The sequence below is a fragment of the Pan troglodytes genome, chromosome 7 (genome assembly GCF_028858775.2).
Source record: "Pan troglodytes isolate AG18354 chromosome 7, NHGRI_mPanTro3-v2.0_pri, whole genome shotgun sequence".
NCBI lineage: Eukaryota > Metazoa > Chordata > Mammalia > Primates > Hominidae > Pan > Pan troglodytes.
In genome coordinates, this window is record NC_072405.2 from 110,806,143 (window position 1) to 110,943,804 (window position 137,662).

General features: G+C 42.7%; 1 protein-coding gene, 1 long non-coding RNA gene and 1 other non-coding gene across 5 annotated transcripts; 2 read left to right on the forward strand and 1 right to left on the reverse strand.

Annotated features, from left to right (window-relative positions):
• Nucleotides 1-4,002: 4,002 nt before the first annotated feature.
• Nucleotides 4,003-87,207, reverse strand: SNX31 (sorting nexin 31). Of its 3 annotated transcripts, XM_016959732.4 has the most exons (14): nucleotides 87,068-87,207; nucleotides 86,893-86,967; nucleotides 73,519-73,633; nucleotides 67,944-68,008; nucleotides 55,312-55,422; nucleotides 50,683-50,773; nucleotides 49,682-49,769; nucleotides 46,164-46,233; nucleotides 37,988-38,080; nucleotides 34,286-34,489; nucleotides 26,586-26,699; nucleotides 21,835-21,912; nucleotides 15,480-15,536; nucleotides 11,347-12,417 (listed from the first exon to the last, which is right to left on the reverse strand). In XM_016959732.4, the coding sequence occupies exons 1-14, from the start codon at nucleotides 87,131-87,133 to the stop codon at nucleotides 12,322-12,324; spliced, it is 1,323 nt and encodes a 440-aa protein (XP_016815221.1). In that variant the 5' UTR covers nucleotides 87,134-87,207; the 3' UTR covers nucleotides 11,347-12,321. The 3 variants fall into 3 exon arrangements, 2 of the variants coding, with proteins under 2 accessions (XP_054513401.1, XP_016815221.1); XR_008536932.2 differs by lacking the exons at nucleotides 67,944-68,008; nucleotides 73,519-73,633; nucleotides 86,893-86,967; nucleotides 87,068-87,207 and adding exons at nucleotides 4,003-4,147; nucleotides 4,881-5,094; nucleotides 55,992-56,080 and having other exon boundaries at nucleotides 12,253-12,417; XM_054657426.2 differs by lacking the exons at nucleotides 67,944-68,008; nucleotides 73,519-73,633; nucleotides 86,893-86,967; nucleotides 87,068-87,207 and adding an exon at nucleotides 55,992-56,080 and having other exon boundaries at nucleotides 11,332-12,417.
• LOC134810687 (uncharacterized) lies at nucleotides 56,172-57,584 on the forward strand. The gene is made up of 3 exons (XR_010159298.1): nucleotides 56,172-56,425; nucleotides 56,682-56,765; nucleotides 57,420-57,584. It is a non-coding gene; the product is annotated as an uncharacterized LOC134810687 (long non-coding RNA).
• A 33,913-nt stretch (nucleotides 87,208-121,120) lies between the features above and the next one.
• On the forward strand, nucleotides 121,121-121,224 carry LOC112204256 (U6 spliceosomal RNA). The gene has a single exon (XR_002937831.1). It is a non-coding gene; the product is annotated as a U6 spliceosomal RNA (small nuclear RNA).
• The last annotated feature ends 16,438 nt before the right edge of the window (nucleotides 121,225-137,662 follow it).

The following is a 137,662-nucleotide window of genomic DNA, read 5'->3' on the forward strand; positions in this document are numbered from 1 at the left end:
TTCATGAATTACTGCTTTTGATTGATATGAAAAAATGTAGGGATGGTGAAGACAGCTTTTTTCTCTGACGGGATTAAAGTGAACTGCATGCTGCACATATTCTATGACTCCTTCATGTTACCACACCTGGGCACTTTGACACAGTGGCTGTTAGGAGCTGATATGGTTTGGCTGTGTCCCTGCCCAAAATCTCATCTTGAATTATAATAATACCCATATGTCAAGGGCAGGACCAGGTGAAGATAATTGAATCATGGGGGCAGTTTCCCCTATGCTGTTCTCATGAGAGCACATGAGTTCTCATGAGATCTGATGGTTTTATAAGGGGCTTCTCCTTTTGCTCAGCACTCATTCTGTCTCCTACCACCCTGTCAAGAAGTGCCTTCTGCCATGATTGTAAGTTTCCTAAGGCTGCCCCAGCCATGCAGAATTGTGATTCAACTGAGTCAATCACACCTCTTTTCTTATAAATTACTCAGTCTTAGGTATTTCTTCATAGCAGTGTGAGAACGGACTAATACAGGAGCATTCGCAGAAGCCATTCCTACTCTCCAGCAATAACTTAATGGTGCATGGAAGTGACCACGAACCACATGAACGTCTCCCATTAAATGCAAACCAAAGTACCCCCAGCTGCATTTCTGCTTAGCTGGATCCCAAAAATGCCTGTAGTCACTCCAATGTTAGCCAGTAGAAGAATACTCCGGAAGTCTGAGTGGAAAGAGAGAAATCTTAATCAATTGTAGGTAAAGTATTTTAATTTTGCAAGCTTTACAAAAACATATAACCATATCAGCACTGCTTCCCAGGGCCTTGGAAGGGGCCTGAACAAGGGAGGGCTATATATTGGTTTCCTATTGTCATTGTAACAAATTACCCTAAATTTAATACTTTAAAACAAGGATTATTTTACATTTCAAGAGGTGAGAAGTCCAAAATCAGTTTCACTGAGCTAAAATCAAAGTGCGGGAAGTGCTTTCCTTCTGGAGATTCTCAGGAGAGTTGGTTGCCATGCCTTCTCCAGCTCCTAGAGGCCACCTACGTCCCTGGCTCATGGCTCCTTTTTCCATCCTCAAAGCTAGCAGTGTAGCATTTTTACTCCCCTCTGACTTCTGCTTCTGTCCTTGCATTTCCTCTGTGACTCTCCTGTCTCCTTATAAGGACCCTTGTGATTATATTGGGCACACTTGGATAATCCAGAATAATCTCCCTATCTCAAGATCTTTCACTTAATCACATTTGCAAAGTTCTTTTTACCATGCAAAGCAACATATTCATAGATTCTGGGGATTAGGATTAGCATGTGGACATCTTTGAGGAACTGTTATCCAGCCTACCACAAGAGCCCTGAAGCTTAAACTTTACACTCTTCAGGTAAGTCTGCCGCTTCTTCCTCATTACTAAAATCTATTTGGTCCTGAGTTTTGATCGTGAGAGTTCCAATGGCGGAGGAATACCTGTAATTACAACCGAGATAAGTGTCATGAAGCGAAAGAGAAAGGATTCCTTGAGGGCAAACAATATGGGAGCTAATTTAGATAGAAGGGCAACAATGTCTTTGAATAAGTGAAATTTAATCTAAGATGCAAAGCATGAGGAATTAATTATGTAATGAACAAGGGAAGTATTCTAGACAGAGGAGACGGTATGTTTGGCCTGTGAATGCTGATGGCAGAAAGCTGTCACCTTCTGTGGCAGTATCTCTACCACTGAATCCTTAGCACCACCACGGTGACTGGCACATCAGACATGTTTGGGAATATTAGCTTAGTAGTTTTCAACCTGGCAGCATGTTACAATCATGCAGCAGCTTAAAAAATAACAGTGCCAGCCGGGCGCGGCATCTCACGCCTGTAATCCCAGCACTTTGTGAGGCCGAGGCGGGTGGATCATGAGATCAGGAGTTCAAGACCAGCCTGGCCAAGATGGTGAAACCCCATCTGTACTAAAGATACGAACATTAGCCGGGCGTGGTGGTGGGTGCCTGTAATCCCAGCTACTTGGGAGGCTGAGGCATAGACTTGCTTGAACTTGGGAGCCAGAGGTTGCCATGAGCCAAGATCGTGCCACTGCCCTCCAGCCTGGGCCACAGAGCAAGACTCTGTCTAAAAAAAAAAAAAGAACACGGCCTGGGCCCTAGCCAAGATCAAGTTAGAATCATCTGGAAGCACGGCCCAGGCATCTGCATTTTTAAAAGCTGCTCAGGGAACTCTAATGTGCAGCCAGGATTGAGTTGAGAATCGCTGTATTAGATACAATTGAGTGAATGAATGAATAAGTGAAAGGAAATATTTGCTTTGGGTAGGCTTTTCATTTAGAAAGTTTTCTTATTAGGGATAAGAAGGGTTTTGGCTATATTCGTTATATAAATTCCTATCCAGTCTTAAAAAATGCAGACAGACTTTCAAAAATATTATACTTGAATGCTCATCAGAAGAGACTGAAAGTGATCTAGCAACTATCCCAATGTAACTAGTTGTCTCTGTAGAAAGGCGATATGGTCAGAATGGGGAGGTGTTTGAAAAAAATACACCGCACCTACGAAGTAAGTGTTTTGAGCTCTGCTTTCCTGTTCCAGGGTGCATTTGGTTTCTGTAGTACTGACGAATGACCATGAGAGGGAGACATGCTCCTGACAGGTGTTGCTTCCGTGGGTCTCCCATCTCTCAAGCCCGGCTAGCACGAATCAGGTGTTTTCCACAACACTGTGGGTTCTCAGGCATAACAATGGAATGAGTAAGTACAGGAGATGAGACAAGTAGCACATATTTATCTACACCAAAGTTAGGGTCATTTCCGTTCCCCAACAATTTTAAACATTTAAACAACCAGAAAAAAAAAAATGAAGTGTTTTGTGTGCCGGACGTATTTGCGAAACTGTTAGAGAAAAAATTTGAAGCCCAGGAGAATAATATTTTCCTAGAGCAACTGGCACAACTAAAAAATATTCAAGAAAAACTTTCAGAAACGGATCTCTTTTCTTAATTGCAAAGTAAAATCTTAGATGTCCTTGGGTTTCTGAAGTTACTAAGATAACAGTTGGACTCTTGGAAAGAAAAAAAATGATCTCAGCTCCTTGCCATAACATCCATTTGTCATTTCTCTTTCCACTTACCTACACATGCCAGAACCACACAGATTGTCACACACACACACAAGGCAAAATATGATGGAATGTACATTTAGGCAAGTTACCTAACATATGTCCTATACAACTTCTAGCCCTGCTGCCTTGGGAATTAAGTTTCCAACACATGCTTTTTGAGGAACATATTCAAATCATAGCAACTGGTTTGATAAATTTGCTTAGAAGCAGGCAAGGAAAAGTAACAGAAGATAACACCAGAAAAGCTCATGGTCCAGGCTCATCTTACCTTTCCTCCAGTTCCTTTCTGGCCCTGGTTTCCTTTCTAATTTTGTAATATTTCAACTCCTTTGAGACCAGGATAGTTCATGGCTTGTTAAGTCTGGGCAAAGGTAAAGTTAAGGGTTCTTGCAGGTCCCAAAAGTCTTTGGGATATCCATTCAGTTCAGATAATGAGGAGAGTTGAGGATTCCAGCAATCTGTGTTGTCAAAAGGTTCACTTCAACCCTAGAATGGAACTTAGCTTACCCCAGGGAGTTAAACTGAACTGAAATCTTAGGCTTAGAGGGATCTTAACTTTTACATTAGCCCAAAACAAACTCCTGGCAATCATTCAAACAGAAGCAAAGCACATCTCCTTCTCAGTCTTGAAACATATGCCAGGAACTATATTACACTTTGCCTCAATTCTGCTCTCCTCCTCTCAAAACACTGATCCTGCGGTTTCATTTCCACCTTTACAAAATTGTGATGCCAATGTCAGGGTAAAGCCTGAGGCTATCCTTTTCTGACTTTTGAGGATATAGTCATACTCTGACAACTATTTTCTGCAAATACAACTGAATGAACATATCTTTGGACACACACTCCTGCCTTATTCCATTCAGGCTGCTATAATAAAATACCACAGACTGGATAACTTAAAAAGAATAGAAATCTATTTCTCACAGCTCTGGAGGCTGAGAAGTCCAAGATCAAGGCATCAGCAGATTCTGTGTCTGGTGAAGTCTTCTCTCTGCTTCCAAGGTAGCGCCTTCTTCCTGTGTCCTCATGTGGCAGAAGCTGAAAGGGCAAAATGCACTAGGGTGTTCCCATTGACCTCCTTTATAAGAGCACTAATCCATTCATGAGGGAGGGCCCTCTTAACTTAGTCATTTTCCCAAAGGCCCTACCTTTTAGTACCATCACTTTGGGGTTTAAGCTCTAACATATGAATTTTGGAGGGACACATACATTAAAACTATAGCAACTCGTGACCAGCAAGAAAGGAAACTTTTGACATTTTTATAAGAAAAACAAATAGGTGGATAAGTAATACAAATTGCTTTTAGCCTATGATTTATTTTAAGGCAAACAGAATGAGAAAAGACTCTTAACAATGACTTCAAAGTATTTTATTTTATTTTATTTTTATTTTTATTTTTTGAGGTGGAGTCTTGCTCTGTCACCCAGGCTGGAGTGCAGTGGCACAATCTTGGCTCACTGCAAGCTCCACCTCCTGGGTTCACACCATTCTCCTGCCTCAGCCTCCCAAGTAGCTGGGACTACAGGTGCCCGCCACCACTCCTGGCTAACTTTTTGTAGTTTTAGTAGAGACGGGTTTCACTGTGTTAGCCAGGATGATCTCGATCTCCTGACCTCGTAATCTACCTGCCTCGGCCTCCCAAAGTGCTAAGATTACAGGCGTGAGCCACCGCGCCCAGCCAAATAATTTTATTTTTTTATTTATTTTGAGACAAGGTGCAACCATGACTTACTGCAGTCTGGACTTCACAGGCCCAAGCTGACTTCTTACCTCAGCCTCCCAAATAGCTGGGACTACAGGTGAGTTCCATCATGCCTGGCTAATTTAAAAAAAGAAAAAAATTTATAGAGACAGAGTCTCCTTGTGTTGCCCAGGCTGGTCTTGAACTCCTGGTCTCAAGTAGTCCTCCTGCCTTGGTCTCCCAAAGTGCTGGAATTACAGGCATGAGCCACCATGTCTGGCCTGATTTTTATTTTTCAAAGACCTGAAAAATGAATTTTATTTGTTTATCTGGCAGGTCACAAGAGACATTAACAAAATAAATGGAGTTAGTTGCTTTTTGTGTTTTTGTTTTGTTAGTCACCCAACAGGATTTTTTAAGTCGCAGGTAACAGTTTGCAATAGGGTAGTAAGGTTTTAGGATTTTTCTACAGTGAATTCACTGCCTAAGATTTCCTCATCCTATCTTCATTGTGAACCCCCACACTGCATGTCTGTCACCTGTTTTAATTTTGACAAAGAAAAAGGAAAAACAGAGGAAGTTAAAAAAAGGAGGAGGATTAAAAAAAATCTATGAATCTATGACACAAACAACCCATAGTTAATTGCAAAAGTAACTAATACTTATATTACGTGATTAATAAAAATCCAGTTACCTGTAAAAATGTTAGGTTTAACCACTATGATTTGTATCCAGTCAATAATTAAAAATAAACCCTAATTTATAATCTTACTATGTTCTTCCTTAATGTGGTGCTATGCAAGTCATGGTAGTGGAATCGCTTTCTCTTTATGCATAAGTGGGGTACTTGTTGGCAATGTGCCTCTGGAGAGCATGATGCTCCACCAGCTATTGTGAGGCAACACCCAGGTATCAATTCAATAGCTGATTTTGGAATGGAATTTGCCTTCAGGTAGTTGACTTTTACAAATACTTAAGAAGTTTAATAACTGCCATTTCACTTGTTTTACTCAGCATTTTTGTGTTGTAGAAAATCAAATTCTGAACTTCCCCTGATCAGGACCCAGATACAGTAGTAGATTTCTATCTTCTCTTCCTCTGCACACTAGACACCATGACAAAGGGAACCTCCCCAGAAATTCTGCCAGGACCAGTTTCCAGTGAGGATAAGAGCATGCATGCGCACAGCAAAGCCAACTCAGAGGACGAGTTTCAGCCTGCTGCTCTGAGTGCCTCCGCCCAGACAACTGCTGCAACTCAGAACCCATCAAATACATATGAGCTCATGTGGACAGATGGAAAACCCATTAGGAAGTACAGCCAACTGTGTGTTACCACATTTCTGGGAAAGAAACCACATTTGGTGCAGGAGCAGTGCAAAATCACTAAGGTCAGCACCTTTAAATCAACAGAATGTCTAACCTCTCTCAAGCTATCACACAAGTAAAGCTATCCGGTTAGCTAAAGACTTTGCCCTACAGAAAAATACATGGACTAGGGCTAGACCAAAGACCCAAGCCCACCAATGACATCATGTACTTTTCTGTAGCTGTCTAATTTTTCTTAAAATTGTGATACAAACAACTTACTTCGTAAGAATACAACTGTTAGCTATTATAAAGTAACTTATGAGCAAAATGTAATTATACCTCAATAAAGTGGGGAGAAAGTACAATTACAAAGCTTAAAAGCCATCTTTTAAGAAATCGTTGGTTAGCCATACTTTTTTTAAGTTAACTCAGCATGTCTTTTTTTGTGTGACAGAAAAGCATACCTACTTTTTTGACATTTTTCTTGGACTATGGGTGACAGGAAGGAGAGAACTCTCCCCTGTCTTCCGCAGTCCTGCGTCCACGCAAGCCACTCCCCTCATGGGCCACTGAATACACGCTGCAGGACAAGGGACAGCTAAAACAGCAGCTGAGAAAGTAGACTTGCCTCTATTGCTGAGTTTTCTTTTGTAGTTTTCCCTTGTTTGGTATTTTAGAATCATTTTGCCACTGTTTTACCACCAAAGGTTGGCACCTACTTGTTTTTTCCACAAATTAGGATCACCAAGCTCTTCTCAATTTTACTTTGAGGGTAATCTTAAGGTAATTTCTAACTGAAATGTTTAATGTAAAATTTGCTTAAATGTCCATGTGGGGATGTGTGCAAGCTGTATGCTGACCACACGCTGATGTAAACTGAGACCTAGTTCTGGGGAGGATGTTAGCTCATATATATATATGGGATTTTAGAGTTATGAGCCAGGAACCATGGATGAAAACCAATATATATGTATCATAACACCACCAGCCACTGATGGGGACAGTCCTTTAGTCCCTTCATGTTGAGTGTTAACACATACTTGTGAAGGCATGTAAACCAGCCCTTCATTTTATCTCCCCATTCTAGACAACCAATGTTCTAATTAGTTGTTCTACTTCTCTATTACTAAACGTTTACTCTAAACTATCAGGCCACCCCCTGGTTTTCAAACACAGATCCCTTACATCAAAAGAATATACAGGCCAGGCATGGTGGCTTACACCTGTAATTCCAGCACTTTGGGAGGCAGAGGTAGTAGGATCACTTGAGACCAGGAGTTTGAGACCAGCCTAGGCAACATAGCAAGACCTTGTCTCTACAGAAAAATAATTTTTACAAAAGGATATACAATTCAAAAGATACTGCCTTATTACTAGAATCCCACACAGTCATTAATAATTAGTCCAGTCCATCATTGTGTATGAATGTCTCCCAGAGTAAAGTCACTCAGGTTTGCAGGTTTCCTCTCAATCTTATCAGGTGCCAAAAACAGGAGTGGTCTTGGCAACTAGCCTCACCCTTTGAGGCATCTGGAATAACTGAGCCGAGACATCATGTCATCTTTTGCTCTGAGACTCTTTTGAGGTATTAATGTAATATTGAATTTCCTTCCATTAATAACATTTTTTTTCTTTACTCTCAGCTACTTTTTCTCCTTCTCTCCATTAATACTCAAACTTTTTCACCTTTGGAAGGGACATTAGAATTGCCACTGTGCTGGTCTAGATTGTGGGCAGCAATACTAGTCTAGCAAGTAGCTCCTCCTCAATCCACTGCCATTCAGATAGGGTAAGGTTACACAGGTGCAGAACTAGTGAGCTAGTTTTGCCACCAGAGAACATAGCTGCATTCACTCTTGATCCCAATTTCTTAGATGGGGTGAAGGCACAACCCACCCGCATTATCCCCTTAGGAATTCAGATACAAAGTTTAAAAATGTAGTTACAGCTTCTTGCTTAGAAATCATCCTTGCTTCCAGCACTTGTAGTTGTAGCCCTGGTCCTAGGATCATTGCATCAGGTAGAGGAGAGAAAAAAAAATTGAGGTTGTTTGGGGAAGAAAGAGAAAATTATAGTCATTATACTAGTGTACTCCTCCCTTGGCAAGAATTGCATAGTCATATCAGCATCCTCCCCAGTCCCTCTTCCCAAATCAACCAAAAAACAAAAAAAAAACAGAAAAATCTAGTGGGGACACTCCTTTAGTCCCATTCATGTTGAGTGTTAGCACCTACCTGTGAAGGTGTGTAAGCCAGCCCTTCATAATTTATCTCCCTGTTCTAGACAACCAATGTTTTATACTCCTTCTACTTCTCTATTACTAAACTATTACTCTAAGGAGGTATCTCTCTGCCCATTGTTGGATATTATGACTTATACATTGTTCCTTGGTCTGAAGAAATGACAGTTGTCTGTACAAATCCATGCAAGTCTTCAGCTCTTGTTTTTTTATGGTGCTCTGAGCATTTTCATCTTCCACTAAGGAAGCAAAGCCCAGTCCACAGTCAGTGTCTAATTCCTGTCAAGACCAATGTGTAGCCCCCCAGGGCTACCAGCATCAGTTTCACTTGCCAGCTCTGGTCAGGGCCTTCCCACCAGGCAATCTGCCCCATAGCCACTGGAAGTTTCTGTCTCTCTTGCTGACAAACAGGACAGTTCTTATTGGCATTCTGTGCCTGCAAAGATGCAAAAGGAACATGTTTAGATTCATCCCATCTCTGCACTACTGCAGTATTCCTATATCCACTCACTTCATGGACCAGGTGGTGACCACAAGGGAGACACTGAGATAACTGCTTGTCTATTCCAGTCACCTTCTCAGCCTGGGGAGGAAGTTCTTCTGATGGGCATTGACTTATTCTCCTTTAATGCACCCCTCAAATTTCTATAGGGCTATGCACCATATGGACATTCCTTTAATAGATCAGATTTCCATCGTCCTCTTGCCTGAGTGTATGGCCAGGCCATTGGTCACTGCCCATGAATCAGTAAAAACCCAAACATGGAGGCTTCTACTACTGTTCAGTTCTTCCATTACTGTAAGAAAGACAGCATGCAGTTCAGCCCCCTCAGCTAATCTGTTTTTACCTTCTTTGATCAAAGCAGCAGCCTTCCAAACAGGAGGATGTTGTCCATTCACTTTGGAAATGCTTTCTGTAAACAGAGCAGCTCCTTATTGGTCAGTCAAAAGCTGTTCACAGTGCACTGTCCAAGTGTCTGTAGAAACCAGCAGCACCTCACAGTCTGCATCAGTCCTGGGGGTAAAGAGGCTCCCTGCTCATGAGTATCTCCTTCTTGCATTCCCCAGGTGGCATGATCCCCTAGAAACAATTTCCATTTTATTGGGGAACTCTTCCGGGCACTGCCACTCCCTGTAGCATGTTTCTCTGCTGTCAGCTCTTCAATCAAAGCCTGCACATGCTTCCCTCCATAGGGCCCAAAGGGGCTCGGTGGGGCCTGACCACAATTTAATCACCTCTGTCCAATAGTTATTCTCATTATGATTTGTGTGAAATTTTCAAACTCAGTTGTGTTTGCCTGTGGGCACATTGCTTATGCCAGTTATTTTAGGAGTATAAACAGCAGTAAAATCTCATATGAATATCTAGAAGTGGAAAGAAGTGATGGTAGATATAGACATGGCAGGAGAAAATGTGGTTGCCTGGGGACCATTTTTGCAGGGATATGAGGAGTGGACAAAGGCATAGGCTGGTAATTGGCAAAGCCATGTCACACCCCTTAGGATTAGCAGTTACTGAAGGATATCAACAGTCACCTACCTGATAAAGCCACGCACCAGCTGACGGCTTCTCCAGTGCTGGGGCGGCTGTGCCGGTGGCAGGGACTACCGCAGAGTGAGGTCCTCACCTCCTGGAGTGATGAGGGGGTCTCACTTGCCATCTTCTCCCAGCACCTGCAGCTGGGGAGCTCACTCTGGCAGCTGAAGTTCTGACTTTTTACACAATGATCAAGTGTTTTGATCCAGAAGTGATTTAAACTCCTAAATTCCTAGATAAAACTAGGCCCAGTAATCCCCCAAAAAGGCTAATAGCTCCTTCTTCTCTCACATAACTACTAAGAAATGTATCATTTTACAAAATAAGTTTTGAATTTTGTTTCAATTTTTGTTTTATCAGGTGCTACCCTAGTTCCTTTATTCTTCATGTTATATTTATATACTGTGGAATGCATGTCATCAATTGTATTTTTCTTCTCATATTCTGACACTGATGATAATCTCAATGTTTGGAAAAAAAACTATTAAATAAAATGCTTCTGTTTTTGTGCATCCTCAAAGGATAAACTGCTCTACATATACTGTAGAGATGCTGCATTAGGATATGCATATATTTCTGATCCATCCCACTTCTTAGCTTTATTTCCTAACTACTCCCTTAACCTAAAACTTCGCTAGCACAAAGCAAGTTTACTCATTTTTCTACAATGCCACATTTATTCTCCCATCTGTAACTATCCTTCCCTTTCTCTAGGGTGCCCTACCTTTGCTCACATGGCTCTACTCTTTCTTCAAAGTCCCTCTTCCCCTTGGGGCTTTCCTGATGGCCCCGATGTCCTTTGACATGCAGGTCCACACTACGCTGTTGTTGTTGTTGTTGTTGTTGTTTAATAGATATTGGGTCTCACTATGTTACCCAGGCTGGTCTTGAACTACTGGGCTCAAGTGATCATCCCGCCTTGGCCTCCCAAAGTGCTGGGGTTACAGGAGTAAGCCACCATGCCCAGCCCACATAGCACACTTTTGACACCAACCACATGTTGTCTGGGATTACTCACTCTCTTACATATCAAGTTGAAACATGAAATTGTCAACATAAAACTATTTTTGGCCTACAAAGACAGCAGTTATATATGGTTCAATTTATGTGTCTTCTTACTCCAAATACAATTTGTTGCATTCTTGTTTTCTCTGATAGCCTCTTCCATTGTGTAGGTGTTTGCTATTAAAAAGAGATAGAGCTTGACTACTCTTAAATTGGCAAAATAGTAGATAAACTTCCAATTTAATCTGAAGAGGATCCTAGTCCATTAACACATTCACTTAGGAAGATTTGAGATGTTTGTGAGTCTCTGCAAAAATATCCTACTACAGCCTAAAATTTAAATATAAAAACTTCCAGTACTAGGAGTTACAGCTATAGGCATATGTTTATAAATATTATAGAATTTTAATAGATTCTATATTTCAAAAAGATTATTCACAGAATTTTAATCAACAAATTTTATATTCACTGGAATTATTTTGTATTTATTATATAATTAGGTATACAACCCAGTTAGAACATTAGAATATTGTACTTTTTCTAATTACACTATACAGATTCCTCTGATCATCTCCCTTATTGTGGTCTTAATTCTATACATAATTACATTAATTACCATGAGAGAGATGAAGCTAGATAAGGAAAAACCTTGTGAGAAAGTATACATATTTTTAAAGCTAAGAGAATTATAAGGTATCTGATATCAGGTGCAGAGCCTTATTGCTTTCCAAATTAAAACATTCCAAATAGCATGTTGATTATTGAACTGCCTTCAGTACTCTAAGGACAGAATAAAATTATAACAATGGTCAAGCAGAGAACAGGGCAGCATTTCACTTTGAGTACATCCATATTGGTAGGCTCAGACTTATGTGAGGAAACAGATAAGTATTTCATCACCTCCTTGCTTTAGTTCTGTGTGGATAGATCAGAGAACCCAGGTTTCTTTTTCAGTGATTCCATTTCTTAGAGCCCTATTTTCCTCCGTTGAAGAGTCACATCTTTAGAAATTGATCCAAAATACCTTTATGATATTTTATGAGACTTTCATTTATGTAAATTCAAAACACATAAAAGACTTCATGAAGCCATATAAAGATCTATTTTAGAGAAAAAATAGAATGAGTTTTATATGAGTTGATTTGAATTTGCCACTTGTCATTTATGAGACATTAAAAACAAACTCTATACTGTCATGATGAAGTGCAAAAATAAAATAAAAACTAACTCTATAACTTGGTTCTTTTTTTTTTCTAATCTTGAGATTTCCATAGAGTGCTGTGGTATAATACCTTGATGAATACAGTCTATCTTAATGCCAAAAAAACGGGAAGAGGTCAAATTTCCCCCACTGATGGTAGGTAGCCCACCTGAATCCCCAAGTTCTTTCACTGTCTTGAGATAGCCTCCAACGATATTTTAAAATATGAGAGCTTTCTTCAGAGATCTTCTTCCTTTATGTTCCCAAAAACGCAGTCATCTTTAGCTATCTTAATCTTGCTTTTTCTGGATAGAAAACTAGAATAGTCTTTCTGCTGTGAAGTAAACAGAGAGGTCAGAAATGTAAATGAAAAGAAATCATTTCCATAACAATAACAAAGTCACAGAGGTTAAAACAGTATTGAAAGGGCAACAGAAAGCTTACATTTGTATAAGCAATGGTTATTTTAAACAGTTTTATTCTGTAGAAGCTTTATTTTGGGGTGAGTGTAAATACACTCGTTAGGACTGAGAAGAGCACCGCCTACTGGTTTTATGTGTCCTCTGCATCTTTCAGGGCCCTGGGATGTCACCCAGGTTAACATTTAACTCTACCTGTCTTGCCTCTTTCCCCTCTTAAAGCCATGCGACTTTCAATTTTTAACTTTGCCCAAAATCTTTAGGGCACATTCCACACAAATACAAACTTTAAAAAAGAGGCTGGGCGGCCAGGCGCAGTGGCTCACGCCTGTAATCCCAACACTTTGGGAGGCCAAGGCGGGCAGATCACGAGTTCAGGAGATGAAGACCATCCTGGCCAACATGGTGAAACCACATCTCTAATAAAATACAAAAAAATTAGCTGGGCACGGTGGCTGGCGCCTGTGGTCCGAGCTATTCGGGAGGCTGAGGCAGGGGAATCACTTGAACCCTGGAGGCAGAGGTTTCAGTGAGCCGAGATTGTGCCACTGCACCTCAGCCTGGCAACAGAGTGAGACTCTGTCTAAAAAAAAAAAAAAAAAAAAGAAGAGGCCGTGTACAGTGGCTCACGCCTGTAATCCCAGCACGTTGGGAGGCTGAGGTGGTGGATCACTTGAGGCCAGGAGTACGAGACCAGACTGGCCAGCATGGTGAAACCCCATCTCTACCAAAACTACAAAAACTAGCCGGATGTGGTGGTGCACACCTGTAATCCCAGCTACTCAGGAGGCTGAGGCAGGAGGATCGCTTGAACCTGGGAGGTGGAGGTTGCAGTGAGCCGAGATGGCACCACCGCACTCCAGCCTGGGCAAGGGAGCGAGACTCTGTCTCATTAAAAAAAAAAAAGTGTTACGCTTATTTTAAAACATTTTAGAGGTTAGGGTTACCGCAAATCTTTAAAGAGTAATTTGCCTTCAGTACTTATGAAATCTCAAAGACAGGGTTATGGAAAGTGGAAAGTGAAAAAAAAAATGTGGAGCCCCTCAATGGGCAGATGGGCTACAACTTTTTTCTACGAGGGATTTGTTTTGATAGAGGGGCCTCACTGCCAAGTGGTTAAAGCAACAAACTAATTTTATTTGTTAAACAACAAATAAAGACTGCTTGGGTTCAAATACTGGCTCTGATATTAACTGACTGTGTGACCTTAAGCAAGTGACTTAACCTTTCTGTGTTTCAGTTCTCTGTGCAGTAAGCCAAGGATAATAACAGTGCTTTGGTTGTTTATTAGGATTAAATGAGTTATACATAAAAAGTAATTATAGCAGTTCATGGCTCAGGATAAGGTCTATACAACAGTTTGCAAAATAAATTAAAACTCAATATAGTTGGACACTAGGTCTCTTTCCGACCTGCTGGTCCTACTCACAGCATGAGATAGGTTGGCCTGTATTAGAGTTACCACTCATCTGAGAGGACAACTGAACTGATCACAGCTGTGCTGAGTGTTATCTGTTGTCCTAGGACAGTGGCTCTCAAACTTGAACATGCATCAGATTTGTCTGGTGGGCGTGTTAAAGAGATTGCTGCGGCCTTCCCCCAGAGCTGCTCATCCAGTAGGTTTGGGGCCTGAGAATTTGAATTTCTAATAAGATCCACGTGATACAGATGTTGTTGGTCCAGGGACCACACACTGAGAACTGGTGTTCTAGGATGATGGTTCCAATTCTGGTTGTATAATAGGACCACTTGGGGAGCTTTTAAAAATTCCATTGCCCAGGCCCCTCAGACCAATTAAATCCAAATTTCTGAGGGTGGGGCTCAAGCATTAGTTTTTAGAGCTCCCCAGGTGATTCCAATGTGCAGCCAAAGTTGAGAACCACAGCTCCATGCTGTCGGCATGCTGCTAAAATGGGTGCATTAAAATGATGAAGTGATTACCATCTACATTTTACAGACAAAGATATGGAAGTGCAGTATCAGAGTCCCTAATGAAGTTAGGTTTTGGATCTGCCTAATGACACATAGCCAGTAAGCAGTGGAGTTCCTATCTCGTCTCTCTGTCCAACCAGCCAGAAATGCTGTGATTATGAAGGAGAATGCTTTTATGCATTTCTGCTAGTTTATTTTCCCTGACTGTATTCATTCAAGAAAGGACTTTATATACTTACATATTTATAAATACTGTACATATATACTAAGGATGTTTACATACACACCAGTCTCTGTGACAGGTGCTGGATCAAGAAGAAATCCCATTCAAATGCTACTTAGAAGTCACTTTTCTTTCATTCACCTACACTAGGATTTGGACTTAGAAAGGAAGAGTTAGCAAGGGCACAGTTAGTTAAGGCATAGTTCCAGGGTCGGACTGCCTGCTTCTTTCCATCATTGACTGCTGTGCAACCTTGGGCAGGTCACAAAACCTCTCTGTGCACTAATTTCCTCAACTTATTTATAGGGCTGTGAAGGAATGTGTTAATTCACATAAAAGTGCTTAGAATACTGCCTGGCAATAATGAGTGCTCAAAAATGTCATTGATTGTGATTTTTTTCTATTATTATCTGCACAGCAGATCTAAATGCTCAAAAAGTATTTTGTAAACTTAAAAGTTGCTTTATACAGAGTATACTGCAGAAAACTATGAGACCAAAATATACTAGATATGTAACATATACAAACTAGAAAGAGAGTTGCCTCCAAAAAGTGCATGGGGTGTACAAAAAAATCACCAAATAATTTTGTGTTTCTCTTGGAAATTTTCTATGTAAAAATTCTTGGTAGTGCTATGGGGTGCTACAATAAAAATACTATACTTCTGTGATGGCCTTCCAATTGGCCCAATCTACAAAGAGGAGCTTCTGAGAAACATAATTCTGACTTATTATTGAAAGTGGGATGACTTTGGTTAAAGAGGAAAAAAGATCAGATTTATCAAAATTATAATGTACCAATTACATAATTTTGCTCACAGACCTGGCTTTGTTGAATGTGGTATTTTTTACTTTTGCTTTGTTCCGGAACTTCAATCTGCTAAATAGATTAGTGAAATGTCAGTCAGCTCAGCCCAGAGAAGCAAGCACACAAACAATCTATTTAACTAGCACACTTTCCCTTCCACGATAATCCTCTTAATGGTCCCAAAGGCTGCCGGTCAGCAGGTACACCTGCTTGTCATCTGTGCATTCCTCTTTCACTTGTCAGGGTCTAAATGTTACAGAAATAGAGTCCCCAAAAGTTAAGTAAAACTTAATGTTTCACATTAGTGGTTGCCTATGGATTTTGTGATTGAAGAAAGCTTTTAAAAGAACATCACACAAAATGAAATGTCCTTCCAAATCCTGAAATAATTCTTGGGGTTGCAATCCATATGCTGACTCAAAGCCCAGCGGGGCTTTGGTTAATCAAAAGCCACCATTAATCAAGCGAAGAATCAAAGCGAAGTTCAAGAGACTTGAATATACCTCATGTACATAAGGTAAACCCAATATACCAGCAGGAAACGGATGGTGCAATCTTGGGGTAATTGAGGAGAATTTTAGGAAGGAACCGTTTAACTATTTAATGGAGGTGTGGGCAGGATTACATTGAATGCATGAAGGGATGTTGGGGCCCCCAGGGGCTAGCAATGAGGGGGATTTCCAGAGGATTCTTACCACCTCTAGGCCTGAAGGGGCGAGGGAGCAGCTGGGGCTGGAACCAGAGAGTAGCTGTAGCTATAAGGAGGAGAGATTGCCTGACGGGAGCTGTATCCCTCAGTAGAGAGACATTCCAGCCACAGAGACCCAGCAGGTTCCAACATGGAGAAATAAACACCCTACTCTCACTTTTCTCCCACCCTCCAATCTCCTGCTGGTTTCCCAATGAGTTATCCAGGGATGTCCAATCTTTTGGCTTTCCTGGACCACACTGGAAGAAGAGAATTGTCTTGGTCCCCACGTAATATAGCTAATGAGCTTTTTAAAAATCACAAAAAAAACCTCAGTGTTTTAAGAAAGTTTATGAATTTGCATTAGGCCACATTCAGACATGTCCTGGGCTGCATGCAGCCCGCAGGCTGTGGGTTGGACAAGCTTGAGTTATCCCATTGAGGGTAAGGTTGTAGTACACAGTCTCCCAGGGCACAGAGCAGAGTGGGAGTGAATCTGGAAAGGCAGAGGGCCTGGCACACCTAGGAAACACCACCTAGCCAGGCTTTTGGGGGAAAGAGTTCTTAGACTCTTCTTAATGGGAAAGAAAAGAACTGCTATTAAACAACTGTGCGTTAGGTACATAACTCAAACAAGTTGCAGTATTTATTTACCCTACAATTGTCAACATCTCTGTATTAATCGCCTTTCTCCTCCAACATATTAGCTCTTTGACTCTGGATCCTCAGGTTTAGCCATCACATGGTACACACAAGCATTCATAAATGACAGAATAAAAAAGTGACTTAATTGTTTATTATTGCTTACTTCTCATGAGACTATAGACTGAGACATTTCAAAATAAGTGGGCTAAATAACATGACACTGCACAAAAGCATTACCTTTTAACTATGGTTAACTTTGTTGTAAAATCAATTGCTTTAAGGAGGTACGCATAAGACTTCCTTTAGGTTAGTATTCTTAATGGAAATGTTCACATATTTAAGTCTATTTCAATAATTTTTTATTTTATTTTATTTTATTTTATTTTATTTTATTTTGAGACAGAGTCTCTCTGTGTTGCCCAGGCTAGAGTGCAGTGGCACAATCTTGGCTCACTGCAACCTCCACCTCCTGGATTCAAGCGATTCTCCTGCCTCGGTCTCCCAAGTAGCTAGGAATACAGGTACGCGCCACCATGCCCATCTAATTTTTGTATTTTTGGTAGAGACAGGGTTTCACCATGTTGGCCAGGCTGGTCTCAAACTCCTGACCTCAAGTGATCCACCTGCCTCGGCCTCCCAAAGTGCTGGGATTACAGGCACGAGACACTGTGCCCGGCCTCAATATTTTTTAAAAAACCAGTTATTAAGTCTTGGTAAATGAGAAATTAACACTCTGATGCCTTATGTGTTTTGCTACTATTATTATTATTTTACAGTGTTACATTAGGGTCCGTAAATAGTCTTGCAGCCATGAAATACAGAGCTTGGAGGAAAATTCTCAGAATTTTTCTCTCTCCTAGTCTCCTTCCCCTCCTGCTCCCTATGTCAAAGTAAATAAAATCGAACCACTACAAATGTTAAGCAATTTCTGACATAATCAGTTTCCTTGACTTCTTGCAATAAGGCCTTCAATACTTTATGTACTAGGAGGAATAAAGCTGGGGAAACAAGCAAATCTTTTTTCATAATGCAGTATTCCTATACTTTCTTTTTAATCAATAGAGTGGTTTCTGTTAATAACATAATCACTTATTCCTGCACAGTAATTTCCCCCTGGCTGTCTAAAACTGTGTCCTCCTGCTATGCTCATACCATTCTCCTGACTGCCATACACAGTTTTTCCATTTTCTATATTGGACCAGGTCTTCAAAAGGCTAACATTCCTCAGATATCAGAGGCCACTGTCCTTGGTGTTTCCCCTCCTCACTATATAATAGAAACATGTTTAAAATTGCCAGTTGCCTTTTAAATAGTTTCACTTTGCCTAAAAGGAAAGAAGAATGGAGGGAAAAATACATCTGGTGATGGCAGTTGAGGATGGAGTAAGAGGTGTAAGGTAATCAGGAATCAGAAAGCCATCTTGTTCTTTGCCATTTTTGAGGGAAACTAATTTTGAGATCAGATCTACTTTTAAGAAAAACAAAGGGAAAAATATACAAACTAGGTATAGATTATTAGAAATATAAATTGTTTCTTGCCAGGCACAGTGGCTCACACCTGTAATCTCAGCACTTCGGGAGGCCAAGACAGGCTGATTGCTTAAGCTCAGGAGTTTGAGACCAGCCTGGGCAACATAGTGAGACCCCTGTCTCTACAAAAAATACAAAAATTAGCCAGGCATGGTGGTGTGTGCCTATAGTACCAGGTACTTAGGAGACTGCAGTGGGGAGGATGGCTTTAACTTGGGAGGTGGAGGTTGCAGTGAGCTGAGATTGCACCACTGCACTCCAGCCTGGGAGACAGAGCCTGTCTTAAAAAAAAAAAAAAAAGTCTTTTTAAGTCAGAAAATTATTCACCAGCATACTCCTGATGTACATCTCATGTATCCAGATTACAGTTCAATATGTAAAATAATAATAATGCACTTTCAGAAATTCCTTAGGAACACATCTATTGCATAAAATACATCTACTCTCTTTTCTTGGTGTCTTTTGGAACTCTCTAAATGGCAGAGATTGTTGGTAGTTTACTCCATTATCCATTCCACCCTTCTTCCTTAGTAATTACACCCAGTTTTATTTGAATAGACAACACGCCCTGCTAAAAGACCACATTTACCAGACTCCCTTGCAGCTAGGTGTGGGCCTGTGATGTGACTATCTCTTGGCCAATTGTCGTAGGGGAAATTCTGAGTGAGACTTCTGAAATTTCTCCTTAAAGAAAAGAAGTGAGCCCTGCTTCATATTTTCCTCATACTTGCTGCCTAGAATGTGGATGTAATGATGGGTGTTCTGGCAGCCATTTTGGGGATGAAGTGAAAGCCACATACAGAAGATCCACAACAGAAAGGTCTGTGTTGATATTATGGAGCCACCCCATCCAGCCCTAGACTGCCTACCTCTGGACTTCTTTTAGATGAGAGAGAAACAAACTTCATTGTGTCTAAGACACTTGTTTTGTCTTTTGTTTTCTATTATATGCAGCAAAACCTAACTCTAACTAATATACTTTATTTTTAAATAAAGCAATCCTTTATAATTCTGCTCTAATTAAGAGCAGCAAATATTAAGGAAATTGATTCAGGACTCAGAACCTGCCCTGCAAAATAGAGACCTCTGTGTCCTAGTCCATACAAGCCTTCTATAAGTGCTATGTGTCAGTTTTGACTTCGTGTGTTTCCCTGGAAAACAAGGGAATGTCGCCATGGTACATTTATATGGTTTCCTTGAGCCACAAAATGACTTTAATCGACTGTACTTGTGAGGGGGCCCAGCACTCAGGATGAGTTCAAACACTGAACTGTCTGCTCTCTCTACCTCCCAGGTTCCCCTCTACCGAGAGCTTTGTAGATAAAATTCGAGATTAAAATGCAGACTATCCTTACAAAATCCTCTTGGAAACCCAATTTTCAAAATGAAAGGTCTGAACTTTTCATTCCAAGAGCCAAAATAAGTAAAAAAAATAAAGAGTTTCTGGAACTAAAACGTGTTAAATATTTGGATAAAGCAATACAAGGGTACTGACTAATGTGCTGATTTTGCTAACCTCAGAGATTAATTATGGATTTCGGTTCATGTGCAAACTTAAGATACATAGTGTGGTTGTTTTTCTTGAAAACTTTAAATAGATTACTACTTTCTCCATTTTACTGAGTTAACTCTTTAGCTACTCATTGTACAAGTATTTCCTGAATCAAGTAGCTTACATTTTTTTCATCCACATTTGAGAGCACTTCTCCCTTTTAATGAGGCTACTTCAGTTAATTACTTTTCTCTTTCTTCTTTTTAATACATACAATAATCTCAGCCTAAGAGGGTCCATCCTGCCTGAGACGTTGGATTTTATTATACTACTCTTTTAAAAAGAGTTTCCTTGATCCTTTTATTGCTTTGATTTACTACTCTCTAGCACATTTTGAATTGTTCAATCACCAAGAGGCAGTGAATTTATTTTCCCTGGAAAAGGTACGTTCAGTTCTAGAAGAAAGAGAAATAATTACAAAACACAGCTATTTTCTTAGAAAAAAGCTGGAAAGTCAAGTAAAGATCAATGTTAACTAAAGATGTCATCCATCCTCTTAGTCTAAATTTAAATGAAAACATTAGAAAAGTTTCCTGGCTGGGTGCGGTGGCTCATGCCTGTAATCCCAGAACTTTAGGAGGCCGAGGCGGGTGGATCATGAGGTCAGGAGATCGAGACCATCCTGGCTAACATGGTGCAACCCCGTTTCTACTAAAAAAAAAAAAAATACAAAAAATCAGCTGGGCGTGGTGGCAGGGACCTGTAGCCCCAGCTACTCGGGAGGCTGAGGCAAGAGAATGGTGTGAACCCGGGAGGCGGAGCTTGCAGTGAGCCGAGATGCACCACTGCACTCCAGCCTGGGCGACAGAGTGAGACTCCATCTAAAAAAAAAAAAAAAGAAAAGAAAAGAAAAGAAAAGTTTCCCAATATTTTCTATTATATTTTAAAATATCAATATAATATTCTACAAAAGAATTAAGTTTATGAATGTCAACCAGGTACTGGTATTTCTTTCTTTCTTTTTTTTTTTTAAGATGGAGTCTCACTCTGTCACCCAGGCTGGAATGTAATGGTGTCATCTTGGCTCACTGCAACCTCTGTCTTCTGGGATCAAGCAATTCTCCTGCCTCAGCCTCCCCAGTAGCTAGGACTACAGGTGCCCACCACCACACCCAGTTAATTTTGTGTATTTAGTGGAGATGGGGGTTCACCATGTTGGCCAGGCTGGTCTCAAACTCCTGACCTCAAGTGATCCCCCGACTTGGCCTCCTGAAGTGCTGGGATTACAGGCATGAGCCACCATGCCTGGCCCCAGGCATTGGTATTTCTAATCATTTTAAAAAAAATTGTACTGTCTTGTTTGGGACGTACTTGTATCATGATAATGACTAGGCAATTAAAACAGTTTAAAATATATTTTTTTCACAGCCTTCTCACCAACCTTTTTGATGAGTTACTAGGCCTTTAATAAATATAATAATAAATAAACACTGGAACAATAAAGTTTAATTTTATATTGAGGAAAAAAAATAGCCTTGAGAGTTTATTTTACTACTTCCCCCAACTGTTAAAGGCATTTTCATTTGGCACAATGGAAGTATCAAGAAGCTATGGATTCTTTCTAGAGATAAACTTATAATAAGATCATCCCCACTGTGTTAAAGACCCCCTCAAGACCCTGACTTGAAGATGTAGCTTCTATAATAAATCTGAAAGCCTCCATGTCAGAGAAGGCTGAAATAAAACGATACAAAGTCGAGAGTTAGAATTCTCAGTAACCCAAAGATGACTTCTCATTGGAAAAATGACTTCAATTCTAAAGACAGGCTTCCTTCTGCCCTGCCATCCTGACCACTGAGCTACCAGAGGGAAGAGGAGCTCACTTCTGTGGTTTGGAGTCCTCCCTTTAGGACTAGACCTGCTGGCTCAGGGAGCTCATGAGTGTAGTTTGGTCTCCAACTGTTGGCTGATGGTGGGAACATAAAGTGAAAAATAGACACAGATAAGAGCACTCACCATTTCTGTATTCTCAGCAGCTAGCTTTACCATCTTTTCTGAGATCATCTTTTTCAAGCAGCTACTCAGCAAAAAAGCCTAAGAAATGCAGGAATAAAGAACTCTTGTAACCGAAGAAATCTTCACTCTCTTTCTTCCCTCCTCACACCACAAAGCGGATTTTGACTCTGCCCTCCAATAACACACATTCAAGAATTTAGATTTCTTCGTTAACCTCTAGAAGTTTTCATAAGATCCAATTAGCAAGTAACTATAAATTTTCTCAATTATGTGGATATATTTACAGCAAATTTTTTAAAGAAATGAAAAATGTCCAGGATCTCACTATTAACATTTTTCCTCTTAAAACTCACCCCCTTGCATCCCATGTTTTCTATTATTTTGTAAGCAGATCATGTTTTATGAGCAATAAACAATAAAAACTAATTATTATTATTATTATAATGAGATGAACTGATGATGGTCAATCCTATATTTAATTCTAGACATTGTATACATAATTATTGAGAGATCTCTACTGGGCATAAAAGTAACTGGTTTGTTTGAAGGAATATATTAGCACCTTATTGCTTTTACTAAACTGAAAAAAAAGATCAGCTGTTTTTCTTCACTTCACTTTCTTATTTTTCTTTTTCTTTTTCTTTTTTTTTCTCTGAGACATAGTCTCACTCTGTCACCCAGGCTGGAGTGCTGTGGCTGTGATCTTGGCTCACTGCAACCCCCGCCTCCTTGGTTCAAGCGATTCTCCCGCTTCAGCACGCCACCACGCCCAGCTAATTTTTTTGTATTTTTAGTAGAGACGGGGTTTCACCATGTTGGCCAGGCTGGTCTCAAATTCCTGACCTCAAGTGATCCACCCGCCTCGCCTCCCAAAGTACTGGGATTACAGGTGTGGGCCACCGTCGCTGGCCCACTTTCTTATTTTTCTAGTATCTTTAATCACTCATGTTCTAGACTCATAGTCACCTCCACTATCCTTCGTGGCTTAATCATCATTAGTGCCAAGACACTCACAGTTGTACAACTTGCTACACAAAAGCTGGGCTTCCTTATTCCAGGCTCTTCAATACTATGAGCAAAATTGAAGGTTCCCTGTGATTTTCCCATTTGCTCCTTTCCCACTTATCCTTTTTCTCTCTTGTCCTGCTCTTAATTCTTGGCTTGCTGTTTTCTCCTTTGGCCCTACTAAGGTTTGGGACAACTGCCAATCAAAGTTGAGGCTAGAAGAACTTAGCGCAGGCCTGTGTTCAGGGGTGGTCACTGTGTTGGAGGGGAGGATGGAGAGGAGAAGGGAGGAGAGAGTGAGAGAAAGCACAGGCTGGGGTGGTAGCCAAGTAGGAAGTTCTTGGAGGGGAGAACACAGAAAGCAGAATTAGAGGGAAAATGGGCTACATACAGCTCTCAATGTCTTGCAGGGGTGTAGAGCATTACAGGAATTAATTTTATTTAAAAGGGGAAAAGGGGGAAGAGAGAAAAAAGGGCTGACATCAATTTTTAAAAGAATTAACAGATGGGGCATTTGTGCAAACATTTTGACTTCCTAGCTTTGCTAAGAACTAGCCCTGTTTATATGTGCATATATGTAACCTATGCAAAACCAGATAATAAAATAAACAATAAAACCCTGAGCAAATGCAGCTAGGAAGGATGTTTAATAGTGTCCAATAAGATGCAGACCAATTCCATATTCTTATACAATGTAGACAAGTACATAGGCCAGGACTCTGCTATAAACTGTCAGGTTTATTAAATATGAAAAGATTGAAAATGAATAAAAAAATTTAAAAAGACAAAACAAAAGGATCGAGTTGTTGTTTTTTTTTTTTTGAGATGGAGTCTTGCTCTGTCGCCCAGGCTGGAGCACAGTGGTGTAATCTTGGCTCACTACAACCTTCGCCTCCCAGATTCATGGGATTCTCCTGCCTTAGCCTCCCGAGTAGCTGGGATTACAGGTGCCTGCCACCATGCCCAGATGATTTTTGTTCTTTTGGTAGAGATGGTGTTTCACCATGTTGACCAGGCTGGTCTTAAGCTCCTGACCTCAAGTGATCTGCCGGCTTTGGCCTCCCAAAGTGCTGGGATTACAGGCATGAGCCACTGCGCCTGGCCAACGATTCAGATTTCATTTAAAAGGTCTCAAAAAGATTTGGGCCCAAGCCCTCATTTGTATTTGCAAAGCACACAAGTCACATTTCCACCTTTTACAAATTAGCCCTTGAGTGTGCACAACTATTATATATCCATAAAAATTATAATGTTTTTAAAAAGTAGCCTTTGGGTGTACATCAATAAAACTCACACTCCAGGGGAAATAAGACCTTACTAGGAATCCTTTGAAAGAATGTTTATTGCACCTCTTTATGGTGGTTTAAACTCATTTGCTACTGACTAGATTGAAAAATCATAGTAAAATTTAACCGCACTTAGCATTCTGAGGTTGGGAGGTAGTTTTACTACCCAAATCTCTCTATGTCTCTCCAAGTGACTGATAATCTTGCCTTAGCAAACCAGTCTACCATTTCCCTAAAGATGTTTCATATTTAAGGTGGACCTAAGGACTCACTCCTTTAACCTAGAATTTTGGTTTAGTACTTCATGTTTTCAGAGGACTTTGATATAATGACTCAACTATACTAGAAGTAAAGAGTCAAAAGGGGCCTTGGTTTCTGAACCAGAGTGTTCCATGGAACTTAGCCTGATCACCAGAGACTCAAGTTGAATATGACATCAATGCAAAGAGTACTTTACTATTTTGATTCCATTTCAGAACACCTACAATTACGGTTTCAATTTGAAATGGCTTAATTTAGTAAAAAGGACTTTTCAATTGGATTTGGTGTTTAGATTTTCTCTTTTTTAGCATTTCCACTCCAATTTTAGTTAAAAGCCTATGGTAGACATGGATAGTTGGCTATGCAACAGCCATTGCCCCTTCTTCTTTCCTAAGAGACCCTGATTTTGTTTGGGACGATAACATGCTCAGTCCCAGGCAATGGTTCATGCTTACTCTAAGCCAATCATAAATCCTGCTTCTCTTTGCTAGATGCTTGGTTCCCAGACTCCCTTACAGCTAGGAGTGGTCATATGATCCAGTTCTGGCCATTGAAACATAATAGGAAGTCTACTGGGGGGTTTCTGGGGTAAAACTTTTGCTTTCCAGATAAGAGAGATATGGATTGAGCATCCCTAATTCAAAAGTCCAAAATGTGAAACTTTTTGAGCCACTTAAATGATGCCACAAGTGGGAAATTCCACACCTGATCTCCTGTGACTAGTAACAGTCAAAAGCCAGATATACAGCACAGATTCTATTGCTATTGTTTCACAGGTTTCACAGCTGATACAGGTATTCCAGTGATGCTATTGTGCTGATTAGCTACCCTGAACACATAATTTTTCACTGCATTAATGGTATGTCATGTTTTCTACTGTTGATTATGTATATGTGAATAAGTATAAGAAATGGATTGCTTATCAGTAGCATATAAATTCAGAGTCAGGAATGATGGTGATGCCCAACAACCACAGATGGTCTACATGGGTGGCTGAGGTAGTGACATCTTTGCTTTCTGATGGCTCAATGTCCACAAACTTTGTTCCATGCACAAATTTATTTAAAATATCATATAAAATTACCTTCAGGCTATGTGTTTAAGGTGTATATGAAACATAATTGAATTTCATGTTTAGACTTGGGTCCCATCCTCAAGATATCGCATTATATACAATTATACATCACTTAATGATGATGGGGTATGTTCTGAGAAATGCATCGTTAGGCAAGTTTGTCATTGTGCAAACAACATAGAGTGTAGTTACACAAACCTAGATGGTATAGCTTGCTATATACCTAAGCTAGATGATAGAGCCTCCCACTCTTAGGCTATAAACCTGTACAGTATGCTACTATACTGAATAAATTCTGAGGCAATTGTAACACAATGATAAGTATGTGTATCACCTAAACATAGAAAAGGTACTACAGGAAAAAGGTGAAACATTAAAAAAAAAACATAAAAAGGTACAGTAAAAATACTGTATTATAAACTTATGGGACCACTGCCATATATACAGACTGTCATTGACCAAAATGTTATGTGCCACATGAATGTATATGCAAATATTTCAAGATTTAAAAAATCTGCAATTGGAAACAATTCTGGTGCTAAGCATTTGGGATAAGGGATTCTCAACCAGTGGCTTTTTATCTGCTTGGAAAAGGTCAAGAGAATAATAGGGATGCCAATCATCTACCTTCAGTATTTTTATTAACTAAGATCATAAAAATCTGTATTGCCTAAGTCAGGGGTTGGCAAACAAGGCCAGACCACCATCTGTTTCTATAAATAAAGTTTTATTGGAACATAGCCAGACTCACTTGTTTATATACTGCCTGTGGCTGCTTTTAACAGAGTTGAGCAGTTGCAACAGAGACTGTATGGATCTCAAATCCTAAAATATTTACTATCCTTTAAGAAAAAGTCTATGAACTCCTGGTCTAAGCCACTGTTGGTTGAATCTTCCATTACTTGGTAACTAAATTCATTTCTAACTGATACAAAGGCCACGGTGACTAGTAAAATATAACAAAACATAAAACAAAATAAAAGGTATTACGGTCCCAAACGAGAGTGCATAGAACACTTTAGGGTCCTGCTCTAGTTGGGTTAGGGTCATGTGCTTCATCCACCCCAGCAAGCAAGACAGTATTTCAGCACAGAGGGTGTTCAAGGTCTGCCCTGAGAACTCACCTGTTTGGTGTAAATAACAAACCACTGCCAGCAACTATCCTCACTGTATTGAAATCTGAGCTCTAAGTTCTGGTTGAGAGTTCTCTGGGGCCCATCCGTATCCAGCAGAGTTCCCTACAAAGGAAAATATTTTATATTCAATGTAAATTTAAATGCCTATTAATTTGCCGGGCACGGTGGCTCACACCTGAAATCCCAGCTGAGGCGGGCAGATCGCCTGAGGTCAGGAGTTCGAGACCATCCTGGCCAACATGGTGAAACCCATCTCTACTAAAAATACAAAAATTAACCAGGTGTGGTGGCAGGGGCCTGTAATCCCAGCTACTTGGGAGGCTGAGGCAGGAGAACCACTTGCACTAGGGAGACAGAGGTTGCAGTGAGCCGAGATCATGCCATTGCACTCCAGCCTGGGTGACAAGAGTGAGACTTCGTCTCAAAAAAAAAAAAAGCCCATTAATGTGTTGGGCAAAATATCAAAATGAGGGAGACTGTCCCTATTTCCAAGTAGGTATCAGTCTATGGAGGAGCCATGAAAGTAAATCACCACAGTTTGATATATTAATAATTAAGTGTTAGGAAGGAAACACAGGTCTATGGAAGTAAATAGGAGGGGCACCTAACCCAGGCTAGGAGGGCAAAGGAAGACTTCCTGGAAGGGCCATCTGAGCAGAGGTAGAAACTACCCAAGTTTGTTGTGGTGGTTTTATTTTGTAGTGTGTAGGGGAGGTGAGAGGTGATTTTTGAAAAAGGAAATATTCTAGCAAGTGCAAATGTCCTGAGGCATGTTGGAGACACTACAAGGGACTGTGCATGTGGCTGCAGTACAGGCTCCAAGGCATGGAGGGTGATATGAGAAGAGGCTTAGGACCAGATCCTGAAAGCCTGGTAGGCAACATCTGTGATTTTTGCTTTGCAGCATCCATCATTCTTTTTCCTAGTAATGGAGTCTCAAATACCCTTGGAAAAACCATCCCTCTTCCACTGTTGGCTATTTATGTAGGACTATCAGGGAATGAAAAGTCAGAGGATGGCATATGACCAAATTTCAGGCCAAGTGGACAAGTAATTCTCTATGCTTCTCATGTTATTCCAGTCAGAGAGACCCAAATGGTAGGTCCTGATAGAGTTCCTATTTCTTAGAAAGCTTGAGCTCCTTTGGTTCTTAACTTTCTAAAGCCTCTGCATCCGTTTTTCCTTTGAATCTGTAGGTTACTCCATATCCTTCCAATAAATCCCATTTTCCACTAGAGTCCAATGTGTTGGTTTCTATTGCTTGCCAACAAAGAGCCCTAACTCTTACAGGTTTTATAAGCTAAGGATCCCTTCCTGCAGATTATATGCAGTACACAAAAAAGAAATAGGGAAAGAAAAAAGATATTTTTCCCCCTAGGGGGCAACAGACATTATCCTAAGGGCAACAGATTTTCTTTAAGAGGTTTCAGCTAGGTGTGGTAACTCATGCCTGTAATCCCAGCACTTTGGGAGGCTGAGGCAAGAGAATCTCTTGAGCTCAGGAGTTCAAAACCAGCCTGGTCACCATAGCAAGTCCTTGTCTCCAAAAAACAGGAATTAGATTTATATTTTAGAAATATTGGTCTGGCAGCATCAGTTAAAACATGAATTGGAGGCTGGGTGCAGTGGTTCATGCCTGTAATCCCAACAGTTTGGGAGGCTGAGGCAGGCAGATCACTTGAGGTCAGGAGTTTGAGACCAGCCTGGCCAACATGGTGAAACCCCATCTCTACTAAAAACACACAAAAAATTAGCTGGGTGTGGTGGCTGGTGCCTGTAATCCCAGCTACTCGGGAGGCTGAGGCAGGATAATCACTTGATCCTGGGAGGTGAAGGTTGCAGTGAGCTGAGATTGCGCCACTGCACTCCAGCCTGGACAACAGAGTAAGACTCCATCTCGAAAACAACAACAACAACAACAACAAAATACGAATTGGAAAACAGCTGGTTTCAGACACTGAACAACAGATAACGCAGTACTGTTAACCCAGAGAGAAGGAAAACCGAATGAAGTGAGCCCCATAATTATCCCAGCTTACCACCTGAAGAGGTTTCCAGGATATAACACGAAGACAGGGAACCCAAACAGAGCCCAGGGGTCTTAATGAGTAGAGGAGAAAGGGTAAAAGTTTCAAGAAGTTGAGATTGGAATTTGTGGTGCAGAATACCAAAGACTAGGGCTTTAAACACAGCGAGAGCTCTAGGGAGTTTTTGACAAATCTTTGGCTGAATAATGATCTACGCGTGTATAGAGTAAACCTACATGAGGCTGGGGAAAGAACATCTGGAAAGCAGTAGGTTGGAAATTGCAGGAGCTCACAAACAAGGATGGAAAGAGTTCATGTTCCCATTGGCCAGAGCAGAGAGACAATAGACAAGATGTCAGGTAGAGCTCTAAGAATGGTAGCTAAGGCATAAAGGGCTAAATTAGCCCTAGACTAAAGATTACTCTGCAACTTCATTAAGGCGGGCAGGCGCCTGTAGTCGTAGCTACTCGGGAGGCTGAGGCAGGAGAACGGCTTGAACCTGGGAGGCAGAGCTTGCAGTAAGCCAAGATCGCGCCACTGCACTCCAGCCTGGGCAACAGAGCGAGACTCCGTCTCAAAAAAAAAAAAAAAAAAAAAAAAAAAAGGAAATAAAGCTTAAAAGCAAGCATCAAAAAAGTAAAACTGGCCAGGCATGGGGGCTCATGCCTGTAATCCCAGCACTTTGGGAAGGTGAGGCAGATGATTGCTTGAGGCCAGGAGTTCAGGACCAGCCTGGGAAACATAGCAAGACCCTGTTTCTACAAAAAATGAAAATTAGCTGGGCATAGGCACATGCTTGTAATCCCAGCTACTTGGGAGGCTGAGGAAGGAGGATCTCTTGAGCCCATAGGGTTGAGGCTGCAGTGAGCCATAATTGTGCCACTGCACTCCAGCCTGGGTAACAGAGTGAGACCCTGCCTCTTAAAAATAAAAATAAAAATAAAACCAATCCTAAGTAATTTAACTGCATGCCAGAATAAAATCTAATGCTCTTTAAAGGAATTCAATAAAATGCGACATTCAACAATGTAAAATTTGCAACGTTTAGCATGCCACAAAAAATTACATGGCATGAATAGGAGGAGGAAAATATGATCTGCAAACAGTAGAAAAATCAATCAATAGTACATACTCAACGTCAGGTGATAAAAACAAACAAACAAAAAGCAAAAAGAAAAAAGTATCAATCAGTAGAATTAGATCCAGAAATGACAGAGATGATGGAATTAGTAGGAAAAATATTGAAACTGCTATTTAAAGTATGTTCCATACACTCAGGAATTTGGAGAAAAATAGTAGCATGATAAGGAGAGAAATGGAAAATATAAAAAAGATCTAAACAGAACTTCTAGAGATGAAAAATACAACACTAGAAGTAAAAAATGCACTGGATGGGATAAATAGCAATGTTAGACATTACAGAAGAAAATATCAATAATCTTAAAGCTATAGCAATAGAAACAACCACAAATAAAGCAGAGAGAGAAAAAATACTGAGATAAATGAAATCACAATGGGATACTGTGTCACATCTATCTACTAGGTTGGCTATAATAAAAAATTAATAACAAGTACTGGCAAGGATGAGGAGAAATCAAAACCCTCCACTGCTGCTGGGGATATAAAATGGTGCAGCCACTTTGGAAACTAGGCTGGCAGTTCCTCAAAAAGTTAAACACAGAATTATCATTTGATCCAATGATAATTCTACTCCTAGGTATATACTCAAGAGACATAAAAACATGTCTACACAAAAGCTTGTGCACAAATGTTCATAGCAGCATAATTCATAACAGCCAAAATATAGAAGCAACCCAAATGTCTATCAATGGATGAATGGGTAGAATGTGCTATAACCATAAAGTGGAATATTATTTGTCCATAAAAAATAATAAAGTACTGATGATACATGCTACAAGAACGAACCTGGGAAACATACTAAGTAAAAAGCTAGTCACAAGGATCACATATTATATGATTCCATTAATATAAAATATCCAGAATAGGCAAATCTATTCTATAGAGACAGAAAGTAGATTAGTGGTTTTTTAGGGCTGGGGGGATAGGAAAGTGACAACTAAAGGATATGGGGCTTCTTTTTCAGGTGATAAAGTGTTCTAAAATTGATTGTGGTGATGGCTGCACAACTCTGTGAATATACTAAATACCGTACCATTGAATCGTATACTTTATATGGGTGAATTGTATGGTATGTGAATTATATCTCAATAAAGCTGTTACAAAGAAAGACACGTGTGATATTGGTGGGGGAATATACACATAGATCAGCCAAACAGAACAGAGAACCTAGAAACAGACCCATACAAACATGCCCAACTGATTTTTGACAAAGGTATATAAATAGCTTACTTGAGGACAGACAGTCATTTCAACAAATGGGTACTGGAGCAACTGGACCTCCAGAGGCAAACAAACAAACAAAAGGTTGGGGATGGGGGGATAACCACCTTATTTTTATTTTATTTTATTTTATTTTATTGAGACAGGGTCTTGCTCTGTCTCCCAGGCTAGAGTGCAGTGGCGTGATCTTGGCTCACTGCAACCTCCCCCTCCCAGACTCAAGGGATTCTCCTGCCTCAGCCTCCCAAGTAGCTGGGATTACAGATGCGCCCCACCACGCCCAGCTAATTTTTGTAGTTTTAGTAGAGACAGAGTTTCTCCATGTTGGCCAGGCTGGTCTCAGACTCCTGACTTCAACCAATCTGCCCACCTCGGCCTCCCAAAGTGCTGGGATTATAGGCATGAGCCACTGTGCCTGGCCTGATAACCTTATCCTAAGTCTCATGCTCCATACAAAAATTAACTGAAAATGGATCATGAACTTACATGTAAAACTCCTAACTGTAAAACTTTTAGGAAAAAAATAGAAAAACTTCAGCATCTATAACAGGATTTATCAAAGAGTTCTTGGACTTGATGGCAAAAGCACAATCCAAAAAAGGAAAACTGATTAATTAGATTTAATCAAAATGAAACATTTTTGATCTGCAAAAGACCTTGTTTAAGAGGATGAAAAACTATAGAGTGGGCCAGGTGTGGTGGCTCACACCTGTAATCCCAGCACTTTGGGAGGCCGAGGCAGGCAGATTGTTTGAGGTCAGGAGTTTGAGACCAGCCAGGACAACGTGGTGAAACCTCATCTCTACTAAAAATACAAAAAATTAGCCCTGCCTGGTGGTGCATGCCTGTAATCCCAGCTACTTGGGAGGTTGAGGCAGGAGAATCCCTTGAACCTGGGAGGTGGAGGCTGCAGTGAGCTGAAATTGCACCACTGCACTCCAGCCTGGGCGACAGAGCAAGACTCTCTCTCAAAACAAAACCAAAACAAGGAAACAAACAAACAACAACAACAACAACAACAAAACCGAAACTATAGAGTAAGAGAAAGTATTTGGAAACCAGATGGCCAACAAAGAACAAGTATCTAGAATACATAAAGAACTCTCAACACTCAACAGTAAAAAGCCAAATGATCCAATTCAAAAATGGGTAAAAGATATGAGAAGACATTTTACCAAAGAAGATATACAGATGGCAAATAAACACATGAAGATATTCGGCATCATAAGCCATAGTGAAATGCAAACTTAAGTCACAGTGAAATATCTTTACACATATATTAGAATGACTACAATAAAAAAAATAGTGACAACACCAAATGCTGGTGAGAATGCAGAAAACTGGTTCACTCATACGTTGCTGGTGGGAATGTAAAATGATATAGCCATTCTTAAAAACAATTCGGCAGTTTCTTTAAAAAGTAAACATGCAATTACCGTACGACCCAGCAATTGCACTTGTGGGCATTTATTCCAGAAAAATGAAGATTCATGGTCAGGCAAACACCTGTATGTGAAGATTTATAGCAGCTCTATTCATAATAGCTAAAAACTAGAAACAACCAGAGGTTCTTCAATGAGTAAATGGTTAAGCAAACTTTGGCACATCCAGACCATGGACTGCTGCTCAACAATAAAAAGAGACAAACTACTGATATAGTCAGCAACCTGGATGAACTTCCAACAAATTATGCAGAGCAAAAATGAGCCAATCCCTAAGGCAATTGATATTTATAGAATGTTCTACCCAAAATGGAAGGTACATTCTTTTAAGATACATGTGAAACATTTACCAAGATAGATCAAATTTGGGGCCACAAAACACGTTTCCATACATTTCAAAGGGCTAAGATCATACAATATATTTTTTTCTGACCTCCAGGAGGAAAGAGTCGTGTAGGGAGGATTAGGAAACTGTTCAATCCATCCACACAGGGCATGTTGAGACCAAGCTGTGAGTGCAGAGATAGAGGGAATTTTTTTTTTTTTGTTTCAGACGGGTCTCACTGTTGCCTAGGTTGGAGTGCAGTAATGTAATCTCACCTCACTGCAGGCTCTGCCTCCCAGGCTCAAGGGATCCTCCCACCTCAGCCTCCCCACTAGCTGGGACCACAGGTGCACACCACCATGCCTGGCTTATTTTTGTATTAGTTTGTAGAGATGGGATTTTGCCATGTTGCCTGGGCTGGTAAGGGAGACTTTTGAGGGACAGCAAAGTATAGAATGGATAGGCCTCCATTAGCACTTAAATGTGTAGGGTCAGAGAAAGAGAAAAGTCAGAGATAACTTCAAGATTTCTGGTTTGGCAATTAGGGTGTGGTAGTGGAAGTTCCCTTGACCAAGTAGGGAACACAGGCAGAAGAACCCCATGAAAGGCATAAGGTGGAAAGGACACGTCTGCTTCAGGGAAAGGTTGCGTTTGAGATGTCTCTGAGACACCTGGTTGAAGGCATCCAGAAGTAGAAAAAACTGGGCCTTTGAGCAGGGTCTGGGCATTGATCTCAGAGAATATGTAGAGGAATGATGCTAGAATGCAATGCCAGAAACACCAGAATTTCAGGAATGCTCAGAGGGAGAAGTGGCCTACAAAAGTAGGGGAGAAAGGAGAGCGATCTTTGAGAAGTAAGAAATGGTTGACAGTATCGAATGCCACAGAGAGGTCAAGTATGAGCCCAGCTAAAAAATCCCCAGGGATTCCATGGATTTAACACGTGGGTGTCATGCTCTGATAGCTTTTGTCCTCTATTAGTTAACCTCAGTTTCCTGTGTAAAGAGGATAACACCACTTAGCTCACTGGGGTCTTATAGGCTGAATTAAATAATAGATGAGACAGTGCAGCGCAGCCCCTGGTACAAAGTGGGCACTCAATAAATCTAATAAGGGTTTCTCTTGGGAGAAGCTGGCAATGCAAGCATGATGCCAAGGTGTTGTAAGAAGAGCTCTGCCAGTCAGTGCCAGTCTTGAAGGGTAGAGACCTTGTCAACACTGAGCACGTAGTAAGTGCTCAATAAATGGCAGCTGTTATTGCCATCTGCTGTTATTACTACAGCCACCCTTCGAGCAGTAGGGAGGCCTGTTGTTAGGAAGGTGGAAAGATCAATGTCTCTGCTTCTCTGGGTGGGGAACATGCATCAGACTACAGATAGGTTTTACCACTAGGTGATATTTAATGTGGCTTAGATGTCACTCCACTCAAGGTACAGATTCAAATGGCAAACCTGTCTCCCTAGTGTCAACTTTGTCATCCAAGGGTACTAGGATTTTTAAGTCATGGGCAAAGCAAGGTGCCAAGATACTCACAAGGAAAGTGACCTGCCAGCACTTCACCCTGCTCATCTGGAAAACGATGTCCTGGGTCTGGCTGTCAGGCAGGGTGATGCAGCAGCTGATCTCATTATTGCCAACAGAAAGAACAGCTCCAGAGCCCGATTCTGGGTAGTCACAGGTACAAGGATCCAGCTGCAGGTATCCATAGTGCCGTACCTCCCGGGCCAGTTCCAAAAACTGCTCCAAAGAGGGTGATGTGGGGGGAGGGGAGGCAAGAGGAAGCAAAAGACCACTTGAAACAGATGAAAACCTCATGTCAGAAGCTACTGCCATTCTAGGATAATACATGGAACTGAGTCACAGTGAAAGCTCCTTTTCTTGATCCTACACATAGAGATAATGCCCCTGGTGCTCACCAGAAGCCCGGGGGAAATTCATGGAGTGTCCTTCCAGGGAAGGGACCATTCCTGCCTCTTTCACCACTGTGTCCCTGCCCCTGTTATGGTGCTTGGTACACAGTGGAAATGAAAATATTCCATGAGTAAATGAAGAATGAAGAAAAGAGTCCATGAAATGGATGAACAGATATGATTCTGTCTCAGCAGATTATAATAGCAAGTAAACAAAAAAGTGTACATTGGCTTTTTTTTTTTTAGACGGAGTCTCGTTCTATCACCCAGGCTGGCGTGCTGCGGCACGATCTCGGCTCACTGCAACCTCCGACTCCCTGGTTCAAGTGATTATCCTGCCTCAGCCTCCCAAGTAGCTGGGATTACAGGCACGTGCCACCACACCCAACTAATTTTTGTATTTTTAGTGGAGACAGGGTTTCACCATGTTGGCCAGGATGGTCTTGATCTCCCGACCTTGTCGTGATCCACCTGCCTGAGCCTCCCAAAGTGCTGGGATTACAGACGTGAGCCACTGTGCCAGGGCTAAAATGTTGGCTTTTAAAAAACTAAGCTGAGATCTATGTAGGAAGAAAAGTGGTTCATTTCTACAGGCTGCTTTATATGATGGTGGTAGTAATTGCCAGAGAAAGAGATTTTAGAAATGGCAATGAGGACACGAGCTGGTCTGCTTTCTAAATAGAATTCCAGAGATCCCCCAGTTGCCCAGGGAAGACTTAAAATTTAGCTTTTCCCTCTGCTTCTGAAGGGACCTAAGAACTGAGGACAGTTGCATTCACACCACTGATCAAGGCATCCTGTCACATTAACGTCTGTCCAGGGCTTTCCATTTTGTTAATGATTGCATTTAAATAAGCTGGTATAGGTTTGGTGAACTCCACTCTGTTCTTCCAGCTTTCGCCATGGGCCTGGCCTAATGGTATGTGAGATGTGCATGCGGAGAACAGAGTTCCCACTTTAGCACATGGTTAAATCAGAAAGAAGACTACCTAGTGACAACTTGTGATCCTTTCCTGAAGCAAGGTAACTCACACCTCCTTTACAAGGACTCCGGAGGCGTTCTCTGATACAGTGAAACAGGCCGAGTCAGAAGCAGTAAGGGACAGCTGACTCCTGATCTCATGCTGGCAGGCGTATTCAAAGCCACTGTCCCATCCAGCCACATGTGCCAGCTCATTGTGCTATGGTCCAGGCTTCAGCTTGGGAGATGCATTAAGGTGCTGGCCTTCAGTTGGGTCAGTGAGAAACATCAGAAAGGACAGGTTGTAAGTACATGGTACTTGCGCAGTGATTGGGGGCAGGAGCTGAGTCATCTTGTCACAGAGCAGACAGAGAGTAGTGTCATGCTTTTGCTACAACACTTTTAAGTGATATGGTATAAATTTATAATTGTTTATCTTATTGTTTGATAACACTTCTTTAAAATTGTAATAATCTCTTGGCTGCAATGAGCTAAAAGAAAGGAAAGTGTTTGTTTAATTAAAAGTGAAGCTCTATTTTGCAAGAAAGTTGGTGATGAGTAAGTAACTTATGTAAAATGCCTGTTGGCATTTGACATTCGATAAAAGGGTGTTGTGATATTACTAACTATATGAACACCAGAAGACAGAATTCTACAAGGATTCTCTACTTGAAAATTAGTTAAGATTGTACCTAAAAAAGATAATTTAACATACACAGCTGCAGAAAGTATGTTTATATTAATATATTTTCATTTTGATCAGGGATTGGCAAACTTTTATGTAAAGAACCATCTAGTAAATATTTTCAGCTATACAGACATATGGTCCCTGTTGCAACTACTTACCTCTGCCACTGCAACACAAAAGCAGCCTTAGACAATACATGAATGAGTGATTGTAACTGTGTGCCAATAAAACTTTATTTGCAAAAAAAGTGGCCCATGGACCACAGCCTTTCTCTGATTTAGATCAAATGACTCTTTTTTAAGTTAATTTCATTCATTTCACTTCCAAGTTTTCTTGTACAGAAAGTATAGTTGTTAATGTGTTTGCTCCATTAGCAGAAGAACTTGACAAACAAATAATGTTGGTTACATATCAGTACATGTAGATGCTTTGAGAGAAAGTAAATCTCAATAATAATTAAAATTTTTAATTCAATTTATGTACTCAAAGCAAAGCTTTTTTAAAATAGCATTATTACAAATAGTATGGTAAATTCAGATAAAATGTTTATCATAGAAGATAAAATTTATTTTGTGGAAAAACTACAAATACACATTTTGGCAGGGCATGGTAAGAACAATAGTCTTACTAAATTAAGAAGTTTATAGGGCAGATATGTGTGAAGACTTGCTTGTGGTGTACACAGTTTGTAATTGCATCTGAAGTAACAGCAATATTCTATCCATCAAAACAGAAGCTGCACTTGTCAAAATTTACAAACACACAGAGAAACTGAACTCTTTTTTTTTTTGTGACAAAGCTGAGGTAGAACACTGGGCTGGCAGGTGGGGGGGATACTAAATTGTGGCAGTAGGTGCCTTTCCTTTTTCTTTTTTTGCAGTTCATCAATAAAAATCTTAAAGGTCTGAGCCTTTGAAGAATTATTTTCTGTTACGTATAAACGAGTCCTCTAAATTTTGGTTGTATTTCGTTCAAAAATCAATGTTGCAGTTGTGAACACTGGCAAAGTCAAAAGAATTTTTAAAAAGACAACACAACAAAACAGAGGCCATTTCTTCTGTTAAAATACGTCTTGTCTGTCAGACACATTCGCTGCTTGGGGGCAGGAGGTATGTGATTTGGTGACACCTTTACGGAAACTTTAAAAATGAATGTTTAGAAATATATCCTAAGGAATAATAGAACACATACTCAAAGAGGATGTTGGTTGAAATGTTCAGGGACTTCAGCCAGGAACTGTACCAGGTGCTGTGAATACACAGAGTATGTATAAATTATACACAGCCCTGGGCCTCATGGCTCTTGCTGCCAAAGTGATTTATAGCAGCAAGAGCTGGAAACAACCTGACTTCCAATAATAGAAAAGTGGTTAGCCAAACGACAATATAACCATAAAATGGAATACTCTGTAGTCACTAAAAATAATGCGGAGGATCTATATTAATTAACTCAGCAGAGGACTCACAATATACCGTCTGTATTTTTTTTAGAATCTTTAAACAATAAGCTTTTATTAATTCTGTACTCAGAACAATCAATGAAGATATTCTTATTTTTTTAAAAAGAGCCCCGCTTTTAGTGCTTGGTAGGTTTATCAGTTACAGAAACAGTTCAATTCTAATATGTTTCTTTAACTCCCTTTCAAGGGATTTCTCTTGGAGCAATATTTGATTCACCTTTGTTTGATTGTCTTCTTTCTGGAAAGCTTCTAATTTCTGCCTCTGTGCCTGTGTGGGTTTGGCCCATCCTTTTTCAATGTCCTGTATTGCCTTAAAATAACATAAGTTGTAAAATTAGCAGTCTTAGCAGAAATTAATCAATCTGACAAAAACATACTCTTGTATGAAGGGATATAAAAACAAACCCAAGTGGATATATATTTAGGGATTTAGCATATTATAAGTCTTATTTTTTAAATTAGTAAGAAGAGATTGTTCAACAGCTTGGGGACAATTGGCAACACTTGGCAAAAAAGAAAATAAAATTAGCTCTTTCCCCACACCACCTAATCAAATAAATTCCAGATAAAGATTTAAATGTATAAGACCATAAAAGAATCAGGAAAAAAATAAAGGTAAATATTTTTATCTGATCTTGAGGTAGGGAATATCTTTTTTAAGATATAAAAACAAAATGTCATAATGAAGAAATAGTCATATATAATTATGTGAAACATAAAACTTCTCTACCTGAAAACCAACAACAACAAAACTAAGAATCAAATGGAAAAACAAGAAAAATGATTGCATCATATATATCAAACAATATTTATATAAAGCAATAGGAAAAATGTAAGCATCACCAAAAGGAAAATGGGCAACAGCTATGTATCGGCAATTGACAAAATGGAGTTCCAAATAATAAGTATATTTGAATCATAAACACAGATATTGGAAAAAATATATTGATAAGGTCATTACTGCTATTGTTTATAACAATGAAACATTTTCAACTTGATAGTGGCAAACACATGTATAGTGCTTACTATGTGTCAGGCAATGTTCTAATTGCTTCAGAACAAGTCAATCCTTACAGCCACCCTGTGATGTAGGTACTGTTATGAAATGCCCCAAAATAGGTAACTGAGTTTGGGTATAACTAAATAATAGGCTATGATATCATTAAAAATTACACAGAATATTTAACAACATGGGAAATGTGTGTAATGTGCATGAAAAATATCAAATTGCCAAGTAAGAGTCTAGTAGTAGACCCTAATTTTTATAAAACAACAAAAAATAAATATAAAACAACATAAAACCCTCATATGGATACTTACAAGTCAAGGAAATGGATGTGGAAATACATGAAATGTATGAAATAAATATACCCAAAGAGTTAATCAATAGTTTATATATCTGGTTGATTTAAGATTTGGGGTGACATCTACTTTCATTTTTGAACTCTTTCACATTTGCAAACTTTTTATAAGATAAAAACTAATTTCACATTAAAAAAATTAAAGTTGAATATATTGTTGGGTCCTGTCTGGTCAGCCTAGGGTAACCATCATCAGCAAGTGTTCCCAAACTCCAAATCCCTAATGGGGTTCTTGGTTGCTTCCTAATCCACTGCAGGCTTCAGCAGAACGACACTGGGCTCAAAGGCAGAAATTGCCTTGAAGGCAATGGCCCCCTGTGGAACCACGTCAGGACTGTGGTGAAGCAACATGAAACGTGGAAGTAACAAAGCCTGTTGTCTCAGCCTACCCTCCCTGAGCTAGGCACCTTTTCCTGTGCTCTTTCTCTCTCCTCTCGGCACCCAGCTCCCTTCCCCTTTAGCCAGTCTGGCCCTGGGGAGGCCGTGGAATCAGCTGTCCACCTCTTCAGCCACACACACTCGGCCTGTGCTGCTCTAACTTGTCATGACGGGGCAGAATTGGCCATTGTCCCTCAGTTAGGCTGTCAACCCCTAAGGGAAGACCCCGCGCCCGTCGTCTCAGTGTGCCTTGCCCAGTGTCCTACATACGGCAATGCCCAGCAATTCTTTGCCAATTATCAGGTGTTTATTTTCACCTTAGTCTGAACATAAGCCTATCTGTTACATCCCTCAGTGATATTGGCAGGCTATGCTTTATCTCCCAGAGAAGAATGAAAAGCTAAATACGCCTTAAATATTGCTGTTTAGGCTGGGGGAAAAGGACATGGGATTTAGAGAGGAGAAGAAAAATAACAATATTTGTTGAAAACTTGTTTTAGATCGATTTTATCATTGACTTCTTCCCAACTACAGTGGTCCCCCTTATCCTCAGGGGACACTATCCAAGACTCCCAGGAGGGATGCCTGGTACTGTCATGGATAATACCAAACTCTATATATACTATGTTTTTTCCTGCATATACATACCTATGATAAAGTTTAATTTATAAATTAGGCACAGTAAGAGATGAACAACAATAACTAATAAGAAAATAGAACAAGTATAACAATATGCCAGCATCACTACTCTTGCACCTTAGGGCCATTATTAAGTAAAACTGGGGCCTTGAACACAAGTGTTGGGATACCAGGATGGTGATAACTGAGATCACTACTAAGTGACTGACGGGTGGATGATGCAGACAGCACGAAGAAACTGGACAAAGAGATGATTCATGTTCCGGGCCAGCAAGACATTTCATCATACTACTTAGAATGGCATGCAATTTAAAACTTATGAATTGTTTATTTCTGAAATTTTTTCACTTAATATTTTCAGACCATGCTTGACTGCAGGTAACTGAAACCACAGAAAGCAAGACCAAGAATAAGGGGGGCCTACTCTGTTCTGTGGGGAGGAACAATACCACCATTTTACAGATGAGTAAATTGAGGTTCAGAGAGGCTATGATGTTCAAGATGACCCAGCGAGTAAGTGGCAGGAGTTAGAGCAAACCCAGATCTGGACACTACACCAAGCCCTCCTTCCCTTGCCCAAGCCACTGAATTCTTACTAGGTAGGCAGCTACCCACCCCAAGGCTTTCTCTGTGTCGCCAATTCTTCCTCAAACCAAACCTACAGACCATACGAGAAAGCATGGTGTGAAGAACGAAACGCTGCCTTCTTTCCTGAATTGTACTTGATGGTAGAGCCCAGTAAGGGCTGTTGGCACAGGGGAACAATATCGAAAAGAAGGGATGGCTGTGTAAAGATAAACAGGAGTCAGAGCAGTAAGTACTAATCCAAGACCTGTCATTCACCATCAGAGTAACTGGATCCTCAGACACAGAGATGCAGATGTCTTACAGCAAAGGTAATGTAACTGTTTTGTTTCATTACCTTTTTTTTTTTTTGAGACGGAGTTTTGCTCCTGTTGCCCAGGCTGGAGTGCAATGGCGCAATCTCGGCTCACTGCAACCTCCGCCTCCCGGGTTCAAGTGATTCTCCTGTTTCAGCCTCCCAAGTAGCTGGGATTACAGGCATGCGTCACCATGCCCAGCTAATTTTTTGTCTTTTTAGTAGAGATGGGGTTTCACCATGTTGGTCAGGCTGGTCTCGAACTCCTGACCTCAGATACCTCGGATGATTGGCCTGCCTTAGCCTCCCGAAGTTCTGGGATTATAGGCATGAACCACCACACCTGGCCTTTTTTTTTTTTTTTTTTTTTTTTTTTTTTTGAGACAGGCTTACTCTGTTGCCCAGGCTGGAGTGCAGTGGTGTGATCTCATCTCACCGCAATCTCCGCCTCCTGGGCTTAAGCCATACTCTTGCCCCAGCCTCCCGAGTAGCTGGGACTACAGGCATGTGCCACCACACCTGGCTAATTTTTGTATTTTTAGTAGAGACGGGGGTTCACCACATTGGCCAGGCTGGTCTCAAACTCCTAATCTCAGGTGATCTGCCCACCTCTGCCTCCCAAAGTGTTGGAATTATAGGCGTGAGCCAGTGCGCCCAGCCTTATATCATTACCTTTGAAAAGAGTTGACCCTGATTGTGGGTTCACAAGTCATCAACTCAAATGTGATATTACACAGTGCCTCACTCTGAGTAGGTCCAGACAATGAGAGTCGAGTCTAGACAAGTCTACTCAGTTACATGGTTCCCTGAACACTGGCTGAGAGGGGCTTATGCAGAACTGAACTTAAAAAATCAAGCATCCTAAAGGTGCTGCAGATAGAAAAAAAGAAAAAATAATAAAATTAAAAATTTTAAAAATCAAGCAAAATCACATAAGCCATAGTCTTCCTGAGCTTCAGTCTCACACGCTCTAGTGTCCTCTGCAGAGGGCACAGTAGTGAGAAATGGAGGTCATATGCCTCTCAAAGGCCGGCACTGGCCACTCGGCTCTGGCGAAAGCATGGTGGAGAAGGGCAAGGGACGTGTGTGCCTGGACAAGGTCACCAGGCCATAGGGGAGTCAGGAAGCCAAAGGTCAGCCCCCCTCCACTCACCAGGCCATGGGCCCCGATGCAGGACTAGCCCCACCTGGAGGATGGGGTGCCTTTTTCTAATTTGCATCACTGTCCAGGCCAGCAATGGCCCTGCTGAAATGCAGGCCCAGAATTGACTGAGCCTTCAAAATGTATACTTACTTATAGTTTTAAATGCAATCTCTCATTTTTAAACTCAGGTTAAAAGAGGAGCAGAAGAAAGGAAACAGGCTGTGGGAATTCAGTTGACTCATTGGATATTACTGGGCACATCTGCTTTAGAAAATCAAAGCTGTGCCCCTTAATAGTTAATTATGGTGGCTCCATTATTTATCAGAACTCAAGAGCTTTTCATGTTAACTTTTTTAAAGGATGACTGCTTCTTAGTCTTTTTTTTTTTTTTGACAGAGTCTCGTGCTGTCACCCAAGCAGGAGTACAGTGACATATTCTTGGCTCCCTGCAACCTCTGCCTCCTGGGTTCAAGTGATTCTCCTGCCTCAGCCTCCCGAGTAGCTGGGACTACAGGCGTGCGCCACCGTGCCCAGCTAATTTTTGTATTTTCAGTAGAGATGGAGTTTCACCATGTTAACCAGGCTGGTCTTGAACTCCTGACCTCAGGTGATCCACCTGCCTTGGCCTCTCAAAGTGCTGGGATTACAAGTGTGAGCCACCATGCCTGACCACTTCTTAGTCTTTCACATATCCCAGGCACCCAGGACACAGGAGGAATGAGACAGTCTCTGCCCTTGGCCATTCAGAGTCTGGTTGGGAGAAGTGGGAGGAAGGTAGGAATTTTCTTCTGGGGAGAGCCAAGGCAGGCCTCCCAAAAGAGGCAGTGATTGTGGTCCTGACTCTCTTGCTGACCTTGGACCCACCTTTGACTTCTTAGCTCCTCTACCCAGATTCAGGGAACAATGATGATGATGATGATGATGATGATGATGATGATGATAATGATGATGATAAAGATTATTATGACATCAACTACAATTTTTTGGAGACTTTGCCAGGCAATGAGCTAAGGTTTGTATGACAGTCTATTAAAGCTTGGAGAAAACTTAGAGATTATGTTAGTTCCACCTCTTCTCAACAGGGAGATGTCGTGGTTCAGAAGGATGCAGTGGCTGGCCCAGGGTCACCCAGAGAGAGGATCAGTGTCAGAGCAAGGGACAGAATTCATTTCTGAAACTGCAATTCAGTGTGCCTCCCATGAAGCCACGTTTTTTTAGCTTTGAGCAGAGGAAGTACCATCATCTGTTTCCCTCTGGTTATAAATCTTTAATGAAAACAGATTTAAAAAGTCACATTATGATGCTCGAAGCTCTGACCTCTCATCACAATGAGAAGCAAAAGACATGCCATAAAGATGATATTTCCCACAGGAACGATATTAGAATTATGTGATGCAATCTCATCCAAGGACATGGTATCAAACCAGACACAGCTAATAATGTATCATAATAGCGAGGATACAGTAGCAAGGATGGGCCTCAATAAACATTTAAAGTGGAAAAATTCTTCTGTAACTCATATCAAGTACACTGACACATGATTTTTTTTTTTTGAGACAGGTTCTTGGTATGTTGCCCAGACTGGAGTGTAATGGCGTGATCACATCTTAAGTGACCTCCGCCTTCTGGGCTCAAGCCATCCTCCTACCTCAGCCTCCTGAGTAGCTGGGACCACAGGCACACACCATCATGCCTGGCTGACTTTTACATTTTTGGTAGAGATGGGATTTTGCCATAGTGCCCAGGCTGGTCTTGAACTCCTGAGCTCAAGTAATCCACCTGCTTCAGCCTCTCAAAGTGCTGGGATTACAGGTGTGTGTCCCCATTTCCAGGCTGAACATAATTATACATGGATTAATGTATAGTACGGAATGAACTCAAAGCTATATTCTAGCCATAAAAATACAATGGTGAACATTAAACATTTAATAAGTGATATTTTGATTTGCCCTCTTAGAATTTAGAAGAGCTTTAGGGTCTTGATCTCTAAAAGTCACTTAAGGAGGCATGGGCTAAATTTCTTTCCCTCTTCTACGCCCTCTGGTAAGCCAGGGTATCAAAATCCACCCATTGACCTTTTTCTACACCCAAAGTACCACAGTAGGTTTTATTAACATTCCACTTGAAAAGCTCATTAAAAGTAATAACTTATCCACCATCTCTCTCTCTCCTGAGTTTATAAAAGCTACCGAGTGTAGCAGCTTAGAGTCACGCTAAATAAAGGCCACCTGTAAACAAGTGTTGTTAAATTTCTTTAGCTACATCCTCTATTAATCCAAATCCACTACTCAATCTTTTGACAGCAAATCTAATGTTTTTCTTCCTGAAAGTGTGGATGGTACCAACTACCTTACAGAGTTGTTATGAAGCTCCAATGACATAACGCACTTAATTAATACGATGCCAGGCCCACCAAAGGGCTTAATGCTGACATCGTGCCCGGAACAATTCCAGTTTCTGGGGATGCAGCAGTGAATGAATAAATACCCACTTTCATGGAGAAATCATTCCAGTAGGGAGAGAGTAAACAAATATACACAACACACACACATACTTACATTGGCAGATGGTAGAAATGCTACGGAGGAAAAAGAACAAGGACATTGGGATTTGGGGTTTAGCCTGAGTGAGATGGAAAGTCTGGGAGGGGTTGGAGCAGGGCAGGGCTGTGACCCACCACCCTGCCTGCTGCCTGAGAATAGACTGTGAGATGTTCTCAGGGAACTCACTGAAAGAAGCTTCTGAGCTTTCTTCCCAGAATTGTGGAGCCAAGCCTGGAAAAGATCAGGTCTCCGAAGATGGCGGTGTGGTGAGTGTGAACACCTGGGGCAGCTGGTGACCTGGGTGTGTATGTTGGCGGCAGCACCGGCTGACCATTCCATAACTTGGCCGAAGCTTCATCACACGAGGCAGGAGAAGGGAACTGAGGCCAAGCTCGAAATTTACTTTATTAGAGGCTGGGGGTAGGAGTAGGTAGGGCCAACTACATAATTTTCAGGGTCTACCTAGTGCAAAATGAAAATGTTGTTCAAAAATTAAAAATTTTGGGTAATGGGCACAAAAAAATAGAATGAAGACCTAGTATTTGCTAGCACAACAGGATGACTATAGTAAAAAAAATTAATTGTACATTTAAAAATAACTAAAAGAGTATAATTGGAGTGTTTGTAACATAAAGGATAAATGCTTGAGGAAATAGATACCTTATTTACCCTGATGGGATTATTAGACACTGCATGCCTGCATGAAAATATCTCATGTAACCCATAAATATTATATATATACCTATTATGTACCAATGAAAATTTAATTTTTTAAAATAAAAACTAAAAATAAAATGAAGAATTTCAAGATGGTAACCACGATCATTACAAGAGCATGGGTTCTCTGAGCCTGGAGCCCAGCGCAACTGCACAGGCCACACGCCCACCCAGCTGGAGCCAATGGCAGGCAGGTTGCTTGTTGGCTCAGGAGCAAGAAGGCTATGCTAGAGTGAGAGTTAAGGATCACGTGTGACTTTAAGTTATCAGGGATATCCTTTCTAGGCTCATGATGACAGTGTGTCAGCTGCAAATTCAGAGATGGATTGTTAAAATGGAGATAGAATTCCTTTTCTCTCTCTAAACTCCTCTACTTTTTACATTTTATTGTTATCGTGGTAAAATATATACAACGTAACTTGTCATTTTAACTGTTCACAAAATTCAGAGTCATTATATACATTCACAATGTTGGATAATCATCACTGCTATTTAGAGCTAAAACTTTTTTTTTATCATCCCCCAACAAAAACTTGTACCCATCAAACAATAACAACTTCTTCTCCACTCCCCACAGCCCCTGGTAATCTCTGTTCTACTTTCTGTCTCTATGAATTTGCCTATTTTAGGTATGGAGGTAGAATTATTAACTGCCACATAATTTTTTTAGTGACTCCAAGCCAACATGGCCTATGATCTATGGTGCTGTCTGAGCTCTTGGTGACCCTCACCTGCATGTAGAGCAAATCTACCGCCACCCTGCAGTCCATCAGCACGGAGTCGAGGGATGGATCCATATACCTGCAAAATTCAGGAGCGTGAAATTCATTCCTGTGACATGGCCCATGGGCACACCTGGCAAGTGCTTTGGAAAGTGGTGGCCCTCTACCCTATGAACCAGGGCCCCCTTTTCCAACAAAGCCACACCTCCACTTGCCCAGCTTTCACTCTGCCCCTCCACCTCTTTTGTTTCCTAATTTCTTTACACCGTAAGCTCTTGCCTGGAGGGCTCTAAGAGTAAAGAGGCATAAAAATAAAGCTTTAGGGGAATGGTCTGCATCCCTGTTCACATTCAGCCTCACTCTTGGCCACCAAGATGTGGATTCCCTTTCTCCACCACACAATACCTGGCATAGTCAACTGCCCCATACAGACCTACCCCCATATTCACCACCCTGCAGCAGGGCCACCCTCATCTCTTGCCTGAGCTGCTCTGGGAGCCTCCTTTCCAGGCTTTCTGTCTCAGCCACGTGCCCTTAATCTGATGCTCCACATTCTAACCAGGGTGGTCTTTCCTGTGAAACTTTTCAGACTCTCATTGTTCCTGGAGTTAGATATTTATTCTACTCACTTTCAAGGCCCTTCCGGGGACCACCCCCACTTTCATTTCCAGTTCCATCTCTCACCAACCCCACCACCAACGCTACATTCCAACCATGTTTTCTCTCCTCTCTCCCTGCCTGGAAGACCAAGGCCCTCACCAGTCTCCTCCCCTGACTGATTGGCCTTTCTTTGCAAGCCTTATGCAGTGCCCCCTCCTCTGGTCCCTACTCCCCAAGGCTGTATTAGCCGCCTGTCCACTGTGCTTCCTCTGCACCCTGAGTTTATTCCAATTGCCACTCTGATTAAGTTTTCTTGACACCATCTGTGAAGAACCCCAAGGCCAGGAGCCTATCCAGAGTTGCCCCTCTGCATCTTGACAGAGTGATTTGCAAATAGCAGGGGCTCCGTGTCTGCCTGTCAGATCCAGAATCACGAGGAACTGAAATTAATGACTGTAGAAGCACAGTAGCATGTTAAGAAGGGACTGAAACTGTCAGGAAAGGGTACCTATGGCTGATCTCTACCAACCAGAAGGCAGAGGCAAGCAGAGTTGCTATGCTCAGAATAGGGTGAATAGACCAATGGGGTTGGCTTAGACCAGGAAAGGGATAAATATGGTGCTTGAAGGTCAACTTCATTCTGGGGTGGGGAGAAGTAACTGAAGCATCCCTACTTACATTCCAGGTAACTATGCACCCACACATCCCAGAGGCCCCTGTGTGCAGAGAATAGACCCATCCCAGACTGGGGCTCCCACAGGCCAGCACAGGTACCCTCTGGCCTGGAGGAAGCCATATCATCATCATTGGAGAGATGCACCCAGGCATCTCTCCTTAAGGACAGAGAAGTCCTTAAGACGCCACTTAGGCCTCACTGAGGCTTCACCTGCTGGGAATCACTCAGCTTTTGGAGCTAGCCTTCCAGCTCCCACGCGGCAAGACTTCCCTCTGGAAAGAGGGCAAGGCACCTGCAGGAGCCTATGCCAGAATCTCCCCTCCAGAGACCTGATCCTCAGCTCTGACAATAGAAGTGGAACCTCCTTTCTTCCCAGTTCCCATCAACAGAGGCAATCTGCCTAGATCTGAGATGCTGGCTAATAATTTGGGGTAGATGTTTTCTCTTGCACGTATCATCTAGAGTTTACGTATTTAAAAAAGACATAGGCAATGCCTAATTTCTAATTCAAGCTTCAAGGTAAGAAACAGAATCATCATCTCTCCTTTGATCTCAGGTTTTATGAAGAACACATGAGTGAAAATCTAAGCCCCAAAGATTTTTTTTTTTTTTGCTTCCTATAATCATCATCATCATCAATATAACAGTCACAAACATGACCAAAACTTACTGAGCATATGGGGCTATTTTACATAACTCTTGCAATAACCCTTATAATAATCCAATAAACTATTTTTATTATTCCCATTTTACAGATAAAGAAACTGAGGCTTAGAGAGCTTGAACAACTTGGCTAGGTTTACGCAGCTAAGACCTGAGCAAGCCGCAACTTAGATTCACATACTGTAATTCCAGGAACAACTGTGCTCAGCCATTCACTACAGCAAGCAGCTTCCAGAACAGCTGTGCTCTAAATCATTGGATGGAACTGAGTCCTTCTCCCCTTCTCAGGGTTTCACACCTGAAGATCTGGACCATTCCTCAGGATACTTCTGAACAGCAGTATATGAACTGCCTTGCTGGGAATATCCTTCCACAATTCAAAGCCACAAACTGGAGCTCTAGAGCAAGGCATCACAAGGTCAAGGGAATTCTTAGATTTCAAAATACCTTTCTTTAAAACTTCTGTACTCAGATAACAGAATAAATGGGCTGGGAGAGAGCGAGCCTAAGGAGCAATCCCCTGCAGCCACGGTAATAAACACTGGGAGCTGCAGGTTATAGGACTGGGGGTGCATAAGGTCCTGCTGCTCAGTGCTATTTTCTGTAATATTTTGTTCTCCACAGGCCCCTGTGTTACTGGAGGAAATGACAATATTTTCTGCAGAGGGATACTTGTGTCCTACCTATCTAGGAATATGGATGGCCCTGTACACATCCTTTAGGCATGTGTAAGCCCAGTACTTAGAGTTCAAATTCACTGCAAACTGGCTGAATCCACCCTTCACCTTCGGGGAATACCACACTTCTACGGATAAATCAGATCTGGTTGTAATCATCAACAAAGTCCCTCCATTAATGCAGTCAGTGATGCATTGCAAAGCAAACCCAAGGCCAGCCATTTCCCACCATTACCTGCTTTAATCCATGTCCCCTGGCCCCGCCCCTGGTTTTCAAGTCTTACTTTCTTGTTCGCCTATCAGTAGAGATGCAGAAAGATGGCTACCCTCCTCATTTTCATACCCCACCCCGCCCTGAGTATTTACCTGAGACTACTGATAGTAGATGATAGATGTTGATCCTCAACATCCTATTCTTTAGGACAAATATTCAGAAACTAGTTTATTTCACCCTCTCTCATTTTCATTGCTTTTCTTTTCTTTTTGAGACAGGGTCTTGCACTGTTGCCCAGGTTGCAGTGCAGTGGTGTAATCTTGGCTCACTGCAGCCTCGATCTTCTGGGCTTAAGTGAGTCTCCTGCCTCAGCCTCCTGAATAGCTGGACCACAGATGCACAACACCACATCTGGCTAATTTTTTTGATTTTTAGTGGAGATGAGGTCTTGCTATGTTGCCCAGGCTGATCTTGAACTCCTGGGCTCCAGCAATCCTCTTGCCTTGGTCTCCCAAAGTACTGGGATTATAGGCATAAGCCACAGCACCTGGCCTTCATTGCTTTTCTCAGAGCCTTCTCTAAGTTCTTGGTCTCCAGCTGTCAGGCTATGAGCAGGATGTGACGGGATTCTGGTAAGTCCTGATGGGCAATGGCGAAGTGTCGTCAAACGCCTCTGTCACTTTCAGAACCTACTTACCACTTTCGGAGTCCAACCTTACAGTTTTCCACCTCAGAACTTCCAAGACTAACATAAGGGAGTTCAAAGTCGGCCAATTTTTTCACAACTAGAGAAAGGGGAAAGCCGGTCTTACTGGTTGAAACAGCACAGACAGCTTATATACAGCAGCTTTCAAATGAGAAAATAAAACCTTATTATTGGAAATAATAAAATCACAGTAAGAATATCCTCTGTATTTACATGTAATTTTAACTTCCTGAAGTTCATTCAAAAAATAAATATCATTTGATCCTCAAAAAAAAAAAAACAGCCCCTTGAGTGGGGGGTGTTTTACACTGTGATATAGATGAAAAAATAGATTTGGAGACATCCAGCACCTTCGCAGCTCACCGCAGGGCCTAGCAGCCAACCCTCTACACAAGCCCCTTAACTTCCAACTCAAAACCACCTCCCCTGGCTTCTTGAGGACATTTATAAACTACTTTAATATAACTGATGCCATTTCACAAAAAAAAAAAAACTTGTAATATTTAGAAACATACTGTAGAGAAAACAAAAGATAGGAGAATCAGACTGTCTTCTTACACTATCTCATTACACTTGAAAAAAAGAATCTAATAACTCATTGATATCATCCACAAATATTCCTTAACAAGGAGAAATGATGCTGTGGTGGGGCGTCCTGACCCCTGGAGTCTAGCACTCCATTCACAGGAAATGGTGCAGGCGAGTGGTCAGTGGTCAGGCCGGGCCTGCGGTAAAGGGGAGGGGGTCAGGATTAGGGCTGGGGGTACACAAGTGCAGTTACTGGACCACCCAAGGTATGAGCGGTTTGCCCCCACTTTCCCCTAACAAGGACGCAACCTCCTATTCCCTAAACCCTTAACCCAGTGACTGAGAACAGTGGTAGGGATCACAGCCCAGTGGGTGGCCAGCCCCTCAGCTGTGACTCCTGTGAGCCCCTGCTCACACCTGTCCACCCCATCTCCTAGCTGATTCATTTGTTCCTTCCTTCTTACCAGAGAGCTTGCCCTCCTTGCCAAACCGAATGAGAAAGAGGCCGAAGTAGCCCAAGAGCTCTCGACACAGTCCAATTTTGTGTGACACCACCTTTAACCAGAAACAAGCAGAAGGGGAAAAAGTTAGGTCTGCCCACCATGCATCCTAACTGTGACATGCAGACTTGGAAATGGCCGGTACACATCAATAAAAAATGCTGTCATGGGTTAGTGAACACTCAAAGAAAGCTTTTTGAAATCAAAAAATGGTATCCATTTTAGAAAATTTTAAAACACAAAAAAATTAGAATAAAGAAAATAAAAATCAGTCCCACCACAACGGACAGAGGCTGGCCCCAAGTTGAGGTTGGTCATCCCATCTCAGATGTGGACACACTCCCGGATTGTCTTGGTCTTTATTTTCCCCCGGAGGGCAGCAGCCATGCTCCATGAACATCTGTCCTTCTGTGATGTCTGTCCCTGGAGCCTGCACACTAGTTTACCTTCCTGTGGGCTGCATTACCAGCTATTTGGAAAAGGATCACTCCCCGCTGCATGGCTGGCATACATACGTGCATGCGCTACTGCCCACCTTTGACACGCCAGGCCTGCTTCGCCTTGATGTTTCCTGCGATGGTCAACTGTAATTTACTAGGATGTTTGCAAAATGGAAACCTCAGATCCCAGGCACAGGTTGCCTTCCTTCACATTCCTCTTTGACTTATATCAAACAGCTTTCATTTCAACACCAGTGGCTTCATTTTTACCATCAGCCTATCAGGGTGTCACCTCACAGCACTGGACATCTACTCACGCTCCCTTAGCAGAAAATTCTACACGACCACAGGCTACCTCCCTGCCATCTGCCCAGCCCAGCCCCTATTTAACACTGGGCTCTCGAGTAATTTCTTTATACTCCTGGTCTTAACTCACTAAATCACCTCTGTACCACGCAAGGAGTGGCCTCCAAGCACTGCCCTCCAGAGCTGCTTTACCCATGGCTCCCAGTTCTCTAGGTGGCAGTTGTACAAATACCAGGCTCACAGGGGGCCTTCTCTTGTCAGAGATACAGAAATTACCCCCAGGAAGCAGTCTGATTAGGTGGCTGGTATGAGTGGGTGTTCTCAGCATAGCTTTGAAAATAAAGAGCAGCTCAGGAATAGTTTCACCACTTTCAAAGCAATTCCCTTCCCCTTCTTTCTGTCTCTCTCTTTCCCCCATGTTTTGGGCTGCAAAACACCCAAAAGCCAAACACAGTGGGTAAGTGTGTGGTAGGTAACAGCATAGTAAAGACATCTTTCCCAGAGTAAACCTGACCCAGGTCCACTCAAATTAGATTTCCTTCTTTTCTGTCTAATTCAGGGAAAACAACAAACTTACATGCCAAGGCAGACAGAGGAAAGGCATGGGGGCAAAAGGAGAATGAAGAAGCCTTTCGCATTCATAAAGACATAAATATAAACACCTTCTTTTGAGAGGAGTGAGCATCAGCAAAAAAATACGTAATAATATTTTTCCTCTCAGCAAATGTTAATGATGATTCAAAACACGAACGCCATCACTAGCACCACAGTAGTCCTAGATTTTAGCTTGCTGCTGGCCCTTAAAGAGGCCATTGAGGCCCGGCACGGTGGCTCATGCCTGTAATCCCAGCACTTTGGAAGGCCGAGGCGGGTTGATCACCTAAGGTCAGGAGTTCAAAACCAGCCTGGCCAACATAGTGAAACCCCATCTCTACTTAAAAAAAAATACAAAAATTAGCTGGGTATGGTGGCACGTGCTTGTAATCCCAGCTACTCGGGAGCTGAGGTAGGAGAATCGCTTGAACCTGGGAGGCAGAGGTTGCAGTGAGCCAAGATTGTACCATTGCATTCCAGCCTAGGCAACAAGAGTGAAACTCCATTTCAAAACAACAACAAAAAAAGAGACCATTGAAAAGTAAAAGGCAGGCTGTGGGTGAGGAAAACCTGGGGAAGCAAAGTGAGAATGGCAGCAAGTGTGCTGGAGAAGATGCAGGTGATTTTTAATTATAATACTTAAATTATGGTTTTATGCAAGCTAGAGAATTTCCCAGCTCCTGGAAGGAAATTCACACCTGTGGCTGACCAAGTGACCACTTCACCTGTTATGGAAACTACCACTTCTAGGGTAGAACCTCCAGTTAAACTTACCTGATCTGATGATGTCAACGTCTTGGGTCTGAATTTCTCACAAGCCAACATGATTGGAAGAGAGGAAGCACATTTTTCTGACTGCAAATGTACTTCATCAAATGTATGCTATTAGTTTCAAGGGAAATGGACAAAACAGATGGTACCACAGAACCCTGGAGATACTGCCCTACTCAGTACGTATTCAGCACTCCCTCCAATATCAAGATCAATACCAATACCAATACCAATAATGATAAACACAACTGCCATTGTCTCGGGAACGTGAACTATTTCTATAATTATTTACTTAGACATTGTCTGTAAAGTAACTTACTCAAATTCACACAGCCCTTACACAGCAACACTGTACAGCTGTGTTTTGCTTAATGACAGGAATACATTCTGAGAAATGCATCGTTAGGCGATTTTGTTGTTGTGTGAACACTGCGAAGTGAACTTACACAAATCTAAATGGTATTGCCTGCTATACACCTAGGCTAGATGGTATGGCCCGCTGTTCCCAGGCTACAAGCCTGTTAGCCCAGGTTTATAGTAGTATAGTAGGCATGTTACTGTACTAAATACTCTAGGCAACTGTAACATGCTGGTAAGTATTGGTGTATCTAAACATATCTATTGTTATTATTATTATTATTATTGGAGACGGAGTCTTGCTCTGTCGCCCAGGCTGGAGTGCAGTGGCGCGATCTCGGCTCACTGCAAGCTCCGCCTCCCGGGTTCACGCCATTCTCCTGCCTCAGCCTCCTGAGTAGCTGGGACTACAGGCACCCGCCACCACGCCCGGCTAATTTTTTTTTTTTTTTGTATTTTTCAGTAGAGATCTGGTTTCACTGTGTTAGCCAGAATGGTCTCGATCTCCTGACCTCGTGATCCGCCCACCTTGGCCTCCCAAAGTGCTGGGATTACAGGCGTGAGCCACAGTGCCTGGCCAAAACATATCTAGACATAGAGAAAGTACAGTAAAATATTGTAGCATAAACTTATGGGACCACCATTGTATATGCAGTCCAATGTTGACCGAAACGTCATTATTATGTGGCACATGACTGTAATTTGAATCCAGGACTCATCCTAAACCCAGAAGATAGGAGACCCCAAACTATCACCACCACCACTGCCTTCAGCTGCAGGCATGTCTAGTTTGGTCAGCAAGCCCAGTGTGTAAAAAAAGAAGTCAATGATGATGTCTTTGGGGAAGGCAGGTGCTCTCTCCTGTTCTATATCTGATCCTGCAGCTGTACCCCAGAGCTACCTGCCTGGCCCCAGACACATGCAGTCTGTGGCTCCCACTCTATCACTGCCTTCCTACTCCTCCTTCATTTATGAGTCTGTCTCCCACTTCTAGATCCTGAGCAATTGAGGTTTTTGTGTTTGGGGTACAAACTCCCTCAAGCATCAAGGGCCTTTGATACTTTTTAGAAAGACTATGCTGGAAATCAATACAGAAGATTAGCAAGACTGGAAGCAGGGAGACTAGTTTAGGGGCAGCTGTAGAGATCTAGCTGGGAAACAATGAGGGTTGGAGCTAAGGTCAAGATGTAGGATCGAGAGGAGGAAACAGAGAGACGATGAATATAAGAGAGACTGGAGATACAGGAATAGGTTAAGTCAAGGCAGGCCCGAAGAGCTAGCAGCCAAAATGGGAGTGCTTCCGTTTCTCAGCTCAGAAAGGGTCAGACACCATAACCCAAGCACAAGAACGTTCTGTCCTTTGAAAGGTCCTAGAAACTTTCTGACTCTTCTTCGTGTTTATAACTTTGTATTTTCTCTTGTATGTTTCTCTGGAGGATTAGAGCTAAAACCTTCCAGAGGAAAAGGGCCTGGGAGCTTGCCCCCAGGCAGCAGGATGTGGGTGTGAGAAGACAGTGTCCCCTCTGCAGCCCCACTCAGCAGATGGAAAAGGGGTCTGGGAGGCAGAGCTGCTGAAGAAGGACGAAGCCTTCTGGGTCTTGTCCTATTAGTCCTCAGACAGTGGACTACAACTCATGTCTGGGCCCTCTGCACCCAGAATTAGCCCTGATGGAGCACTGGTTTCAAGAATTTTCCCTGTGGGAGAATAGGAACCTTCAAGAACTCCCCTGTCACCTGCACACCTAGGTATGACCTGTTTCAGACTCTGCCAAGCCCCACTTTCCTTCCTGCTCCCAACGATGGGACATCCAATAATAAAGCATTTTACATATTTCCAGGCCACATCCCTGGCTAAGTTCCAAGGAAGTGACAGCAGCCTTCCAAGAGATCTCTGGAAAATTGGTGCCCCCAGGGAGGGTGAAATCAAAGAGGCCCTGGAGGATTGGCTGTATCTCAGGTTCCTTGGTTGTTCTCCCAGGAAATGCCAGTACCTCTGCAGATAATCATCCACAGAGTAAAACAACAGGCCAGAAGCTCCTGGAAGGTAACCGTATCCCATTCTCTGCTTTCCAAACAGAACCATCCCTAGATTCAGTTCTGGAGCTGGAGTTTAAACAAAGCTTACCTCTAGGACTCTTTCAGCAGTGTCTGATGTTATAATTTCGATTCTAATACTCTGTTCATTGGGCAGAAATATGTCCAGATAAGCTTTCTTGGTGGCGATGTCAAATGTATTCTATAAGCAAAAGAAAAGCAAAATAAAATTCCACACCCTTTTTTTTTGTTTTTTGGAGGCGGAGTCTCACTCTGTTGCCCAGGCTGGAGTGCAGTGGCGTGATCTTGGCTCACTGCAACCTCTGCCTCCCGGGTTCAAGTGATTCTCCTTCCTCAGCCTCCCGAGTAGCTGGGATTATAGGCACCCACCACCACGTCCAGCTGATTTTTTGTATTTTTAGTAGAGAAGGGGTTTTACTGTGTTGGCCACCCTCCTTGGCCTCCCAAAGTGTTGGGATTACAGGCCTGAGCCACCGCGCCCGGCCTCCACACCATTTTTTAAAGCTGCACCATTGCAGCAAGCGAACAATCCACAGCTTCCTTTTTTGGTGCTCTTCTAGCATATGGTACCCAAAGTTCCCAAGAGACAAGTGCAGAGATTGGAAGGGTTGTTTTGTGGGGTATAGTGGAGGCAAGGCAAAGGAGTAACATGAAGCTTAAAGAACTTCCAAGTAAACAACTGAGTATCTATATTGGAGAAAACAGCTTTTGATAAAGTCTGCATCCTTAACAGTCTCATAATTAACTTGCCCAGTTTTCAGTATTTCCAAGCATCCCTAAAGCCCATATCCCTGATTTTTTCTGACACTAATTGTGGGTGGGGGCAGGGGGAAGGTGTTTCCATGTAGCAACCAATTCTCCAATTCTTGAACATCACAATGGCTGTCCAACAATTCAATTCAATTATGACATGCTTTACATGGAGTTAGCATCAGATCCCACAAGTTTAAGGGCTCAGCTCCACAAGACTACCCCCTTCACATGCCAGCAGCAAATATGGGGCCCAAGTTACCCACATTTCTGCCCAGCTGACTACAACTTCTGGTTTCCATGACCCCCTCTCAGGTTTGATAGTTTGCTAGAACAACTCACAAAGTGAAGGAAAATGGTGTACTTACTATTACTGGCTTATTATAAAAGCTACAACTCAGAAACAGCCAAAAGGAGGAGATGCACAGAGCAAGGTGTGGGTGGGGTTTCCATGCTCTGTTTGGGTGCCCCACCCTCCCAGCACCGCCACTTACTCCCCAACCTGGAAGCTCTTCAAACCCCATTGCTTAGGGGTTTCTTATGGAGGTCTACGACACAGGCATAATTGAAGAAATCATTGGCCACTGGTGACGAAAGTCAATCTCCAGCCACTCCCCCTTCCCAAGAGGCCGAGGGTTGTGGGGTGGGGGCTGAAAGTCCCAATCCTCTAATCATGCCGTGGTCTTTCAGGTGACCAGTCCGCATCCTGATACTGTCTCGGAGTCCCCCAGCCAAGAATCATCTCATCAGCATAAACTCAGGCAATGCTGAAAGGTGCTTGTTATGGATAACAAAAGGCAGTCCTAACACTAAGGAAATTCCTAGGAACTCTGTGCCAGGAACTGGGGACAAAGATCAAATTGGTTTTGTATTATGCCACACTAAATATGCAGTAATTTATGATTTTGCTATAGCAAAAATCTGAGCTGCACAAACTGTGAGGCCAGTGAAGGGAAGTGAGTTGCCATCTAGTGAGTGAGTTTCCAGCTGAAGGAGCAGCTCCAGCTGGACACAACTCTGCAGGCTTAAGCATAAGCATCCTGCAAGGGGAAGGATGTGTGCTAGAAGCAGGAACAAATCTGGGGACCTGTGACATTCTTGGGATGGAGCTGGAGACATTGTTAGGCCATCAGAGTTCAGGGAAGCACAGGCTGAATTGTTACTCCAGCTGCTATAGGGAGAGGGAGGACCCCAGGAGGAAGCAGGGTCCAGAGAGGCCAGCGGCTGCCCACATGGGGCCTTGCAGGGCAGCGGTCTGGGGGTGGATTGTTCCTTGGCATCTCCTAAAGGCGATGCTGTCAGTCCACAGACCTGCTTCATCTCTGGCTGATTGAGGTCACAGCCTTTCTCATCCCAGATTCCCTGAGAGGATTAAACTCTAATGCCCCAAGGCATCCACAGTATACAATAAATTAACTTCCCTCCTAGGCATTCAGAATGGTACTGGCCATGTAACATCCTCAGGAAAATGGAGAAAGGAGTTTTTGGAGACTGCTATGTAAGCCAGAATACTAGTCACACAGTGCAGGTGGGAGCGGCGGGGAAGTAACCTCCTTTTTTTTTAGACTAATACATTTATGGTATACATCTGAATTTGTGTTGTGGAAATCTGATACCCATTGCACACATTCTGTATCATGTTTAAAATAATTTCAACTTTTATTTCAGATTCAAGGGGTACACTTGCAGTTTTGTTACACGGGTTTATCGCGTGATGCTGAGGTTTGGGGTACAATTGATCCCATCACCTTCCAGGTGTCAGGATGTAAAAGGGAAGATCCAAATGACCAATCAGGAGATTACTGGAGGACCACAAAGTTGGGGCTCAGGTCAGCTGACCAGGTGAGACCCTGTCTCCACCATGGGCAACAGCTCCCCTTTCCTCAGGCCCCCTGACCTTTCAGACAAATAGATGCTGCAGTCTTCACAGGGACCTGGGGAGCCCCAGCAACTCAATCACATTGCTCGGTGACCCCAAAAGGCTGATCACATTAGCAACAGGCTTATTTTTCGTCATTTCATTATCAAAGGGCAAGTTTTGACTTTACATTTTAATTCCTCCCCACCACATGCTTACAATTACTAAATTTCTATGATTCTGAATCTAAGTTCTTTAGAAGAGAAAATCTGCTCTCTTCTACATTCAAAGGATTAGTCCAAAAAAAGCACTATATTTGTGTGTTGTATCTACATATATAAGAAGCCGTGTATATAGCACATCATTTATGGATAAAATATCTATATATTTATTGTATACAAATATTTTATTAGATTGTGATCCTGATCATTGGGCTCATTGTTTCACATATAGCAGCTCACTTAATTCTCATAACAACTCTGTGAGGCATATACACTTACTAATCCCATTATTTTTTCAGATGAAGTACAGGTTCACAAAGGTTAAATAACTTGCCCAGGCCAAGCACGGTGGCTCATGCCTGTAATCCCAGCACTTTGGGAGGCTGAGGTGGGCGGATCACCTGAGGTCGGCAGATCACCTGAGGTCAGGAGTTCGAGACCAGCTTGGCCAACATGGTGAAACCCTATCTCTACTAAAACAAAAATAAAAAAGGAAAATACATTTAAAAAAAATTAGCCAGGCATGGTGGTGGATACCTGTAATCCCAGCTACTTGAGAGGCTGAGTCAGGAGAATTGCTTGAACCCGGGAGGTGGAGGTTGCAGTAAGCTGAGATTGCACCACTGCACTCCAGCCGGGGCGACAGAGCAAGACTCCATCTCAAAAAAACAAAAACCAAAAAATAACTTATCCAAGGACATACTGCTAGTTGGTGGCAGAGGCAAAACTCAAGGCCAGCTCCAGGTGACTGTAGGTTCTAAATAGGGTAAACATCTCTCCCAGCTGGCCCAGAAGCCTGGCACCCCAGTGTGATAACTGCAGCACTCTTTTCACTCTCAAAAGCATCCCAGTTTGGATAAGCTATATGGCTGCCCTAGCTCTAAGCTACCATGTGTTAAGCTGCCTCTCTCCATGTAGAAGAGAGTTAATATTTGACTTACTGGCAACAGGTAAGAAATAACAGAGTCAAAGAAAGATTCAGAAAAGTCTTTTCAACACTCATATCCAGTCAAGTTCTGAGACCTCCATATTTCCCATCTTAAATGATCTCTTGAGTCCATCTCCATCTTACCACCAGCACCTTAGACCCAGCTAACATCCCCTCTGCCCTAGACTCCCCACTTCAATGGGCTCCTTACAAGTCTCCTTGCTTCCATTCTCCTCCCCTACCAAGTTGTCCTCACACAGCAGCCTGAGATATATTTTTTAAATGCAAACCTAAAAATGTCCCTTTCTTCCTTAAAACCCTCCAACATCCTAACATTATTCATAGGTCACCCGACTCTTTGCCATTGGTCAGGATGAGAGGAATTGGTGGCCCACTGCCCCTTACTTCCTTTCCTCCTCCTGTCTGGCACGTCCTCCAGGTTTCGATGCTCAGTGCAATTCTCACTCCCTCGGAAGAAGGAAAGAAGGGCAGGGTCCTCGCCTTCAGCTGGGGCTGCTAATCTTGAAGCAAATGGAGGGAAGCTCTGTGAGAATAAAGTCAATGTAGAGAAGAGCAGGGTCTGGGGTAGAGGTGAGAAGTGGGAGGCAGCCAATCTTCCACAACTTTTTAGTTAAATAAACAAATTTCTGTTTTATGATTTTGGCCTTGACAATGAAAATAACCTGACTAATCGGAAGTAGTTGAGTTCTACCTTCTCCACTCTAAATGCTTATTTGTAGAATGTTGTTGGCTTTTTTTTAACACTTAATTAGTTTAAAGCCAGGTTAGATGGCTGCCTAGAAGATAAGCTCCTTCAGAGCAGGATTATGTGGTGAGTTTATCTTGAAGAGTGCCCTGTACAAGTAGACATTTAATAATCTTGGTCCCATATTTCTCAAAATAATCCAAGTGAGAAGAGAAAAAGAACTAGCATAGTAGTGTCCGCAATGGGGCATTTTCCAGGTGCGGTGGCTCATGCCTGGAATCCCAGCACTTTGGGACCCAGCTGAGGTAGGTGGGTCATTTGAGGTCAAGAGTTCGAGACCAGCCTGGCCAACATGGTGAAACACTGTCTCTACTAAAGTACAGAAATTAGCTGGGCGTGGTGGCACATGCCTGTAGTCTCAGCTACTTGGGAGGCTGAGGCAGGAGAATCACTTGAACCCAGGAGGCGGAGGTTGCAGTGAACTGAGATTGCACGACTGCACTCCAGCCTGGGTGACAGAGCAAGACTCCCTCTCAAAAAATAAATAAGTAAATAAATAAATAAATAAAAATAAATTAAATGGGGGCATTTAAAAATGGAGTGTTGATACATGAACTTCCCTCTCTAGCCCACGACTGCATACTTATCCTACAGATATGTAAGAAGAGAATATTAAGGCTAAAGCCTCCAATGTTCTGTTTTGACGTCGCAGTACTGGTTTTGGCTGAGGTAACCTCCTCTCAGTAGAGAACCTGCACATCAAGGGAGGCAAGAGGTTAAAGTGCCACCCAACCTACTGCCATTGGCCAGGATGGACAAATCAGTTGGCAGCTGCACTCACCTTCCTTCCACCTTCTATCACACCCTACTGGTTTGTATTTCTCTGTTTTCACATTGCTATAAAGAAATACCTGAGACTCGGTAATTTTTATAAAGAAAAGAGGTTTAATTGGCTCACAGTTCTGCAAGCTGTACAGAAGCATGATGCTGGCATCTACTCAGCTTCTGGGAAGGCCTCAGGAAGCTTACAATCATGGTGGAATGTGAAGGGCAAGCAGGCATGTCTTACATGGCTGGAGCAGGAGCAAGGGTGGGTGGAGGTGCCACACACTTTTAAACAACCAGATCTCATGAGAACTCACTCATCATCATGAGAACAGCAACAAGGGGAGGGTGCTGAACCATTCATGAGAAACCTCCCATGATCCAATCACCTCCCGCCAGGCTCCACCTCCAACACTGGGAACTACAATTCAACATGGGATTTGGGGGAGAACAGAAATCCAAACAGTTCCCTCACCCAGTGGAATTCTGACTCACATTCATCTTCAACCTCATCCACTTTCCCCAGGACTCCAGCCACACTCTCCTCCTCCCTCCTTCCCACCAGCTAACCTCACTTCCTATTAGTCACAGAGAAAACAGCAAGATGAGAACTTACTCTGCTTCCACTCACTGTCCAGCCTTGGACCCTGCCTGTAGCCTTGCTCTATCTTTCTTTGTCCTACACTCAATTTAAAAGGTGCCCTTCCTCCACCTGATCCCAGACCTTGTGCAATTCTCCTTCCAGAAGGACTTGGAGCCACTGATAATCAAGGCCCCTCCTTCACACTCCCATCTTCCACTTCTCCTTCTCTACCGGCTCCTACTCACCAGCAGGCAAACTTATTCAAGTCTCTGTCATCAAAAGCAACAGAAAGTCAGAGACTTTGGGTAGATCATCTCGAAGGGAAAGAACCTGATGTGCTTGACTATGGGGAAAATTCTGTCTTCAGGGCTGCTATAGGTACGGAAGGAGTTTAGTCATATGTTTTGAGACAACTAAGCATATTTTTTTCTTTTAAGTGATTCAGTTTTAACTCCAGTTGGGGGGGAGGTGGGGGGATGGGGGGAGGAAAGAGGAAGGTGTTGACTCAGGACTTAATTTTTTAAAATTAAAGTTAGGGGAGAAGGGAAGAATAGAAGAAGTGACACAAGAAAGCTGAAATCCTCACATCCATCACAGTCAGTGGATAGGGTTTAAAAATTGAAGAATAATAGCTGGGTGCTATGGCATATACCTGTAATCCCAGCTCCTGGGGAAGCTGAAGAGGAAGGCTCACTTGAGCCCAGGAGATGGAGTCCTGGGCAACATAGTGAGATCCTGTGTCTAGAAAAAAATAAAACGAAGAATAAGAGATAGTCATATATGTATATAATTAACCTCCATATTTTTAAATATCTGAAGAGAAAGCTGTAAGATTTGAAAGTCATTGCCTCTGGAGGACAGGGGAGTGTTATAATCCTTTTAATCACTATTTCACTGCTATTTTTAGATTTTTAACTTTTATTCCATCCATGATGTCTATTTCATTTTTCTAACTATAAGCACATTTTGCTTTGGTAAGTAAACAAACATTTTAGAGCAATATAATAAAGAGGAGAATTGATGGCATCAAAAGATCTTGGTGTGATGAGACCAAAGCAAGCACAAAACAGATCAAACAAGTTTAGAGTGGAAATCAAACAACAATTTGGCTCTATTTGTGATATTTGAATTTTACTAGAATGTTTTAATGTATTATTCACAAAATTAATGAAATGTAAAAGCAATACAAAAACCAATTGGGGGGAAAAGTCAACCTGGTAGAATTGGCTTGTATAAAAAAACAAAACATTAAATGAGCTGCTATCCTTTTTTTTTTTTTTTTAAGTCAGGGTCTTGCTCTGTTGCCCAGGCTGGAGTACAGTGGGCTGATCATAGCTCACCGTAGCCTCAAAGCTCTGGGCTCAAGCAATCCTCCTGCCTCAGCCTCCAGAGTAGCGGGGGCTATAGACACGTGCCACTACCCCCATCTAAATATCTCTTATTATTATTTTTTTGTAGAGACAGAGTCTCACTATGTTGCCCAGGCTGGTCTTCAACTCGTGGCCTCAAGTAATTCTCCCACCTCAGCCCCCCAAAGTTCTGGGATTACAGGTGTGAGCCACCACGTTTGGCCCAGCCGCCATACTGATCTATAATGCAGCAGGAATGAAAAAATGCAATTCATACTAGAAAACTAACAAAAATACATTCATTTTAAAGAAACCTCAAAATCCTCCAATACCATGGGCTGCCTTAACGTTTTAAAATACGTGCTTTGTTGCTATTCTGCTCTGAGGCAGAGGAACATTCTTAAGAATGTTTTCCATTTCCCTTGTAGAGAAATGACAGTGGCCCATCATTGCATGTGATGGAGGTTTAGAGCCCGGTGAGTCCACATAGGGATTGTCTTGGATGCGCACCATGGCTATTAGACATTCCTCTGCCTCAGAGCAGAATAGCAACAAAGCACACCGATCTCCTTGAAAAATTAAAAGATTTCTCCAGTTGTTAAATTCAACTCAATTCAACTCAAAAAGAGCACATATTTTGAAAAGTGTTAAGGTTCTGGGAAGCGACTGTTACCTCTGTCCTGCCCTCTCTTTAGAAGCAAACAGAAAACAATGAAAAGGATAGCATCCTTGAAGAAACTTACAAATAGCCCTGAGCCTGAGGTTTTCAGAAGGGCTGCCAAGTGCAGTGAAAATTGAACCTGGTCAGGAAGGAGGGAATTAGAGGTCTCAAAGTGCTGCAGAACTCAAGCAATGCATAAGCTGCCTCAAAGCAGTTAATCACATGGTGCTCAGCCTGTCTGAGAGCGCTACTCCGGGCCCCACTGGACACCACCTAGTGGCAGGGGATGCTGAAGAGATGTACAGACACTCCATCTTTGCAAAAAGCAATCTCTCAGCATGGCTGGGGAAAGAAAAGGGACTGGCATTAAGATTTTGCTTTTTAAAACCTATGTCTTGGCCAGGCATGGTAGCTCACACCTATAATCCCAGCAGTTTGGGAGGCCGAGATGGGTAGATCACCAGAGGTCAGGAGTTCAAGACCAGCCTGACCAACATGGAGAAACCCCATCTCTACTAAAATACAAAAATTAGCTGGGTGTGGTGGCATGCGCCTGTAGTCCCAGCAACTCAGGAGGCTGAGACAGGAGAATCGCTTGAACCCAGGAGGTGAAGGTAGTGACTACCTCATATCTGTTAACATTGTGCCAGATGATATGCTTTAAGGGTATCAGTTAATTTAATCCTCAAAGCAACCCCAAGAGACAGGAGCTCTTCTCCCCATTTTACAGATGGGGAAACTGAGGTACAAAAAGCCTAAGTAAATTGACCCAAGTCATATAAATCAAAAGTAGGGCAGCCAAAATTTGAACTGAGGCCATCTCACTACTTAGCCTGAACTCTTAACCCCTAGACCAGGTCGGGGGCTGCTGATCTGAGTCAATCAAAATATTTAGAAGGCTAGATCATGATATGAGGAGCTGGGGTTTAAAGCTTTGCTGCTAGACAGCCTGATTAGGCCTTAGGGTAGCATGTTCATAAGAAAGTGCTCAGAAACAAGAAACAAGAACTGGAAATACAACAGATTCGATGAATTCAACTCAGGCCCCCTCCCCAGTACTATGTGTCAGCAAACAGCTAGCTCACAACAGCAGCCCGTTTCAAAGTTGATTGATGACTTAAAGACAACTGGCAAGGGATCTATGCAAAAATCCTGCAAGAAAGGAGGAAAGAAACATGACCAATGAAAGGCAAATAACATATACCAAAAGAATTACATCATTAAGCAGATGAAAATGATGGATGTGTTAATAAAAAGAAGGTGTTTCTGAATGAAGACCTCAAAGAATAGATAAAAGCCTCAAGAAATAAGATAACAAAAGGATATAAAAGTGAGCTGGTAAAGTTCACGGAAGAAATGGAAGAGGAAAATAAAGCCATTACAAAAGTGAAAATTGTGTTAGAAAAAATAAAAAGAGGCACTGAAAAACACAGCTAGAGGTATAAGGCTTTTGTATGAAGTCACAAAGGCAAAATATTAAGGAACTGAGATCAGGTATAAAACCTTTCAAATTATCAGGAAAATAAGATACACAAAACTGGCTGGGCGCAGTGGCTCACGTCTGTAATCCCAGCACTTTGGGAGGCCGAGGCGGGAAGATCACAAGGTCAGGAGTTCAAGACCAGCCTGACCAACATGGTAAAATCCTGTCTCTACTAAAAATACAAAAATTAGCCAGGCGTGGTGGCACATGCCTTTAATCCCAGCTACTTGGGAGGCTGAGGCAATAGAATCACTTGAAACTGGGAGGTGGAAGTTGTGGTGAACCGAGATCATGCCATTGCACTGTAGCCTGGGCAACAAGAGCAAAACTCCGTCTCAAAAACAAACAAACAAAAAAAGATATACAAAACAAAGCTTAACAACATTGAATGATCCCATGAATGATGGAAAGCAAAACCCAGAATGCACCCCAAAAAGACGACTGAACTAAAGTCAACTTACGATTATATGTGCAGATATAGAATGATCTGCAAGACATAGGTCTAAAAAAGCAACGTCAATTAAAAAAAATTTTTTTTTTCGAGACAGATTCTTGCTCTGTCACCTAGTCTGGATTGCAGTGGCATGATCTCAGCTCACTGTAACCTCCACCTCCTGGGTTCGAGCAATTCTGCCTCAGCCTCCCAAGTAGCTGGGATTGCAGGCATGCACCACCACGACCGGCTAAATTTTTATTTTTGTAGAGATGGGGTTTTACCACATTGGCCAGGCTGGTCTCAAACTCCTGACCTCAGGTGATCCGCCCACCTCAGCCTCCCAAAGTGCTGGGATTACAGACGTGAGCCACAGCAACCGGGCATTAAAAAGCAAGGGCTAATATCCAGAATCTACAATGAACTCAAACAAATTTACAAGAAAAAAACAAACAACCCCATCAAAAAGTGGGCAAAGGATATGAACAGACACTTCTCAAAAGAAGACATTTATGCAGCCAAAAAACACATGAAAAAATGCTCATCATCACTGGCCATCAGAGAAATGCAAATCAAAACCACAAAGAGATACCATCTCACACCAGTTAGAATGGCGATCATTAAAAAGTCAGGAAACAGCAGGTGCTGGAGGGGATGTAGAAAAATAGGAACACTTTTACACTGTTGGCGGGACTGTAAACTAGTTCAACCATTGTGGAAGTCAGTGTGGCGATTCCTCAGGGATCTAGAACTAGAAATATCATTTGACCCAGCCATCCCATTACTGGGTATATACCCAAAGGATTATAAATCATGCTGCTATAAAGACACACACACACATATGTTTATTGCGGCACTATTCATAATAGCAAAGACTTGGAACCAACCCAAATGTCCAACAATGATAGACTGGATTAAGAAAATGTGGCACTACACCATGGAATACTATGCAGCCATAAAAAATGATGAGTTCATATCCTTTGTAGGGACACGGATGAAGCTGGAAACCATCATTCTCAGCAAACTATAGCAAGGACAAAAAAACAAACACCGCATGTTCTCACTCATGGGTGGGAATTGAACAATGAGAACACATGGACACAGGAAGGGGAACATCACACACTGGGGACTGTTGTGGGGTGGGGGGAAGGGGGAGGGATAGCATTAGGAGATATACCTAATGCTAAATGACGAGTTAATGGGTGCAGCACACCAACATGGCACATGTCTACATATGTAACAAACCTGCACATTGTGCACATGTACCCTAAAACTTAAAGTATAATAATAATAAAATTTTTTTAAAAAAGCAAGTTGAAAAAATGTGTTGAGTGTGCGCTTGTTTGTAAAATAAAATGGGTGTGTGTGTGTGTGTGTGTGTGTGTAGAGTCATGTACCCCTTAATGACATTTTGGTCAACAGCAAACTGCACATATGGCAGTAGTCCCACAAAATGATAGTACCATATTTTTACTGTGCCTTTTCTATGTTTAGATACACAAATACCAAGGTGTTTCAATTGTCTACAGTATGCAGTACAGTAACATAGTATACAGGTTTGTAGCCTAGGGGCCGTAGGCTCTACCATCTAGGTTTGTGTAAGTACACTCTGGTGTTCACACAATGACAAAATCGCCTAATGATGCATTTATCAGAACGAATCCACATTTTTAAGTGACACATGGTTGTGTGTGTGCACATATGTGTATATATATGTGTGCATGTACGTATATATGTATATATGTGTGCATGTACGTATATATGTATATATATGCATGCTTATATATGTGCAGAAATGTGTAGCAAAAGAGCACTATAAACTATTAGACTATAAACAACAGTTGTCACTGAGGAGGGGGATCATAAGGGAAGAAAAGTTACTTTTGATTGTATACACTTGGCTATTTGAATTTTACTATCATCACCACTTCCACAGCAAACTTTTCAAAGAATAGGAAAGTGTGTGTATATATAAACCATCAAGCAATTGTGAAAATATGAACCACTACAGAACAGAAGGCTCTAGGGCCATTTCCCAGGTTGACCGGGCCAGTAAATATTCCAACACATTTGAACCCCTGTTTACATGAGATTTGTTCTGAGAACCCAATGGGATTTTATTTTATAAATGAGTAAATGAATGAATGAAATGTGTTCTCGTTTTTGCAGATCTGATCATTCCTCCCCTGGCTAAGGATCCAGTTAACTAGTATCATATTACTGCGGAACTTAAATTCTTTCAGAGCTTTTCCAGCCAAGCTCATACATACAGGCATAACAATGTTTCCTTACGTGTCATTAGAATGAGTGTTGTGCTAAACAAACGTACTTAGCAGTTTCAGCCTAGGGAGCAAGTGACCCATGACTCTTTAGACCAACAAAGGAAAGGGAGTTGCCGTATGTCATTCTGTTCATGTTGAATTTTCTCCATGATTCATTTACAATAAAGGTAGGAGTAGAGAATATACAAGGAATAGCCAGCATGGCCTGCTTTCCTGATGTCTTCACTGTGGCCCATTTGGAAATCTCAGCTACAGAAGCAGGGTCACAGACATGTTATGGGAACCCTTAATGATAAAGGCTGCAGTTCTTGTACTGTACTCGAAGGTCCTCTTCTTCATGTCCTGTTTTGAGATGTATGATTCTTAGGCTACAGAAAAAGGGATCTACTTAATAAAATGAGCCAAAGGTCAAGTGACACACTTCATTTTCCATCTAAAATCTAAACCTCCAAAAGAACAAAATAGGAACCATCCCCCAATTGACTTGAAATGAATATATTTTGTCCAAGTCCAGGCTCTGTGGGGCTGTGACCAGTGCACACATGTGTGTGTACCTGCACACTTGGTTCATGAAGAGTGTCTTGCAGAGGAATGATGGCCCCATTAAAGAAGAGCAAGCTTACCAGCTGCGCCAGTTTTAAAAACTCAACGAAGACATCACTTCTCAACACGTTTGGGTCCATGGTTACTGAAAAACATGGACGGTGAGCCAGGTTAGCATGGGCTGGGCTGGGCCTTGCCTATTAATTGCTATGTCCTCCAGAGATCCCTCCATGCCTTGCCAGTGCTCTGTCTCCTCCCTGAAGTGATAAATGTTGAAACCTCTCAAATACAGGAAAACCCCCAAAGCTTGCCTCCTATAGGCAGCCTTAACAACAGGAACCCATGACACCCATCCAGGGTGACAGTGTTCCCAGGCATCTCACTTTATTTATACATACCCATACTACTGAACATCCATTTTGCTGCCCTACCAGGATGACAATGAAGTTTATATGAAGAATCAGAAAGATCTTAAAACCTGCATCTAGACTCCCAGCCTAGCAAGACACAGGGTAATTTGAAAATTTAATTCAACCAAGAAACATCAACTGAGAGCACCTCTTTGGAGTCTCGCCCAGTCGCCCAGGCTGGAGTGTAGTGGCGTGAGCTCGGCTCACTGCAATGTCCGTCTCCTGGGTTAAGGCGATTCTCTTGCCTCAGCCTCCGAAGTAGCTGGGATTACAGGCACCCACCACCATGCCCGGCTAATTTTTGTATTTTTAGTAGAGATGGGGTTTCACCATGTTGGCCAGGCTGGTCTCAAATGCCCAACCTCAGGTGATCTGCCTGCCTTGGCCTCCCAAAATGCTGGGATTACAGGTGTGAGCCACAGCACCCGGCCGAGAGCACCCCTTTGAATGATAGGAGTTCTCAAGATGTTACCAAAAAAAAGCAATGATAAGGCAGTCAGAGAGATTTAAAATATTTCATTCTTCTATACTTAACAAAAATATTTTTACCCTTAGTTTTAAAGCTCCTGACACAAATAGCCAGGAGATATGGGCAGAGCAGATGGGGCAGACACACCCCCATGAGAACTGCAAACCCACAAGGTATGGCCCAGCCTGGTTCCTCCTGGTTCACCCCCACTTGCCACAGATCCTCTCCTATATCCTGCGCTTCAGCTACACTTACATACTTACTAAATGCTGCCAAATTTCTTTCTTCCTTCCGTTTTCATTGCTGTTTTACTTTTTTTTTTTTTTTTTTTTTTTTGAGATGGAGTCTTGCTCTGTCACCCAGGCTGGGGTGCAATGGCGTGATTTCACCTCACTGCAACCTCCACCTCCCAGGTTCAAGCAATTCTCCTGCCTCAGTCTCTCAAGTTGCTGGGATTACAGGAGTGCGCCACCACACCCGGCCTGTTTTACTAATTTTATCAAACATCCTCTACCAGCATTCAAAACTATCACTGACTTCATTGCAGGCTGTGCCTTTCCCAAAAGACATCATGTTTTCCAAAATAAACGAAGAGAGAAAGTCCCTGCAACATGAGAAACTATTTATAAAAAGCATTCTGTCTTTTCTGAGGGGTAATTCCCGGAGTGGAGGAGGGGAAGCCCTTGCATTATTTTCTGCAATGGGGCATATAGTCAAACTACTAATAACTATATTTATTAGCATAAATTCTTGGGAATGAGGAAAGCTGCTGAAAAAGGTATTCACCCAACTGGTATTTACTGCGTGACTATTAAGCACCAGTACTAGGCTAAAAACTTTGTATATTTTAGCTTATCTAATCTTCATGACAAACTCGGAGGTAAATATTATTTCTATTTCACGGATAAAGAAACTGAGGCTCAGAGAAGGTAGGTATCTTGCCCAAGGTCACACAGCTGGTGAGGAGCTAAAGTGGGGTTTGACACTGGGTCTGATTCGAGAACCTGTGCTCTGAGTCATGAGGCTAAGCTGTACTGTCTTCCTACTGGACCTTGTCAAAGACGGTACACAGGTCATCCTGATAATATGAATAAAGACCAGGCCTGGAAAAGTGAACCCTCAAGCACGGTGATCATCTGTGAAAAGGCCAGGTATTAAAGGAACATTTTGCTAAGACACGAGAAAACAAACTAAGGGAGAGTGAAAATTCAAAAGATATTACATTTTGAACTTGAACTTTGAAAGAGCTCATTCAGCAGGTCTCAAAAGAAGTATGGTCCCATGACAAAAAAAAAAATTAATGGGAAATAGATGGCTTCTAGAATTTTTACTTACTATGTTTAAGAAAAATTTGCAGCCATGAAAAATAATGAGATAAATCTATGACTGCTGATGTAGAATGACTTCTAAGATATATATTTTTTAAGAGAAAAAAGTCAACATACAGGAGAAAAACCTTTTTTCTTGAGCTACAAAGGACATTAGTATAATAGTTGGCGATGTTTTATTTATTTATTTTTAGATACAGGGTCTCCATCTGTCACCCAAGCTCTAGTGCAGTTGCTCAAATCAGAGCTCAGGAGGTCGAGACTGCAGTGAGCTGTGATTGCAGCACTGCACTCCAGCCTGGGTGACACAGCAAGACACTGACTCTAAAAAAAATAAAGAGATCTATATTGCTTAGGTTGGTCTCAAATTCCTGGGCTCAAGTGATCCTCTTGCCTCAGCTTCCCAAAGTGTTGGGATTACAGGTGTGAGCCACCACGCCCAGCCTAAATGTCTCAGCAGTTTTATGTTTGCTGACTTTATTTTATTTTTTGAGACAGGGTCTTTCTCTGTTGCCCAGCATGGAGTGCAGTGGCAAGATCAGAGCTTACTGCAGCCTGAAACTCCTGGGCTCAAGCAATCCTCCCACCTCAGCCTTCCAAGTAGGTGCAGGCACGTACCACTACACCCAGCTAATTTTTATTTATTTTTTATTTTTGGGTACAGATGGGGTCTTGTTATATTGCCCAGGCTGGCCTTGAACTCCTGGGCTCAAGGGATCCTCCTGCCTTAACCTCCCAAAGTGCTGGAATTGCAGGCATGAGCTACCATGCCGAGCCTAATTGTTGGTGAAGTTTGAATAAGGTCTCTAGATAAATTATTGTATCAATGTTGTTTCCTGGTTTTGATATATTGAACATTATTGTATCAATGTTGTTTCCTGATTTTGCTAACTATACTGTGGTTCTATAAGACAGTCTCTGTGATCTTAGGAAATACACAAAGTATTTTATTTATTTTTTATTTTTTTGAGATGGAGTTTCACTCTCACTGCCCAGGCTGGAGTGCAATGGTGTGATCTTGGCTCACTGCAGCCTCCTCCTCCCGGGTTCAAGCGATTCTCCTGCCTTAGCCTCCCAATTTGCTGCGATTGCAGGCACGTGCCACCATGGTCAGCTAATTTTTTGTATGTTTAGTAGAGACGGGGTTTTGCCATGTAGGCCGGGCTGGTCTTGAACTCCTGGCCTCAGATGATCTGCCCACCTCAGCCTCCCAAAGTCACAAAGTATCTTAAAATAAGATGGCTGAGGTGTGTAACATTCAAGTGAGTCTAAAAAAAAGATATAGAGAGATTCATATACACACATACACACACAAGGAAAAAAGAATGATAAGACAAATGTAAAATGTAAACATCTGGGAAATCCGGGTGGCGTATACAGAAATGCTTAGCATTATGTTTGCAACTTTTCTGTAAACCAAACTTTCAGAATAAAAAGCTCTGAAAATCAGCTACAGAAAAGTATGTATAGTAAAGTTCAATTTGTGTTGAGCAAAAAGGGATCTATATACACGCAAATTGCTGCTAGGGAATATACAAACAGCCTGGTGTGGAAAGGGAACTTACCTTTCATTGTATATTCTTTTAGGTAGTTTATGTTTTAAAAAATATTATGTGTATACACTTTTCCAATTTTAAAAACTTTATGTCTTTAAGTGCCAGTTTTGCCATTTCCCCTCAACATCCTCTTTTTCGTGAGAGCCTAATCTTGCCAACAACAGTTTTGCTGTACACAGCATTTCTAGGACCCAGGCGAAGGGCAAGCTGTTGTACTGTAAGCCTCACAGGGGACACAGCTGAATGTCCTTGGTGCCTTAGCATGGCTTCCTGGTAAGTACTAACATGGAGGCACAAGCTCTGGCACTGCTAATAAAGACCTCTGATATCTCTCAAGAGCTTTCCTGTAAGTGGTTCATCTCATCCTTTTGTTCATTCCTAATCCAGAAACTTTTTTTTAACCTCCCACTCAAAGCCAAAATACAGCACCCAAGTGTGACTCTAAACATAAAGTAGTCCAGGCATGGTGGCTCACCCTTGTAATCCCAGTACTTTGGGAAGCTGAAGTGGGCAGATCATTTGAGATCAGGAGCTCAAGACCAGCCTGGCCAACATGGTGAAACCCCATCTCTACTAAAAAAATACAAAAATTAGCTGAGCATGGTGGCAAGCACCTGTAATCCCAGCTACTAGAGAGGCTGAGGCAGGAGAATCGCTTGAACCTGGTAGGCAGAGGTTGCAGTGAGCCAAGGTCACACCACTGCACTCCAGCCTGGGCGACAGAGTGAGACTCTGTCTTAAAAAAAAAAAAAAAAAAAAAAAAAAAAAAAAATTAAATATTGGGTGCAGTGGCTCATATCTATAATCCCAGCACTTTGGGAGGCTGACATGGGAGGATTGCTTGAGGCCAGGAGTTTGAGACCAGCCTGGGCAATATAGTGAGACCCCACCTCTATAAAAAAAAATTTTTTTTAATTGGCCATGCATGGTGCGTTGCACATATAGTCCCAGCTTCTCAGGAAGCTGTGGTGGGAGGATTGCTTGACCCCCAGGAGACCAAGGCTATAGTTAGCCATGATTGTGCCACTGTACTCCAGCCTCGTCAACAGGGAAAGATCCTGTCTCAAAAAATAAAATCAGCAAACATATAACTGCTGAGACATTTAGGCTGGGTGTGGTGGCTCATACCTGTAATTCTAACACTGTAGGAAGCTGAGGCGGGAGGATCACTTGAGCCCAGAAATTTGAGAACAGCCTGGGCAACATAGTGAGACCTCATCTCTTTTATTTATTTATTTATTTTTATCTTTTTTAGAGTCACTGTCTTGCTGTGTCACCCAGGCTGGAGTACGGTGGTGCAATCACAGCTCACTGCAGCCCCAGCTTCCTGTGCTCAAGCTGTCCTCCCGCCTCAGCTTCCTGAGTAGCTGGGATTATAGGCATGCACCATCATACCTGGCTAATTTTTAAAATTTTGTTTAGAGACAGGATCTCTCTATGTTGCTCAGGCTGGTCTTGAACTCCTGGCCTCAAGTGATCCTCCTGCCTCAGCTTCCCAAAGTGCTGAGATTACAGGTGTGAGCCACCATGCCCAGCCAGACTTCATCTCTTAAAAAAAAAAAAAAAGGTATTTTTAAAACCAAATACAAAGAACACATATTATATAATCCCTTATATATGAAACGTCCAGAATAGGCAAATCTTTAGAGATAAAAATTATAGTGGTAGTTGCCAGGGCGTGGTGGGGGAGGGAAAGAGGAAGTGATTGCCAGTGGGTATGAGGTTTCTTTTGGGGGTAGTGACAATATTCTAAAATTAGATTATGGTAATGGTCGCACAATTAATTACATAAATATATTGTAAAAGAATTGTACACTTTAGCAGGTGAATTTTGTGGCATATAGCTTACATTGCAATAAATCTGTTTTTTAAAAAACCCTGCAAATACATACCATTTTGCAAATATTGTTCCAGTTGGTCCCTCCTCTCATCAGCCATAGCTGTGGTCATTGCCAGATAGTACTTTGGTGGGAAGGGTGGCAGGCAATTTCCAAAGACCCGCCTTAGCTGAAAGATCCAGGAAACACAGTTAAGGCAGGTGAGCTGCCAGTTCAGGGTTGATGAGATTACTAAAGCCTCCTTTAGGGCAAGTCCCATCCCAGCACTTTATTTCAAATTAAGCTTTCCTGGTGGCCCAAAGGGGGAAAAGAGGACAATCTGATTTTCTTAAGGAGGAATTTATTTCAGTATATATTCTGGAGACATTACTAGACATATCACAGACCGACAGCTCCAGTCTAAGTTTGGTAGAGCTGAGATGTATTTTTATTTTTCATTTGTTTTACAAGACTAGCCACTGCTCACATCATACAATATTATCTTGATTCATTCCACAATAGTGTCTGTGATATCAATTACAATGGGAATTAAATTCCTCAACCCTACCGCCACCAAATCTGAACTTGACAAATGCTTACAGCTGTGTCACCTAATGCGGTAGCCACCAGTCACCTGTTGCGAATGAGCACTTGAACGTCGCTAGTTTGGATTGAGATGTGTTGTAGGTGTAAAATACATTCCAAATTTTAAAGAAAAGAGAATGTAAAATATCTCGCTGATAATTTTTTATATTGATTACATGTTGAAATGATAATATTTTGGATATACTGAATTAAATAAAATATATTATTAAAATTAATTCCATCTGTTTCCTTTTACTCTTTTTAATGTGCCTATCAGAAAATTTTAAATTACATAGGTGACTCATATTTCTTTCTTTCTTTCTTTCTTTTTTGAGACGGAGTTTCACTCTTGTTGCCCAGGCTGGAGTGCAATGGCTCAATCTTGGCTCACTGCAACCTCCGCCTCCTGGGTTCGAGCAATTCTCCTGCCTCAGCCTCCCGAGTAGCTGGGGTTACAGACATTTGCCACCAGGCCAGGCTAATTTTGTATTTTTAGTAGAGATAGTGTTTCTCCACGTTGGCCAGGCTGGTCTCAAACTCCTGACCTTAGGTGATCCACCTGCCTCTGCCTCCCACAGTGCTGGGATTACAGGCGTGAGCCACCACACCCGGCCGGGTGACTCACATTATATTTCTATTGGACCAGTGCTGGTTACAGAATTCCAATAAGGCTGACATATGATCCCAAGTAGAAACCAGCCAGGCCCTTCTCTCCCACTTACTCATATATGACCCATGACCATGGCAGTAATTATTTTTATGGAACCTAAAAAGTGGATGCATAAAAAATAATTTTAAAATTAAGAACTAAAAATGTGCATCTTTATTCCAGCCCTACACTTGTAGTGGCAGCTTGAAGGTAAGGCACAGATTCATTCTCCTGAAAATAAGAGAAAGGAAACCACTCAGAAACCCAATCAGGTTTTGACATGGTACCTCTAGAGCAGGAGGGCTGAAATCTTACTATTACCATACTCAGTGGCTTAAAGAAAATGAAAGATGGAATAAGAAAAATGAGGCTGCAAACAGCAAGATTTTTTAATTCCATGGCCTTTGTCACAAATACAGTGAGTATCTGACAAATATTTACCTTGCATAGACAGGCCCTAACTTCAGAAAAGTCAAGAATCTCATGACTTCTCTCCATGCCCACTACCATCACCCTGGTCCAAGCCACTATCATCTCTTTTCTAGATTATTGCAATAGCCTTCCAACAAGTCTCTCTGCTTCTACCTGTGACTCCTTCAGTCTATTCCTAACACAGCATCTAAAGCGATACTTTATTTTTATTTTATTTTATCTTTTTGAGACAGAGTCTCGCTCTGTCGCCCAGGCTGGAGTGCAGTGGCATGATCTTGGCTCACTGCAACCTCCACCTCCTGGGTTCAAGCGATTCTCCTGCCTCAGCCTCCTGAGTAGCTGGGACTACAGGTGTGTGCCACCACGCCCAGCTAATTCTTGTATTTTTAGTAGAGACGGGGTTTCGCCATGTTGGCCAGGCTGGTCTCAAACTCCTGACCTCAGGTGATCTGGCTGCCTCGGCCTCCCAAAGTGCTGGGATTACAGGTGTGAGCCACTGCACCCAGCCTAAAGTGATACTTTAAAAATGTAAGTCAGCCAGGTGCAGTCATGCACACCTGTAGTCCCAGCTACTTGGGAGGCTGAGGCAGGAGGGTTGCTTGAGCCCAGGAGTTCAAGGCTAGCCACTGCCCTCCAGCCTGGGCAACAGAGCAAGACTTTATCATTTCTTAAAATAAGAAAAGTAAGTCAGATCATTCCACTGCCTTTCTCAAAATCATCCTCAACTTCTCATCTCACTCAAGTAAACCCAAAATTCTTACAATGACCTAGAACTGTGCCATCTAATATGGTTGGCATTAGCCACCTGTGAGTAAATTTAAACATAATTAAAATAATTTGAAATTTTAAAATTCAATCTTCAGTCTTGCTAGCCACATTTCAAATGCTTAATAGCCACTTGAAATACTGTAATTTGCTACTGAGTTGGGCAAAGCAGATATACAGCATTTCCATCAGCACAAAAGTTCTATTGGGAAACATTGGTCTAACATCTGGAATGGTTATTAACTGCCTGCCCGTGGGCAAAACACACTTCCCTGATGCATTTTTTTGGTGGTTGGTTGTTTGATTTTTAGATAACTGGAATTTGGTACCAGCAGTTATTTGTGTGACTTAAAATTTTAAAAACTTGTATCTTGAAGAGAAAACAGAATATTACAACCACTTTGAAAGACAGTTTGGCAATTTCTTACAAAGCTAAACATAGTCTCACTCTATAATCCAGCGATAAATACCCAACTGATTTGAAAACTGTCCATACAAAATGTTTATGGCAACTTAATTCATAACCCCCAAAATTTAAACAACAAAGATGTCCTTCAGTCTGTGAATGGATAAGCAAACTGTGATATATCCATACAATGAAATGTGTTATTCAGAAATAAAATGAAATAAGCTATCAAAACACAAAAGACATGAATGAAACGTAAATAAATATTGCTAAGCGACAGGAGTCAGTCTGGAAAAGCTATATACTATCTGATTTCAATTATATGACTTTCTGGAAAAGCCAAAAGTATAGAGACTTTATAAAAAGATCAACAGCCACAAAGTTTTGGGGCAGGGAGGTACGGAATAGCTGAAACACATGGAGTTTTTTAGGGCAATAAAACTAGTCTATGTGAAACTAGAATTGTGGATGCATGACACTATGCATTAGTCAAAATTACAACAGAACTTCATGTTTTCTGAACTTTACAACAGAAGCTTCATGTTTGCAAATATTTTTAGAAATAATTTAGGAGGTTTGGGGAATCCGAGGATGGAATGTAGAATGTGATAAAACTATATTACAAATGTATGAAACCAACTCACTGAACGTGGTGAGAAAAAAAGTGCTGACCTAAGTCACTTTGAAAATGAGTGGAGTCTGTAAACTAAAGGCAAAGAAACTAACTGTACACAGGCATTGGACTCTGGCTGATAAAGTTGTTTTCCACAGGAGTGTAGGTTAACAGCACTATACTGCCACATGTGTATACGGAATCAAACAAGTAAATGAATGGCAGGTAGTGGGAGTCAGGTTTCCAACTGTTGTAGTGGCAGTTTACACATAAGGGGAAGAGGCTAGAATGATCCATGTGGTAATGCACTAGAGTTGAATATATTAGTATGACCACATGTTTAGTTTAATATAGATGATTACATATAGAAATATTTATTCATGTGTCTGTATACATGGGTTTGTATACACACATATATTTCCTTGCTCTGTCAGCTGAGAGGACCTAGATGCAACAACACTCCAGTAACAATGAACATATCTAGTGCCCAGATCTTAGTTTCCAATACCATTCTACAATCAGTGCAACCAAGGATCTATGGAGAAATGGCTGATTTCTAGGACTGAGGCAGGAAATATATAAGATGGGCCTGGAGTACCTTGTAGCTCCAGAAAGTAAGGAAACATTCAAAACAAATGAAAAAAACAAATCAGGAATGGGAGTATGTCAGAGACAAGGAGCAAAATGAAAGAGCTTCCATGGGCCAAGATGGAACAATTTGACCAACCAAGTAGTAGTGAAATATGACCCAAAGTATAAAGTGAATATCCATGAGTCCTTACAGACTTGTTTTAAATAAATAGGAGCGACTAGACAAATCTCTTGTGCAGAAGAACATCAGATAATTTCTTTTCTTTTCTTTGGAGACAGAGTCTTGCTCTTGTTGCCCAGGCTGGAGTGCAATGGCGCCATCTTGGCTCACTGCAACCTCTGCCTCCTGGGTTCGAGTAATTCTCCTGCCTTGCCTCCCGAGTAGCTGGGATTACAGGCATGTGCCACTATGCCTGGCTAATTTTGTATTTTTAGTAGAGACGGGGTTTCTCCATGTTGGTCAGGCTGGTCTCAAACTCCTGACCTCAGGTGATCCACCCACCTTGGCCTCCCAAAATGTTGGGATTACAGGCGTGAGCCACCGCGCCCAGCCATATCAGATAATTTCTATAGATACTCCTCAAAAAGGGGGAGCATAAATCCCCACTCTCAGTGTGGGCTGCATGTAGTGACTTCCTTCCAAAGAGGATACTATGGAAAGAGAGGACAAAAGAGTAACTTTACAGTTGAGAAAACTGACAAATACTACCTCACCCAGGTGATGAAGACCAACATCAAGAGTGTAAGTCAGATGATAGTAGGTACTCTTGATACGATGTGATTAGAGCGGCACTTTACCTCTGGGGTCTTCATCCCCCCAACCCATAACCCCCATCTAATTATGTGAAAAATATAAGACAAATTCCAGGAAGGATATTCTACAAAATATCTGACAAGTACTCCTTACAATTATCAAGGTCATTAAACATAAGGAAAATCTAAGAAACTGTTACAGTCAAGAGGAACTTAAGGAGACCTAACAACTCAATGTAATGTGGTACACTGGCCAGGGTCCTGGAAGAGAAATAGGACATTAGGTAAACACTAAGGAGGTCTGAAAAGTTATAGATTGTAGTTAATAAGAATGTATCCATACTGATTTGTTAATTGTAATGAATGCACCATATTAATATAAAACCTTAATAATAGAGGAAACTGTGGATTATATGGAAACCCTCTGTCCTATCTTTTCTGAAAACTAAAACTGTTTCTAAAAATAAAGTTTATTTTAAAAAAAACTGATGTTCTGGCTCTCTGGAAAACTGAGATCTGGAATCAATGGGTTCACACTCAGGCAACTGTCTGGTGAGGGGACCTAAACCATTCCCACCACTCTCCACTGTTGTTCACCTGATCCTCATCTCTCATTTAAAGTACCCGCCAGTTGGCTGCGGTGGCTCACGCCTGTCATCTCAACACTTTGGGAGGCCTAGGTGGGCAGATTGCTTGAGTCCATGAGTTTAAGACCAGCCTAGGTAACATGGCAAGATGTTGTCTCTACTAAATATACAAAAAATTAAGCCAAGTGTGGTAGCATGTGCCTGTAGTCCCAGCTACTCAGGAAGTTGAGGTGGGAGAATAACCTGAGCTGGAGACTTCAAGGCTAAGGCAACAGTGAGCCAAGATCACACCACTGCGCTCCAGCCTGGGCCACTGGAGTGAGACCTTGTCTCAAAAAAAAATATATATATATACACACACACACACATGCACACACGCATATATATATATATATATATATATATATATATATATATGGTACTTGCCTGTAGCCATTTAAGTTTGCAATCTCTCATCTAAACCTAGTATAATTTTTTTTTTTTTGAGACAGGGTCTCACTCCTGTGGCCCAGGCTAGAGTACGATTAAACCTAGTATAAAATATTATAGGCCGGGCGTGGTGGCTCACGCCTGTAATCCCAGCACTTTGGGAGGCCGAGGCGGGCGGATCACGAGGTCAGGAGATCGAGACCATCTTGGCTAACGCGGTGAAACCTCGTCTCTACTAAAAATACAAAAAAATTATCCGGGCTTGGTGGCGGGCGCCTGTAGTCCCAGCTACTCGGGAGGCTGAGGCAGGAGAATGGCGTGAACCCGGGAGGCGGAGCTTGCAGTGAGCCGAGCTCGCGCCACTGCACTCCAGCCTGGGCGACAGAGCGAGACTCCATCTCAAATAAACAAACAAACAAACAAACAAAATATTATAAAGACAATTCTGTTTCTTTTAAACTCAAGGAAATTTTTCTGCCCTTCCAGAGACTGTCAAAAGGCATCCCAGTTGGAGCATTATCCCAGGCAGGGCTGCTGAAACAACCTGGGATTGATGCACCCATCTCTGCTAATTCCATTAAATAGAAGCAAAAATTTGACTTCTTTGCATGCAATTATTTCTTGGCTAACTGATTAAGTGATCTTTAAAAGGCCATTGTCTTCACTGGCATGTGTTCGTAAATGTCGCAGATGTTCCCGAATCAGTTCTAATCACAGCAGCCTTGAATCAACAGGGCTGCCTGAGTTAACCATCTGCAAGACAGTATCTTGGGGAAGCCCTGAGGCCAAGATCTGGGGAAAAATCAACAAGGATTAAGGTTCTAATACCTATCACAGAGCAGAAACCTTCCCAGCAGGTTTTTACAACCTGAGCTGACTTGTCAAGGAATCTTTCTCCTCCCTTCTCGGATACTGATCTAAGGGCGACAATGAACATAAAGGAAACTGAGTAGTTAAATGTGCCAAAAGTCAACAATCAAATCCAAATTCAACTCCACCAAAAGAGGACCTTTTCCATGGGTCTCAGTACACAGTTGAGCTATCAAAACCACCAGTGTACTGAGAAGTATCTGGTACTACAGTTCAGCCCTGCCTGTCTTTCAAAAAACAGTTTAAAGAGATCAAAAGGAAAACATATCTGTTCTGCTCTTTTATTATGTGGTGTTTTTGTTTGTTTGGGGTATTGTGGGGTTTTTTTAAGACTGTGATCTGACAAATATTTTCATAAACCCCAGAACAGGGCGGGCGCGATGGCTCATGCCTGTAATCCTAGCACTTTGGGAGGCTGAGGCAGGCAGATCACCTGAGGTCAGGAGTTCAAGACCAGCCTGGCCAACATGGCAAAACCCCCTCTCTACTAAAAATACAAAAATTAGCCAGGTGTGGTGGCAGGCACCTGTAATCCCAGGTACCCGGGAGGCTGAGGCAGGAGAATCACTTGAACTTGGAGGGGGTGGAGGTTGCAGTGAGCTGAGATCGCACCACCTCACTGCAGCTTAGGTGAAAGAGCGTGACTCCGTCTCAAAAAAACAAAACAAAACAAAACAAAAACAAACAAAAAAATCCCAGAACAATCTCCTGTACCAACTACCCCTTCGTACAGCTCTGCCTTTTAACATGAAGAGGCCTTTACAGGCCAGTTGAAAATGTCACCTACTTCCCCCACCTTACTGCATTCACACCCCCCTATACCTATGCCAAAATGGTGATGGCCTGGGACAAGTAGAATTACAGACACAAAAGGTGTCTGTTTCTAATGTCGACTCATTCATCCCACCTCTCCAAGTCCCCTTGTAGTTAAAAACCCAAATTCACCAGATAAAGGGCCACAGCTCAGAGTCTGGGTGGTGGCATCTAGCACCTAAGAGCATGGCCTAGAGCTTGCATATTATCCCATTTGTTCCTCAAAACAGCACTACGAGGTAGACAGATCCTCAGCACCATGAACCTTGAGCAGGAGCAACCCCAGACTCAGGGAGATGAAGTGACTTAAAACTAGGACATCCAAGCTGATGACTGGCAGAAGATGGACTCAGTCTTCTCACTGCTGTCATCATCATCACCATCACCTTTTCCACCAAATCTCTGCTAAGCAACTACCAAGGCAGAATTCCATGCTGGGTGTTCCATACCCACAAGCCTTCATTCTGTCCCTTCATTCAAATATTTGGGTTTTGCTTATAAATAATCAGGGGAGACAAAATATAAACACAAAAAGAGGAAGGAGCATGATAAGGTTGAAACATGAAGCGGCACAGCAATCAGAGAAAGGCATCTCATGCAATCAAGGAGGGCTTCCTGGAGGAGATGGGACTGAGGTGGGCTTTGAGAAACGATTGCTCCCTTGACAGATAGACTAAAACCAGGAGTCATCCCAGGCAGAAGAAGTGAGCCAGGCAGAGACAAAGTGTGGGCCAGCCTGATAGGAACAGGAGGTATGGGTAGGGAAAGAGGAGATCAGGTTAGGTCAGAGGGGAAGCAGCCAAGTTGGGTCAGCACTTGGCAGGGAGGACAACTGAACCAGCGCATACAGGCTGCACAGCCCTCCCCTCCTACTGACGGGTCCTTTGCAAGCTTTCCCAACTTGTCCCCATTGCCATGTCTGATGCTGGCAGAGTGCAAAGAAACAGAGCCCCATATCACTGTTCACAGAGCCCCATATCACTGTTCACAGAGCCCCATATCACTTACACAGGATGGCCTCATCTGTAACTTGGTCGAAATGAGCTGATTAAATGTTTCCCTCACAGATTTCTTTAAATCTATTTGGGCAGGGTGGTGCCAGCAAGAGCAGGGGCATAAATCAAACTGGTTTTGTTTATCTAAAGGCACAGAAAAAGGTGGGGCCAGCCAGTTCACACGGCAGGAAGATGAGCAGCACTGAGCAGCAGAGGGTCAAAAAGCTGCCAGAGCCCGAGGGAGCCTCACTGGGGACAGGACTGCAGGTGAGGATGACAGAGGGCGCAGGTCACAGCAGAGCCCATGGAAACACATCCACCTCTTCCCAAGGTCCAGCTTTTCTTTGTTTTGGTTTTTGTTTTGAGACAGAGTCTCCCTCTGTTGCCCAGCCTGGAGTGCAGTGGTGGGATCTCAGCTCACTGCAATCTGTGCCTCCTGGGTTCAAGCAATTCTCGTGCCTCATTCTCCCAAGTAGCTGGGATTATAGGCACATGCCACCACACCTGGCTAATTTTTTGTATTTTAGTAGAGACGGGGTTTTACCATTGCCCAGGCAGGTCTCAAACTCTTGAGCTGAAGTGATCCACCCACCCTGGCCTCCCAAAATGCTGGGATTCCAGGTGTGAGCCACTGCACCTGGCCAACCCAGGTCCAGTTTTTATGCATTAGCTCTCCACATACCCTGGCTGAGATGGAGTAGAGGCCACCTCACCTGTGCCAGGTACTGCCCCTCAATCTCAGTTATCCAACATGCAAAATATAAGTCCAATTCTTAAAGCCAAAGATCACACATGCTAAAGTAATAGTCCGAATTTAACAGAATGCATGGCATATAATAGAAACTTAGTAAACATTTCTTAAGCAAATAATCAGTTAATTATATAGATGAAAACTATTCTATCAGGATGCAGAACTTCCCAGAAAATAAACTGGAAATAAACTCATATTCCCCAAACACACACACAGATGGGACCTTTCTACTATTTCCTTTTTTACAGTGCTCTGTGTTAAATCAGATTAAGAATTCTGAGCCGTTTCACATCCTCCACTGAATAGGAGAAATAAAAACTAGCTGAGAAGTATCTGGGAGAGGTCACCCAAACTTTCAGTCTCAGACTTAGGGTGGCCAGATAAAATACAGGATGCTCAGTTAAATATGTATCAAGTGGTGCATGGGACATACTTATACTAAAAAAAAATTGTTTGTTGTTGATTTGTAATTTAAATTTAATTGGGAGACTTTGTATTTGTATTTGCTAAATCTAGCAACCCTACTCAGACTCTTCATTTTTTTTTTTTTTTTTTTTTTTTGAGACAGGGTCTCACTCTGTCACCCAGGTTGGAGTGCAGTGGCACAATCTGAGCTCACTGCAACCTCCACCTCCCAGGCTCAAGCGATCCTCCCACCTCAGGCTCCAGAATAGCTGGGATTACAGGAGCACCACCATGCCTGGCTAATTTTTTGTATTTTTGGTAGAGACAGGGTTTTGCCATGTTGCCCAGGCTGGTTTCGAACTCCCGAGCTCAGGCAGTCCACCCACCTTGGCCTCCCAGAGTGCTGGGATTGCAGGTGTGAATCACCATGCCCGGCCTCAGACTCTTTACCTATAAAATGAGAATGATGATGGTGATTGAACTGCTGACCTTACTGGGGACTTGCTGGAACAAAATCCTGTGTCTGGAACTCTCATGACAGAGAGTGGATGTTGGAGGCCTGGGGTCAGGGCTGAATGAAGGGGATTGAGAGCAAAAAGAATATCGGGGCCAAGGGTAAACTTCCCCTTCATCCTCTGAAGCTTCACTGAAAAACCACTTGACAAAAGGCAGATTCATAGAAGGAAAGGCATACAAATTTACTAACATGTGTGGGAGTCTTACAAAATATAAGATCTCAAAGAAATGGCCAAATGGTTGATGGTTTTATACCATCTTGAGATTACAGAAAAAAGCGGCGTGGTCAAAAACAGGTTATGGTGGCAAATCAGGTTATGGTGGCAAGACAGGTCACGGGAAGAAGAGGAGAGACCCGGCAAGCAAAAGTGGTCTTAGTATACAGAGGAAACCCACAGGTAGCAGCTCTCAGAAAGAATAGTTGGTAAACATTTGTTTCAGACCTTTAAAGGTGTCAGACTCTCTGTGATTCTTTCCTAAATCTGAACAAGAGAGGACTTCAGAGAAAGCCTGGCTGCATCAATACAGATTCTCTCTACAGGTGCAAATCTCCTCCACAAAAGGCAGCTTTTCAGCTATTCTGATATTTCCAGCTTTCTACACAGCCATCTTGAAATATGTCATAGTAGTACATTTTGGGATAAAATATTTTGGTTTCCTTCAAGGACAAGGGGACTTTTAGAGTGAGGCAAAAAAAAAATTTAACCTTGATCATGGTGGTGGTAATTATATACATTTACCAAAATTCATTACACTGAACCCATAAAGTTGGGGAATTTTATTACATTACATGATTCCAAAATACAGTAAAAGTATGTTAGTTTAGGACTCAGTCATTTGACTCATTGTTTTACTGATACGATTTATTTTATCAACGTTAGAAAGAAATCACATTAATGTAATAGGTCAGAGCAGGTTCTAGAAATCAAGTCCTGCCTCCAACATTAACAGTATGACTTTAGGAAAATTGTGCCTCAGAGGCTTCACCTGTTAAATTGGACTAATTCTAATGCCAGCTCATAAGGCTATTATAAAAATTAAGCTATTACAGGTAAAGTGTTTGGTACCGAACTCAGCACACAGTAACTACTTGTTATTGTTTCAGATTGATTATAAATACCAATAGCCATCTAAGATCTAAATAGTTTCTTTAAAAATGTAGTAGTTTGTATAGAAAGGGGGAAAATGATAAATATTCATATGCGATATATGGAAGTTGGAAACTAGACAAAGAAATTTCCATTTTACTATTTTGAGAAATCTGGGATAAATATGAAATATTTATTAAAATCTATTTTATTAAAATCTATTGTATGCCCTACTGAGGGCACTGAGCCATGGTAATTTAATATTTAAAGGCCCCGATAGTAAATAACAGACAATTTCTACTTCATGCCTTACCAAATAGAAGATCAAGAATAAAATTTACTCACTCTATGCCTCTGCTTCTGGACCTGCTAGGATTTGGTTCATCTGAGTTTTCCTGAAAATAAGCATTTTCCCAAGTCTGTTGGGTAAGGAGGGCCAGATTCAGGAATGCTTGAAGCCTCTTGAGTCCACAAATGTTTGCTGAGCATATATTACGTACCAGTCTCTGCAAGCAGCTGGCCCCTAATCTTCACAAGCACACTGTGAGGCTGACATCCATAAGGACCCATTTGCTTATTATTTCTGATGAGAAAATTGAAGATCAGAGGAGAGGTGAAGTGATCAGCCAGGATGCAGTTGATCAGTCACAGGCTCTCTTGCTGCCTTCTGCTCTGCTCCCGCCCCTTCCCCACCTCAAGCTGCAGGAAGACAGAGGAAGGTAGGAGAGGATACCCTGCCTCCCCCTGCCAATGCCTAAGACACTCATCCTTTCTCTTCCTTTGAGATCCCTGCCTCTGCAGTCCTCACAATTCCCCATGTGTTTCAGTCACAAGTAGCTTCTTATCTTCCAGAAGTCTGAATCTATGCCATTCTTCATTCAATCATTTGACAATCGTTCCTAAGGACCTACTGGGTCACAGCACTAGTAATACAAAGATGACCACTCAAATTAACTAGTAACCACATTACAACTGTTCTTGGTTGACTCCAAAGATACTTAATCACACCTTGAAAATGGACTTTTCCAATGCACTATGATGTATGAGCAAGAAGGCTTGCTACAGTGACAATTTAATAGCAGAAAAAACAAACTAAGCTGTCGGTCAACAGAAGATGGTTAAATGAAACATGGTGTATCTAACTCACTAGAAACCCAGAGACTGTCTGAAAAAACTCTCTCAAAACAAGCAAACAAACAAACAAAAACAGCTGTTGCCTCTGGGAAAGTTTTTTCAGTTTTCTCTACACTTTTTTTTTTTTTTTTTTTTAATAGAGATAAGGTCTCCGCTATGTTGCCCAGGCTGGTCTCAAACTCTGGGACTCAAGTAATCCTCCTGCCTCAGTCTCCCAAAGTATTGGGATTACAAGCATGAGCCACGGTGCCTGGCCTATACTTTTGTTTTTAATGTTAAGTATATGCTGTTTATAACCTAAAATCTAAAACAAAAAAACAAAAAGCACTATTCATGGGGGAGTGGAGGAGGAGTGTAAAGTTTATTTCTAAACTTTCATTTACTTCTCTAATCCATTTTGAAGACTTATAACACCTCCTTATAAGAACAATGAAACCCATTAGAGCAGACTAATAAATCAGTCTGCCTCCCAGAGAAAATACTGTCAAGACAGCAGGGTGAGAAACTATCCTAGCTTGGTAAGTCATGTTCCCTGGTTCCCAGCCTGCCAGTACTTGAAGCCTCATGGCCATTCAAAAACAAAACTAGAGACACACCTTTTTAAAGGGGGCAAACTTAAGAAACTCTCGAGACAAAGGAGATTAAATACCCATGTACAAGACTCCAAAGACTCTAGGCCTTGATCTAGACCCAGTTTCCAGATTTTGGAGGGAAGCATTGTCCTGGGGAACAGCGGGCACTGAAATGGGGCCCAGCATAGCCCCAGCGCCCTGCCAGGCGGCGCTAGCGGGGATCACCCGGCTGCAACTGCGAGGGGCTTGGAAGAATCACCTGCGCCCGGTTCCCTCATCTCACAGCTGTAGGCGACCAGGAGCCGCAGCATGCATTCATCCAAGTGTATGCCAAGCAATTCAGTTCATCCTTACCAGGACCCTGTTTCACAATAGGAAGCCCGAGGCCGTGAAAGGCCCAGTGTCTTGCCAGAGTCAGAGGAACAGAGCGCTTTGGGGACAGCTTTCTCCACCTGTCTCAGTGGATGGGCTCGTACCCGCCTCCAATCTGCTCACCTGTTCGTTCCAACCGTGCAGCTGGCTGTAGCGCACCCTGCAGAAGAGGAACCCGTCCAGGTGCACGGAGTACAGCTGCAAACACACAGACACCCCGTCCCGGGTGAGCCGAGGGATAAGTGAGCATTGCCACCGGCCCCCTCCGTGCCCACCCTGACCCCAGCCCTGGGCGCACCACGTAGCGGCCCCCCAGCGCGTCGGACCGCTGCTGGGACACCGGGATACAGAAATGCATCTTCATGGCTGAGCGGTGTCTTGGGAGTAGCGCTGGGAACCCGACCTGCGGCGGCGGGCGGTGCGCGGCTCTGAACTAGGCAGCGGTGGACGCAGCGCGGCCTGCCACGCGACTCAGAGCAAACCCCGGCGCCCGCTCTCGCCGGCCCGGGACATCTACAGGTGGGGCCAGGGCCGGGCCGCGCCGCCTCCCAGTCCCCGCCCCATCCAGCCCCGCCGCTCTGGTCCCGGGATAGGTGGCGCCTGGGTCTGGGGCGCATCCACGGCCACCCCCACCCCGGACATCGGCCGCTGTTGGCATTTTCTCCAAGAAGGCCCGTGAGGGGCTTGAAAACAGTTTGTGTCCCATTACCTGCCAACGCTGCCTGAAGTGCACTAATTAAGATTTCTGTAATTACATAGATCTAGTAACTGCCTTATGATTAGCAGAGTTATGTTTGGTCAGTTTTTTTGTACTGACATTTGTTAAATGTAACACAAGACATGCAGCAATATATGCAACCTTGCTTTAGTATTATTCTTTCAATCTTGTTTTTTCCCCTTAAAATACCAGAAGCCCCCCCACAAATGGAAATGGCTTGGGTCTCTCTTGATCCCTGAGAAGCCCTCATTTTTAGACAGGTGCATTCACATAAACACTTGGTTCTCTGGACTACCCAGTGCAAGTTCTTTCAACAGTCTCTCATTTTTAGTTGCTGTGGAAAATAATCTTCCTAATTCTCTTATTTTAGTTAAATGAAACTAGAATTCCTCCCACCTTGCCGTGATCACAGAGCACAGAGATGCTGCAGCTCTCACCAGCCTGTTCTGTAGCAAGCCCTGGGCTGGCTCCATTCTTCCCTCTCTCCTTTAATCTACCCGTAACTCTTCCAGGTAAACAGAGGACATCCTACCATGGATAAAACAGGCCCAGGGGGTGGAGGAACTTGTCCAAGCTCACAGGGCATTTTTTTCATGGGTCTGAGTCGTTTACTGCAGGATTTCATCAGGATCATTGAAAGTCCTTTCAAATGCCAGTCATCCCTGGGGTAAGAGCTGCATGCCTGAAACGGGAATCCGAGACTAAGGAAGGAGAAGCGACGCCTGCCAAACACCGGTGCCTCCTGCGTGCTTGCTGGGTGCCAGGACCTGACATATGCTATGCCATTTAATTTTCACAAACACCTGTGGGCTAGGAGCCATTGACAGTTCTGGTCTTATAGAAAAGGAAATTGAGGCTAGGGCCATTAAGTGAGGGAAGCAGTATCATATAGTAGTTAAGAGAATGGCAACAGGAATTCATGTCCCAGCTTAGTGGCTTCTAGTTGAGAGGCCTTGGGCAAATTAGTGTTTTTTGTGTTTTTTTGTTTTTTTTTTGTTTTGTTTTGAGACAGAGTTTTGCTCTGGTTGCCCAGGCTGGAGTGCAATGGCGCGATCTCAGCTCACCACAACCTCTGCCTCCCGGGTTCAAGTGATTTTCCTGCCTCAGCCTCCTGAGTAGCTGGGATTACAGGCATACGCCACCACACCCGGCTAATTTTGTATTTTTAGTAGAGACAGGGATTCTCCATGTTGGTCAGGCTGGTCTCAAACTCTTGACCTCAGGTGATCTGTCCACCTCGGCCTCCCAAAGTGCTGAGATTACAAGTGTGAAATTAGTGCACTCTTTAAGCTGCAGTTCCTTCTTATGAAATCATGTTAATAACTCTACTTACTTCAAGGGAATTTTCAGTCCAGGATAGATGGGCCTTAGGGTATTTCCCCTGCCCATAGGCCATCTCCGATCTGGAAGGCCTCCCTATACCAAGGCCAGGGGCATTCCTGAGTGCCTCTTGGGACAAAGCCTGATCACGGCAGCTCTGGAATCTGGTCTGATCTTCAGGGCAAAACAGAGCATTTTGGTCAGACCCAGAAGTGGCCCCAGCTTTCCTGGAACTTTCCTGCTCCGGTGAATGGCCTGGACCCTGGTTTCACCCCATGGCAATGTCCAAACAGGGCCATTTCCTTCCTTTCACTAAGTGCCCCCCTGGAGTTGAACTGGAACAGGACAGGCCTCTGTGCAAGTCACCGTCCTCTTGCATCCCTGACCTCTGCTGTAGCCAGTCAGCTCTTATTCAGTCATTCAGTCAGTGAACATTATTGAGCTCCTTCTGTGTACTCCACACTGTGCAAGACAATCTTCAAACATGACCAAGAGAGAAGTATAATAATGGTAGCAGCGATTGGAGGCGCTGCTCTGAACACTTTACATGAATGAAGTCATTTAATTCTCACAATTGCCTGAAGTAGGTACTGATATTATTCTCATTTCACAGACGGGGAAACTGAAGCATAGGGCAATGAAGAAACTTGCTCTGAATTGCAGAATTTGTGAATAGTAGATGGGGGATGTGAAGTAAGTGGTCTACCTCTAGAGCCTGTGCTCTGTGAAGCTGCTTTTCAGGGGTGCCTGGGGAAATCTGTACCACGACTTGACAAGCACACCCTTTACAAGTTTTTAATTCTTTTTTTTTGAAACAGTGTCTTGCTCAGTCACCCAGGCCGGAGTGCAGTGGTGTGAGCTCGGCTCACTGCAAGCTCCACCTCCCGGGTTCATGCCATTCTCCTGCCTCAGCCTCCCGAGTAGCTGGGACTACAGGCACCCGCCACAATGCCCGGCTAATTTTTTGTATTTTTAGTAGAGACGGGGTTTCACCGTGTTAGCCAGGATGGTCTCGATCTCCTGACTTCATGATCTACCCGCCTCGGCCTCCCAAAGTCGTGGGATTACAGGTGTGAGCCACCGCGCCCGGCCCACAAGTTTTTAATTCTTGATGGAGTTTTAAATAAACATTTATGGTGCTCAATTTCTGAATCAATCCTATATTGTTTCCAAGGGGTATTTTACTTTGCTCTGTGCCTGGTGCATGGTCAGCACTCAATAAAAGCTTAACATTTCTTCATTCAGGGAGTATTCATTGAGTGCTTCTTATGGGCCAGGCGCTGCAGTGAGGCTGTTAGACATGGCAGCCTCAGTCCCCTAACCTTGTGGAGCCTAAGCTTATTTACAGATTTTAAAAAGAGGCAATTTCTGTAATATGGGCCATAGTATTACAGAACAAATGCACTATTTCCTACTTTGAAAGCTTTAGGCATTATTTGCATTTTGCCTCTCATCTACTTGGTGTGTAATCTTTTTGGCTCTTTGATATCTGGTACCCACACTCTTTTGGAGGTATGGATAATGAGGTATGGCTCTGTCTTGTTCTGGAACTTTCCACGTCTCCTGAGTCCTTCACACCCTTGGGCCTCTGGGATGGGGAGGGCAATGGGGTCCACGAGGGAGCCAGTGAGATGGATCGTAATGGCTGGTGCTCTACACCAGAGGGGCCCAGCCAATGTGCATTATGGGTTCCTTTGCTGCATCTTTTCTTATAGCCCAGGTGTTGCGCACATCACCCCAACAGTCAAAGCTGTGGCCATATGAAAAAAAGGGTCTTGAGCAAACATGGAAGAGATTCCTGGTTGGTGGACACCTGTTTTGAGCAAACACAGAAAGGGATAGGAGCTGGAAGGTTGGGCATGCAGAGTTAAGTCTTCGCATCCTGTGTATTTTTCTTCATCTGCCTGTGTCCTCCTCACTCTCTTGAGGTTCAGATGAGTGAGTCAGAAAGGTAAGGCTGGATGGCTTGGGATGTGTATCTTTCTCTGTCTTTACCTGTATTGGTCTGTGTTGAGTGCTCGAGGGTCTTTGGAATTTGAGGAAATATACAAAATTATACGATACATAGGAGAACTACAAAATCACACCAGTGGTTCTAAAATGTCCATGGTTCCTGGAGGATTTTCTGGTCCAGAACACCTACTCAGAGACTGACTGTAGTTGGTTGAATAGTGTCCTGATGTGGAAATAGGGTCTTGGCAGACATCATAAGGTAAGGCTCAAGATGAGATCCTACTGGATTAGGGCAGCTCTACATCCAATTAGCGGGTCCTTATAAGGCACAGAAAAGGAAATACAGAGACACAGAGGAGAAGGCCACATGAAGACGGAGGCAGAGCTGGAGTTGTGCTTCCAGAAGCCAAGAAGCGCCTCAGGCCACCAGAAGCTCAGGAGAACAAGGAAGGAGTCAGCCCTAGAGCTTTCAGAGAGAGCATGGCTCTGCCGACACTTTGATTTCAGACTTCCAGCCTCCAGAACTATGAGAGAATTCATTTCTGTGGTCGTAAGCCACCCGGTTTGAGGCACTTTGTTATGGAAGCCATAAGAAAAACCTACACTGATGCTGTGGCCACAGTCAGCCTCATACCAGAGAGCAGAGGGCTGAGCCCCTGGCCGTGTGCGCACCTAGGTGGAGAATGGAACAGAGGAAGAGCAGCTCAGAGGAAAGGAGACCTGCAATCTGAGGGACAGTGTCCTGAATGTAGTAACAAGACTGGCTAACCCTATGCAGCACTCACTCTTGGCCAGACATAACTCTGTGTAACATGCACAAACTCATTTAATGCTTGCAACAACCATCTGAACTTGGTGGGTTTTGTTTTTGTTTTTGTTTTTGAGACAGGGTCTTGCTCTGTTGCCCAGGTTGGAGTGGAGTGGCATGATCATGGCTCACTGCAGCCTTGACCTCCCCAGGCTCAGGTGATCCTCCCACCTCAGCCTCCCAAGTAGCTGGGACTACAGGGGTGCACCATCACACCCGGCTAATTTTTTAATTTTTTTTTTTGGTAGAGATGGGGTTTTGCCCATGTTGCCCAGGCCAGTCTCTAATCCCTTGGTCTCAAGTGCTCCTCCCACCTCAGCCTCCCAAAGTGCTGGGATTACAGGCGTGAGCCACTGCCCTGGTCTTTGGTGTGATTGTTATCCCTATTTTATAGGAGATGAAACTGAGGTGGAGGGAAATCAATAACTCACCCAAAGTCACACAGTTTGTAAGAGAAGAGTCAGGATTCAAATCCAGGCTGCCTGGAAAGTCTCCAAAGCCCTTGCTCCTAATCACTTCTCCAAACAAAAATAACATTTCAGTCTGTACTTACTCATTTGAGGAACTCTGGAAAATCAAGAGTCCCCAGATTTGAGGGATGACATCAGGAAAATACCACTCTATGGAAATGAAACTGCTGGGAATCGAGCCATGGCAGAAGTGACCCCCACCCCAGGGGACCTGGGAATGGGCTGCTGAGAAGCACACGTCCCTTTCAGGGCCTCTGTGCAGGCATCACATTCAATGTGGGAATTGAAAGATGAAGATGGAAAAAGTAAAGATGGGGCCGGGTGCAGTGACTCTTACCTGTAATCCCAGCACTTTGGGAGGCTGAGGCATGCGGATCACTTGAGGTCAGGAGTTCGAGACCAGCCTGGCCAACATGGTGAAATACTGTCTCTGCTAAAACTACAAAAATTAGCCAGATGTGGTAGTACACACCTGTAATCCCAGCTGCTAGGGAGGCTGAGGCAGGAGAATTGCCTGAACCCAGGAGGCGGAGGTTGCAGTAAACTGAGATTGTGCCATTGCACTTCAGCCTGGGTGACAGAGTGAGAATCCGTCTCAAGAAACAAAACAAAACAAGACTGAAGACAGAAGGTGGGGCCAGTTACAACAACCTTACTGCCTAGTAAGAGGAGGCAGACAATATTCAAAAACTGCTAAATACCAGCACCTTGGGGAAGGGGCACGGTGACGTCCGGTCTGCCATAACAGCACACAGGAGGGACATTGACCCAGCAGGCATGAAGGGAGGAGCAGGGTGGGAAAGGCTTTCTGGAGAAGGTGATGTTTGAGAGAGATTCTTCAGGAAGAGTTAACTGGTAAGAGCATTTTAGGAAAGCAACATAGCAAAGGCCTGGGATAAAATTAAAAGAAACAAAAAGCCAGGTGATATGGTTTGGCTGTATCCCCACCCAAATCTCATCTTGAATTGTAGCTCCCATAATTCTCACATGTTGTGGGAGAGACCCTGTGGGAGATCACTGAATCATGGGGGCAGTTTCCCCCATACTGTTCTTGTGGTGGTGAATACATCTCACAAGATCAGATGGTTTTATAAGGGGAAACCCCTTTTGCTTGGCTCATTCTCTCTTGTCTGCCACCATGTAAGAAGTGCCTTTCAGCTTCTGCATTCTGCCATGATTGTGAGGCCTCCCCAACCACTTGGAACTGTAAATCCATTAAACCTCTTTTTCTTTATAAATTACCTAGTCTCGAGTATGTCTTTATCAGCAGGAGTTTGTTGTTACGGAGAAGTATAGGTGAGGCCTGAGAAGTGGACAGTGAGGCTGGGGAGGGAGGCAGCCTGATCTTTTGAAGGTTGCAGCTGCTGGGCCAAGAAGCTTGGAGTTTGCCCTGTAGATGAAGAAGAGCTACCTATGGGAGAAGGTGTGGACAGCATGTGTTCTAGATGGAGATCACTGTGGCCAGTGTGCAGGGAATGAGGGGGGCTGTCACATAACTAGAGGCAGTCAGACCAGCAAGGAAGTTTTTTGAGAGAAAAGATTGTAGAACATGAGTCTTGTAAAGTGCTCCTCAAAAACTGGGTGGGAGGCCTGGGTGGCATCATCTGTGATAATCCCTCTTGGATGTTCACAAAGTGCTTTAGTGTATAGAGGGCTCTGAGATGTCTGCAGCAAGGAAACCTGGGACTCTGTTTTACGTTGTACCTGTTCACATTGCAGAGGCTAATGTCCCAGGAATGGCTGTCAACAGAAGACAGAGACCTAGGCAAGGGCAGTGTCAAAAAGGATGGATTTAAAAATATTTAAGAAGCGTGCTTGGTCTCTCAAGTCACCTGCTTGTCCCTCTTCCAAGTGTACTTTCCTTCCTTTTTTTCTTTCCTTACTGTTCTAAAGATTTTAAAGAAACTTCCACTCCTGCTCTGAAAAATAAATAAACAAAAACAGCCAGACATGGTGACTTACACCTGTAATCCCAGCACTTTGGGAGGCCAAGGCAGGCAGATCACCTGAGGTCAGGAGTTCAAGACCAGCCTAGTCCAACATGGTGAAACCCTGTCTCTACTAAAAATACAAAAATTAGCCAGGCGTGGTTGTGGGTGCCTGTAATCCCAGCTACTCGGGAGGCCGAGGCAGGAGAATCTCTTGAACCTGGGAGGCGGAGGTTGCAGTGAGCCGAGATAACGCCACTGCACTCCAGCCTGGGCAACAGAGTTAGACTCTGTCTCAAAAAAAAAAAAAAAAAAAAAAAAAAACTTTAAGAGCAAAGCACAAACTGTGTAATTAGCTAGAAATGGCTCCTGTCCTCAAAAAACCAAAAGATAACCATTTAGGCTTTAACGATTTGTTGACCCTAAACCACTTTGGGATCCTTTCACAATGTGTTGCAAAGTTTGGCTACTTGTACTTGATCCACATTCTGGAGGTTTTCATTTCCTTTCTCTTAGATCCTCTCTTCATGTGTAATGGTTGCTGCCGACAATGATTCCCAGATGTGACCCTGCTCTGTCCCAGTCTGGCAGCGAGAAGTATGGAAAAACTGAACCAGGCATTGAATTCTGAAGAAATACAGGTGCAAGAGCAAGCATTCGACAGTCATCACCATGCTAATGAAGCTTACACAGAAAGATGGCATGCCATTGGATATTGTACCTTACAGTAAATTAATATTTTGTTAAAATGTAATTTTAAAAAATGAGGAGGGAAAGTGACACAAGACTTGAATTAATCAGGCATGGGAAGTAAAGAAAAGCAGGGAGGCTGGGCATGGTGGCTCACACCTGTAATCCCAGCACTTTGGGAGGCCGAGGCAGGCGGATCACCTGAGGTCGGGAGTTCAAGACCAGCCTGACCAACATGGAGAAACCCTGTCTCTACTAAAAATACAAAATTAGCCAGGTATGGTGGTGCATGCCTGTAATCCCAGCTACTCAGGAGGCTGAGGCAGGAGAATTGCTTGAACCTGGAAGGCAGAGGTTGCGGTGAGCCAAGATCACGCCATTGTGCTCCAGCCTGGGCAACAAGAGCAAAACTCCAACTCAAAAAAAAAAAAAAGAAAAAAGAAAAAAAGAAAGAAAGAAAAGGGAGGGAAGGGAGCCCCGAGGCTGCCTCTGGGTTTGGGTGGAACAGGCTTGCTGGCCAAGGAGACCTCATTTGGGGAGGCAGCAGGTATACCTGTGGAGTCCAGACTGTGCTTGGATGTGTGGGAAGGAGGTCCAGCTGGAGGGCTTGGGAGCCAGTCTGAAGTGGAGGGACAAGACGGGGATTGGGAATACAGGTGAAGATCAGGGTCATGGGAGATGGAGCAGTCACCTGGTGAAGGTCCAGAGGTGAAGAATGAAGTGGACTACTTGGGAGGCTGAGGCAGGAGAATCCCTTGAACCTGGGAGGCAGAGGTTGCAGTAAGCCAAGATCGCCCCACTGCATTCCAGCCTGGGTGACAAAGGTAGACTCCATCTCAAAAGAAAACAAACAAAAAAAATAACGACAACAACAACAACAACAACAAACAACTAAAAAAATTGGTCACCACCTGTGATTTGTTACCACTGTGAAAAATCACAAATCCTTGGCATTTTGTTTAGACCTCGGCAGGTCAGTTCAGCCCAGCCTGGACTGACCATGGGAATCATCTGGGAAGCTTTAAAAAAATGCTGATGTCCGGGTCCCACCTTCAGGGATCCTGATTTAATTGTCTTTTGGAGGATAGCCTGGGCATCGGGATGCTAATGCTCCCGAAGTGTGAAAACTACTGGAGAGTGAGTAAAACCCACTGTGGTCAGAGCCCCTCACAGCTCTGAAGATTCTAAAGGCTGCAATTTTGGCTCAGCTTGCTGTCTAGGAGATGGAGGCTACTGTTGGAAAAATGCCTCCCTGGGAAGCTACGTTAGAGTCTCATCCAAGCAGCTTGCAGGGACAAAACTGCAGTGAAACATTGCCTGAGATTTTATTCAAAGTCTTTTTCATTCATGTGCAGAATGAAAGTTCATTTCCTGTGCTGCTAGAAACCTATTGAGCGACAGTGAGTGGATGCTCAAATGCTGCTGCAGAGGCATTAGCCAGTATTTAAGAGCATAGTTTTCATGTAGTGGGTACTTCCCATGTGTCAGACACTATTCAGGGCACTTTACAATATTACTTCACTTGATCCGCACAACAACCCTATGAAATAGGTACTACTGTTTGCACTTTACTGATAAGGAAACTGAGATCAGAGAGGTTAAGTATCTTGCCCAAAGTTGCACAGCTGGTAAGTCCCACAGCCAGGATTTGAAACTCGAGTGCCCAGGCTCTGCAGTGATCTGTGGGACACTAGGACCACAGTGGGGCATGGCCAGTGTGGACTTTGTGTGAGCACACACGAGATGCTTCCGGGATCACCGTACTTTCAAGAGGTTCTTTGCGATGAGTCAAGGTCTTGGTTAGGGGTGAACCAATGACTGCCGTTTGATCACTCCTGGTGGGACCTACTCTGTGCCCACTGGCTGCTAGGCTTGGCGGAATTCAAATTTTAATACAGTTGTTTCCAACTGCATTGTACAGGTGGAAAATATGCTGATTTAAGAAGAACTTAGATTCATGTGGGATTCACACATGGATTACAAAGCAGGATCAAGAATGAAGTAAGGGACATAAGAAGGTGTGGGGGCTGGCCGGGCACAGTGGCTCCTGCCTGTAATACCAGCACTTTGGGAGGCCGAGGTGGGTGAATCACCTGAGGTCAGGAGTTCAAGACCAGACTGGCCAACATGGTGAAACCCCATCTCTACTAAAAATATAAAAATTAGCTGGGCCTGGTGGTGGGCACCTGTAATCCTAGCTACTCGGGAGGCTGATGCAGGAGACTTGCTTGAACCCAGGAGGCGGAGGTTGCAGGAGCTGAGATCACACCACTGCCCTCCAGCCTCTCCAGCCCGGGCGACAGAGCAAAACTCCATCTCAAAAAAAAAAAAAAAAAAAAAAAGCGTGGGGGGACATCACACTGTTCTTTTCATTCAGGGTCAAGGAGCACAGCAAGACATTTCTGAGGCTGTCCCATGTACGGGTCTCAGAGACAGATATCTAAGATATTTGGTTTGAGGCATTTTAATTATTTTTGCTTGCTTACAGATGGCTATCTTTATTGGTTACAAGTAACGAGAATGTTTCCTGCTTTTCTGAACAAAGGTAGCAACTCCATAGACATCAGAACTATTTTTAAGTGTTTTTTTTGTAAAAGCAATATCCATTCATTGTATAAAATTTAGAAAACACAGATAAACCAAAAGAAGAGAGTCAAAAGTTTCCTCAACCCCAAGACAAAGAGTAATTACTGTTTGTGTTTTGGTTTGGATCTTTTGGCAAACATTTGGTACAATTTTAGTTTATATATCTTTCCAGTCTTTTCAACTCTGGCTTTATAAGTTACCCCCAACCACAAAATGAGGTCTTTCAAGACATACAGTTTTAGAGCTTTTGTTTTTTTTCACTTAATCCTTTTCCTTTTTCTCCTTATTCTGCTTTCATAGGTAAAATGAGACAAACTCTTTGATCTACTGACAACTCTACTGTATCATTTCTCTATATAATGAAAAAGATAATAATAGAAGGATTAACAATAGATAGAAAAATGACTTAGGAACTACGGGAGAAAAAAGAATGAAAATATGATGAAGATCACTCTTTGGCTGAAAGTAAATTATGCCAGTGGAAATGATTTTGCTCAAATTATATATCAGTTATTATGATTATTAGTTACCTTTCTCTGAGCACTTACCATCTTCCAGAGAACCATTTTACGTAAACTACTGTGTTCAATCTTCACACCTACCCACAGATTAGCTAATGGTATTAGCAGTAGTAATAATAGTAGAATGCTGATTTTCAGATTAAAAAACTAAAGCAGAAAGAGGTGAGCTTGTCCCAGTCACATTGTTTAAAAGTGGCAGGGCCAGAAATTGAATCCAGGCTCTCTAAGCCTAAACTCTTTGCAGCAATTTTTATTATTTATTTTAAATTTACTTCATTTGAGTTATTAGCCACTAATGTATGCTGTTTCCTGTAAACACAATGTTTTACCCATGCCTGCAGGCTCTTCAGAGTGATACTAAATGATTGTGTTTTACACAAGAGATCAAACCAGGTCCTGCAATGTCACTCAGCACTGGGCTCTAACTCAAGTGGCAGGCGTCCCTGACCTGACAGAAGAAGGTTCTGTAGGGGTCAAACCTGATGCCCAGAAAGTTCCTATATTCAGCCTTCCCCACTAACACTGGCCTGGCCTCTCCCAGAAGCCTGGCCTGGGCCTGTCAAACTCCAGTGTACTTGCTCTGAATCCCTCCTCTCCACAGACCCCAATGATTAGCCATAAAATGAGCTCACAAAGGCATTTACACTAAAATCATAAATCTGAATAATATTTGTAAAAGGGCTGCTTTGAGAGGTTCTACTCGGTATCGGGTTCTGCTGGCAGACGAAGCCCTGGCAATCACACATTCGTGCTAATGCAGCATGGATCACCCCTTTATATTTTCTTCATGCCATACAGTTTTTAGGAGCATTTTGATGAACATTCAATCTTCACAACAATCCTTCCTGCCAGAAAAGCAGGTCGATATTTTTTTTTTTTTTTTTTTTTTGAGACAGGGTCTCGCTCTGTCGCCCAGGCTGGAGTGCAGTGGCGTGATCTCGGCTCACTGCAACCTCCACCTCCCAGGTTCAAGCGATTCTCCTGCCTCAGCCTCCTGAGTAGCTGGAATTACCGGCATGTGCCACCATGCCCAGCTAATTTTTGTATTTTTAGTAGAGACGATGTTTCACCATGTTGGCCAGGCTGGTCTCAAACTCCTGACCTCAGGTGATCTGCCCGCCTCGGCCTCCCAAAGTGCTGGGATTACAGGCGTGAGCCACTGCGCCCGGCAAAAGCAGGTAGATATTATAAGTTCCATATTACTGATGAAAAACACTAAGGCCCAGAGAGGTTCAGAGGATTAGAAAGTTATAGAATCATAAATTCTCATAAATGCAAGAGGATCAAAAAAGTCCATCAAAACCAGGAATAACAAGACTGGAACTGAGTGTTGGCTCTGATTCAGGTAGTGAACACCTGAGGCCCTGTGTTAAAAAGAATGAGGTTAGTGGGAAATAATGATAGCTAATATATATATTTTTTAATCTAGATAGGGTCTCACTCTGTCACCCAGGAAGGATTATGGTTCACTGCAGCCTCGACCGCCTGGGCTCAAGTCATCCTCTCACCTCGGCCTCCCAAGGAGCTAGGACTATAACATGCACCACCACACATGGCCAGTTTTTTTTTTATTTTGTAGAAACTAGGTCTAACTATTTTGCTCAGGCTGGTCTCAAACTCCTGGGCTCTAGCAATCCTCCTGCCTCAGCCTCCCAAAGTGCTGGGATTACAGGTGTGAGCCACTGCATCCAGCCACTGTTTTTTTTTGAGACAGAATCTTGCTCTCTTGCCCAGGCTGGAGTGCAATGGCATGATCTTGGCTCACTGCAACCTCTGCCTTCCAGGCTCAAACAATTCTCGTGCCTCAGCCTCCGGAGTAGCTGGGATTACAGACATGCACCACCACGTCCAGCTAATTTTTGTATTTTTAGTAGAGACAGGGTTTCGCCATGTTGGCCAGGCTGGTCTTGAACTCCTGGCCTCAAGTGATCCACCTGCCTTGGCCTCCCAGAGTGCTAGGATTACAGGCATGAACCACCGTGCTCGGCCATATTAAATCATTTAACCTCATGACATGTAGTAGGTACTCTTCTGCTCCTCCCTTTATTGATGAGCTCACTGAAGAACTGCATGATTGAGAAAACTGCCCAAGGTTATGCAGCTGTTAAATGACAGAGGCAGGATATGAACCCAGACAGTGTGATTCTAAAGCCGGTATTCTCAACTGTCATGTTAAACTGCTATGATCACTTAGCAATGCCTGTCAGGGGCAGGAGTAGGGAGAGATGGCACTTGTACCATGTATTTGCAGCACCCAAGCTCTTAATAACTGCAATGCTGGGTCGGGCATGGTGGCTCACGCCTGTAATCCCAGCACTTTGGGAGGCCGAGGTGGGCGGTTCACCTGAGGTCAGGGGTTTGAGATCAGCCTGGCCAACATGGTGAAATCCCGTCTCTACTAAAATACAAAAATTAGCCAGGCGTTGTGGCAGGCGCCTATAATCCCAGCTACCTGGGAGGCTGAGGCAGGAGAAGACCTTGAACCCAGGAGGCAGAGGTTGCAGTGAGCCAAGATTGCGCCACTGCACTCCAGCCTAGGCCACAGAGCAAGACTCCGTCTCAAAAAAATAAAATAAAAATAAATAACTGCCATCCTTTCTCATCTAAACTGTCCTACCAGATGTTTAAGTCCCCTCTACAATATCAGTTTCAGCTGTTGCTTGAATGGAGAACATTTTGAGGTAGGAATTTGCTCAGTGTTAGAAATATTTGTTCCCAAAAATAGAGTATCATAACACACTTGGCCTAATTTAAAAATACATATTTTTGACTTTTGAAAATAAATCAATGCTCTACTATTAAAAAAACAAGAAGAAAATCATGCTCCTTGCAACAACATGGATGTAGCTGGAAGCCATTATCCTAAGCAAATTAATGCAGGAACAGAAAACAAACTACCACATGTTCTCACTTGTAGATGGGAGGTAAACATTAGGTCCACACAGACACAAAGGTGGGAACAACAAACACTGGGGGCTCCAAAAGGAGCGGGGGTTTAAAAACTACCTTTTGCATAGTATGTTTGCTACTTGAACGACAGGATCATCAGAAGCCCAGACCTCAGCATCATGCAATATACTCTGTCTAACAGAGCTGCACAGATACCCCCCAATCCAAAATTAAAATGAAAAAATAAATAAATGAAAATCAGGAATGTTTGATTCCCACTGAGCAGTATCTTTGTATTTGAGAGTTAAAAGACAGAAATAGCTCTTTTCTCGACAGTACAACTGGAAATAACCCAACCAAGCCTTTTTTGAATGCACAGGGCTTTTGAGGAATGCTTTTTCAGAGTTGTTTTGTTTCTGCTTTTGATGCTTTTTGGCTCCTCTTCCTCAGTTGCGAGGATACCATGTGAATTAAGACGGCGATGTCCCCCAGCTCTGAAGCAGTCACAGTGGAGCCCTCTGGAAACCCTATCGAGTAAAAGGTCCTATAAAGAAGATTTTGTTTCTTCAACAGAAATGAGAACCATAGCTCCATGGCTGGAGAATAAAGGAAAGGCATTTTCAGCCATGCCAGTGTGCACTGTAAATAAGAATGTGGCTGGGTACGTCCTGCCTGCTGAGCTTGTCTTACTATTCAACTATCGGACTTTGATTTTGGTTAAGTAAACATGAACTTGGGGACAACCAGCTTTTCTGCATCTCTAGTCAGGGAGTTGTAGGCGCAAAGTTGAGCTGGTGGCTCTGGCAGTGAGCTGGCCAAGCGAGGTGGCCTGGTTTTCAGCCAAGAAAGGAGAGAATGAATATATAGTGGATACCTATGGCGGATCTGGCACTGTGGATGGGCTGTGGGTCCCACAGTAGATGTCTCTGTGCTCATACAGTCTTACAGGGAAGCCAGACATTCAGCAAGAAAGAACACAAGTGGATTCGATTCCAAGCGTGATCCACTCTAGGAAGGGCAAGCACAGAGAAAAAGGTTGCCTCTTGAAAGGGAGACAATGGAGTGAGGCCTGAGTCTGCTGTTTCTACATAAATTTTATGGAACTAGTTGATTCTTTAACCTGTATACAACTACAGTCTTGATAAAAAATTTTAAAGTGAAAAATAAAATCAAGTGAGGGGGTGGGACTAGATAACCTCTGTGCTTTATCAGAATTTCTAAGATAATCTTAGATCTGAAATTCTAAGATACTGCCTGTTGTGCTAATGCTTTGGGAAGAACTGGTTAACAGCTAAACACCCTGAAAATACTGGAGTTCACCTCCCCTCTCCGCACCCTTTTTTTTTTTTTTTTGAGACACAGTCTCACTTTGTCACCCAGGCTGGAGTACAGTGGCACGATCTCGGCTCACTGCAACCTCTGCCTCCCGGGTTCAAGTGATTCTCCTGCCTCAGCCTCCTGTGTTGCTGGGATTAGAGATGCGCACCATGACGCCCAGGTAATTTTTGTATTTTTAGTAGAGACGGGGTTTCACTATGTTGGCCAAGCTGGTCTTGAACTCCTGACCTCAAGTGATCCACCCTCTTCAGCCTCACCAAAGTGCTGGGATTACAGGCGTGAGCCAACACACACGCCCCACCCACTTTCCTTTTCTTGAAATGTGGTAAGGAGGAAAGGGGAAGTCATAGGAGAAACAATGTTTGGGCCCTGACTTACGCCCAGGTGCTGAGCTAAGCACATTTGTCTTCGATCATCTCAGTTAGCTGTCATGGTTATTATTGTCCCAAGTTTAAAGATCAGGAGAGTCTGAAGTAATTTACCTAAAGAAACACAGCTGATGAGAGTCCCAGCCTGAATTTGAACCACAACTCCAGTTGTTTCTTGTGTTGACATTTGATTAAACCCAAGGGCAACACATTACCTCCCCATCCCTGAGCCGGACCCCTTGAAGGAAATTTTGCAGGAGCTGATCCTGCTTTGCGGTGTGGCTTTATGATGTAATCTGATCTAATTCTATCTAATTTGATGTGAGGAGAAAACTTAGAATACCTATAGGAGTGAGATGTGAGCTTATAACTCTTTAGACACTAGTCCTAGAAACTCATTAGAAATATCCTAATTTTTTTTGTAAAGACGGGGTTTTGCCATGTTGCCCAGGCTGGTCTCGAACTCTTGGACTCAAGCGATCTGCCCACCTCAGCCTCCCAAAGTGCTGGGATTACAGGCGTGAGCCACCGTGCCTGGCTGAGACATCCTGAATAAAGAGGGGAAATGTACTTAGTGTACAGGGGTTCTTTTAAGAACTGTAGGACAGGATATATATAGTTGGGTCTTGAGAAGGGATGGATCTTGAAACTGGAAAGTTTCTGAAACTCTCTATATCTCTTTTCTCTGCACATCTGCTAATCCGTTTTCCCTTCTTCCCAAAATAACCTGGCAGAATATAGTCACTGTGTAACTCTCGCCCTTCTCCATCCTCGTTTTCATGTTACCTGTAACAGTTCCAGCCTTAGAGAGTGATTCAGTCTGCTAGTAACCTGGTTTGAAGTTCCTGGGAAAGAGAATTTGATTTGTCCATGCCTGGTCTAATCAGCAGAGAATGTGGCCATCCTACATGAATATGCATGTGTGTGTGTGTGTGTGTGTGCGTGTGTGTGGTGTATATGTGTGTGTGTGGTGTGTGTGTGTAGCAGTTCCATGAGAAAAAGAAAAGGTAGGGCCATGTGCTCACAGGCTTTACTAAGTCTGACCTGCTAGGACATAGCACCCTGGAGTTCACTTCCCCTTTCTATTCCTACTTTACAGGACTAAAAAATAAATTTGTGATAATAACAAAATATCATTAAAGAAGCAAAACAAAAATGTTTAAATTATATGTACAGTGGCCTTTTGAAATACGTATTAGTCTAATTTTTGGTTGCATATGTCAGAAACTAAACTCAATGTAACTCAAGCAAAAAGAAAACTGACATTCATGCAAACTGGGAAATACAGATGTGATCTGACATCATGCATACATGAATCTGGGATCTCAAATAATATCTTCGGGGCTTTGCCTCTCTCTCATCACTTCTCATTTCTGCCTTCCTCTCCACGTTGGTCTCATTTGCTTCTTCTATAGATGGCTGTTTCCATGAGGCTGGGAAAGATGACTACAAGTAGTTCCGGTTTGCCAGCAGTTACAGCCACTCATTCCGGGAACAGTGCTTCTTCGTGTGTGGAAGGGGAGGTCAGTAGCACCCCCTGAAGAGCATTTTGGGAATTTGTGGGGATGGTTTTTGTCGTCACAATGATGGTGGAAAGCTACTGCTTAAATTTTATGCTAGACTTGCTGTGAAGCATGGAATAGTCCTACACAAAGAATTATCCTGTGTCTCACACAAATTTACAATGTCCAACTGGACATCTATGTGGGTGGAAAGCCTATTTGTAATTAATTGAGCCTAAACTTAACGCTATTTTATATATAAAGTATTTCTTGCACAGTTTTAATATACATTGAGTTGTCCATACATACTACCTTGTGTAAAACAAAGGAAAGTTTTCTTTCGTTTGAAATTTTGCCAAGGGCTGTTCATGATTTCACTGTTTCAGAAACCACATCGCCGATGGCAATGCCACTTCCGGTGTTGGAGGTATCACACAGCACACCTGCATACGGCTTCATCTGTGGCTGTCACACTCACGGTAATTCTACATGTTTGAGCAAGCATCCGACTCCCTCATTGTGTCTTCTAGTGTGGGCATAACCATGCATTTACTTATTGATGCATTATTATTTTATTATATGCTATTTTAGAAATGATTTTATTTTATTATACGCTATTTTAATTTCTCTTTTCTACTACAGTTAGGGCATCATATTGATTTTTTTTTTTTTTTTTTTTGGTATAGACAGGGTCTTTTTTCTGTTGCCCAGGCTGGTCTTGAACTCCTGGCTTCAAGCCATCCTCCCACCCCCAAAGTGCTGGCATTACAGGTGTGAGCCACTGCACCCTGCCTGAGGTTTTAAATAACATGTACATTATCTATTACCTTTCAGTATATTAAAAGGATAATAAAGTATTTGTTTATAAGAAGAAAGTGTTAGATTTTAGAACCACTGTCTTAGAGGAAGAGGGCTGTGTACTCCCTCCTAATGAGCATCACCTTGCCAACTTGCAAGGTTGACCCAGATGGTCTAGCGTGGGTCATAGTCCACCCCTGAACCCAAGGGGTGACCAAGAAAGGAAGTGCTCCTGGCTAGCTTGGTTAGTGGGGCACCCCTGGGAAAGGGGTAAGAAGGGAGGCAGAACAGGCAGGATCCCAAGATACATAGCTTCTCAGGGCGGCATGGAGTGGGGAGGGGCTCCACAAAGGGAAAATGGGGTGCTGTTACTACATGAAGGCAGAAGGGAAGCTGGACAGGCTAAAGCGACAATTATGGACAAAAAAAATAAAAAAAAAACATATTCATGACTTAGAAACCTAAGAAACGGAAAAGTGTTGACGAAACATTCCCTGCTATAGCCTGCAGGGCTTACAGAACAAGTCCACTACAAATCCAATTGCTAAGGATGGAGAGAAACAGAAAATGATCATTGAAATGCAGAAAACTGCAAGAGAAAAAGCCAGGATCCCCTCTAAACAACATCGATGATGCAACAATAACAAAGCTTCCTGCCTAAGATTGGCAGGAATTCCAGCTATGCTGTGCACAGTGGGAGATGGCCACGCCAGAGAGCTGGGCTTGGCAGCCAAGCTCCTCGGCTGAATGTTGAATCAGTCCCCAGGACTCCGCTAGTGGAGCACTAATTTTGGTAATCCCTGACTTCATATAAGCAGTTGTACATAATAATGGCACTCCAGGGAATTGTATCCACTCACTTGGAAGAACCAAGCAAAGGATTTGCATTGTTCTCATCAACTGGTTGCCCATCTGGACATCCTCCTTGTGGGCTGAACTCTATATTTTTTTATAGAAACAAAGCCTTAGGAGATCTCCATAAATATCACTTCTTTCAGTTGGGTTGTGCCTGGAGCTAGGGAGTGAACAACTGAGCCTAGAATGTTGATATTCTAATTTGCTGATGGAGGGGCTGTACGGGTTAATCATTATTTTTTCTTTATTCAGTAAACATTTATACAGCATATTCCATGGCCTGGTACAGGACCAAGTGATACAAAGACTTGAGACTCATAGCTAGTGTGAGATCATGATCCATAAGCAGAAGTGCTGGATGACACCATGGGCTCATTCCCCATTCACTCCACCCCATGCATTGCTGCCCTCTTCTTCTTGGGCCTATCAAGCTGACTCCTGCCTCAGGCCCTTGTTTTTGGCTGTTTTCTCATCCCTAGATAGTTTATGAGTCCATTCCTCTCTTCCTTCAGGTCTCTGCGTAACTGCCACCTCCACAAAGAGGCCTTCCCTTCCCTAAACACCCCAGCTAAAAGAACCCCTCTCACTTCCCCTCCCAGCCCTTATTCTCTTATTCGTGCCTGTTTTAGCCCCTAACCTAGTTTGATTTTTCATCAAAAGAGTCTCATTAATAAAGCTGGAGAAGAAAATATTATCAATATCTTACGTTAAAATAATGGTTACTTCTTACTAAATATTTGCTATTTAGGCCGGGTGTGGTGACTCATACCTGTAATCCCAGCATTTTGGGAGGCTGAGGCAGGTGGATCACCTGAGGTCAGGAGTTCAAGACCAGCTTGGCCAACATGGTGAAACCCCATCTCTACTAAAAATAGAAAATCAGGCAGGTGGTGCACACCTGTAATCCTAGCCACTCGGGAGGGTGAGCATGAAAATTGCTTGAACCCGGGAGGCGGAGGTTGCAGTGAGCCAAGATCGCACCATAGCACTCCGACCTAGTCGACAAGAGCAAAACTCTGTCTCAAAAAATATATATGTGTGTGTGTGTGTGTGCACATATTTATCTGAAATTGCTGTGTTTTAAGTATATTAATAACTTTTTTTTTTCTTTTTTGAGACAGGGTCTCACTCTGTCACCCAGGCTGGAGTGGAGAGGCACTATCATAACTCACAGAAGCCTCGAACTCCTGAGCTCAAGCAGTACTCTGGCCTCAGCTTCCCAAGTAGCTGGGACTACAGGCGCATGCCACCATACTCAGCTAATTAAGGACATTAACACTTAATTTTCTCCCAATAACTTTATGAATTGGTTCTGAGCTTGTTCTTATTATCTTTTTTGAAAAAAATAATAGGCCGGGTATGGTGGCTCATGCCTGTAATCCCAGCACTTTGGGAGGCCAAGTTGGGAGGATTGCTTGAGGCCAGGAGTTTGAGACCAGCCTAGTCAATATAGTGAGATAAAACAGGTGGGAATATAGTGGGAACATAAATAAATACATTTTAAAAATTAACAAATGTTACTTTTTAGATCAGTTTCAGGTTCACAACAAAATTGAATGTAAAGTGCAGAGAATTTCCATCCAAATACTCCTTGCTGCCCACCCCACAGTCTCCCCCACCAGAGTGGTACTTTTGTTATAATTGATGAGTCTACACTGACACATTATTATCATCCTAAGTCCATCACTTATATTAGAGCTCACTCTTTTTTTTTTTTTTTTTTTTTTTTTGAGACAGAGTTTCACTCTTGTTGCCCAGGCTGGAGTGCTCACTCTTAATGCTGTATATTCGTCATCTTCTTTTTACAAATAAGGAGGCCAGGTGTGGTAAGTCGTGCCTATAATCCCAGCACTTTGGGAGGCTGAGGCAGGTGAATCACAAGGTCAGGAGTTCAAGACCAGCCTGGTCAACATGGTGAAACCCCATCTCTACTAAAAATACAAAAAATTAGCTGGGCACGGTGGCAGGCGCTTGTAATCCCAGCTACTCAGGAGGCTGAGGCAGGAGAATCGCTTGAACCTGGGAGGCAGAGGTTGCACTGAGCCAAGATTGCACCACTGCACTCCAGCTCGGGAGACAGTGCGAGACTCCATCTCAAAAAAAAAAAACAAACAAACAAAAACAAAAAAAAAAATAAACAAATGAGGAAACTGAGGCAAAAGGGGTAAGTAACTTGCCCAAAGTCACACACAGCCAGGGTTTGGACTCCAGCCAGGTTGAGTCCAGGCTCTGAACCACTAGGCTGTACAGCTGCTCTCCACATTGTCACTTATCTATTGACTTCGTTTGACCGCCAACCACCTCCCCTCTAGAATACAATCTCCAACAGGACAGAGATTTGTCTACTCCACTGCTATACCCCCAGTGCCTTGGGGAGTGGCTGGCACAGAGCCAGCACTCAACAAACCCTAGAGGAATGAATGGATAGTGGCAGGAGGCAGACAAATCCTAGGCAGACAGGGACGGGTTCCCAGTGGAACCCCACCTTCAAGCCGAGGACAGTTTAAAGCCTAGCCATAAGTCCCAGATAAATCCAAGGACTGGATTGAGAACCTTTCTTCTTGTTTGGCACACTTTCCTCTGATTGATCCCCACTCTTCACCTATTTTACATATACCTGCCCTTCCCTAATTAGTTTATTACACTGTTGTGCCCACCTTTGAGTGGCACTTTTGTTTTAGCCTTTTTTGCATACTCACAAACCAATCAGCATGCAGTCCCCAATTCTTAGCCCATAAAAGCCCCAGACCCAGCCACACTGAGAGAGAGACCACCTGACTTCAGGTGGTGGACCACCCTCATGTCCCCTCTCCACTGAGAGCTGTTTTGTCACTCAATAAAACTCTTCTCTGCCCTCCTCACCATCCAGTTGTCAGTGTAATCTCATTCTTCTTGGATGCAGGACAAGAGCTTAAGACCCACCAAACACAGATATGAAGAAGTCTGTAACACTATAACCCTCCTGGCCTCTGCTGGCAGAGGGTAGCTGCCCCACATGGCAGGAAGCAGTAGTGGGGCTGGGCCAGTCCCAGAGCCTAGGACCGGAGTGGAGCAACAGGACTGACAGAGCTGTTAACACACCCCCATTCATTGGGCCATGGATGGCAGGACAAAAGAGTTATTAGCATGCTGTGACACCCACTCTAGGGCTTCAGGGTCATGGGCATCCCTGTTTGGGTGCCACTGCATTCCCCTTGTCTAGACGTTGGAGTCCACTGCAACACGCCTGGTCCAGTCACAAGCCCTGCACAGAGCCCACTCCTGTGCCAGTGCTTGGAGCAGCTGGCCGGACCACACACTCACTCACATGTTCGCTCCTGCTGCAGGCTGAGTGTGCAGTTGTGGAGGCTGCAGGATCCACCCCAAAGCGCAAGTCAGGTGCAGTCCAGCAGACCAAGTGAGCAGGGACACTGCCAGCTGTGGAGGTCTCCAGCTGGCAAAGCAGCATTAAAAAATATCCTGCATCATTTTGACATTGATAAATATTCCTGCCCTGGCCCCTGAGGTACTCCAAGACCCTAAAGAGTTCTCTGAATTGCCACATGATCAAGACTTGGGAAGCTATGGCCTCACCCTTAACAAGAGTAGCACTTTCTACCAACAGATCTCAAGGCTGGCTGCACACTGGCATCACCTGGAAGCTGTTAAAATGCCAATGCCTTGGCCTCACCCTAGATCAATCAAATCAGCATCTCTGGGTGGGACACCAGTCTCAATGTTCACAGAGCTCGATTGTTGATTCCACTGTGCAGCCAAGTTTAAGAACCATGTTCATAGTTGAATCCCATCAAGTGGTAAAGCAACCTGAGTGGAGTTATAAAATATTGTCTCCTCAAATCTGGGGATAAAGTCAACAAAATTACACAAGAATTAAGCAATGAGTATTTGAGTAATTTAAATTTGGGGACTGTTAAACCCCAACCCACCATAACCTTCTGGGAGAGCAAGAAATCCTTTCCTGTAGGCTCAACTTGTTCCTCCTTGTCATTAAAAAAATCAAACCAAAACAAAAACACACAAAACTCTGCTTAGATCTCTGTATCTTCAGAACTTGTGTCCTGGCCAAAACTATCTGATTGGTCAGTTATCTTAGCCCAGTCAATAGAAGGTACCCTCTAGTTTGCCTGGGATGTTTCCTTCCTGGGTATGTGACTTTACCCCTGGAAACTCTTAGACTTAATCTTAGAGATAATAAAATTAAATCCATTGTATCAATGTTTTTGTGTTACATTTAGAAGTGGTCTGTGTAATATTTATCAATAGGCACCTACAATGATACAATGTTTGTGATGTTTGAGAGGACTTGGGGTGGTAGAGTATGCAACATATTAGCCTTGTGAGTCCAATGTAAAATGTGTAATTGAGTATTCAATTGTAGACTTTAGATTTTAAGTTGAAAAATAAAATAGCATTTTTTCAAGTTTATTAACAATATTGTAATGTTTGAGATAACTGGCAAATCACTGTTGTTACTCATTTACTTCATTAGCTTTCCTACGGTGGCTTAAGTATTTGGGGAACGTTTTGCTTCTTAGTCTGGCATTCGAGGAGCTTAAAGTTAATTAAATATGTTTAATGTGTAAACACAGCTTAAGATATTAATATTTACAGGACTTGAACTGTGTTGTAGAAGGGGGCCAGTGTTTGCTTTGGAGACACCCTGGACTCTCTCTCTCCCTCACGTACTCCATAACTCATCCATTGACAAAGCCTGTTGGCTTTTCCTTTAAAATATATCCAGAATTTCACCCCCTTTCACCTTCTCCTACACTCACCCTGGTGTAACCACCATTCTCTCTCACCTGGATTAATAACATAGACTCCAACTGGTCCCTCTGCTTCTATCCTTTTCCCCTCCTATAAGCCAGGCCATGTCACTCCTACCCATCTTCCAGCAGTTCATATGGGGTAGTAACTCACCCTGCTCCCATCCTTTTCTGACCTCATCTCTTCCCGCTCCCTATTCCTTGGGGGCAGTCACTCTGGACTTGCCTGAAGCAAGCACATCCCCACTCTAGGGCCTCTGCACTGGCTGCTCTCTCTGCCTAATATTCTTTCCCCTGGTGGCCACATGACTCATCCCTCACTTTCTTCAGGCCTCTGTTAAAATTTCACCTCCTCTGAGATGCCTTTTCTGAACATCCTATGCAAACCCCTCCATGCCCTCCTCTCACCCCTTCAATCCTGCCCCGCTTACCCTACTATTCTTCTATAGAGCACTTATTGCCATCTAACAGATTATATACTGAACATCAGAGGCATCCAAAAAAGTCACACTGACATGACAATGGGAAATCATATTACATTTAGAATGATGTCAGCATTAATTGTTATATATATATAAAATATATGTAATATATACATATTTTAAATAGAAACGAGGTCTCACTATGTTGCCCAGGCTGGTTTTCAAACTTCTGAGCTTAAGCAATCCTCCTACCTAGGCCTCCCAAAGTGCTAGGATTATAGACATGGGCCACCATGCCCAGCTGTTTTATACTTTAACATTTATTATTCATATGTTTTAAAAAATAGAGAGCAGCACCATGTAAATAAAAACTAACAAAGCTCTTCCAGTTGGTAGGTATCATTCTAAGTACTTTAATCACTTAATTCTCACAAGCATGTTAGTTGGTTATTACTACTAGTTCTATTTTTCAGATAAGGAAGTTGAAGCACAAAAACAAGTGTGTTGCCCATGTTCACACAACCACAGGTGGCACAACAGGGATGCCAGGCCAGGCCATCTGGCTCCAAGGCCCATGTTCTTAACCACTTTGCTAGAATATTCTATCGAAGGCCCCTTCCCTGTGAGAGATAGAGAACAAGTCTAGGCTAGTCTCTGCCACCAGTCAACAGGGTGACCTTGGACAAACTAACTGCTTAACCTCCATCTTATCTGCACAATGACTCCCTTTCAGCTCTGAGTCTTGATTAATTGACATCAAATAACAATTATCTGAGTTGCTGCAGAAAACTCAGGATAAGAGAAAATTGATTTAGAAGACATGAAGGATCTGGCTCACATGCCCACTTAGAATAAAGACCCACTCTCCAGGAAAACTTACATGTGCCTACGATTTTGTAAACTATTTCAGGTTTATAAATTCCCTACTGCCCTAAGTCCTGGGTTAAGAACCCTTATTATAAACAATAAATTTCAGACCCTGGAAAGAGTTCTAAGGAATATGGGTTCTCGGCCGGGCGCAGTGGCTCACGCCTATAATCTCAGCACCTTGGGAGGCTGAGGCGGGTGGATCAAGAGGTCAGGAGTTCAAATCCAGACTGGCCAAGATGGTGAAACACTGTCTCTACTAAAAATACAAAAATTAGCTGGGTGCAGTGGCAGGTGCCCGTAATCCCAACTACTTGGGAGGCTGAGGCAGGAGACTCACTTGAACTCAGGGGGCGGAGATTGCAGTGAGCCAAGATCATGCCACTGCACTCCAGCCTGGGCGACAAAGTGAGACTGTCTCAAAAAAAAAAAAAAAAAAAAAGGTTGGGGGAATATGGGTTCTCTTTCTCTGGAGGGGTTTTTAAAAATAAAGCTGGCCTTCCTTCTTTCCTTCCTTGAGAGACAGGGTCATGCTCTGTCACCCAGGCTGGAGTGCAGTGGTGCGATCACAGCTCACTGCAGCCTCGACCTCCTGGGCTCGAGCAATCCTCCTGCCTCAGCCTCCTGAGTAGCTGGGATTACAAGCATTCACCACCACACCTGTCTAATTTTCTTGATTTTTTTTTTGTAGAGACGGGGTCTCGCTATGTTGCCTAGGCTGGTCTCTAACTCCTGGGCTTAAGCAATTCTTCCCCTTGGCCTCCCAACGTGCTGGGATTACAGGCATGAACCACTGCACCAGGCCAAGGCCGGAGGTTTGAAAGGTTGGAAGTTGTCTAGATGTGGTTCAGCTGGAAGAAGGAAGAATAAGGACCCTCAGGGCTCCCCAAACTCCTAGCTGTGCATCTGAGTCACCTGGGGCAGAGATTCTCAACCCCGGCATTACAGACATTTCACAGGATGACTACTGTGGAGGCTGCCCTGTGCACTGTAGGATGTTTAGCAGCATCCATGGCTGCTACCTGCTTGCTGCCAGGACCACCCCTCCTCCAGGTGTGACAACCAAAAATGTCTCCACACATTGCCTAAGACTCCCCTGGGGGTTCAAAATCAACCCTGATTGAGAGCCACTGACGTAGGGGAGCAATTTATTTTTATTTTTATTTTTTGAGACAGGGTCTCACTCTGTTGCCCAGATTGGAGTGTAGTGGTATAAACATGGCCCACTGCAGCCTCAACCTCCTGGACTCAAGAGATCTTCCTGCCTCAGCATCCTAGGGTAGCACTTTTTTATTTCATTTTATTTTATTTATTTTATTTTATTTATTCTGAGACGGAGTCTCACTCAGTCGCCCATGCTTGAGTGCAGTGGCGTGATCTCGGCTCACTGCGACCTCTGCCTCCCAGGTTCAAGCAATTCTCTTGCCTCAGCCTCCCAAGTAGCTGGGACTATAGGCATGTGCCACCATGCCCAGCTAAGTTTTGTATTTTTAGTAGAGACAGGTTTCACCATGTTGACCAGGCTGGTCTTGATCTCCTGACCTCAGGCGATCCACCCTCCTCAGCCTCCCAAACTGCTGGGATTACAGGTGTCAGCCACCATGCCCAACCAGGGAGCACTTTAAAAATAAGCCTTGTTCACACAAAAACTTGTACATGAATAATCATACCAGCATTATTAACAATAGCCAAAAAGTGGAAAGAGCCCAAATGTCCATCAAATGATGAACTGATAAATAAAATGTGGTATCCATACAATGGAATATTATTCGTCCATAAAAACAATGGAATATTGATACATACTACAACACGAATGAACCTGGAAACATTATGGAAAGTGAAAGAAGCCAGTCACAAAAGATCACAAAGTATTAATACATGACTCCATTTATATGAAATGTGCAGGATAGGTAAATCTATAGAGACAGAAAGTAGATGAGCCAGGCACAGTGGTTTACACCTGTAATTCCAGCACTTTGGGAGACTGAGGCAGGCGGATCACCTGAGGTCAGGAGTTTGAGACCAGCTGGCCAACATGGTGAAACCCCATCTCTACTAAAAATACAAAAATTACCCAGGCATGGTGGCAGGCACCTGTAATCCCAGCTACTCGGGAGGCTGAGGCAGGAGAATCACTTGAACCCAGGAGGCAGAGGTTGCAGTGAACCGAGATCGCACCATTGCACTCCAGCCTGGGTGACAAGAGTGAAACTGTTTCAAAAAAAAAAAAAAAAGAAAGAAAGAAAGTAGGTGAGTGGGTGCCTAGGACTGGGAAGACTGGGGAGACAGGGTGATTGGGGAGTGACAGCTAATGGTCACACGGTTTCTTTTTGGGGTTGGTTAAAATGTTTTAAAATTGATTGTGGTGCTGTTTTGCATAACTCTGTGGATATACCAGAAAAAATTTAATTGTACACTTTAGAAGGGTGAATTGTATGCTATGTGAATTGTATCTCAATAAAGCCCTTTACCAAAAAAAAAAGTCTCTACCATGCCCCCAACCTCCTGCCTCAGGCCTATTAAATCAGATTCTCCAAGCAACAGGCCCTGGGAATCGAGTACATGTCAAAGCTCCTGGATGACCCTGATGCAGCTGGGGAGCCTCCTCTAACTCTGTGGGTGACTCAGACTGAGTGACTATAATTTGTTTTTTTTTCATCAACCCTTGCCTGCTAGTCAGAAGAGGAAAGAGGAGCATGAATTAATGAAGATCAGCAAGTTTCCCCATTGAGACAATAATGGAGTTGTCATTTGTCTATGTCCAGTTGTTTTTCATCTTCTGATGTCTAGCAATGGAATGGAAAATTCCACAAATTATGAATTGGCAAGCAATGCCCCCCTGTGGACTGTCACAATAAGAAGTCCCAGTGTTTACATTGCTTTTAGATCTTTTAACCAAGTATCTTTCCTGCCTGCATCATTTTATCTTCAGTTCATTTGTCTTAGAATCCAGATAGAGAGCATATGTTAGGTCTTGGAAAGTACAAGAGGAGAGAAAGCACTTTGAAAGGTGACATTCCCAGAACTGGTGAAAGTTCAGGAACAGATTTCTTGAAGGTAAGTGAGGTCTGGTCATATGGTTTTCTTTCAGGTTACCACTGGAAAAGGCTCCAGCTGCATCCGCGGCCTTTTCAGTCGGTGAAACAGTACAACATGGTCATGTTAGCACAGCATCCTTACCTGCTCCTGGCGGAGGCAATCTTAGTGCCCTCTTTTCTCCTCTTTTTTTTTTTTTTTCCTGAGATGGAGTTTTGCTCTGTCACCCAGGCTGGAGTGCAGTGGTGCGATCTCGGCTCACTGCAACCTTTGCTTCCTGGGTTGAAGCAATTCTCCTGCCTCAGCCTCTGGAGTAGCTGGGATTACAAGCATATGCCACCACACCTGGCTACTTTTTGTATTGTAAGTAGAGATGGGGTTTCACCATGTTGGCCAGGCTGGTCTCGAACTCCTGACCTCATGATCCACCCACCTCAGCTTCCCAAAGTGCTGAGATTACAGGCATGAGCCACTGCGCCCGGCCTTCTCCTCTTTTGTTGTCTGTTCCCTCACCAAATGGACCTTGGCTTCAAGTGCTTCCTAGCCACTCAGACCGCCCTGGGCTCCAATGCTGGCTTGCTAAAGCAATGTGGCAGTGCTTTTCAGGAGTTATCCTAATTAATTATCAAAACAATCCTATGAGAGAGGTGCTGTTCTTTTTTTTTTTTTTTTTTTTTTTTAAGACAGGGTCTCACTCTGCCACCCAGGCAGGAGTGCAGTGGCACTATCTTGGCTCACTGCAGCCTTGACCTCCAGGCTCAAGCGATCCTCCTGCCTCACCCTCCTGAGTAGCTGGGACCACAGGTGCATGCCACCACACCTGACTAAATGTCCGTAGGGTCTTCAGATGTGGAAATTGGGCTGCCAAGAGCTAGGTCAATTCAGTGCAAGCAGCACAATCCATGGTGCATGGTATGCAGCAGGGTTGCATTATCATTTCCCTCATTCTCCAAGTCCTATTATGCTCTTTGCTGATCAATTTAACTGACCCTTGATAAGTGTCCACGTCTTCCAATGACCAATTTAAAAATATAAATAAAAGTATTAGCACTTTTAGGCCAGGCACAGTGGTAGCTCACGCCTGTAATCCCAGCACTTTGGGAAGCCGAGGTGGGTGGATCACCGGAGATCAGGAGTTCAAGACCAGTCTGACCAACATGGTGAAACCGTGTCTCTACTAAACATGCAAAATTAGCTGGCCTGGTGGCGCATGCTTGTACTCACAGCTACTTGGGAGGCTGAGGCAGGAGAATTGTTTGAACCCAGGTGGCGGAGGTTGCAGTCAGCCAAGATCATGCCATTGCACTCCAGCCTGGGCAACAAGAGCAAAACTCTGTAGCAAAAAAACAAAAACAAAAACAAAAAACAAACGTATTAGCACTTTTAAATAGCATGTATACATTTTAGCAGGGGTCTTCCAGCAATCAAACCATAAACCCCAAACTGAATCCCTAATGCTGGGATTTCAAGAGCTATGTCTCATGGGGGTGAAACAGTATGATCTGGGCCTGGGACTTTCCAGGTGAACTGCAAAGTATCACCTGGGCATATGGTAACACTTACTTCAATTTGCAGAATGCTTCTCTGCTGGGGAGTTTATGTATTTTATCTCTGTTAATCCTCCTGATTACCCACAAGGGCATGATTATCCCCATTTTACAGCAGAGGAAACGACGTAAGCCCGAGTGGCGGTGAGCAGCCGAGTCGACATTCACACGCAGGTCTTCCTGGCTCCGAAGCTTGTGCTCCTGGGCGTGCTGCCTGGCCCCTCAAGCAGCCTTTCAGGATTGAGCTCCGTCAGAGGTCTGGGCACTTTCTTTCTTTCCATTTATGTCTATGCCACACTCCCTAACAAACTATGTTATAAACCTCTGCAGGGGACTGAAGCTTATTCACTGTTTCCTATAGCATCTGTGTTGCTCATAGGTGCACAATGCATGTGTGATGCATCACCGGATGGCTGCTTAGACATGTGGCTGCTTGTTTGTTGCAGACATGTACTCTGCATTCAAATGAAATATTTCCGCCATGCCACAAATGCTTGCCAGCAGGTTAGGAACACCTTTCCTATGGCAGATAGCAATGGGCATCTGTGCAGTCTAATTGTAGTAGGCAAAGTTAGCCACATCAGATACAATTTTAAATTCATCTTTAGGCCAATTTTTTCCCTAATGTCCTAACCTAATGTCTCTCCAGTCCTGGATCTCTAGGCCCAGACTACTGGGTTAACTTGCCTTAGCCAGAGATCTTTATTTTGTGAGTGACAAAACCCGAACTCAAACAAGCTTGCATAAACTGGAGAGCTATTGGCTTTCACAACTGGGAATGACTTGGGAGGCTTGGAGAACTGAAGGAAGAGTTCCTGACCCCAGGGACCTGGGGATGGAAATGAGGGACCCTACCTGGCAGGACCTTCTCTCCTCTCCACTTGCCAGGTTTTATTTTGTAGACAGGTGACCACATAAGGCAGGAAAGATAGTCATCTGCAACCCAGAACCTGCCTCCTTGTATCTTAGGATCCCAGAGGAAAGGAGAACAACTCTCCTCCCACTTTGATTTGGGAAATCTGGGAGAAAGGCTCCAGTTGGCCTGATTTATGTTGGATGCCCACCTCTTGGACCAGTTCATTCACTGTCAATCATTCAACAAATATGAGCAAAAAATGATACTGGGCCTAGCCCCATGGAGTTCATAATCACTGGGGAGACAAACATAAATCAATTAGCCAGGAAGTGTGAAGCTGCACTGTGGCGAGTGCTTTGCAAAGGAGATAGGTGGTACCTGGAGAGTATACATGGAGGATTTGACCTTGGAGGTTGGGAAAAGCTTCCCTAAGGAAATAATGCTCGCACTAAGACGAAAAGGATGAGTTACCTAGGTGGAGGGTTAGGGAAAGGGCATTTTGGATGGAAGAATCGCTATACACAAAGCACCATGTTAGTTAATACCAAAAACTGGGGCTGCAAGAATGTCTAGTAGCTGAAACAGCAGAGAGCAGGACAAGGTGGGACAGGAGAGGCGGGGGGTGTAGTCCACGGGGCTTGTGGGCCACATTAAGGAATTTTGTCTTTATCCTAAGGCCGTAGGAAGCCAAGACCAAAATTGGGGGTGGGTAAGGTGTCACAATCATATTTGTCCTTTGAAAGAATGACTCTATGGCAGGGCACGGTGGCTCACACCTGTAATCCGAACACTTTGGGAGGCCAAGGCAGGTGGATCACCTGATGTCAGGGGTTCGAGACCAGCCTGACCAATATGATGAAACCCCGTCTCTACTAAAAATACAAAAATTAGCCGGGCGTGGTGGCGGGCACCTGTAATCCCAGCTACTCAGGAGGCTGAGACAGGGGAATCACTTGATCCTGGGAGGCGGAGATTGCAGTGAGCCAAGATTACACCATTGTATTCCAGCCTGGGCAACAAGAGCAAAACCCCATCTGAAAAAAAAAAAAAAAAAAAAAAGACTCCAGCTGCAGTAGGCTGCATGGAGGTGGCCCGGAGCAAATGTGAGAGTATCAGTTAGGAGGACACTAACTAAGAAGTCAGATAATAACAGCTGGGACTTGGGTGATTGAGGAGATGGACAGGAAAGAGATCCAGGAGGCAAAATTCGCAGATCTGGGAGCTTGGATATGGCAGGTAAGGGACAGGATGTTGTCAAGGATGACCTCCAGCTTTCTAGCTTACTCAACAACGTCCAAAGGGATGCAGGACTAAGTTTGGCCTGGCTGGGTCCCATTCTCACCCCTATGGACAGGATCAAGTACTGTGGCTCATTAAAATTACTGGATTCATGTAGAGTTTGGGAGAGATTTTCTGAAGAGAAGTGGTACTGTTACCAGGAAAAGAGGGATGGGAAAACCACAGCCACTGCAGGGAAAACAGAGTGGCCAGTCTCTGGCCACCCTGAGATACTTAGCAGTAAGTGCTACATTTATATTTGCCATTAAACATCAGTTTGCATATGCCACAGGGCAAGACACCAAAGGTCACGTTCCAGCTGCTTCAGGAGCCCCCTGGGGGAGGTTTCCTGCTGTCAAATTCACTGTCATAAGCACTCGCCAATAGGGGCACTGTTACTCTTCGCAGCCACTTCCCTGGCCCCTGAGGTGGCCAACCAGGTGGTATCTTGGCCCCAGCTTGAGTTGGAGGTTAAAAGGACAGAGAGATTAGTTCCAACAGTTTCAGCCAGCCTTGGAAGTGGCAGAATGAGCTACAGTCATACTGCACAGGAACATTTAGTCCTAGTTTTGCATAAAGACCCACAATGCACTCATGCACTCTTTGGCATTCTTTAAATCTTTCCCCATTGTGACGTGGAGACATGGATCTTAAGAAGAAAAAATGGTCTTTGTTCATCTTAGGTATTTCTTTCAGTGGTACCTAGAGGCCATTGGCAAATATGTTCAAATTATAAACCAAAATGATAAGCCAGGGAGGAAGTTAAAAGAATAAGAACTGGTCTTTCAAGGTCCCCTAAGGTATTCAGCCAAACCGGTTGTATTAATGACAAAGTAAAAGAAGCCAAACTGCCCAGGATGTTTGTCTAAGAAAATGATAGGCCACTTTTCACATATCGAGTGACGGATGCAGACTTGCGAGGGTTTGCTAAGTTCTTGTAAAGGGGCAGGGGTGGCTGCAGGTTTCGTCATGCAGAGGATGTATGCAAAGTCAAATGCTCTATCTAGCAGGTCAATTTGTTTTCTTGCTTGTTTGTTTTTTTTTCCAAAATACTGTTTAAAAAAAAATCCGTTGGAAATAGTTTGAGCAGTCAAGAAAAACAAAAGCAAACTCAGGGAAAGACAATATACTGTCTGCACGATACCAAAACAGGAAAGTCCTGGGTATCTGTCACAGAGGTGTAGAATGGCAAATGGAGCTGGCTTCAATCTCCTCCAAAATGGTGGAAATCCTGGGCTTTTTACTTAATACTTTAGTACTAAGTAAATCGATGGCACCTCCAAGTTGGTGGTTTCTGTACTTCCTGCGGAACAGGTCTCTGGGCCTGAGCCCACCATCAGGGTTGGCAGCCACCTCCGGGGCGGTGCTATCTTTGCTATGGTATCTCTGCTTAGTAATAAGAACTAAGGTGTATGGGAGCTCACTGTGGGCCAGGTGCTCCACGAGCTTTGCATAATAGTTATTTCCATCAAATCTTCACAACAACCTGTGAGGTAGCCCTATATCTATCCCATTTTTTTTTTTTAAGATGGAGTCTCACTCTGTCACCAGGCTGGAATGCAGGGGCACAATCTTGGTTCACTACAACCTCCTCCTCCCGGGTTCAAGCGGTTCTCCTGCCTCCCGAGTAGCTGGGACTACAAGCACGTACCACCACGCCCAGCTAATTTTTGTATTTTTAGTAGAGACGGTATTTCACCATTTTGGCCAGGATGGTCTCGATCTCTTGACCTCGTGATCCACCTGCTTCAGCCTCCCAAAGTGCTGGGATTACTGGCATGAGTCACTGTGCCTGGCTTTTTTTTTTTTTTTTTTTAATTTTGTTTAAATAGAGATGGGAATCTCCTTATGTTGCCCAGGCTGGCCTCAAACTCCTGAGCTCAAGCCATCACCCCCCTCTCGGTCTCCCAAAGCACTGGGATTACAGGCATGAGCCACTGCACCCAGCCTCATCCCCATTTTAACACAAGTACACTGAGCCCTAGCAAAGAGCTATAACTTACTGAAAACCTCACAGCTGATAAGTGGTGGCACTGGGATTTGAACCTGAGCAGTCTGTTTCCAGAGTCTGCCGGCTGAGCTACTGTGCGAAAACAGTGCCTTCCAAACATTTTTTTCTACCTTATTGCTCCTTGAATTCTGGCCCTGGCTCCAGTTTGGGGCCAAGCAGAAGATAGGATTGGTGGGTATGATGGTAACAGGGTCTATATGAAAGTGAGTGTTTGGGGCTGGGCGCAAGGGCTGACATCTGTAATCTCAGCATTTTTGGGAGGCTGAGGTGAAAGGATCACTTGAGGCCAGAAGTTCAAGACCAGACTGGGCAACACAGCAAGACGCCATCTTTAAAAAATAAAAAAAGTAGCCAGGCATGGTGGCATGTACCTGTAGTGTCAGCTACTTGGGAGGCTGAGGTGGGAGGATCTCTGGAGCCTGGGAGTTCAAGTGTGCAGTAGGCCACGATTGCACCACTGCACTCATGGAAAGAAGGAAAGAGAGAAAGAGGACAGGTGTGGTGGCTCATGCCTGTAATCCTAGCAGTTTGGGAGGCTGAGGGTGGCAGATCACATGAGGTCAGGAGATCGAGACCAGCCTGGCCAACATGGTGAAACCCCATCTTTACTAAAAATACAAATTAGCTGAGCTTGGTGGCACATGCCTTTAGTCCCAGCTTCTTGGGATGCATGAGTCCCAGCTTTTTGAGGCACAAGAATTGCTTGAACCCGGGAGGTGGAGGTTGCAGTGAGCAGAGATCGTGATGCTCAGAGAGTGCACTCCACTCCAGCCTGGGTGACACAACAAGACTCTGTCTCAAGAAAAAGGAAAAAGAAAGAAAGAGTGCTCACGTTGGCAGCATAGGTACTAAAATTGGAATGATACAGAGATTAGCATGGCTCCTGTGCAAGGATGACACAAATTCCAAAGCATTGCATAGAAAGAAAGAAAGAAAGAAAGAAAGAAACAAAGAAAGAAAGAAAGAAGAAAAGAAAGAAAGGAAAAGAAAAGAAAAAAGAAAGAAAAAAAGAAAAGAGAATGAGAGAGAGAGAGAAAGAAAAAGAGGGGGTTGAGGTAGGGGTTTTACATTTGTCCTTCAACTATGGGCTAACCATAGTGACTTCCCTGCTGTCCACATAAGGGTGATTGGTTGTTGTGCCCAGTGTTGGCTGCTGCCGCCAATAATTTCCCAGTATGCTGAGAGGACACACAGGCTGCTACCAAGTAAGACCAGAGGGGCAGAGACTCTTATAACCCACCCAATAGCTAGCATCTCTTTTTTTTCCTTAGAAACAGAACATTAAGGCCGGGAGCGGTGGCTCACACCTATAATCCCAGAACTTTGGGAAGCCGAGATGGGTGGATCACCTGAGATCAGGAATTCGAGATCAGCCTGACCAACATGGTGAAACCCCATCTTTACTAAAAATACAAAATTATCAGGGTGTGGTGGTGAATGACTGGTAATCCCAGCTACTTGGGAGGCTTAGGCAGGAGAATTGCTTGAACCCAGGAGGTGGAAGTTGCAGTGAGCTGAGATCACGCCACTGCACTCCAGCCTGGGGAGACAAGAGCAAAACTCCAAGCTCCATCTCAAAAAAAAAAAAAAAAAAAAAAGAACATTAATTTTATTTAGCTGGGCAATGCCCCCCAACTAAAACACTAGATTTCCCTGTCTCCTTTGCATGCAGGCATGTGACTAAGCTCTAAACAATGAGACATTAGCAGAAGTGTTCTGAAAGACTTCTGGGATTAAAGGGACCTAACTCAACAGGAGGTGAATTCTTTTGCTCCCCTCCTCCTTCCCGATGGCCGAAATGAAACGTGATGGCTAACATGCAACATGACGGCTGACACTCAAATAGCTAGATTGGACAGTAGAGTCTACTCTGTAGGTGAGCAGTGCTTCCAAAGCTTTAAAGTGCATGTGAATCCCCTAGGGATCTTGTTAACACTGTAGACTGATTCAGTAGGTGTTGGATATGTTTCCTATATTCCCTAGTTCTGTTCATAAAGGCAGCCTACGTTGAGTGACTGCCCTAACGTATAGGAGCACATCTGGCACCCAGATCTTGGCTTCTAAATGCCACATTGCACTAAAAGAAACCAGGGCTTCTTGGAAAAATGGCTAATTGCAAAGCAGGAGCAGGGAAGATAAAAGAAAAGACTGGTACATCTTGTGCCATAAAGCCAGGAAGTAGGCCGGGCGCAGTGGCTCATGCCTGTAATCCCAACACTTTGGGAGGCTGAAGTGGGCAGATCGCAAGGTCAGGAGTTTGAGACCAGCATAGCCAACAAGGTGAAACCCCGTCTCTACTAAAGCTACAAAAATTAGCCAGGCGTGGTGGCAGGCACCTGTAATCCCAGCTGTTCAGGAGGCTGAGGCAAGAGAATTGCTTGAACCCGGGTGGCAGAGGTTGCAGTGAGCTGAGATTGTGCATCAGCCTGGGCAACAGAGTGAGACTCCGTCTCAAAAAAAAAGCCAGGAAGTACTAAAAAAATAATGGGGATGGGCCAGGCGCGGTGGCTCTGGCCTGTAATCCCAGCACTTTGGGAGGGCAAGGCAGGCAGATCATGAGGTCAGGAGTTTGAGACCAGCCTGGCCAATATGGTGAAACCCTGTCTCTACTAAAAATATTAAAAATTAGCTGGGTGTGGTGGCGCACACCTGTAGTCCCAGCTACTTGGGAGGCCAAGGCAGGAGAATCACTTGAACCTGGGAGGCAGAGGTTTCAGTGAGCCGAGATCACACCACTGCACTCCAGCCTGGGTGACAGAGTGAGACTCTGTCTCAAAAAATAAATAAATAAATAAATTAATTAATTAAAATAAAAAACAATAGGGACATGTCAAAAGGTCAAAGAAGCCAACTTGAAGGAGCTGTCACGAGTCACATCAGGGACAATCTGAGCACTAAAATTAATAGTGACAGTCGTCGTTTCCTGCTGGGGAGCGAAAGAAAGCAGAAAAAAAAATTTAAATAATGATAGTAACAGATTATAACTCATTGACTAAAATGGGAAACCATAAACTCATACAGATATAAATAAATCAGTGAACAAATGGAATGTTTGATGGGCAAGCAAACATTTACATAGTTTCAAAATACCTCCCTACAACATAGTAATTATAAAGAGAAAAATAGCAACTTTACAGTGGCAGATAGCAACTTAATCAAATGCTCAAAACAAACGCCATTGGTAATGAGATAAAACAGAATCAGAGGCCACCAGACAGGATGTAATGAGAAGAATGCAATGTCAATTCTGTGATAGTTCCACCAAAATGTATCATTTCAATCTAATAATAAAGAGGTATCGGACAAACCCAGATTGAAAGATATTCTATTGAATAACTGGTCTATAATGTTCAAAAGTGTCAAGGTCATGAAAATCAAGGATAGACTGAAGAACTGCTCCAAAGTGAATGAGCAATTCTTATGTTTTAGGCATGACAATGAAATGTAACTCCCGATTTTGAACTAGATCCTTTTGCTATGGAGGACATTATTGAAGCAATCAAGGAACTTGAGTGGGGCGTGAGGATTCGACGGTGCTGATCGTTTTCATGGCGGTGTCATGGTTATGGAGGAGAATGTCCTTGTTTCTAGGAAATAAATATGTGTTTGGGTACGATGCATTAGGTTAGCAACTCTCAAATGGTTTAGAAAATAATTTTTTGTACTGCGTTTCCACTTTTTCTGTAGCCTTTGTCATTGTTTCAAATTAAAAAATTAAATTCCATTTATAAAAAAAAAAAGCTTAGCACAAAAGCAAGACATTCTGATTTTGCTACTCTGCTGTAGGGGATTTGGAGGCTTGGATGTGGATATGATTGTTTTGATTTGTTTAAAAATGTAAAACCATTCTTTAGCTGCAATGGACTTAAGTTTCACTTCAGACCTAACTCCCCATCTCACCCTCCACCCCCCTCAATTATGAAGGACTTTTACTTTCTGCTGAATTCTGAGTTAGTTTTTAAGAGGAGCTATTATTTTTAAAATAAGAGCAAGAACAAAACAATGAAGACACCTTTAAAAAATATGCTGTAACTGGGTTAGCCTCTAAGGTGGTGCTGCTTGGTGCCTCCTCATACCTCACCTCCAAACAATTAAAAATATTATTTTAAATGGTTAAAATTTAAAATACTAATAAACATATAATATATTATAGTATAATTAAGTATAATATATAATTAAGTATAATCTATAAATATAGTATAATTAAGTATAATAAAATATACTTGAAATATTAAGTATAACACGACCAGGGGCAGTGGCTCATGCCTGTAATCCCAGCATTTTGGGAGGCCGGGGTGGGTGGATCACTGGAGGCCAGGAGTTCGAGACCAGCCTGACCAATATAGTGAAACCCCCTCTCTACTAAAAATACAAAACTTAGCTAGGCGCGGTAGCCTGTGCCTGTAATCCCAGCTACAGAGGAGGCTGAAGCAAGAGAATCGCTTGAACCTGGGAGGTGGAGGTTGCAGTGAGCCAAGATCGTGCCATTGCACTCCAGTCTAGGCAACAGAGTGAGACTTCATCTCAAAAAAAAAAAAAAAAATACACTGGACTTTACCCAGATTAAAACCTTATGCTCATCAAAAGATGCCATGAAGAGAATGAATTGACAAGTTGTCTATTAGACATATAGAATGGGAGACTATATTCAAGATAGATGTATATGACAAAGGACTTGTATCCAGAACATATAAAGAAATTCTACATCTCAGCAATGAGGAGACAAAAACCCAATTAAAAATAACTGGGCAAAAGTCTTGAACAGACACTTCATAAGAGATATGAATGGCCAATATGCAAGAAAAAAAGTGCCCAGAATCCCTAGTCATCAGTAACAGAAACCTTTAAATTAAAAGAGGCTTAAGAGATATGTTGACCAACACAAATAACTAGACTTATTTAAATCCTAATTCAGACAAATAACATGTAAAAAAATTATAAAACAACTGGAGATGTATGAACACCCACTGGATATTTTATATTAAGGTATTCTTGGCCGGGCGCAGTGGCTCACGCCTGTAATCCCAGCAGTTTGGAAGGCTGAGGCGGGCGGATCACTTGAGGTCAGGAGTTTGAGACCATCATGGCCAACATGGTGAAACCGTCTCTACTAAAAATACAAAAACTAGCTGGCCGTGGCGGCACACGCCTGTAGTCTCAGCTAATCGGGAGGCGGAGGCAGGAGAATCGCTTGAACTCAGGAGGTGGAGGTTGCAGTGAGCTGAGATCCTGCCACTGCACTCCAGCCTGGGCAACAGAGTGAGACTCTGTCTCAAGAAAGAAAAAAAGAGAGAGAGAGAGAGAAAGGAATTCTTACTCATTTATTTTAACTGGGATAATGGTATTGTGGCAATAATTTTAAAAGTCTTTATCTTTTATACACACTTTGAAATAGTTGCAGATAAAATGACATGAGGTTTGAAATTTGCTTCAGAATAATCTAGGGACATGTGAATTGGGGGAATGTAAATGAAAGAAAATGAACCAAATGTTGAGAGTTGTTGAAAGCGGGTGATAGGAACATTGGCTTTATTACATTACTTTCTATACTTTTGTACACATTTGCAAGTTTCCAAAATAAAAACAGAAAAGGGCAAAACAACAAAAAAAAATTGAGAGGAGAAGGGAGAGAGGAAAGAGAAGGGAAAGTAGAATAAGATCATTGAGTGTTAGATTGTTAGATAGTTGATACTATTAAAAAATTGACAGACCAGATAATAAAAGGTTTAGTTAAAAAAAAAAAAAAATGGCCAGGCACGGTGGCTCACGCCTATAATCCCAGCACTTTCGGAGGATAAGGCAGGGGTATCACGAGGTCAGGAGTTCAAGACCAGCCTGACCAACATGGTGAAACCCCATCTCTACTAAAATACAAAAATTAGCCGGGTGTGGTGGCACATGCCTGTAATCCCAGCTACTCGGGAGGCTGAGGCAGGAGAATTGCTTGAACCCGGGACGCAGAGGTTGCAGTGAGCGGAGATTGTGCCATTGCACTCTAGTCTGGGTGACAGAGCAAGACTCCGTCTCGGAAAAAAACAAACAAACAAAAACCAGGTGGGCTTGGTAGTTCATGCTTGTAATCCCGGCATTTTGGGAGATTGAGGCAGGAGAGTCGCCTGAGCCCCAGAGTTCAAGACCAGTCTGGGCAACATAGTGAGACCTTATCTCTTCAAAAAATAAAAAATACATTAGTCAAGCATGGTGATGAGTGGTTGTCTCAGCTACTTGGAAGGCTGAAGTGGGAGGATCACTTGAGCCTGGGAATTTGAGACTGAAGTGAGTAGTAATCACACCAATGCACTCCAGCCCAGACAACAGAGTGAGACCCCATCTCAAAAAAAAAAAAAAAAGTAACATAATTAGAACAAAAATGCAATCTTTTCTAAATACCAAAAGATGTACTACATAAAGAAAAACATAACATTACATATCTAGCAATAAAGTATTAAATGTGTCAAAGGACATGTTTAATACTAAAAGACACAATAATGGCTATGCATACATGAACATACATACACATATATTTTACTTTATTCAAAATATATACATCAGTACATATATTTATATGTACGTATCTCCTATATAAATTACACGTGTGTGTGTAGGTATATGGAGATATATATCTCCATCCTAAAGATGGCATCTTACGTAACAGTGAAATACTAGAGACTTTTCGACTAAGGTCAGAAACAAGACAAAGATTCCTACTGTCTCCACTCCTTTTTTTTTTTTTTTTTTTGAGATGGAGTCTGGCTCTGTTGCCCAGGCTGAGTGCAGTGGCGGGATCTCGGTTTACTGCAACCTCCACCTCCTGGGTTCAAGCAATCCTCCCACCTCAGCCTCCCAAGTAGCTGAGATTACAGATGCCTGCCACCACCCCCAGCTAATTTTTGTATTTTTAGTAGAGACGGGGTTTCACCATGTTGGTCAGGCTGGTCTCAAACTCCTGACCTCAGGTGATCTGCTGGTCTAGGCCTCCCAAAGTGCTGCGATTACAGGTGTGAGCCACCACACCCGGCCCACTAGTATTTACACAACAGGTATTTGACCAATACAATTAGACAAAGCAAAGGCATAAAAATTAGAAGAAAAGAAAAAGTGAAACTATCTCTATTTGTACATGACATGATAGCACACCTCAGACCCTGGGAAAAAATGATAAAATAAACTCAATTTTAAAAAAATCAATGTAGCAGTATACAAAAATTAACACACAAAAATCAACACAAGTAATTTTTTTTTCATATACGCAAGTAATAACCAGTTGGGATATATAATGGTGGAAGGAAAAACCCCATTTACAAAAGTAACAAATAGCTAAAATAGGAATGAAACTTAACAAGAAATGTTCAAAACCTATATGAATGAAACTATGAAACACTCTTGAAATACCTGAAAGTGAACTTGAGCAACAAGAAAGACTTCTGTTCTTGCCTAGGATATCTCAGCTTCATTAAGATTTCAATTCTAGACTGGGTGCAGTGGCTCATGCCTGTAATCCCAGCACTTTGAGAGGGAGGACAAGGTGGGCGGATCACTTGCGATCAGGAGTTCAAGACCAGCCTGGCTAACATGGTGAAACTCTGTCTCTACTAAAAATACAAAACTTAGTTTGGTATGGTGGCCCACACACCTGTAGTCCCAGCTACTTGGGAGGCTGAGGCACGAGAATCGCTTGAACCTGGGAGGCGGAGGGCTGCAGTGAGCTGAGATCACACCACTGCACTCCAGCCTGGGCAACAGAATGAGGCTCTGTCTCAAAAAGAAAAAAAAAATATTTCAATTCTAAGTCAATATATAAATTTAATGTGATCCGAATATAATTCTCAAAAAGTTTTTTTTCTGGAGATAGGCAATTGAAATGATCATATAGAAAAATAAATACGAGAAGATAGCTAGGAAAACTAAGAAGGAAGGGCTCTGAGGAGATACCAGTCCTGTAAGACATTAAACCACATTACAAAGCTGGTATGATAAAGAATATGGTTGTGGAGTATGAATAGACAGACTAATGGAACAGAGTAGGAAGCCCAGAAATAGACACAACTACAAATAGAAATTTAGTGTATGATAAAGGTGGTACCACAAGTTACCAGGGAAAAGCTGGGTTTTTAAATAAATGATATTAAAACAACTGAACATGCCAAATCTGTCCAGCTTAGGGAGAAAAAAAGAAAGAAAAACAAACAAAAAACTGGACAGCCATTTGGGAAAAGATAAAATTAGATCCATTCTTCACACGATCTTTTCACACAAGCATAAACTCCAAATAGATCAAAGATCTAAATGTAAAAAACGAAACTAAAAATAGTGGAAGAAAACGTGGGCAAATTTCTCCATAAAATGGGTGTAGGAAAAGTCTTTCTCTCATTATGACTCAAAATCTAAATGAAATAAAAGATTGATAAATTTGACTACATAAAAAAAACTTTTGCATGACAAAAAAAATCACTGTAAATAAAGTTAAAAGACAAAATACAAATTGGGAGAAAGTTTTCCCGACATACATCACAGACAAATGGTTACTATCCCTAATACAGCACATAAAACTGTCTTTAAAATTTAGGAGGACAAAAAGTCCAAAAACCCAATAGAAAAATGGCCAAAAGGCATGAACAGACAATTCAGAAAGATATAAAAGTGGTCTACATATATATGTGTGGGTCACACCTGTGGTCTCAGCTACTTGGGAGGCTGAGGTGGGAGGATGGCTTGAACCCAAGATGTTAATGTTAAGGCTGCAGTGAGCCGTGTTCGCCCCACTGCACTCCAGCCTGCCTGACAAAGAGGGACCCTGTCTCAAAAAAAGAAAAAGAAAAAAAAAGCATATATATATATATATATATATATATATATATATATATATATAAAGAGATATATATATATATATATATATATATAAAGAGATATATATATATATATATATAAAGAGATATATATATATATATATAAAGAGATATATATATATAAAGAGATATATATATAAAGATATATATAGATATATATAAAGATACATATATAAAGAAATATATATATAAAGATATATATATACACACACACACACATACATAAATGTTTAACTTCACTTAGAGAAATGCAGATTAAAATTACACTGGGCCAGGCACAGTGGCTCACACTTGTAATCCTAGCACTTGGGAGGCTGAGGTAGATGGATTGTTTAAGCCCAGGAGTTTGAGACCAGTGTGGACAACATGGCGAGACTCCCATCTCAACAAAAAATAAAAAAAATTAGCCAGGCGTGGTGGCATACACCTGTGGTCCCAGCTACTCCAGAGGCTGAGGTGGGAGGATGGCTTGAGCCCAGGAGGTCAGGCTGCAGTGAGCTGTAATCACACTACTGCACTCCAGCCTGAGTGAGACACTGTCTCAAATAAATAAGTAAAAATAAATAAATAAATAATAAAATTAGGCCGGGCACAGTGGCTCATACCTGGAATCCCAGCGCTTTGGGAGGCTGAGGCAGGAGGATCCCTTGAGCCCAGTAGTTTGAGACCACCCTCAGCAACATGGGGAAACCCTGTCTCTACAAAAAAATAAAATAAAAATTAGCCAGGCATGGTGGCACACACCTGTGGTGTCAGCTACTTGGGAGGCTGAGGTGGGAGAATTGCTTGAGCCCAGGAGACGGAGGCTGCAGTGAGCCTAGATTGCACCATTGCACTCCAGCCTGAGTGACAGAGTGGGACTCCATCTCAAAAAAAAAAAAAAAAAAGAAAAGAAAAAATTGGAGGTTGAATTGAGACTTACCAGCGTGAACTTTTATAACTCTTATATTTCCTAACTCTGAAAGGGCTTAGAAGCAATGTCAAATCAGTTGCAATGAGCACACCTAAAGACTTATCTTGGTTTTTACTCCTTAGAGGAATGTCTGGTCCCAGGGCTGGGGTAAGGAAAGTTCAAAATAAACCTCGAACATCTTGTTAAGCCAAGAAGTGAGAAAGTGTTCAAAACATGATGGGAGATTGTTAAATGCACACAGGACCCAATTTGAATGGGTTCCCCCTGGCCAAGTGTGAGAAAATGTGAGCACCAAGCTAAGAATATAATGGATTATAACCCTGGTTATAAAACAGGAATTCTTTAGGTCATACTGATAATCAATCAATCAATAAGTGTGGGAGGTGCCCTTCCTTATACCAACTTATACATGTAAAGGAGTTGTGAAACTGGAAAATTACCATTCTCAACCATCCTCGTAAATGTTGGTCCAAGCAAGAATAATTAATGAATGCTAAATCTAGGGGGAAAGTTTGGTGAGGAACAGAATATTTATATAGTTTCAAAGTGTCTCTCCACAGACTGCTAATTAGTTGCAAAAGGTAAAACAGTAACTCTTCAGTAGAGAAAACAGACAACATCTTGATCAAAATGATCACCAATGAGGAACAGAGGAACAAAGTGTGCCTCTGGATGTGATACACTGGAAAAAATACATTATTTGGGTTGGGAATAAGTTAGCTGAAATCTAATCTTAAGGAAATGTATAACAAACTCAAACTGAAGAACATTTGTAAAATAAGGAGCGATATAATGAAAGCTAATAAAAGGCTGAGGAACAGTTGCAGACTAAAGAAAACAAAACAAAACAAAACAACAAAATGCAAAACATGATCCTGGACTGGAGGGAAAAAAATTTCATGAACATTATCACAGCAATTGAAAAAGTTGAGGTACAAGACTTATGATTTTCTCAATGTTAAATTCCTGAATGTAGTAACTGATTTATAGCTATATAAGAGAATACCTTTGTTCTCAGGAAATACACAAATAAGATGATGGGGCCAGGCGCAGTGGCTCATGCCTGTAATCTCAACACTTTGGGAGGCCGAGGTGGGAGAATTGCTTGAGCCCAGGAGTTCAAGACCAGCCTGGACAATGTAGCAAGACCTCCATCTCTAAATATATATCTATTTATATATATATATAAATTTTAAAGATAATAAGAGGTAAAGGGAAATGATATATGCAACCTATTCTAAAATGGTTCAGAAAATATATATATATATATATGAAGGGAACAAAAAAAGTATATGTGGCAAAATGTTAAACATTGGTAAATTTGGGTAAAGGATATATAAAAATTCTGAATATTATTCTTGCAATTTTAAGTTTGAATTATTTCAATGAAAAGTAAAAAACAAAAGTATGCCAAGTCTTAAGTAATCAGTTTCTAATTTCAGAAATGCATACCCTGAAGAAAAATGGTATCTCATGTTTGAACCATTCATTCAAGTATTTACTGAATTCATTCAACAAGTATTTACTGAATGTGCCAAGCAGTAAAGCGAGACAGAATACCCCAGTCATGCCCCTACTCTTAAGTGCTCTTACAGAGATAGGCCTGGCTCTATGTGTTTTTTCCAATTTTGCTGGAGTCACCTCATCTAGGATCCAAATATCAGGTGTGGGTATCAATGCAAATCCCTGAATCATTGTCATTGTTTTTATCATTGTAGTTGTCATTATTGTTGTAGTGTTTTTCTTCTTTAAATAGCAAAACCCCTTCCTAACACTTGAGAAAAGGTGAATTAAGAGAAATGAAGTTATATGTAGCTTTGTTTAAAGTCACGAAGTAGTAGTAATAGCATCCATTTCAAGACATTTCATTTTATGAGGACAGTAATTGTTCACATTTTAAGACTTGCTCTGATTTTGCAGAGCTTTTGAAGACATTTTCCCCTTGTTTGGGAATCAATATGAAAACATTGATTGTCCTGCAATTATCAATGTTACATTGTCTCTGGAGTTTTTGGCCTTGTTTCAATGCAATAAATCAAGTTGTAGATTGCTGGTGGCCTTAGCAGAGCAATTATCACTGCAGCACATAATATCCAGCTTGCTGCCTTATTGTGATTCAGAGACCTAGTCACAAGCCTGCTTTTTGTCTAACAGCCAACAACTAAAAACCCAAGTTTCCATCAACAGAAGGAATAAATTGTGGTATATTCATACATGGAGTACTATGCGGCCACATAGGAGCTAACTACTGCTACATATAATACGGAATAATCTCAGACATGATGTTGAACAAAAGCAGACAAGCACAAGTCAATATGTGTGCATTTATTTATATGAAATTCAAAACAGCTACTACAAATATAGGACACAGGAAGAATGTCTACCTTTGGGGAAGGGGGCAAATATTAACTGAGTAGGGGCCCAAGCGAGCCCTCTGAGGTACTGGAAATGTTCTATATTTTTATGTGAGTGGTTACAGGGTATAATCATTGGTCAGGGCCAGGCTCATGCCTGTAATCCTAGCACTTTGGGAGGCCGAGGCGGGTGGATCACCTGAGGTCAGGAGTTTTGAGACCAGCCTGACCAACATGGCAAAACCCGGTCTCTACTAAAAATACAAAAAATTAGCTGGGTGTGGTGGCGGGCGCCTGTAATCCCAGCTACTGAGGAGGCTGAGGCAGGAGAATCGCTTGAACCCGGGAGGTGGAGGTTGTAGTGAGCCGAGATCCCGTCACTGTACACCAGCCTGGCGACGAGAGCGAAACTCCGTCACACACACAAAAAATTAATTAAAAATAAATAAAAAATAAACATTGGTCAAAAATCACAAAGCTGTATCAACTGTATATAAATAATTCAATTAAAATATCATGCATAAAATCTGGGTGTGATAAAAACAAAGAATACTTTTTTTTAAACCCAAAGCAAGGCAAGGGGTGATGTTACCAAACTGCCATGTATCAAAGATGTGATTAGAAGGAAATCCTTCAAGGGGAGCTTATTTATGGTATGCTAGATGTCTTCTGGCTCCATTCACACATGATAAATAACACCACCTCTCCAAGTCCACTGGTTTGTTTCTTCAAGGAAAGAGTTGGAACAGGATCAATGTTTACACTCACATGACACAAAACATCTATGTCATCTCCATCTGAGATCAGATGAAAGCTAAGTTTAAATGACAGTAGTTGTTATTCATTAATGTAATTGGTAAAGAAAATATCAAACATTCTTGTCTGCATAAATAGCAAGACAAAAGCAAAATTAAACAAGTTAATAGCACAGACCCTGAAGTCAGAGAGCCAGGAGTTCTAGATGGGGCTTTGCTACTTAAGTGGCAATGTGTGTTGCTTATCTGAAAGAAAACATTCCCAATTTGTTGGAAAGTTCTTCTTTAGCAGTAGTAATCGGTGTTTTATCCAACATATTTCTTAATAACTGTTGAGAAAAGGTTGAGACATCTTCCCAATTGGCACAGAAGTGCAATACAAGGCCAGAACATTAATTTCACGTTTTATTAAAAATTCATGGTAATTAAAAGGTTTTCGTTAAGTCTATTTATCAATTCTAAGAGAACCTAGAACAGGAATATGAACAAGCTCAGCAAAATGATCACAAGGCCACTAAAAGAATGTCTGATATTCCCCAGGCAGTCAAAGATGCTCAAAGGAAGAAAAGTATCCTGATTTAGAATTTTATACCCAGCACGGTTAAAGATCTCCTTTTTCTTCTGTTTTGTAACTTTCTTTTTTCTTCTCTTTCAAGACAACTCGTCACTAGGATTCCTTTTCTTCTAAACAATGACTTTCTCATTCTTTTTGGCTGTCTTAAAATGTGACAACAAAAAAGCATCTTTGCACATTAGGAAGCCGAGGTAGGCGGATCACTTGAGGTCAGGAGTTCGAGATTCGCCTGAGCAACATGGTGAAACCCCATCTCTATTAAAAACACAAAAATTAGCTAGGCATGGTGACATGCGCCTGTAGTCCCAGCTACTTGGGAGGCTGGGGCAGGAGACATGCTTCAACCCGGGAGGTGGAGGCTGCAGTGAGCTGAGATCGCACCACTGCACTCCAGCCTGGGTGACAGTGAGATTCCGTAAAAAAAAATACAAATTTAAATTAAAAAAAAAGAAAAAGGAACTTTGTTTTTGCTTTATATTTCATGCTTTAATAAACATAAAAATTTGCTGTCTCCCCATCCCCCACCTCTCAGACTGAAGGTAGTCCAAGTACCTGAGATTTTATGGAGTTTTACTTTTTTATAGTTTATAGGCAGTTTATGCCAAGCCTAAAAGTGTGAACTCTAGTCTGTATGTAGGCTTGGATTCAAAGCCCAGTTCCACCTCCACTTACTATGTGACTTTGGACAAGTCGCGGTTCAGTTTGATGCTTCAGTTTCCTCATCTGTAAAATGGGAATATATTACTGAACCAATTTCATAGGGTGGTTTTAAGAATTAAATGATATAGTGCAAGTAAAGAGTTTACTTGTTAAGTAAACACATACATATACTCAATATTAGCAGTTACAAATGTTAATTCCGAGTTGGCTCTGGTAAATTTTTAAAAAATTGGTTGATTAAAAAACAGGCATATCAGCCGGGCACAGTGACTCACACCTGTAATCCTAGCGCTTTGGGAGGCCGAGGCAGGATGACTGCCTGACCTCAGGAGTTTGAGACTACCCTAGGCAACATGGTGAAACCGTCTCTACTAAAAATACAAAAATTAGCCGGGCGTGGTGGCAGGCGCCTGTAGTCCCAACCACTTGGGAGGTGAGGCAGGAAAATCATTTGAACCCAGGAGATGGAGGTTGTAGTGAGCGGATATCGCACCACTGCACTCTAACCTGGGCGACAGAGCAAGACTCCATCTCCAAAAAAATCACTACTCTATACTTCTAAGAATCTTCTAAGAATCCCTGCTTCTTTTTAGTGCACATGAGCTTGGTTCCTCAGGCAATTATTTTACAATCTTCATTGCTGGCCATAATTGCAGTGCCACCAAATTACCAGTGCATCACAAATGGATTTGTAAAGAATAGTCACCCATATTTATAAATTATTTGCTTATAAAAATATCTGTTAAAGCCGGGCGCAGTGCTCACGCCTGTAATCCCAGCACTTTGGGAGGCTGAGGCAGGTAGATCACCTGAGCTCCCGACCTCAAGACCAGCCTGACCAACATAGAGAAACCCCGTCTCTACTAAAAATACAAAATTAGCTGCATGTGGTGGCACATGCCTGTAATCCCAGCTACTCAGAAGGCTGAGGCAGGAGAATCGCATGAACCCGGGAGGTGGTGGTTGCAGTGAGCCAAGATTGTGCCATTGCACTCCAGCCTGGGCAACAAGAGTAAAACTGCATCTCAAAAAAAAAATCTGTTAAAAATATTAAGTTAAAAATTTAAAGGGCTTGTTTAGCATATAATCTGGCATTTAATCCATTTTATATTATAACTTTTTATTCTTAATAGTAAAAATGTCTTCTACTGATTTAAATAGTTTGGGAAATATTAACATTTAGGGGCTGATAAAATACTTTTGAATGTCAGGCTGGCCATCTACCTGGCAATACGAAATAAGCATAATAAAAAATATTCCATGTACCACACATTTTTTTTTTACTTGGGGTGGAGTATAGAAACAAAAACCCATCACCAATCATAAATCCAGCTGTTCACGTATGCCTTATCAATGATCATGTATCTTGTGGGAACTTTCTGAAAAGGACAAATGTTCCAACATGTAGAGCTTTTTCTCTGCAGAAAAAACATCAGAGCTAATCAAAAGCCCATGTTGTTTCCTTTTCTGGGGATACTGTCAGCAACAAAGTAAATAAATTGCATGTTTTTCTACCTTTTTAGATAATACAATATTTTGCAAACTTGCCATGATTGTGAGGGTCAAATAAAAGAATACTATCTAAAATTTAAAAATTAGGTTATCCTGGCTGGGCGCGGTGGCTCATGCCTGTGATCACAGTACTTTGGGAGACCGAGGCGGGTGGATCACCTGAAGTCAGGAGTTTCAGACCAGCCTGGCCAACGCGGCGAAACCCCGTATCTACTAAAAATACAAAAATCAGCTGGGCGTGGTGGCACGTGCCTGCAGTCCCAGCTACTCGGGATGCTGAGTCAAGAGAATTGCTTAAATCTGGGAGGTGGAGGCTGCAGTGGGCCGAGATTGCACTACTGCACTCCAGCCTGGGTGACACAGCGAGACTCCATCTCAAAAAAATAAATAAATAAATAAATAAAAATTAGGTTACCCTGCAATTCTGCCATGTATCTCCCTAGCATGTGAAACTAGGTGGTAGAGAAGATACAGCAACAGGAGATGTATCAAAGTGATCTGAGTGTTACAGAAAGTGGTTAACTAAAAACCCTTAAATCTAACTTAGTAGAAGACAGGCTATATTTACTGAAGAGGGAGAGTCAATATGAGGCCTAAAAATAGGAGACAAATAATTCATTGCCAGGCATGATGGCTGACACCTATAAGCCCAGCACTTTGGGAGGCCAAGGCAGGAGAATCGGGAGTTCGAGACCAGCCTGGGCAACAGATCAAGACCTCATTTCTAAAAAAGTAATAAGTTAACCAGATGTGGGAGTGTAACTGTAGTCTCAGACTCAGGAGGCTAGGCGGGAGGATGGCTTGAGCCCAGGAGGTTGAGGCTGCAGTAAGCTGTGATCACACCACTGCACTCCACCCTGGGTGACAGAGCAAGACTCTGTCCCTATAAAAAAAAAGAAAAAAAAAAAATTCATCGGTGTAGGGCCAAGTGCAGTGGCTCACACCTGTAATCCCAGTACTTCAGGAGGCCAGGAGTTTGAGACCGGCCTGTGCAACATAGCAAGACCTCCATCTCTACAAACAAAAATATTAGCTGGATGAGGTGGTGAGTGCCTGTAGTCTCAGCTACTTGGGAGACTGAGGTGGGAGGGTCTCTTGAACCCAGGAATTGCAGGCTGCAGTGAGCTACAATTGTGTCACTGCACTCCAGCCTGGGCAACAGAGACCCTGTCTCTATAATACAAAAAATTAAAAAAATTCATTGGTGTAGCACTGGCATTGTCCAAAGGTACGTCTGCCCTGACTGGTTTATTCAAAGATGTCCCCATGACTGGTTAGGTCTCCTAGCAGAGATCCATGCAGATTATCATAGCTGGACAGTGTTAGGCAGTATATTGACCAGCTCCACCCATGGTGCTTCCAACTCGGACTTAGGATTTAACTTTGCTTCCATGACAACTTGTCTAGTGCACTCATTAAACGTTAAGTATCCAGATACTCTTCAAAGTCATATACTTGCTTTCGGCCAGGAATGGTGGCTCACGCCTGTAGTCCCAATACTTTGAGAGACTGCGGCAGGCAGATCACTTGGGGTCAGGAGTTCAAGACCAGCCTGGCCAACACGGCGAAACTGTCTCTACTAAAAATACAAAAATTTTAGCCGGATGTAGTGTTGTGTGCCTGTAATCCCAGCAACTCGGGAGACTGGGACACAATAATTGCTTGAACTCAGGAGGCGGAGGTTGCAATGAACTGAGATCGCGCCACTGTACTCCAGCCTTGGTAACAGAGCGAGACTGTCTCAAAAACAAA

What these genes read in the sequence shown, in the direction of transcription:
- SNX31 (XM_016959732.4), bottom strand. Translation starts at nt 87,133, where the DNA reads ATGAAGATGCATTTCTGTATCCCGGTGTCCCAGCAGCGGTCCGACGCG. An exon ending in CGCTGGGGGGCCGCTACGTG is followed by an intron (nt 86,968 to 87,067) that starts GTGCGCCCAGGG and finishes GTGTGTTTGCAG; the next exon opens with CTGTACTCCGTGCACCTGGA. An exon ending in TAGATTTGCTCTACATGCAG is followed by an intron (nt 38,081 to 46,163) that starts GTGAGGGTCACC and finishes TGTTATTTTAAG; the next exon opens with GCAATACAGGACATTGAAAA.